The sequence below is a fragment of the Rhinoderma darwinii genome, chromosome 7 (assembly GCF_050947455.1).
Source record: "Rhinoderma darwinii isolate aRhiDar2 chromosome 7, aRhiDar2.hap1, whole genome shotgun sequence".
In the NCBI taxonomy this organism is placed as follows: domain Eukaryota; kingdom Metazoa; phylum Chordata; class Amphibia; order Anura; family Rhinodermatidae; genus Rhinoderma; species Rhinoderma darwinii.
In genome coordinates this window covers 3,159,343-3,303,521 of record NC_134693.1, presented here as the reverse complement: position 1 = coordinate 3,303,521, position 144,179 = coordinate 3,159,343, and the positions used below count along the sequence as shown (strand labels likewise).

The following is a 144,179-nucleotide window of genomic DNA, read 5'->3' as shown; positions in this document are numbered from 1 at the left end:
CTGCTGAGCCGGGATCTACAGGTTATTACGTTCAAGGGATCATTTAGGGCCTGTTCACATCACCGTTCATTTCCGCTGAGGTTTCCGTCAGGTTAATTCCTCAGCGGAAAATCAAACGTAAAACTCAGCTACCGCTTCCCTCACCGTTGTGACAGGGCTTCGTCATTTTGACGGAAACCAATAGATATTGGTTCCATCAAGAACAAGGGAACCCTCTCACAACGGTGACGGACGGAAACCTGCGACGGAACCGCTCAGCGGAAATGGACGGTGATGTCGGCACAGTCTTACTTTTTCTTCCTGCACTTTGGATATTTACTCAATAAAGGACAGGACAGAACGGGACAAGGACAGGACAAGACGGGACAAGACGGGACAGGACAAGTGTTTGTGTAGATTGGTTGGATTGTGTTTGTCTAGAATTGGGACTGAGATAACAGGAGGACGACATTTTATCAGCAATCAATGCAGAAATCCAGGTCATTCCAGGGGGTTCACTTACTTTTTCTTGCAGCGGTATTGCTGCATGTAATGTATATGACGGGCAGACGATCGCCAGGACCGGCAGGAGACGCCCCTTTAAATAATGAGGATAATAACAGAATCTCTGGTTTGGAGTCACTTCAGTTATTGTATCATGAAAATGCAGAATTAACACTTCCACTTCAGAGAGACGGCGTTTGCTGATGATTCCTGGCGGTACCGTAAAGTCGCTGCGTGAGCCGTTACTGCGCTGCTGCCACCATATTGATGCCTGTGGTGCCGCCATAGACGTCCCCTCAGAGAGCCTGTAGGGCAGTGACATAGAGTCCGCATTCTCCCCCTGCCCTGTGGGGTTATAACCGGACATCTCCTGCTTGTAAATGAAGGGATTCCTACAATTATATTCTATGGGAATTGTCTGTTGAGCGATTCCCTATTATAATCATAAAGCTTCACTGAAATTCGACATCATCCAATAAAGGGCAGGGCTGCAGGTCGGGCGGAGGACGGCTGGGAATTTATTCCTCCGAGCTGAATGATTCATCATTAAAAGGATGTGGGAGAATGACATCACTTGTACGGTGGCGCGGTTACCTAAGCGGCAGTTAGGCCGTGTTCACACTGAGGTTTTTTTTGCAAAACAATCTTCCTCAGAATTCCTTCAGGAACTTTTCATCCCTGGAGACCTCTGCAGCCTGTGATTGGCCTGTGATTGGCTGCAGCAGTCACATGGGATGTAGCGTCACCCCAGGAGGCCGCGCTGGAGGAAGGAACACAGACTCCTGGGTAAGTATAAGTTTTTTTTTCTCAGTTGGGTTTTTTGCAGCTAAATCCCTGCGAACCCCCCGCAAAAAAAAGCAACAACTGCTATTTGTTGCAGGTTTTACATCCCAGTGAATTCAAAAGGGAAAACCCGCAACAAATAAGCAGCGATTGGGGGCGTGGCCAGCAGGTAACATGAGCGGACGTGCGGAGTGAGAGCTCCGTCGGGTAACCCGCTATAATCGTTATCCTGTCTATTATCATGCGACTACCAGACCTCTTGACAGCTTACCGGAGGGGTACTGAGTAATGGCACCGATGGGTCCCACGAAAGGGACGTCAGCGGCGGAGAAATTGAAGGATTTCGCATGGGACAGTTCTCAAAATGGCGCCGCAGCATCTCCGGCACAGCATCTCCGGCACAGCGCTCCAGGCCACCACGCGGTCAGAGTGCCAGCATGACACAGCCTGAGGAGACAGAGCCCGGCCCAGACCTGACTCTGCAACAGGTATACGAACAACTGCTGCAGGCTATAAATCTGTCTACTACCTCGCTGACCGGGAAGATAGAGGAGGTGAGGGTGGATCTCGGCCTGCTGCGCCATGATGTACAGAAGCTCAGGGAGAGGGTGAAGGAGACGGAACATAGAATCTCCGCCATTGAAGATGCTAATCTACGTATCCCTGCAAGATTATCGGCTGTGGAGGCCAAAGTGGAAATATGGCAGCAGAAATGCAGCGATTTGGAAAATCGATCGCGTAGGAATAATGTCAGAATTATTGGCTTGCCGGAACGAGTAGAAGGATCTACACCTGGCACGTTTATTGAGCGGTGGTCCCGGACCACCTTCCCAGAGGCACATTTCTCAGCAGCATTTGCGGTGGAACGAGCACACAGAGTGCCGGCGCGACCACCTCAGCCCGGCACGCCGCCAAGGCCTTTATTGGCATGTTTACTCAATTGGAAGGATCGGGATCTGATATTGCAGATGGCTCGTCAGCACCCCAATATCCAGTATGAGAATTCTCGGGTGCTCTTGTTCACAGATTTTTCGGCTGAACTACAGAAAAAACGTGTCCCATTTATATCTGTTAAAAGGAAGATGCGGGATCTGAACATATCCTATTCGATGGCCTATCCGGCTCGTCTTCGTATAACTGATGGAGGGAAGGCGGTTTTCTTTGGAGACCCGAGGGAAGCTGAGGAATGGCTGTCTATGCGACCAGGAGATCCACATGATTGACAATGGCCGCCTATAACCTGCAGCTTGTGCCGTGGTATCTCATGTCCAGGTATGCAGAACAAGTCACCCCCGGGTGAGCGGACTGGCAGCTTGATTTTTTTTTTGCCTAGACATTCTAGACTTTATACTCATCGCCCCGTCACCGGGAGGTCGCTGCATTATTCATCCTATGGACTGTCCGGTATCTCCTGTCTAGCATGTGACGAGGTCTGATGTGTGATAGCGGGGGGGGGGGGGGGGGGACACTTATGCTGCTGTTTTATTTCTGTGTAGCTTACATTTACCATCTTTAATTGTACGCACAGATACCCCATAACCATCAGCCCTGATATACCAGTTACACCTATACTGATAAGTTTACACATGGGAGGGGGTACCTCACATGGAAGCCCCCGCAGGGGGAAGTTCTGTTCTGTTGGATAAGAGTTAAAATGCTTGCTAAATGCTCAATGCAATGTCTACGTTGTACATTATTAATAGATGCCTTGTACTTGAAGGGAATGTGTCGCTAGAATTATTATTTTTTTGTTAAACAGTTATTATATACATGATTAAAGGTGAGGTAGAAAAAGAACACGGCGCCGCAAATCAGAATCTGATACAATAGTAATAAAAATGGGTCGATGAGACAATTCCGCTCACCTCGGGTGGTGGACACCAAGGAGGTGTCAACAAAGCTTGGGAAGCTGCAGCCATGTCCACATCACAGCCAAACGAAGTTTGCTGTCGGTTTGTAGTAGTTTAGGAGTAGGAAAAACGGGACCACCGGCGCTGCTTAAATCTTTAGGCGATACACAATACACAACCAACGTAGTGGATTAAGTGTATAGAGTTTTAATGTTGATAGGCTACGCGTTTCGACGTCGAACTGACGTCTTCCTCAGGCCAATACAGACTGTGCGGTTCCTGCCTTATTTATACATCAGGGCTAGGAAAAAAGGCCGCCAGATATAATGGGTCAAAGGTCACATGAAATACAGAAATATAAAAAACAGAAGGAAGAAGCAGTATTAAAAACAATTACGAGTGTCATAATACGATAAGAATGAACGGGATTAACAACATGTTTAAAAGCTGTTTTAAAACTCTTAGTTACACTGACAGATCAGTACCGTGTCTTCAAAGAGAGATTTTTATGACAGCCAAAACCTCTATTTATGTATAGGACTGTGGGTGAATGAACGATCATATATTAAATATTTGATTATGTCTGAGTTTTATTGTGTTTTGACTAATGTTAGCGGAAAAAACAAATGTAGCCCAAGAACTGCTGAGTCAGAGCGTCCTTGGTTACTAGGAGTCAAAAAAACTCCGGGAGCCGTGGGGGAACAAAAAGGTTGCAGTGGACCGCATGTTTGGACCGCACAGGTATACAATAATGGTTGGGAGCGTCCTTGGTTACTGGTAGTCAAGAACACAAAAATGACACGGGGGAAAAAAAGACTTACGCTGGATCGCACAGTAAACTGCATAAGGTCGCGGGACTCCGCGCCAAGAAATCTAAAAGAGGCACCTGCATCGGAACTGGTGAGTGACAGAACGTCATGATAATGGGACATTGGTTATTATGGATTACTATGGATCTCTTTCATGAATATCAAAGTAGGTAAATGGTTATTTCTTAAAAACAACCTAAAAAGTTAAAAAGTTAACAAATGGGCCTGGATTGATATCGATCAAATTGATTTTGTATGCCGATAACATATATATTTGTAAAAGTTTGTAGAAGGACTGAAAAATTCTTTTTTTTAATAAATAAAATATTAAGAAAATTTGTACATAAACTGGGGAACGGGGGTTCAAGCTCATTAGTATTAGGGGCTAGGGTTATTCTAATCATGGATGTCAAAGGTAGATAGTTAAAGAACCTCTTATAGTTGAGGCTATGTTTGCTGTTTGGTTATTTACTTATTTTTATTTTTATTCTAAGGATGACTCAGCAGTTCTTGGGCTACATTTGTTTTTTCCGCTAACATTAGTCAAAACACAATAAAACTCAGACATAATCAAATATTTAATATATGATCGTTCATTCACCCACAGTCCTATACATAAATAGAGGTTTTGGCTGTCATAAAAATCTCTCTTTGAAGACACGGTACTGATCTGTCAGTGTAACTAAGAGTTTTAAAACAGCTTTTAAACATGTTGTTAATCCCGTTCATTCTTATCGTATTATGACACTCGTAATTGTTTTTAATACTGCTTCTTCCTTCTGTTTTTTATATTTCTGTATTTCATGTGACCTTTGACCCATTATATCTGGCGGCCTTTTTTCCTAGCCCTGATGTATAAATAAGGCAGGAACCGCACAGTCTGTATTGGCCTGAGGAAGACGTCAGTTCGACGTCGAAACGCGTAGCCTATCAACATTAAAACTCTATACACTTAATCCACTACGTTGGTTGTGTATTGTGTATCGCCTAAAGATTTAAGCAGCGCCGGTGGTCCCGTTTTTCCTACTCCTAAACTACTATAAATGATTAAACATTGTTCTAATTTTTTCACAAGTCAGGAAATATTATAAATTAGATTGTAATTTATAACATTTCCATGTGCTGGTCACTAGAGGGAGCAATTCCCAAAATTGCAGCATTGGCATGTTGTAAAGCAACCTCATTGCTTTATGCTGCAAAATTGGAGAAGACACACTCGCTCTAGTGTCCTCACACAATCCCCCCCTCCTTTATCCTGGCTAGTGTCAGGAGAAAGGAGGGGTTTGAATGTTCAAACCTCCTACACTGTGCCGCCATTTTTTGAGCGAATGCACAGTGTAGGAGGATTAGATACAGTGGTAATCACACAGTATAACACGAACATACACAAACATAACTTACCTGCTCCTGCCGCCGCCTCCGCTGCCTCCGCTCCTAGTCCTTGCTTCTGAACATATGGACGAAAGCTGCGACCGGAAGTAGTCATCTTACTGTCCGTCCGCGGCTTCCGATCCACATGAAAATGGCGCCGGATTTAGCTCTGCCGAAGACCTTCCTTTTGGACTTCGCCGTTCCCACACAGACGGCGTACGCTATAGTGAATGGAACGGCTCCCGTTCGCATTCTCTATGGGGATGTATGTGCCGTATTCCATCTCTGTATGTGTCGTTAATCGACACATACAGGGATGAAAAAAAAAATGGCAGCCCCCATAGAGAAGTAAAAGAAAGAAAATAGTACAACACAAAAACACAAATAAAATGTATTTTAATAACATACTAAACGCAATAACATATAAAAAAAATGTTTTCCGTGACACCTTCCCTTTAATGCAGGGGATATGTGGGGATGATTCCTGTAATACATATGTGGGTGGGCTGCCATGGCTGATCTGAGAGTGATGTCATGGAACATTAGAGGCATGGGTACCCCTTGTAAGAGAATTACGGTATTTGCACACGTGAGGGAATTTGGCCCACACATCTTGTGTCTTCAGGAGACCCATCTAACGGCCGATACTGGTAATTGTTTGAAAAAAACGTGGCTTCAATGGGCGGAGCCTTCGTGGCACACGTCATATTCTCGCGGTGTCCCTATACTAGTTCACCGGTCAGTGAGATGGAATGCGAGTAAGACGGTGACGGACACGGAGGGTACATGTGTCTCTGTTCATGCCTATATTATCTGTGTGTCCTTTGTGATCATGGGATATATAATCCGCCTTCAGCAGTTCATTTTGTCTCTGACTCCCCTGAGGCCAAGGTTTTGTTTATGGGAGATTTGAATCTTTTACTGAACCCGGCTCTCGATAAGTTTATATCCCAGAACGGTGATGTGGAGCTGAATTCATCTTCGAACCTGCAACGATTGGCAGACGAGATGGGTGGAGTTGCGGAGACTGAGACATCCCCAATCTTTATAGTTCTCCTGCTTTACTCCTCTAGGGGGCGATATCCAGAATTGATTATATGTTTGGCTCAATCTCTTTAGGTCCTAGGGTGTCTGACATTGACTACGCTCCGCCTAGCGCCTCGGATCACGCGCCCCTGCGGGCGATATTTAGTTTATGTGATCGACAGGCCAGTAAACTGAATTAGAGAGTTCATCCATTTTGGTTGTCCCTAATTGGACCCAATGACCGCATTCCTGATCAGTTAACCCAATTTTTTGACATTCATGGTGAGGAGACTGACACTTCACTCCAGTGGGATACGTTTAAGGCATATTTGAGGGGGTGTTTGAGGTCCACTATTTCTTTTATTAAAAAAACATCGCGGACAGAGGAGGATAGATTGGCCATGACTTGCAAAGACCTGGAAAGGGCTTTTGTTGATGAGCCTTCTGAGGAGAATAGATTGCACTGGCAACAGGCGGGCAGATTATACCTGCTACATCTTAAAGAGAAGGGGGATAGGAAATTATTTTTTCTTAAACAAAATGCCTTCGATTATTGTCGCATGTCGTGCACTCTAATCAGTCGTCTCCTGCCATTCTGCAAATTCTGGATGAGGGACGTCAAACACTTAGTGATGCTGAACAGATTGGGGACAGGTTCTGTCGGTTTTATATTGAATTATATCCATCCCAGAGTGAGTGCTCAGATGAATCATTGTTTGGCTATTTGGAAGGGATTACTTTTCCGCAGTTGTCGGTGGAGCATAGAGATCGCTTGGACGAGGCTGTTACTCTGGAAGAATTACAGACGGCTGTGAAGGATTTGGCTAATGGGAAATCGCCTGGACCTGATGGGGTTCCCTTTGGAGGTATATTCCAGATATTTGGAGATTGGTCCCGAATTGCTCCAGATATATGCAGCGGCTTCTGAATTGGGAACTCTGCCCACTTCTTTATACGAGGCTACTATTATCATTTTGCTGAAACCTGACAAAAATCCCATGGAGTGTGGATCATATAGACCTATCTCTTTACTCAATTTAGATTATAAAATTCTGACTAAAATTTTGGCAAATCGACTTAATCCTATTATCACCTCCTTAATACCTGAGGATCAATCTGGCTTTATTCCTGGGAGGTCCACTTCGTGGAATATTCGCAGGGTCCAGGCGGTTTCACAGGTAGGGGGAAATTTAAACCGACAATGGGCGTTGGCGTCTCTTGATACGGCCAAGGCCTTTGACTCGTGGAGTGGAGATATCTGCAAGCGGTCTTGTCTCAATTTGGATTTGGATTTTCCAAATGGATATCCATTTTATATAAGCACCCCAGGGCAAATCTATTGGTTAACGGTATGGGTACAGCCTTTTTTGATCTAAGTCGGGGCACTGGGCAGGGATGTCCGCTATCCCCTCTTCTATTTGCTTTAGCCATAGAACCTCTTGACATTCACATCCGTCAGGATCACATATTTCGGGGAGTGCTAATTGGTAATAGAGAAAGCAGAATAGGCCTGTGTAAAGGATCTGCCAGGCACAGCTTCTGTATCCACGCCCATAGGTAATCAGTCTGCACCTGCTTCTATGTCTGTGAGACTGACTCCATCTTCCACCACCCAGGATGGCAGGCTTAGGAGTGGGGGAGCCTATCACAGCCTGGCCAGACGGAGCTAGCTCCCGCCCTCTGTCTATTTATACCTGCCTTTCCTGTTCCTCCTTTGCTTGTGATTCTTCTCTGTTGGTTTCCTGGCCCTGCTGCAGCTTCTTGTACTATTTGTCCCTGCTTCGTATTGACCCCGGCTTACTGACTACTCTCCTGCTCTGTGTTTGGTACCTCGTGCTCTCCTGGTTTTACTTGGCTTGTTCACAACTCTTGTTGCTCACGGTGTTGCCGTGGGCAACTGCCCCGTTTCCCTTTGTTCTGGGTTCCCTTGTCTGTTTGTCTGTCGTTCACTTATTGAGCGTAGGGACCGTCGCCCAGTTGTACCCCGTCGCCTAGGGCGGGTCGTTGCAAGTAGGCAGGGACTGAGTGGCGGGTAGATTAGGGCTCACTTGTCTGTTTCCCTACCCCCGTCATTACAGCCTGTATGCGGATGATTTCGTTCTCTACATGTCCGATGTTCATGATACTCTTCCTAGGGCTATTGATATTGTGAACCGTTTTGGCCGTTATTCTGGCCTGATCAACTGGGCTAAGTCGGCTCTGATGCCTTGTGGGAGGTGGACTGGCCAGATGTGTATTATAATCTGCCTGTGGTTACTAGCTTTAAATATCTAGACATATATATCACGAAACTTCCTGCTGAGTCTCATGATAAGAATATATACCCCCTAGAGAATCTTTCTGTAGAGAAATTTAGATCATGGAAAACTTTGCCGTTGTCAGTGGCGGGACGGGTAAACTTGGTAAAGATGATCCTCTTACCAAAGGGATTATATTTACTGGAACAAGCAGATGGTCCTATCCCGAGATCTTTCTTTGAGAGGTTGCATTCATTGGTGGCTAGTTTTGTTTGGGGGAAATCTCGTAGGAAACTTGCTCTGTACAAACTCCAGCGTCCAAAAGTCAGAGGTGGACTGGCATTGCCTGATTTTTAGGGTATGTTCACACGGCGGGGGTCCGTAACTGCTGAAATTACGGGGATGTTTTCAGGAGAAAACATCCCCATAATTTCAGCCGTAACGGCATGTGCAGGCGCTTGAACGCCGCGTCCATTACGGACGTAATTGGCGCTGCTTTTTATTGGAGTCAATGAATAACGGATCCAATTACGCCCCAAGAAGTGACAGGTCACTTCTTTGACGCGGGCGTCTATTTACGCGCCGTCATTTGACAGCGGCGCGTAAATATACACCTCGTGTGAACAGACAAACGTCAGCCCATTGCTTTCAATGGGCAGATGTTTGTCAACGCTTTCAAGCCGCATTTTTTGGTCGTAATTCGGGGCAAAAACGCCCGAATTACGTCCGTAATTAGTGTGTGTGAACATACCCTTACATTTACTTTTTGAGTGGTCAACTGCGCTACTTGAAGGAATGGATTGATCAGAGCACGGAATCTTTCCCCGACTATGCTCTGGGTCAGGTGCTGGGACTATGCTCTGGGTCAGGTGCTGGGACTATGCTCTGGGTCAGGTGCTGGGACTATGCTCTGGGTCAGGTGCTGGGACTATGCTCTGGGTCAGGTGCTGGGACTATGCTCTGGGTCAGGTGCTGGGACTATGCTCTGGGTCAGGTGCTGGGACTATGCTCTGGGTCAGATGCTGGGACTATGCTCTGGGTCAGGTGCTGGGACTATGCTCTGGGTCAGGTGCTGGGACTATGCTCTCGGTCAGGTGCTGGGACTATGCTCTGGGTCAGGTGCTGGGACTATGCTCTGGGTCAGATGCTGGGACTATGCTCTGGGTCAGGTGCTGGGACTATGCTCTGGGTCAGGTGCTGGGACTATGCTCTGGGTCAGGTGCTGGGACTATGCTCTGGGTCAGGTGCTGGGACTATGCTCTGGGTCAGGTGCTGGGACTATGCCCTGGGTCAGGTGCTGGGACTATGCTCTGGGTCAGGTGCTGGGACTATGCTCTGGGTCAGGTGCTGGGACTATGCTCTGGGTCAGGTGCTGGGACTATGCTCTGGGTCAGGTGCTGGGACTATGCTCTGGGTCAGGTGCTGGGACTATGCTCTGGGTCAGGTGCTGGGACTATGCTCTGGGTCAGGTGCTGGGACTATGCTCTGGGTCAGGTGCTGGGACTATGCTCTCGGTCAGGTGCTGGGACTATGCTCTGGGTCAGGTGCTGGGACTATGCTCTGGGTCAGATGCTGGGACTATGCTCTGGGTCAGGTGCTGGGACTATGCTCTGGGTCAGGTGCTGGGACTATGCTCTGGGTCAGGTGCTGGGACTATGCTCTGGGTCAGGTGCTGGGACTATGCTCTGGGTCAGGTGCTGGGACTATGCCCTGGGTCAGGTGCTGGGACTATGCTCTGGGTCAGGTGCTGGGACTATGCTCTGGGTCAGGTGCTGGGACTATGCTCTGGGTCAGGTGCTGGGACTATCTGTCCTGTGGCCTGTGCTGGACAACCCCACTCTGTTCAGAGGGAAATTACTTCTACTTCATAGACTGGCACATCAGGTGTGGACGGCGGCTAAGCTGATGTGTGGTTTTGGGGATCTGGAGGAGGGGACACCGTTGTGGGGAAACCCCATGTTCCCGCACCTACACATGTTGGAGGGGTCAGAGTTTTGGAAGTCCAATGGGGTTTTGTGTCTTGGAGATGTTTATAAGGAAAATGTGTTATTATCATTCGCTCAGATGATGGAGGGCTATCATTTACATCGTACCCAACTCTTCAGGTATTTGCAACTACGACATGCGTTAACCTCACAATTTAGAACGCAGTCCCCGTCTCTTTCGAAGTTCCCGTTGATAGGGGTTCTGAAGACACATATTTCGGCAATATACACTCATCTCCTGAATGCAAAAACTGAGTCGAGTCCCCTCCCTGTGCAGGCGGCATGGAAAACAGTTATCCCCAATTTGTCCGAGGAGGATTGCTCAGAGGCCCTGGAGTCTCGTGTATTGGTATCTCCTTCCGTCAATAATAGACTGTCCCAACTGTACATAATACACCAGTGTTACATCACACCAACTCGTCTGTACCGTATGGGTCGGCTGTCACATACAGGATGTCATAGATGTCACTCTTCAGGGGAAAACTTTATACATCTTATTTGGGGCTGCCCGTGTATTAGCTCCTTCTGGGCCGGGGTACTTGAGGTCTTGAATAGGATTGTATCGGTGCCTAAACCCAAGACACCGGAGATTTGTCTGTTGGGATTGATGCGGGAGGAGAGTTGGCCATTGAGATGGATGGCGGACCCCCCCCCCCCCACGCTTACACAATGGAAATCTCTGCTTAATAACGTCATCCCATTTGAGAAAGTGGTTTATAGAAATAGGAAATGTTGCCACAAGTTTGGGATGATCGTCTCTCCTCCTCTACGACCTCAGACTATGCACTCCCTATTACATAGACTGACGGGGGAGGGAGACATGTTTGCATATTGTGCTGTATTCTTTCTGCCCCTTTCTTATGCGTGTCTGTACATGGACTTAACTCGACTCATGTCATATAAATAATTGTCGACGTGCGGGTCGGACTCACTGCCTGAAATGTACTCTGTGCTGTACGAACGACGACCTGACTAATATGTAACAATTCCAAATTCATGAATGTCTGATATAATGTAACATTGTATATTCTTTATTGCCAGCTTTGAGTTCAATAAAACGAGTTTAAAAAATAATAAAAATAAGCAGCGATTACGCAAATACGACTGACATGCAGCGGAATAAAATTCCGCACCGCAGGTCAATTTCTGAGTTGCGTTTTTCCGCTCAGTATTTCCGCCGCGTGTGGAGGAGACTTGTTTTATCGCATCCTCTTTGCTGCTACTGGATTTGCTGCGGATTTTCCGCAACGAAATCTGTTGTTGCAACATGTGAACTGACCCTAGGGGATCGTCCACGCGTAGCGGAATTGCTGCGTATTTTCAATCTGGAATTGTGGACAGAAAATCTGCAGCATAACACAGTAGCAGAAAAGTGGGCGACATTTAACAAACCTCATCCCCTCGCTGCGTAAATATTCAGAGCAGAGATTGACCGGCCGTGCGTATTTTTCGTACATGTCCATTCCTGCTGCGGAAAAACCGCAGGTGTACGCACGGAATTCTGTAGCTAAAACCACACCTAATGGTGCGTTTTTTTTGGTGCGTTCTCACGCCTACAGATTTTGGTGCGATTTTGCCCTGCACTGGGCAGATAGAATTTGCAAGCGGAAACGCAAGATAAATTGACGAGCTGCGGATTCTAAAAAACGCACCACAGGTGAGTTTGTCCGGAAAAAACCTGCAGCGTGGACATGAGATTTCCTGGAATCTCATTGACTATCCTGGTGCTGTAATACGTAGCGGATTTGCCGCACGCACAACAGCACGTAATACGCATCATGTGCATTAACCCTTAATGTGGTTTTGAGTCAAAAACTGCGTGTGTGACCCTGGCCTTATGGCGGCGATAACTCGTTGCTTCTGGTCACCTGACATTTCTGAAATCTTCATGACGGGTGAATCTGATTTGTTAAAATTGGTCGTGAGTTTTCAGGAAAGTACAAAGTCGTCTCCATCTGGCCATTTATTGGTGGTGCTTTCCAAGGTAGGGTATATATATATATTATATGGGCCGCCTGCGCGGCGTTAACCCTTCTGGTTGTGATCAGTCAGACGGAGACATCAGGAAGCAGCAGAAGAAGAATGTGACCAATAAATCACTGCAGAGACAATCCCATAACCTCATCCTGCAAACATCCTGGGAAATCTCTATGGACTCCTTGTATCTCCCGCCGCCGCCGCCGCCCGTCATCTGTGAACTGACATATTTGCTTTTAGATGAAAGGATTCGCCTCAATAGGAAAGTCTTTAGAGCTGCAGGTGAAAATGTTACTAAATACCTTCATTATAACGATACAACGTGTCGGGGCCTCATCTTGTTCTGTCCTTGTCGCCTCCTCGAACCTTTTTTACATTCAAGGTGAGTTAATTAAAGAAGAAAAATATTTTATCAAACTGCTCAAGACGTAGGGTTTGTTCACACGGGCCGCGAACGCCCGAAAAACGGCAGAAAAATCGCCTCCAAACATCTACCATTGATTTCAATGGGAAAAACGGTGTTCTGTTTCCGACGGGCCATTTATTATTAGGCGGCTGTTATGAAAAACGGCCGCATAAAAAAACGTCCGCGAAAAAGAAGTGCCTGTCACTTCTTGTGACGTTTTTGGATGTTTTTCATTGACTCTATTGAAAACAGCTTAAAAAACAGCAGCAAAAAACGCAGCGAAAAATGCCGCACCTTTAACATCTGAATGCCGAAGCGTAGGACCATCCGCGCCCGGGTTCATACCAAATCTCCCACCGGGGGTCTAAACAAGATGTCACTGCATGTGGAGCAGCCAAGGGGGCAGAAAGGGATGAGGGACCTCTACACCGGGGCAGAAAGGGATGAGGGACCTCTACACCGGGGCAGGACCTATAGGGACCCCGTACCCTACAATCAGACCCAGGCAACATAACGGGGAATGTGCTCGAATGTTCGAGCCATCACTGGGCTGCCTCGTCTAGTGGCTTTTAGGGCCGCTCCCAGGGGCCACTTTTGCTCCTCAGACTTCTACCCATCCTCGGGGTCCTGATTTCTGTCCGATCACCACATGGGGCTTCTCCGCTACATTGACTCATGTTCTGGGGGTGTTCATCAGATCTTGAGCGTTGCTTCCCTATCCCGGCATAACGAGGACCTGAGGAAAGCTGATGACGATCCCCATTATTTCTCCCCCATTTTTCCCAGAAAAAAAAAACTTTAATAGAATTTAAAAAAATAAATATTTGAAAGACGACGATTCATGGACTTTTTTTTTTTTATTATTGTTTTAAAAGGGAATTTCCTTTCATTTGTTTCAGTCTCTGAATAAGGGGAGATGAAGCAGAGCTGTGTGTGTCTGGGGACGACGGGGGGCACCAGTGGAGGTCACAGGAGGGAAAATCTGATCAGACGAGAACCGGGCGCAGGGCGAGGATGAACTCAAAAATCTGCAGAAAAAAGCACAACTCAATTCTACAGGTGGCGCGACTATACGTGTGTGAATGGGGTCTAACAGAACAAAACTGCCGAGCATGGAGGGTGGATGGAGGGCGGATGGAGGGCGGATGGAGGGCGGATGGAGGACGGATGGAGGGTGGATGGAGGGTGGATGGAGGGTGGATGGAGGGCGGATGGAGGGCGGATGGAGGGCGGATGGAGGGCGGATGGAGGGCGGAGGGTGGATGGAGGGCGGATGGAGGGCGGATGGAGGGCGGTTGGAGGGCGGATGGAGGGCGGATGGAGGGCGGATGGAGGGCGGATGGATGGAGGGTGGATGGAGGGCGGATGGAGGGCGGATGGAGGGCGGATGGAGGGCGGAGGGTGGATGGAGGGCGGATGGAGGGCGGATGGAGGGCGGATGGAGGGCGGATGGAGGGCGGATGGAGGGTGGAGGGTGGATGGAGGGTGGATGGAGGGTGGATGGAGGGCGGATGGCGGGTGGAGGGTGGATGGAGGGTGGAGGGTGGATGGAGGGCGGATGGAGGGTGGAGGGCGGATGGAGGGCGGAGGGCGGATGGAGGGCGGATGGAGGGTGGAGGGTGGATGGAGGGCGGATGGAGGGCGGATGGAGGGCGGAAGGAGGGTGGATGGAGGGTGGATGGAGAGCGGATGGCGGGTGGATGGAGGGCGGATGGAGGGCGGATGGCGGGTGGATGGAGGGCGGATGGAGGGCGGATGGAGGGCGGATGGAGGGCGGATGGCGGGTGGATGGAGGGCGGATGGAGGGCGGATGGCGCGTGGATGGAGGGCGGATGGAGGGCGGATGGAGGGCGGATGGAGGGTGGATGGAGGGCGGTCTGCATATTCCCCTCTCCGCCTGCTCCATCTGTCACTGATTCTTTTCTGATTTTGCACCGGATTTCAGACCATGAATTCCTTTGTGTGTGAACAGTTTGTCTGGTTTGGAAAATCCCTAAATAATCAGAGGAGGGGGGAAGGGGGGGTCCTGCGTTCATGAATGAGGGGAGAGCGGCGGAGGAGTCAAGAAATAACGCACAGATTATTGTTGTCTCATTACCTCCCCCTGCTGGATACAGTTATTATAGTTCATGAACCTCTTGCTGACCCTTTGGGGCAACTGTACAGGGTCATATGACGAGGATCCACATATCAGACGGACGGCAGCGTCCATATAAAACAATAGTCGCACATTCATTTTGATGGGGGCAGTTTTATGTTCTTTACCATCCAACCGTGGTTCCCCTAGAGATGACGACTGGCTGTGGGGTCCCAAACACTAACTTTGTTATGTAGTTCTCCACTCCCCTGCTCCCATATTGCTGCATAACCAGGATTTAACATTCAGGAGCCCAGGAAAGTTGGATAACAATTGCTGGTTGTCACCCAGCTTTCCCAGAACCAAAGATGACTAGTAGACAGATATAACTAGTACACAGATATAACTAATTGACAGATATAACTAGTACACAGATATAACTAATTGACAGATATAACTAATTGACAGATATAACTAATTGACAGATATAACTAGTGCATGACCTCTTGGTTTTTACAAAATAATCTGTTTCAGATAAAGCTCTGTTTTTCTCAACCTTTGGAAATCTTGATGGCAGACGGGAGATTTCAGCTGCCGGGGCGCGGACCTGTCGTGTCTGAGACATTAGGAAGGGAAGTGAAAGAGAAAAGCGAGAGTAACAGAAAAGCCCACAATGTGAACTGGGGCCTGGGAAGTTTCTTTGCATAAGGCGACATTCAGACCAGCGTGGCCACCGCGACGTGAACAACTGCAGACTGTTCTTCATGTCCGAGGTGCACGCGTGCGGGACGCATTATCACGCATCCTCCATAGACTAGAGCCTATGATGTGTGATGCGCAAAACAAATAGTCCTATTTCTTCATGGACCCTCCACACGCTCCGTTGTGAAGGGTCCATGAAAAAAACGGAACGGTGGTGTGAACGGCCCCATTGAAGTACATGAGTCCGTGTGACGGCCGTGGTTTTAAAGGACTACATATACGCTCGTCTGAATGAGCCCTAAACGTCACGTTGTGTCCTGCGCTGTTTCCAGTGTGGGTGATAAAAGGGCAACTCAGGCCCAACTGGTGAAAGTAAAATATTTTTGCCGGTGCCGTTATTTCTACATAATAGGACGGAGCGCGCGCAGTCAGGTGACTTCCTATTCAGACTGGATATTTCTCTTTTGCCGCCCTATGAACGTCAGAACTACGTCAGGTGTGAAATTAGCGCTGGCGGGAGATTACAGAGGGAAGAGCGGCGGAGACCCTCACATTCAGGGTATGTTCACACGCACTAATTACGGACGTAATTCGGGCGTTTTAGCCCCGAATTACGTCCGAAAATAGCGCCTCAATAGCGTTGACAAACATCTGCCCATTGAAAGCAATGGGCAGACGTTTGTCTGTTCACACGAGGCGTTATTTACGCGCCGCTGTCAAATGACGGCGCGTAAATAGACGCCCGCGCCAAAGAAGTGACCTGTCACTACTTTGGCCGTATTTGGAGCCGTTACTCATTGACTCCAATGAATAGCAGCGCCAATTACGTCCGTAAAGGACGCGGCGTTCAAGCGCCTGCACATGCCGGTACGGCTGAAATTACAGGGATATTTTCAGGCGGAAACATCCCCGTAATTTCAGCCGTTACGGACGCCCTCGCGTGAACATACCCTCAGCAGCTGGATATACCGCCGACGTAGCCCCCACATTCAGGAGCGGAGGAGGAGACTGATAAAAGGGCCGTTGTCTGCCTGAGGCAAATCTCACGCAATGCGAAGCAACGCGATAAAATTCGCTGCAAAAAACGCCCCGTAGCCGCCATGTGTAAATATTTTTGAGTGGAAAAACGTAGATGTGAGTGTCGCGGAGACCCCCTATTAATTCTCATCGTCAGCGTCCGGCGGGATCTCGACCTCAGATCAGGGATCGTTTCGGATTTATCGGATACAAATCGTTCATGGGGATTATCCGGTGTGAGGGGGGGGGGGCGATTATAATGAATCTGCCGGGTGTTTATTACACACTCAGTGGAAGTGTCGGGTGTAAAGGGCGACACAAAGACTCGTCCCTTCCTCCCAGCAGGCGGCCGTTTAATCTCGTTTGCGCTTGTGAGTGATAAACGCACGATGTTTGTCCGGCACAATGGACGCTTTGTTCATATGTAAACGACCCCTGAGGATGAGGAGGGGTCGGGGGGCCGGGGGTCCTACAGCCGCCCATACACAAGGTCACATTTTGCACGACACGTTGGTTTTTGTTGCAAAGCTGCAGATTTGCCCTTCGGTGTTCTAGGAAAGCTGAGTAACAAAATCTGAGACTGTTGTAACCCAACTTTCCCGGTGGTTACTCTGCACTAATTGTCGCCCTATTGCTGCTTTACTGCAGAGTGACAACCGCTGCCAGAGCCGTTATCGGAACCCTCGTGATTGTCACCCAGCTTTCCCTGACTCCTGATCTCCAAAACTGCTACTAATGCAGTGACACGGGTCCTGCGGTGTAATAAGGAAGATTTGTCATTCCAGGAAGTTGGTTGATAAACCTGCGGGATGAGTTATGGCAGCCATATTGGTTGTCACCCAGCTTTCCCAGACACAGATATCACTAAAAACATTCTAATGTAAGTTGTATCAGTGTGACAGAAGAGGACGACTCAGGGACCTGTGGGAATTAAGGGTGGGATGTGAGGCGTCACCTGCGATGTCCCTACAAACCTTTTATATGGAAATCCCTGAAGTGTAATAACATCCTGAGCGGCGCTCTATCCAGGGATGTGACCGGTCAGGGGGCGTCGTGTCATCAACACCGTTCACCTGCATGACAATAGCGGCCAATTATCCCGACAGCGTCACATCCAGGACAGGGGGACGCGCCGGCCTCATATCCCTAATTATTTCCTCGTTACCCCCTCCTCACAGCCTGCCGCAGACGTAAACACGGACACAGCAGAAAGCCGCCTCCTCCGCACAACGGATATTACGGGGATTCATAAAAGCGCGTTATAAAGCGCCGCACGGACCGCACATTTTTCTGTAAACCCCTCACCTATGGCATTGTAATCAGAAATAGTGCATGAGACCGCCCCTCATCACACCCCAAAATGAATAGAGACCCCAGACCAGACCCCCTAAATAAGTAGCACCGCAGAATTTACAGATCGGCACCAAGATATGGCGCAAATCTGCCAGGAAACATCGCAGACAAAGCGGCTGCGGTGAATTTCTGCCTCGTGTTCACCGCTTCACGGTCGCTGACATTATTTTCTGATTATGATGCCCCCCCCCCCCCCTATAACACTGTTTAATGGCTTTCCATCAATTACTCTGCAAACATCCTCCGGCCCCCACATCCCGAGCCGCAGATTACACTGGGAGCGCAACGCCCGGTGTGGAGAGATTTTGGAGATGCCGGAATCATGAGGGGGGGGGGGGGCGGTGGGGGTGAATCAGAGCACGGGCCTCATTCCCCACCCTGTGGGCTCAGACCGTTTCATCTGGCGCAGAAAACCATATGTCCCCCCCCCCCAGAGCCGCCGCTGCACATAAACCCACATAACGGTGATGAATGGACCCCAATGACAAACTTCACCCACCGACATAACGGAGACGTCGCCTTCACGGAGATTTCTAAGTGTCATGTAATAAAATATAAAAATAATACTGAAATGAGGTGAATTCTTAGGCTCTGTTCACACGCAGCGACCAAAAACGTCTGGAAATACGGAGCTCAGGCGAAAACAGCTCCTGATTTTAAGAAGTTTTTTTAACAACTCGCGTTTTTCGCTGCGTTTTTTACGGCCGTTTTTGGAGCTGTTTTTCAATGGAGTCAATGAAAAACGCCTCCAAAAACGTCCCAAGAAGTGACATGCACTTCTTTTGACGAGCCGTCATTTTATGTGCCGTATTTTGACAGCGACGCGTAAACTAAAGGCTCGTGGGAACAGAACATCGTAAAACCCATTGAAAGCAACGGGCAGATGTCTGGAGGCGTATTAGGGGCGTGTGAACATACCCTAAGGCCTTATTCACACGGACGTGTCCGTTTTGCGCGCGCAAAGGTCCGCGTGTCATCAGCGTATGATGCGTGGCTGTGTGATTTTCGCGCAGCCGCCATCATTATGACACTCTGTATGTTTGTAGCATGTGGTGCTTTTCTGTTTTCATTCATAGTTTTTACTGCTGTTGCGCAAATCATGCGCGTCCCACGGAAGTGCTTCCGTGAGCCGAGCCCGATTTGCACGCACCCATTGACTTCAATGAGTGCGTGCTGCGCGAAACACGGGCAAGTATAGGACATACGCTGCGTGAAATTCACTGACAGTCTGAATGGCCCCATTCACTAACATAGGTCCGTGCGACGTGCGTGTGAATAAGGCCTAAGACTTTCTCTTTATGTAACTTTTAGTTTTTCACACTTTGTAACAATTCTGTTTAATCAATTTATTTTTTTATAGGTTTGAAATATTTTGGACACCAGAAAAAGACGTCAACAAATCGCAGGAAACAGATGACAAGAATTCTCCGTAAGGGAAGGTTTTGGGCAGCGGAGACATTACTTATCCTGTACTGATCCTGAGTTATATCCTGTATTATACTCCAGAGCTGCACTCACTATTCTGCTGGTGTAGTCACTGTGTACATATATTACATTACTTATCCTGTACTGATCCTGAGTTATATCCTGTGTTATACTCCAGAGCTGCACTCACTATTCTGCTGGTGGAGTCACTGTGTACATACATTACTTATCCTGTGCTGATCCTGAGTTATATCCTGTATTATACTCCAGACCTGCACTCACTATTCTGCTGGTGGAGTCACTGTGTACATATATTACATTACTTATCCTGTACTGATCCTGAGTTACATCCTGTATTATACTCCAGAGCTGCACTCACTATTCTGCTGGTGGAGTCACTGTGTACATACATTACATTACTTATCCTGTACTGATCCTGAGTTACATCCTGTATTATATACCAGAGCTGCACTCACTATTCTGCTGGTGGAGTCACTGTGTACATACATTACATTACTTATCCTGTACTGATCCTGAGTTATATCCTGTATTATACTCCAGAGCTGCACTCACTATTCTGCTGGTGCAGTCACTGTGTACATACATTACATTACTTCTCCTGTACTGATCCTGCGTTATATCCTGTGTTATACTCCAGAGCTGCACTCACTATTCTGCTGGTGGAGTCACTGTGTACATACATTACATTACTTATCCTGTACTGATCCTGAGTTACATCCTGTATTATACTCCAGAGCTACACTCACTATTCTGCTGGTGCAGTCACTGTGTACATACATTACATTACTTATCCTGTACTGATCCTGAGTTATATCCTGTATTATACTCCAGAGCTGTACTCACTATTCTGCTGGTGGAGTCACTGTGTACATACACTACTTATCCTGTACTGATCCTGATTTATATCCTGTATTATACTCCAGAGCTGCGCTCACTATTCTGCTGGTGGAGTCACTGTGTACATACATTACATTACTTATCCTGTACTGATCCTGAGTTACATCCTGTATTATACTCCAGAGCTGCACTCACTATTCTGCTGGTGGAGTCACTGTGTACATACATTACATTACTTATCCTGTACTGATCCTGAGTTATATCCTGTATTATACTCCAGAGCTGCACTCACTATTCTCCCGGTGGAGTCACTGTACATACATTACATTACTTATCCTGCACTGATCCTGAGTTATATCCTGTATTATACTCCAGAGCTGCACTCACTATTCTGCTGGTGGAGTCACTGTACATACATTACATTACTTATCCTGTACTGATCCTGAGTTATATCCTGTATTATACTCCAGAGCTGCACTCACTATTCTGCTGGTGGAGTCACTGTGTACATACATTACATTACTTCTCCTGTACTGATCCTGAGTTACATCCTGTATTATTCTCCAGAGCTGCACTCACTATTCTGCTGGTGGAGTCACTGTGTACATACATTACATTACTTCTCCTGTACTGATCCTGAGTTATATCCTGTATTATACTCCAGAGCTGCACTCACTATGCTTTACGCCAGGCTCTGTACAGTCAGCGGATGCAGGAATATTTTTTCGTTCGGGATCTTAGTGACATATTATAACTTATAAACATTAACGGGAAATATCTTTTGTTTCCATGTGTTTCCGGTCGGCCTTTGTATACGTTAATTACTATCATTTGCCGGGCACAGACAGGAAGTCGCTCTGACCGCTCTACAGTGAACACGATGACAATTCCTTCATGGTGACCCCGGCGTGTGGACGGTCTTGTGGCTGTCGCCCCCGGAGATTGAGGTCACTGATTGTCAGGCTGAGATCACTAGACGACATCTGACGTAAACAGCAGCCGCCTCCCAGCCATCATGGACTGTCCCGTGTCTTGTGGTCCTTAGTCCCGTCCTCATTCTCTTCTCTGAGGAGGGGAAAATAAAACTCAAGAACCACGTGAAGATTATTCCCATAAAAGCCTGAGTGACGCTGAGACCCCCGCCGACCCCTGGAGCAGGAACAGAAAAAGTCTACGGCGCAAACACCGCGGACTCCGCCTCCGAGCACCACAGACCCCGCCTCCCAAACACAGCGGACCCCGCCTCCCAAACACAGCGGACCCCGCCTCCCAAACACAGCGGACCCCGCCTCCCAAACACAGCGGACCCCGCCTCCCAAACACAGCGGACCCCGCCTCCCAAACACAGCAGACCCCGCCTCCGAGCACCACAGACCCCGCCTCCCAAACACTGCGGACCCCGCCTACCAAACACAGCGGACCCTGCCTACCAAACACAGCAGACCCCGCCTCCGAGCACCACAGACCTTGCCTCCCAAAGCGGACCCTGCCTCCCGAACACCACGGACCCTGCCTCCCCTACGAACCAATCAGAGCCTCTCGGGCACAGCGCAAACCTCCCAGCTTTCAAAGAACGGAAACAGAGAGAACTCATGTGCCGCACACAGCGCATCGCGACAAATCTCTAACCCCGCCCATTCCCTGTCCTTCCGCGTCATATTCTGCACAATCTGGTGTCACTGCAGGAAAAACCGTGAGCAGGAGGCGGCAATAAAACAGCAATGCGGCCCTTATATATATACAGGAGTGAAGGTATACAGAGAGTATACAGTATACAGAAGTAAACAGATATCGCTGCAACACAGTAATAGTGCCTCCACCATTGTGCCCCACACAGTAATAGTGCCTCCACCATTGTGCCCCACACAGTAATAGTGCCTCCACCATTGTGCCCCACACAGTAATAGTGCCTCCACCATTGTGCCCCACACAGTAATAGTGCCTCCACCATTGTGCCCCACACAGTAATAGTGCCTCCACCATTGTGCCCCACACAGTAAGGCTGGGTTCACACACCCTATTTACGGATGTAATTCGGGCGTTTTAACCTCGAATTACGTCCGAAAATACGGCTCCAATGAGCCGGCAAACATCTGTCCATTCATTAGAATGGGCTTTACGATGTTCTGTGCAGACGGTCATTTTTTTTTGCGCCGCTGTCAAAAGACGGAGCGTAAAAAAGACGCCCGCATCAAAGAAGTGCCTGTCACTTCTTGGGATGTAATTGGAGCCGTTTTCCATTGACTCCATAGAAAAACAGCTCCGATTACGTCCGTAATGGACGCAGCGAAAAACGCCTGCACATGCCATTACGTCTGAAATTCAGGAGCTGTTTTCTCCTGAAAACAGCTCCGTGATTTCAGCCGTAATGGACGCTGCCGTGTGAACATACCCTAATAGTGACAGTCAAGTCCAGATAGGAGCGGTCGCCCCCGAGATCCCAGGACACTTCTATAATTATTCGGCACAGGGGTTAAAACCCAGTTTCTTAAGATCCGCTTTATTATTGACGCCACACGAGGGTGTGTTAGAAATGGGGGTAGGGTAATAACTACTGACGGTCTGCAAATATGACTCCAGGTCCTGGTCACTGCATTCTACTATTTCACCACCAGAGGGAAGCAAACTACAAGGATTGTGTCCAATAAACAGCGACATTCCATCAATTTAGTAATATCACTATGTATCTGTCAGGAGGTAGAGGAGCGATGTTCTGCAGATCTCTAGAGAGGTCAGTGGTGTAATAATCTGCAGGATATATCACTATGTATCTGTCAGGAGGTAGAGGAGCAATGTTCTGCAGATCACTAGAGAGGTCAGTGGTGTAATAATCTGCAGGATATATCACTATGTATCTGTCAGGAGGTAGAGGAGCAATATTCTGCAGATCTATAGAGAGGTCAGTGGTGTAATAATCTGCAGGATATATCACTATGTATCTGTCAGGAGGTAGAGGAGCAATGTTCTGCAGATCTCTAGAGAGGTCAGTGGTGTAATAATCTGCAGGATATATCACTGTATCTGTCAGGAGGTAGAGGAGCAATGTTCTGCAGATCACTAGAGAGGTCAGTGGTGTAATAATCTGCAGGATATATCACTATGTATCTGTCAGGGGGTAGAGGAGCGATGTTCTGCAGATCTGTAGAGAGGTCAGTGGTGTAATAATCTGCAAGATATATCACTATGTATCTGTCAGGAGATAGAGGAGCGATGTTCTGCAGATCTATAGAGAGGTCAGTGGTGTAATAATCTGCAGGATATATCACTATGTATCTGTCAGGAGGTAGAGGAGCAATGTTCTGCAGATCTCTAGAGAGGGCAGTGGTGTAATAATCTGCAGGATATATCACTGTATCTGTCAGGAGGTAGAGGAGCAATGTTCTGCAGATCACTAGAGAGGTCAGTGGTGTAATAATCTGCAGGATATATCACTATGTATCTGTCAGGAGGTAGAGGAGCAATGTTCTGCAGATCTATAGAGAGGTCAGTGGTGTAATAATCTGCAGGATATATCACTATGTATCTGTCAGGAGGTAGAGGAGCAATGTTCTGCAGATCTCTAGAGAGGTCAGTGCTGTAATAATCTGCAGGATATATCACTGTATCTGTCAGGAGGTAGAGGAGCAATGTTCTGCAGATCACTAGAGATGTCAGTGGTGTAATAATCTGCAGGATATATCACTATGTATCTGTCAGGAGGTAGAGGAGCAATGTTCTGCAGATCTATAGAGAGGTCAGTGGTGTAATAATCTGCAGGATATATCACTATGTATCTGTCAGGAGGTAGAGGAGCAATGTTCTGCAGATCTGTAGAGAGGTCAGTGGTGTAATAATCTGCAGGATATATCACTATGTATCTGTCAGGAGGTGGAGGAGCAATGTTCTGCAGATCTCTAGAGAGGTCAGTGGTGTAATAATCTGCAGAATATATCACTATGTATCTGTCAGGAGGTAGAGGAGCGATGTTCTGCAGATCTGTAGAGAGGTCAGTGGTGTAATAATCTGCAGGATATATCCGAATGTATCTGTCAGGAGATAGAGGAGCGATGTTCTGCAGATCTGTAGAGAGGTCAGTGGTGTAATAATCTGCAAGATATATCACTATGTATCTGTCAGGAGATAGAGGAGCGATGTTCTGCAGATCTGTAGAGAGGTCAGTGGTGTAATAATCTGCAGGATATATCACTATGTATCTGTCAGGAGGTGGAGGAGCAATGTCCTGCAGATCTGGAGAGAGGTCAGTGGTGTAATAATCTGCAGGATATATCACTATGTATCTGCCAGGAGATATAGGCTAATCTAAAAAAAACAGAACTGCAGTATAAAGCATGAGGGTGGGACAGAGCAGCAGCCTGAGCCGCTGATGAGACAGGAGGTGGATTTCCAGACTACCTCAGACTCCAACACACAATGCAGCTGAGCCGGAGTCACTGATCTGTCCTAATGAAGCTGAACTCAATTGAAGCCGATACTAAAGACCGCAAATGACAGCAACCAGAGTTAGTGACTTGTTCAGAATTACAAAATTGAATGGATTAGAAATGAGAAGAATCTCTGGGTTATTTCTCAGCGTCAGTACGGGGGAGGGGAGACGTGGGACGCAACTCAGTACCAGGTGGAGTCTTCCTCCTCCCCCAAAAAACTTGTAGATTTCTCCTCCAGGTGAATTATCTGAGGAACGACTGAGGTTTTACTCCTACACAGCAATACTGCTGGTTGTCAGGTGGAAACAGTCAGGAAGCTTGTAAACAGACCCCTCCCCCCTCCAAAACCTGTTAACAGTTTAGAAGAGCTCCTATAATGCAGTGGGGCAGTTAGTGATTACCTGGTGCAAAGACAACACTACCCAGAATGCAAATCACCACAGCGATAGATGATATAAACTGGGAGATTTCAGCTGTGAAGTCTGCAGAATATTGTACAACTCTGGAATATATGCATTTAAGTACACAGACACCCTACCAGAAAAATAGTGAGTGCAGCTCTGGAGTATAATACAGGATATAACTCAGGATCAGTACAGGATAAGTAATGTAATGTATGTACACAGTGACTCCACCAGCAGAATAGTGAGTGCAGCTCTGGAGTATAATACAGGATGTAACTCAGGATCAGTACAGGATAAGTAATGTAATGTATGTACACAGTGACTCCACCAGCAGAATAGTGAGTGCAGCTCTGGAGTATAATACAGGATGTAACTCGGGGTCAGTACAGGATAAGTAATGTAATGTATGTACACAGTGACTCCACCAGCAGAATAGTGAGTGCAGCTCTGGAGTATAATACAGGATGTAACTCAGGATCAGTACAGGATCAGTAATGTAATGTATGTACACAGTGACTCCACCAGCAGAATAGTGAGTGCAGCTCTGGAGTATAATACAGGATGTAACTCAGGATCAGTACAGGATAAGTAATGTAATGAATGTACACAGTGACTCCACCAGCAGAATAGTGAGTGCAGCTCTGGAGTATAATACAGGATGTAACTCAGGATCAGGACAGGATAAGTAATGTAATGAATGTACACAGTGACTCCACCAGCAGAATAGTGAGTGCAGCTCTGGAGTATAATACAGGATGTAACTCAGGATCAGGACAGGATAAGTAATGTAATGTATGTACACAGTGACTCCACTAGCAGAATAGTGAGTGCAGCTCTGGAGTATAATACAGGATGTAACTCAGGATCAGTACAGGGTATATAATGTAAAGTATGTACACAGTGACTCCACCAGCAGAATAGTGAGTGCAGCTCTGGAGTATAATACAGGATGTAACTCAGGATCAGGACAGGATAAGTAATGTAATGTATGTACACAGTGACTCCACTAGCAGAATAGTGAGTGCAGCTCTGGAGTATAATACAGGATGTAACGCAGGATCAGTACAGGATAAGTAATGTAATTTATGTACACAGTGACTCCACCAGCAGAATAATGAGTGCAGCTCTGGAGTATAATACAGGATGTAACTCAGGATCAGTACAGGATAAGTAATGTAATGTATGTACACAGTGACTCCACCAGCAGAATAGTGAGTGCAGCTCTGGAGTATAATACAGGATGTAACTCAGGATCAGTACAGGATAAGTAATGTAATTTATGTACACAGTGACTCCACCAGCAGAATAGTGAGTGCAGCTCTGGAGTATAATACAGGATGTAACTCAGGATCAGTAATGTAATGTATGTACACAGTGACTCCACCAGCAGAATAGTGAGTGCAGCTCTGGAGTATAATACAGGATGTAACTCAGGATCAGTACAGGATAAGTAATGTATGTACACAGTGACTCCACCAGCAGAATAGTGAGTACAGCTCTGGAGTATAATACAGGATGTAACTCAGGATCAGTACAGGATAAGTAATGTATGTATGTACACAGTGACTCCACCAGCAGAATAGTGAGTGCAGCTCTGGAGTATAATACAGGATGTAACTCAGGATCAGTACAGGATAAGTAATGTAATGTATGTACACAGTGACTCCACCAGCAGAATAGTGAGTGCAGCTCTGGAGTATAATACAGGATGTAACTCAGGATCATTACAGGATAAGTAATGTAATGTATGTACACAGTGACTCCACCAGCAGAATAGTGAGTGCAGCTCTGGAGTATAATACAGGATGTAACTCCGGATCAGTACAGGATAAGTAATGTAATGTATGTACACAGTGACTCCACCAGCAGAATAGTCAGTGCAGCTCTGGAGTGGGTGGAGTAGGACGTGTGGAGAGAGCTGCTGAGTCTTCCGTGCAGGCCTTGGATCCAGGGACTTTCCTTATCCTATCTGCCCAGGCCTCATACCATCTGCCTGGGCTTGGAAAGTACCCTGAGGGGGGTTCCATCCTAGGATGGAGCCTCAGACCTCTACCTCCCGGAGCATGCCAGCGGGGGGTAGAGGGTCATCCCAGCTGGCTGGGAATATGCAAACAGTCGCGGGGGTGAGGAGATCATCTCGGGGCAAGGCTGTCCTGGCTCCCCCTGACGCTAGAACCCTGGATAAGGGTATGGAGACGCGGTCCGGCAGGGTGATCGAGGTGTTGTCATCTGGAGAAGGACCAGCGCCGTCCGGACATTTGGATGACGGTCGTGTGGAGGAATGGGGACAGCTGAGGACCGGAGAGACGGTGGAGAACTTCAGCTCCCGTCTGGCTATGCGGTTGGAGGAGTATCGGGACCTCAGGAAGTCGCTGCAACGGCTCCGTGCGGACTTGGCGGTCGCCAGAGGAAGAGCTGCAAAAGCCTCAGGAGGTAAGAGGTCCCGATACCTTTTAAATGTGAAATCCTTGTTGGAGGAAATAAAAGAAGTGGAAGAGAGACGTGAGGAGATTTTGGCAGGCGGAGGGGTGTTTGGTGAAAAATTAAAAAATGAAGAGAGGTTTGCCGAGATGGCAGAACCTATAAAAATAGAAAGTGTGGAGGAAGACAGCAGAGCCCCAGACACAGCAAAGGAAATTGTGGGGGAGAAAATGGAGCATGAGAATGCAAAGTCCAGAGAAGGCTCAGATTCTGATGCACCCAGGAGCAGTGAGGAGGAGGAGGGTGGACTCACAGCTGGGAGAAATCAGGAGAGTTTTGATACTGACAGTGAGCGGCCTCCAGGATTACTTACACAGATCCGTAATGTGGAGTCGCCGGTATCCTTCCAGGGATTTTGTTTCGGTGCAGAGTTACCCGCAGAGGAGGAAAAGCAAAAGAAAAAAAAATTTAAGAAGAAAAAAAAGACAAAGGAAAAAAAATCTGCTGAAGGTTCATTTAAAATGGTGTACACAGCAAGATCCTTCCTGTGCTCTGAGCCAGATGCAAGTCAGGATCAGGGCGCAGGTCCCGCAAGACCCCCAGCTCAAGCCTCTGCAGTGGGGCTGGAGCGGGAATGCGGGGAGAGTGTTACGGGTCCGGCATTAGAGCACGTGGTGGTCAAAATGGCGCCGGACGCCAACCCCTGCAAAGGGGGCGGTACTGGTGGCCTGGTGACGCCAGGGGGTGTGTCCCCGTGTCCGGTTAATGGCGAGCCCGGGAAACTGGTCTCTGATGCGAGTCAGCGGTCTGGAGAACGGGTAAACCAGAAACCGGATGTGGTGTCTGAAAGCCGGAAGTCTGTCGGTGTCGCAGTAAAGCCGTCAGACGTTCCGGACAAGGGCGGTCACAGAGGGGGCTCCGGCTCTGTTGGCCACTCCTCTGTGGGAGGGGGGAGTGGTCCGGCGCCGGAGGCGGCTCCAGTGACATCAGTGGCTCCTTCGTCCGCATCACTGAAAAGTGGTGTAGGCGAGAAGGGGGCTGCTGGCGTCGGGGGCGGCGGTGGGCCCTTTCCCAAAAATGTTCCGCACATAGAAAAGATGGAGGTTAATGAGGCGGAGGGCACAGCGGGGACACCGCTTATAACATCTGGTGGCGTCCCTGCAAAGGTGCCTGATGATGCGGAGACTGAAGCAGTGTCTACCCACACAAAATGCACAGAAAAAATACATAACATAGAACCAGGCCTGGCCAGAAGGATGACTGCAGGGGGACCTGGTGGGTTAAATAAAAAAGTTGCGGCTGTGGATGTGGGAACTGCTGGGGGTATGCAGGTGTCTGTAAATAAAGTTGCTGGAGTGTCTGCTGGTAATGGGGTGTTGAGTGCTGTGTCTGTAGGTGGTGAGGTGGTGGGTGGTGGGGATGGGGTATCAACCAGGGGCAATGGGCCTGGCGCTCCTCTTGCTGTGACATCCGGCAGGTCTTATGCTGGTGTGGCAGCGGGGGGACAGCGGGCCCACCCATCTTCATCCTCAAGGTCCGGGGACGGTAACTTGCAACAACGTCTCTTGGACGCTTTAAGAGAGGGAAAGCAAACCCTAACCATAGGGGGAGTGCCGAAGGACCTGTCTTTCTGGATAGACAGATATGGTCTAAATGCCTTCCGAGAGCAACGAGGAGATCAGTGGTCGCTCCCAACAGCCGGGCAGGCTGTAGCCAGGAGGAATGTGGTCCGTCTCCGGTGGCGTGGCAATGATGCGTGCCCTCCCAGAAAGAGGGTGGTGGAGCTGCTGCTGGGGATGGGCTTCAAGGCGAGTGACATCTTTGCCTTGATACATCCTCATGGCTCGGTCGAGTTTGACATCAGCTTTGTTCACCTAGGGGGCCTTGAGGTCTTCTGGGGGAACTACGAGCTGATGAAGGACGAGCCTGGCTGGCGAGACTTTGCTGCACAAGCAATTTCTCGCCAAAGTGGTCCCAAGAGAGTGACCGTTCTTACCCGTAATGAGTCACTCTCTTGTATTGATATCATGACCTGGTTGGGAAGGTACGGAGAGGTAGTAGAGATGCCACGGAAGAACATGGATGAGTTTGGCATCTGGTCAGGGGCCTGGACGTTCATGGTTAAACTAAAGCGTCTGGGACAGACGGTGTCCCACATACCATCGTCTGCTTTCCTGGGAAGAGATCGGATCCTTGTCTTCTACCAGGGGCAGCCGAAGTTGTGTCACCGGTGTGGCGACCCCTCACATTTGAGTGCAGGCTGCAAGGTGCAGAAGTGTGCTCATTGTGGGGGGATTGGTCATCTAGCCGCATCGTGTGACCGGATTCGCTGCAACCTGTGTGGTGACTTAGATCACCCGTTCAGTCGGTGTCCTCGCTCTGTTGTCAATGCTTGTTCCAAACCTGCAGAGGATGAGAGAAGGGAGGCCTCCGTGGGTGAGGGTGCGGGCAGGGACGATGGGGCACAGGGGCAAGGGAAGAATGCAAAGAAGGGTCCCCCTTCTCGCCAGAGAAGGGCGGAGAAGCGAAGGAAGGAGAGGATTCAGAGGGCGCTCCAGGAAACTGGGACGACCTCTGATTCGGATCTGGATGACCCCCCTGAAGCTGATGCCCCTGGGGAGGCCGAATTGAACGAGGAGATGAGGAGGATCCAAAGGGAGCAGAGGGCTGAGGACTCTCAGTCCTCCCACTATGAAAGTGTGGGAGAGGAAGAGAGGACTCAGCCTACAGCAAAAGGGACACCGGGCAAAACCCAAGGGCCAAATACATCTGGCCCCGCCCTGGCCCAGGAAGGTAAATCCTGTACCCCCCTGGTGCGCTCTACTGATCGATACCATGCTCTTGTGGACGTTCCAGCCTCCCATACTAAGAGGGAGGGCATGGTAGGGCACCCCAGAGTCGTTGAGCCTCCCCTGCTGCAGGGGCCGTTGCCCCCAGAGGGGGAGGTTGACCCGGAACTTGGGGATGAAGATGGGAATAGGGTGGTGAGTATGGACTCCTCAGTTTGCAAGAAGCGAGGCAAAGAAGGGGGGTCCTCATCAGATAGAGGGGGGGGGGTGGGAAGAAGAAAGCCGTCTAACTCAAACATCCATGATGGCGGCACCCACTCCGTTGACGCTGGCATCAATTAACGTTGCCAGCATTAAGTCAGATAGGGCGAGATTTGCAGCCTTTGATTTTCTTGGCCGAGTTGAAGCCGACATTTTGTTTTTGCAGGAGACCAGGCTGTCACTTTTGGCAGACGTCGTTAAATCTAGGAGGGAGTGGCGACGCGGGCCCTCCTACTGGTCTATTGCGGCTGAGCCCTATAGCGGAGTGGCGGTCCTTTTCACCGCACCGGTAACATGCCGACGGATGATTGAGTTAGAAATGGGGAGGTGCTTGATCTTAGATGTCCTCATGAGGGGACAGGAATTAAGACTAATCAATATATACGGACCCCAGAGCAAATGGGACCGTAAAAGTCTCTTCATGAGGATTAAGCCTTTCCTTTTTACAGGTCGACAAGTTATCTTTGGAGGGGACTTCAATACTGTCGTGAGGCCCCGAGATAGAGGAGGTTCCGGAGATAAAAAATTGACCTATGATAGTGTAGCATTAAAAAATATAGTTCGCGATGCTCGCCTGGTGGATATCCACATCAGGCATACCCCAGGCCACTCGGGTTTCACCTGTCGTAGAGGTAGTTGTAGGTCTAGGATAGACAGGTTTTTTTTGAAGGAGGAAGCCATCTCTTCACCAGTGTCCGTTGTTGAGGTGGAGTTCTCCGATCACTGTATGATTATTTTCTCTTTGAACATTGCAGAGTCCCTCCAGATGGGAAGAGGTATATGGAGGCTGAATTCTACTCTCTTGGAAGAAGCGGAGATAAGACAGGACTTTGAGGATTTTCTTCAGAGCCAGGTACCTTTGTTGGATCTCAGTGATACTAAGTCTGAGTGGTGGGAGTTGTTTAAAGTCCGGGTGGCAGGATTTTTCCGCAGGCTCTCGAGCCTCAGGTCCATGAGTAGGTACCGCCTATATCAGGAACTGAGGAGGAAACTCGAACATCTGGTCTCAACCGGGGGTAGTGGGGAGGAGATCTCCGTGGTGAAAGCTTTGCTCAGGAGGTGTCAGTATGATAGGCACACATCTTTAGTTCTTGAGAGGGATTTCGGGAGGTACCGCTCGCCCGACCCCTACAGAAACTGTAAGATGTCAGTGAGTCGTAAGGTTGTGACAGGACTGATTGATAGTACAGGATCTCTGAAGAGATCCAAATCAGGGATCTTGGAGGTCGTCAGATCCTTCTACTCGCACCTCTTGGGGAAGCAAGATCCAAACCGAGACGAGATGTCGGCTTTCCTGGCTGAAACCATCCCTGAGCCAGGGGTAGACCCCTCTCTCGGTGTTTTGATAGACTCGATCAAGGAAGAGGAAGTGGGATTGGCGATTGATGGGCTTGCCCTCAAAAAATCGCCAGGGCCGGATGGCTTAACATCCGAGTTTTATAAGACTTTTAAAGGAACCCTAGTTCCCCTCTTGACTGAGGTGTTTAATGAGTGCCTTTCCTCGGGTACTTTGCCAATGTCAATGAGGAGGTCGGCCTTGATCGTTTTATCGAAGGGTAAAGACTCGACCCGTATTGAGAATTGGCGTCCCATAGCGCTGCTCAATACGGACAGAAAGGTTCTCGCAAAGGTGCTGTTTAATCGGCTGGTGAAGTTTGCATCCCGGCTCCTTTCGCCGGTCCAGCATTGCTCTGTTCCAGGCCGCAGCACATTTAGTGCTGTCCTCAGTGTCAGAGAGGCAGTGGAGCAGGGAAATTCTGGTCGGTGGGAGGGGTACATCCTGTCCTTGGACCAGGCCAAGGCTTTTGACCGGGTGGACCACGAGTACCTCTGGTCGGTCCTTCTGAGGTACGGCCTACCGGGGGGGTTTGTCAATTGGCTACAGACCTTATACACTGGGGCTGAGACTTTTGCGCTGGTGAACGGTTGGGTTGGAACCCCCTTTGAGGTTGGGTCTGGTGTCCGCCAGGGTTGTCCCTTGAGCCCTTTGCTATATGCGTTCGCAATTGATCCTTTTCTTAAAAGGATCGATCGTGGGCCATTGGCGGGAGTCAGGGCCGGCCTGGAGGGGCCGGAGGCCACTCAGAGGGTGGTTGCGTACGCAGACGACGTCTCCATTTTTGTCTCCTCGAGAGGGGAAGCAGAGTGGGTGATGTCGGAAGTGGAGCGTTACTCATTGGCATCTGGGTCCAAGATCAACCGGGATAAGTGCAAAAGTCTCTGGCTGGGAGGAGGAGATCCTGGTTTTGATCTCCCGGACACCCTTCCAGAGCCTCAGGGGTCTGCTAAGATCTTAGGAGTCGAATTTGGCCCGGGTGATTACCCCAAGAAGAACTGGGAGGATAGGCTGAATCTAGTTGCCCAGAAGGTCGACCAATGGAAGGGTTGGTCCTTAACCCTGAGGGAAAGGGTTCACTTGGCCAAGGCCTACCTGGTGCCCATGTTGCTTTACCTGGGCAGTGTGTGCATCTTGCCAGAACCTCTCTGGACTCGGGTCTATAGCCTGTTCTTCCAGCTGTTATGGGGGAACAGGCTCAACCTAATCAAGAGGGAGGTTACTTACCTACCAAGGACACTAGGCGGGTTAGGTATGGTTAACCCGGTGGTGTTCCTAGTGAACACCTTTGGTAAGATCAACCTGGCAAACCTCTGGCAAGAGAGGGCTCCTTGGTGGATATCCTCCTGCAGGGGGTGGTTTCGGCCTTTCTTCCAGGAATGGGAGAGAGGAGGGCAAGTGAAAGACCTGCGTACACCTCACGGACATCTCCCGGCTTATGCCACCCTGGCGCTGAAGATTGTTCGCCGGTGGGGTCTGGAGGTGTGGGAGATCAGGACCATGTCGAGAAAATTTCTTGACAGGAGGGTCCTGATGACCCATTTCCAGAAGCCCCTGGCGCTCAAAGACTGCCCAAGTAGTGACCTCGGGGTGGGATTAAAACTTTTAAATTCAGCGAGGATTCCCCAGAAGTTTTGGGATCTGGCTTGGCGTTGCTTCCATGGGAGACTGTATGTGAGGGACAATCTAAAGTGCAGAAGCTCTGATGATCGGTATTGCCCCCGGGAGGAGTGTGGCGGAGTGCTGGAAAGCATGGAGCATTTCCTGCTTCATTGCCCTTTCAATACAGAGGTATACAAAAGGGTGGGAGCCTCCATTGGTTGGCCAGGCCTAACCAGCCTCTCCTATGCTGGGTGGGCCTATGGAGTGTTCGGAGACCTCGGTGGTAGGGACCATTGCACCTTGTTTCTAGTCAGTATAGTGGTCAGGCACTTTATGTGGAATGCACGATGTCTAGTTTCTACCCAGAAGAAAATCCTCCTAGTGGATGAGGTTGTTAGCAATATCATGGGTGACCTGGTGAAGGTGCATTCTTTGGAGGTCGGCAGATTGGGAGCATCCAAAGCCTCTCGTCTTTGGAGGGGCTTTTCCTTTTGGGTGCCTTAATGTGTCTGCCTTCATGAGGGAGGGGGGGTCGTCACCGGTGCTCAACTGGAGGTGGGGGTCTGCGTTCCGCTGAGGCACCAAAAAATTATAGAGATAGGGCTCGGAATAAGGGAAAGGTGAGGGTCAGCATAGGGTCAGTTTTCAATAGGGTCAAGAAAGGGCTAGTAATAGGGTAAGGAGATAGGGCAAGCGATAGGGAGGGTGCAGCGGTGGACGTGGTACCTTGGCCTCTGGGGGGGAGCTGGGGGGGCTTTCCCTTCTCTCTATCTGGTGATGGGCTAGGTAAGCACTGGAAGATTTTTGTTTTGTTTAGGATTGAAATGGCAGGAAAAAGGTTTACAAGCGACCGAACTTGGTGCTTTCGGGTACGGTGTATTTTGTATATGGTTTGGTATTTGGACAAGTTGGTGATGTGTATTGTATTATATTGTAGAAATGTTGTTAGAATAGGGATAGACTTAAGTGGGTTAATAGATAGGTTGGGAGGGGGTCGGGTGGGGGGGGGGGGGTTTGCCTGACCCAGCCCCGGACTATGCGGACATGGGAGGACATGGGGCGGGGGGCTGGGCTGGGGTGTTGGGTGTGGTGGTGGGGGCCAGCATCTGGACTATGCGGACGTGAGAGGACATGAGGCGAGATGCTGGCTGGGGTGGTGGAGTTTAGGTAAGAAGGGTAAGGTTAGGGAAAGTCAGGATGTGTATAGTGTGTTTAAAAAAAAAAAAAAAAAAAAATTGGGATTAGTATTATTATATTTTGGATTGTTTTTGTTATTATTATTATTTTATTTGTTATCATTATTATGTTGTTTCTTTAGGCCCTTGGTTGACGCGGGTCGGGGGATTTTCTGTTAGTACTTTGGATTACGTTTATATGATGTTTGTATATATTCTAGTTATTGTTTAGCTTCGGATGAAGTGTAGATGTAAGTATATAAGAGTGGGGTGTATGTGGCCGGGTCTGGTATCGTTTTCTCTTCTCATATACAGAAATGTATATAAGAAAATTTGTTTATAAGAATTTGGTTGTGACTTTTTGGTTATATGGAATTAGTTATGTATTTGTTTTTCCGTTTATGTTTTGTAAATTTATATAAAATAAAGAGATACAGGATGTAACTCAGGATCAGTACAGGATAAGTAATGTAATGTATATACACAGTGACTCCACCAGCAGAATAGTGAGTGCAGCTCTTGAGTGTAATACAGGATGTAACTCAGGATCAGTACAGGATAAGTAATGTATGTACACAGTGACTCCACCAGCAGAATAGTGAGTGCAGCTCTGGAGTATAATACAGGATGTAACTCAGGATCAGTACAGGATAAGTAATGTAATGTATGTACACAGTGACTCCACCAGCAGAATAGTCAGTGCAGCTCTGGAGTATAATACAGGATGTAACTCAGGATCAGTGCAGGAGAAGTAATGTAATGTATGTACACAGTGACTCCACCAGCAGAATAGTGAGTGCAGCTCTGGAGTATAATACAGGATGTAACTCAGGATCAGTACAGGATAAGTAATGTAATGTATGTACACAGTGACTCCACCAGCAGAATAGTGAGTGCAGCTCTGGAGTATAATACAGGATGTAACTCAGGATAGGTACAGGATAAGTAATGTAATGTATATACACAGTGACTCCACCATCAGAATAGTGAATGCAGCTCTGGAGTATAATACAGGATGTAACTCAGGATCAGTACAGGATAAGTAATGTATGTACACAGTGACTCCACCAGCAGAATATTGAGTGCAGCTCTGGAGTATAATACAGGATCAGTACAGGATAAGTAATGTAATGTATGTACATAGTGACTCTGCTGTCCATGGGGATTAATTGTGTATAATTGTGAATAGATTTGAGTGGTAACGTGGTGTTCGAGGTGGACTGAATGAATGACTGTCCTGCAGATGTCGCCGCCCCGGGCTGTGGATGGAGTCTTGCAGGTACAGGGTGAGCTGGATACTCCTTTCAGGTTATTGACACACAACCCGCATGTCAACATTCCACCGCCAACCACTGGTGATATCACAACACACCCCAGGGCGAGGGGCAGGTTGAAAACACAGATAAAAGGCGCACTGGTCTAGGGCACAGGTGGGGCGCTGCAGCCTCATCACACCTCATGTCAGTCTTATCCCGGCAAATTCAGGAATATAAGTTTATGACTTTATCGTATTTCCATGTCTCATATGGTGCGTTCCGGATATTGGCTCCTCCTCCTCTACTGTTTGCCCCGCCCACATGACATTGAATTTCTGCACAAATAACAGGGAGGAGACATTGTAGCAGCAGGGGAGTCCAAATATAACCCTATAATAGTTAACGACCTGCACACAGCATTATATGATTCTTAAAGGTCACTATGCCTCCAGTCTGTCTTTTTTCCCTTTTATCAGAGAGGCCGGTTGTAGGACAGGTGAATACACTCAATTTCTCCCTGTTATCAGCCATTTCAGCCTGGTGAACCCATAACGATAGAGTTCTTCAATGGGATGAGTGACAGGAAGTGCAGAGACCCCCCCAGGAGCGCGGATCGTTACTTTATATCACATATCTCCAGTGCTGAGAACCTCTAGACATTACATCATATGTGACTAATATCAGCCGTTCCTCTTATATCACTCCAGCACTATTATATCCTCCAGAGACATTACATCATATATGTGACTGATATCAGCCGCTCCTCTTATAACACTCCAGTACTATTATATTCTCCAGAGACATTACATCATATGTGACTGATATCAGCCGCTCCTCTTATATCACTCCAGTACTATTATATCCTCCAGAGACATTACATCATATGTGTGACTGATATCAGCCGCTCATCTTATATCACTCCAGTACTATTATATCCTCCAGAGACATTACATTATATGTGTGACTGATATCAGCCGCTCCTCTTATAACGCTCCAGTACTATTATATCCTCCAGAGACATTACATCATATGTAACTGATATCAGCCACTCCTCTTATATCACTCCAGCACTATTATATCCTCCAGAGACATTACATCATATGTGACTGATATCAGCCGCTCCTCTTATATCACTCCAGCACTATTATATCCTCCAGAGACATTACATCATATGTGACTGATATCAGCCGCTCCTCTTATAACACTCCAGTACTATTATATCCTCCAGAGACATTACATCATATGTGACTGATATCAGCCGCTCCTCTTATATCACTCCAGCACTATTATATCCTCCAGAGACATTACATCATATGTGACTGATATCAGCCGCTCCTCTTATATCACTCCAGCGCTATTATATCCTCCAGAGACATTACATCATATGTGACTGATATCAGCCGCTCCTCTTATAACACTCCAGTACTATTATATCCTCCAGAGACATTACATCATATGTGACTGATATCAGCCGCTCCTCTTATATCACTCCAGCACTATTATATCCTCCAGAGACATTACATCATATATGTGACTGATATCAGCCGCTCCTCTTATATCACTCCAGTACTATTATATCCTCCAGAGACATTACATCATATGTGACTGATATCAGCCGCTCCTCTTATATCACTCCAGCACTATTATATCCTCCAGAGACATTACATCATATGTGACTGATATCAGCCGCTCCTCTTATAACACTCCAGCACTATTATATCCTCCAGAGACATTACATCATATGTGACTGATATCAGCCGCTCCTCTTATAACACTCCAGCACTATTATATCCTCCAGAGACATTACATCATATATGACTGATATCAGCCGCTCCTCTTATATCACTCCAGCACTATTATATCCTCCAGAGACATTACATCATATGTGTGACTGATATCAGCCGCTCCTCTTATATCACTCCAGTACTATTATATCCTCCAGAGACATTACATCATATGTGACTGATATCAGCCGCTCCTCTTATATCACTCCAGCACTATTATATCCTCCAGAGACATTACATCATATATGACTGATATCAGCCGCTCCTCTTATATCACTCCAGCACTATTATATCCTCCAGAGACATTACATCATATGTGTGACTGATATCAGCCGCTCCTCTCATATCACTCCAGTACTATTATATCCTCCAGAGACATTACATCATATATGTGACTGATATCAGCCGCTCCTCTTATAACACTCCAGTACTATTATATCCTCCAGAGACATTACATCATATGTGTGACTGATATCAGCCGCTCCTCTTATATCACTCCAGTACTATTATATCCTCCAGAGATATTACATCATATGTGTGACTGATATCAGCCGCTCCTCTTATATCACTCCAGTACTATTATATCCTCCAGAGACATTACATCATATGTGACTGATATCAGCCGCTCCTCTTATATCACTCCAGTACTACAGTACTATTATATCCTCCAGAGACATTACATCATATGTGTGACTGATATCAGCCGCTCCTCTTATATCACTCCAGCACTATTATATCCTCCAGAGACATTACATCATATGTGTGACTGATATCAGCCGCTCCTCTTATAACACTCCAGTACTATTATATCCTCCAGAGACATTACATCATGTGTGTGACTGATATCAGCCGCTCCTCTTATATCACTCCAGTACTATTATATCCCCCAGAGACATTACATCATATGTGTGACTGATATCAGCCGCTCCTCTTATATCACTCCAGCACTATTATATCCTCCAGAGACATTACATCATATGTGTGACTGATATCAGCCGCTCCTCTTATAACACTCCAGTACTATTATATCCTCCAGAGACATTACATCATATGTGACTGATATCAGCCGCTCATCTTATATCACTCCAGTACTATTATATCCTCCAGAGACATTACATCATGTGTGTGACTGATATCAGCCGCTCCTCTTATATCACTCCAGTACTATTATATCCTCCAGAGACATTACATCATATGTGACTGATATCAGCCGCTCCTCTTATAACACTCCAGCACTATTATATCCTCCAGAGACATTACATCATATGTGTGACTGATATCAGCCGCTCCTCTTATAACACTCCAGCACTATTATATCCTCCAGAGACATTACATCATATGTGACTGATATCAGCCGCTCCTCTTATATCACTCCAGTACTACAGTACTATTATATCCTCCAGAGACATTACATCATATGTGTGACTGATATCAGCCGCTCCTCTTATATCACTCCAGCACTATTATATCCTCCAGAGACATTACATCATATGTGTGACTGATATCAGCCGCTCCTCTTATAACACTCCAGTACTATTATATCCTCCAGAGACATTACATCATGTGTGTGACTGATATCAGCCGCTCCTCTTATATCACTCCAGTACTATTATATCCCCCAGAGACATTACATCATATGTGTGACTGATATCAGCCGCTCCTCTTATAACACTCCAGCACTATTATATCCTCCAGAGACATTACATCATATGTGACTGATATCAGCCGCTCCTCTTATATCACTCCAGCACTATTATATCCTCCAGAGACATTACATCATATATGTGACTGATATCAGCAGCTCCTCTTATAACACTCCAGTACTATTATATCCTCCAGAGACATTACATCATATATGTGACTGATATCAGCCGCTCCTCTTATAACACTCCAGTACTATTATATCCTCCAGAGACATTACATCATATATGTGACTGATATCAGCCGCTCCTCGTATAACACTCCAGTACTATTATATCCTCCAGACATTACATCATATATGTGACTGATATCAGCCGCTCCTCTTATATCACTCCAGTACTATTATATCCTCCAGAGACATTACATCATACATGTGACTGATATCAGCTGCTCCTCTTATATCACTCCAGTACTATTATATCCTCCAGAGACATTACATCATATGTGTGACTGATATCAGCTGCTCCTCTTATATCACTCCAGTACTATTATATCCTCCAGAGACATTACATCATATGTGTGACTGATATCAGCCGCTCCTCTTATATCACTCCAGTACTATTATATCCTCCAGAGACATTACATAATATGTGTGACTGATATCAGCTGCTCCTCTTATATCACTCCAGTACTATTATATCCTCCAGAGACATTACATCATATATGTGACTGATATCAGCCGCTCCTCTTATAACACTCCAGTACTATTATATCCTCCAGACATTACATCATATGTGTGACTGATATCAGCCACTCCTCTTATAACACTCCAGCACTATTATATCCTCCAGAGACATTACATCATATGTGACTGATATCAGCCGCTCCTCTTATATCACTCCAGTACTATTATATCCTCCAGACATTACATCATATGTGACTGATATCAGCCGCTCCTCTTATATCACTCCAGTACTATTATATCCTCCAGAGACATTACATCATGTGTGACTGATATCAGCCGCTCCTCTTATATCACTCCAGTACTATTTTATCCTCCAAAGACATTACATCATATGTGACTGATATCAGCCGCTCCTCTTATATCACTCCAGTACTATTATATCCTCCAGAGACATTACATCATATGTGACTGATATCAGCCGCTCCTCTTATAACACTCCAGTACTATTATATCCTCCAGAGACCTTACATCATGTGTGACTGATATCAGCCGCTCCTCTTATATCACTCCAGTACTATTATATCCTCCAGAGACATTACATCATATGTGTGACTGATATCAGCCGCTCCTCTTATAACACTCCAGCACTATTATATCCTCCAGAGACATTACATCATATATGTGACTGATATCAGCCGCTCCTCTTATATCACTCCAGCACTATTATATCCTCCAGAGACATTACATCATATGTGACTGATATCAGCCGCTCCTCTTATATCACTCCAGCACTATTATATCCTCCAGAGACATTACATCATATGTGTGACTGATATCAGCCGCTCCTCTTATATCACTCCAGTACTATTATATCCTCCAGACATTACACCATATGTGACTGATATCAGCCGCTCCTCTTATATCACTCCATCACTATTATATCCCCCAGAGACATTACATCATATGTGTGACTGATATCAGCCGCTCCTCTTATATCACTCCAGTACTATTATATCCTCCAGAGACATTACATCATATGTGACTGACATCAGCCGCTCCTCTTATATCACTCCAGTACTATTATATCCTCCAGAGACATTACATCATATGTGACTGATATCAGCCGCTCCTCTTATAACGCTCCAGTACTATTATATCCTCCAGAGACATTACATCATATGTGACTGATATCAGCCGCTCCTCTTATAACACTCCAGCACTATTATATCCTCCAGAGACATTACATCATATATGACTGATATCAGCCGCTCCTCTTATATCACTCCAGCACTATTATATCCTCCAGAGACATTACATCATATGTGTGACTGATATCAGCCGCTCCTCTTATATCACTCCAGTACTATTATATCCTCCAGAGACATTACATCATATGTGACTGATATCAGCCGCTCCTCTTATATCACTCCAGTACTATTATATCCTCCAGAGACATTACATCATGTGTGTGACTGATATCAGCCGCTCCTCTTATATCACTCCAGTACTATTATATCCTCCAGAGACATTACATCATATGTGACTGATATCAGCCGCTCCTCTTATAACACTCCAGCACTATTATATCCTCCAGAGACATTACATCATATGTGTGACTGATATCAGCCGCTCCTCTTATAACACTCCAGCACTATTATATCCTCCAGAGACATTACATCATATGTGACTGATATCAGCCGCTCCTCTTATATCACTCCAGTACTACAGTACTATTATATCCTCCAGAGACATTACATCATATGTGTGACTGATATCAGCCGCTCCTCTTATATCACTCCAGCACTATTATATCCTCCAGAGACATTACATCATATGTGTGACTGATATCAGCCGCTCCTCTTATAACACTCCAGTACTATTATATCCTCCAGAGACATTACATCATGTGTGTGACTGATATCAGCCGCTCCTCTTATATCACTCCAGTACTATTATATCCCCCAGAGACATTACATCATATGTGTGACTGATATCAGCCGCTCCTCTTATAACACTCCAGCACTATTATATCCTCCAGAGACATTACATCATATGTGACTGATATCAGCCGCTCCTCTTATATCACTCCAGCACTATTATATCCTCCAGAGACATTACATCATATATGTGACTGATATCAGCAGCTCCTCTTATAACACTCCAGTACTATTATATCCTCCAGAGACATTACATCATATATGTGACTGATATCAGCCGCTCCTCTTATAACACTCCAGTACTATTATATCCTCCAGAGACATTACATCATATATGTGACTGATATCAGCCGCTCCTCGTATAACACTCCAGTACTATTATATCCTCCAGACATTACATCATATATGTGACTGATATCAGCCGCTCCTCTTATATCACTCCAGTACTATTATATCCTCCAGAGACATTACATCATACATGTGACTGATATCAGCTGCTCCTCTTATATCACTCCAGTACTATTATATCCTCCAGAGACATTACATCATATGTGTGACTGATATCAGCTGCTCCTCTTATATCACTCCAGTACTATTATATCCTCCAGAGACATTACATCATATGTGTGACTGATATCAGCCGCTCCTCTTATATCACTCCAGTACTATTATATCCTCCAGAGACATTACATAATATGTGTGACTGATATCAGCTGCTCCTCTTATATCACTCCAGTACTATTATATCCTCCAGAGACATTACATCATATATGTGACTGATATCAGCCGCTCCTCTTATAACACTCCAGTACTATTATATCCTCCAGACATTACATCATATGTGTGACTGATATCAGCCACTCCTCTTATAACACTCCAGCACTATTATATCCTCCAGAGACATTACATCATATGTGACTGATATCAGCCGCTCCTCTTATATCACTCCAGTACTATTATATCCTCCAGACATTACATCATATGTGACTGATATCAGCCGCTCCTCTTATATCACTCCAGTACTATTATATCCTCCAGAGACATTACATCATGTGTGACTGATATCAGCCGCTCCTCTTATATCACTCCAGTACTATTTTATCCTCCAAAGACATTACATCATATGTGACTGATATCAGCCGCTCCTCTTATATCACTCCAGTACTATTATATCCTCCAGAGACATTACATCATATGTGACTGATATCAGCCGCTCCTCTTATAACACTCCAGTACTATTATATCCTCCAGAGACCTTACATCATGTGTGACTGATATCAGCCGCTCCTCTTATATCACTCCAGTACTATTATATCCTCCAGAGACATTACATCATATGTGTGACTGATATCAGCCGCTCCTCTTATAACACTCCAGCACTATTATATCCTCCAGAGACATTACATCATATATGTGACTGATATCAGCCGCTCCTCTTATATCACTCCAGCACTATTATATCCTCCAGAGACATTACATCATATGTGACTGATATCAGCCGCTCCTCTTATATCACTCCAGCACTATTATATCCTCCAGAGACATTACATCATATGTGTGACTGATATCAGCCGCTCCTCTTATATCACTCCAGTACTATTATATCCTCCAGACATTACACCATATGTGACTGATATCAGCCGCTCCTCTTATATCACTCCATCACTATTATATCCCCCAGAGACATTACATCATATGTGTGACTGATATCAGCCGCTCCTCTTATATCACTCCAGTACTATTATATCCTCCAGAGACATTACATCATATGTGACTGACATCAGCCGCTCCTCTTATATCACTCCAGTACTATTATATCCTCCAGAGACATTACATCATATGTGACTGATATCAGCCGCTCCTCTTATAACGCTCCAGTACTATTATATCCTCCAGAGACATTACATCATATGTGACTGATATCAGCCGCTCCTCTTATAACACTCCAGCACTATTATATCCTCCAGAGACATTACATCATATATGACTGATATCAGCCGCTCCTCTTATATCACTCCAGCACTATTATATCCTCCAGAGACATTACATCATATGTGTGACTGATATCAGCCGCTCCTCTCATATCACTCCAGTACTATTATATCCTCCAGAGACATTACATCATATATGTGACTGATATCAGCCGCTCCTCTTATAACACTCCAGTACTATTATATCCTCCAGAGACATTACATCATATGTGTGACTGATATCAGCCGCTCCTCTTATATCACTCCAGTACTATTATATCCTCCAGAGATATTACATCATATGTGTGACTGATATCAGCCGCTCCTCTTATATCACTCCAGTACTATTATATCCTCCAGAGACATTACATCATATGTGACTGATATCAGCCGCTCCTCTTATATCACTCCAGTACTACAGTACTATTATATCCTCCAGAGACATTACATCATATGTGTGACTGATATCAGCCGCTCCTCTTATATCACTCCAGCACTATTATATCCTCCAGAGACATTACATCATATGTGTGACTGATATCAGCCGCTCCTCTTATAACACTCCAGTACTATTATATCCTCCAGAGACATTACATCATGTGTGTGACTGATATCAGCCGCTCCTCTTATATCACTCCAGTACTATTATATCCCCCAGAGACATTACATCATATGTGTGACTGATATCAGCCGCTCCTCTTATAACACTCCAGCACTATTATATCCTCCAGAGACATTACATCATATGTGACTGATATCAGCCGCTCCTCTTATATCACTCCAGCACTATTATATCCTCCAGAGACATTACATCATATGTGTGACTGATATCAGCCGCTCCTCTTATAACACTCCAGTACTATTATATCCTCCAGAGACATTACATCATATGTGACTGATATCAGCCGCTCCTCTTATATCACTCCAGTACTATTATATCCTCCAGAGACATTACATCATGTGTGTGACTGATATCAGCCGCTCCTCTTATATCACTCCAGTACTATTATATCCTCCAGAGACATTACATCATATGTGACTGATATCAGCCGCTCCTCTTATAACACTCCAGCACTATTATATCCTCCAGAGACATTACATCATATGTGTGACTGATATCAGCCGCTCCTCTTATAACACTCCAGCACTATTATATCCTCCAGAGACATTACATCATATGTGACTGATATCAGCCGCTCCTCTTATATCACTCCAGTACTACAGTACTATTATATCCTCCAGAGACATTACATCATATGTGTGACTGATATCAGCCGCTCCTCTTATATCACTCCAGCACTATTATATCCTCCAGAGACATTACATCATATGTGTGACTGATATCAGCCGCTCCTCTTATAACACTCCAGTACTATTATATCCTCCAGAGACATTACATCATGTGTGTGACTGATATCAGCCGCTCCTCTTATATCACTCCAGTACTATTATATCCCCCAGAGACATTACATCATATGTGTGACTGATATCAGCCGCTCCTCTTATAACACTCCAGCACTATTATATCCTCCAGAGACATTACATCATATGTGACTGATATCAGCCGCTCCTCTTATATCACTCCAGCACTATTATATCCTCCAGAGACATTACATCATATATGTGACTGATATCAGCAGCTCCTCTTATAACACTCCAGTACTATTATATCCTCCAGAGACATTACATCATATATGTGACTGATATCAGCCGCTCCTCTTATAACACTCCAGTACTATTATATCCTCCAGAGACATTACATCATATATGTGACTGATATCAGCCGCTCCTCGTATAACACTCCAGTACTATTATATCCTCCAGACATTACATCATATATGTGACTGATATCAGCCGCTCCTCTTATATCACTCCAGTACTATTATATCCTCCAGAGACATTACATCATACATGTGACTGATATCAGCTGCTCCTCTTATATCACTCCAGTACTATTATATCCTCCAGAGACATTACATCATATGTGTGATTGATATCAGCTGCTCCTCTTATATCACTCCAGTACTATTATATCCTCCAGAGACATTACATCATATGTGTGACTGATATCAGCCGCTCCTCTTATATCACTCCAGTACTATTATATCCTCCAGAGACATTACATAATATGTGTGACTGATATCAGCTGCTCCTCTTATATCACTCCAGTACTATTATATCCTCCAGAGACATTACATCATATATGTGACTGATATCAGCCGCTCCTCTTATAACACTCCAGTACTATTATATCCTCCAGACATTACATCATATGTGTGACTGATATCAGCCACTCCTCTTATAACACTCCAGCACTATTATATCCTCCAGAGACATTACATCATATGTGACTGATATCAGCCGCTCCTCTTATATCACTCCAGTACTATTATATCCTCCAGACATTACATCATATGTGACTGATATCAGCCGCTCCTCTTATATCACTCCAGTACTATTATATCCTCCAGAGACATTACATCATGTGTGACTGATATCAGCCGCTCCTCTTATATCACTCCAGTACTATTTTATCCTCCAAAGACATTACATCATATGTGACTGATATCAGCCGCTCCTCTTATATCACTCCAGTACTATTATATCCTCCAGAGACATTACATCATATGTGACTGATATCAGCCGCTCCTCTTATAACACTCCAGTACTATTATATCCTCCAGAGACCTTACATCATGTGTGACTGATATCAGCCGCTCCTCTTATATCACTCCAGTACTATTATATCCTCCAGAGACATTACATCATATGTGTGACTGATATCAGCCGCTCCTCTTATAACACTCCAGCACTATTATATCCTCCAGAGACATTACATCATATATGTGACTGATATCAGCCGCTCCTCTTATATCACTCCAGCACTATTATATCCTCCAGAGACATTACATCATATGTGACTGATATCAGCCGCTCCTCTTATATCACTCCAGCACTATTATATCCTCCAGAGACATTACATCATATGTGTGACTGATATCAGCCGCTCCTCTTATATCACTCCAGTACTATTATATCCTCCAGACATTACACCATATGTGACTGATATCAGCCGCTCCTCTTATATCACTCCATCACTATTATATCCCCCAGAGACATTACATCATATGTGTGACTGATATCAGCCGCTCCTCTTATATCACTCCAGTACTATTATATCCTCCAGAGACATTACATCATATGTGACTGACATCAGCCGCTCCTCTTATATCACTCCAGTACTATTATATCCTCCAGAGACATTACATCATATGTGACTGATATCAGCCGCTCCTCTTATAACGCTCCAGTACTATTATATCCTCCAGAGACATTACATCATATGTGTGACTGATATCAGCCGCTCCTCTTATATCACTCCAGTACTATTATATCCTCCAGAGACATTACATCATATGTGTGACTGATATCAGCCGCTCCTCTTATAACACTCCAGAGACATTTATACATTTATTACATATATATCCTGTTTGTTTATTATATATATATCCTGTTTATTATATATATATCCTGTTTATTACACATGTAATGCTGATTTTTTTTCCCACCGCTTAGTAGATCTGGGCAGACGTCTCATCAGGTTAATAATGAACTTGCTGCTGAGTAACCAGATGTAACCTGCCCAAACTGTCACCTTCTTGTCACAGAGATCCTTCCTCTTTAACCCCATTCTCGCTGGACAATGCAAAACTTAACTTGTTCACTGCCAGTACCTGGGGGGGGCGGTTGGTTAATAATAGGATGTTTCAGAGAGGAATGAGAGGGTTTGGCTGAGGGTGGAAAGAGGAAGAAGAGACAGAGCAGAGGGGTGGAGGCTGCAAATACCACAGGGAAAGTGGAAGAGCAAGGGCAGGAGTCGGGCAGCTCCCTCCGATCACTCTGATCTGGATCTATGGGACAAGGTAGGAGAAAGTACCTCTCCCCTTTTATCAGCTCTGCCTAGAAAACGTAATCACTGAGCCGGCTCCAAAAACAACCGTGGGCACTGGACTTCTCTGGGAATGTTACCGGGCAACTCAAGGGTAACGTCCCTTATCGCCCCCGCCCTGCACCCAGAACTCACAAACACCCCCCCAAATCCATGAAATACTTATCTACATTTTATTACTTTTGCATTTTTCTCCGTGTTCTGATGTAAAAATCTCCACCAATCCGATCCAGCAAAGTGCCCAGACTGTCCGTCATTATTGTAACATTGTGTCATTATATAGCACTAACATATCCTGTCACTCCGTACACAATGTATCACTCCCATCATCCCTGATCCCAAGATCAAATCTCCTTATCTCACACATACTGGGGCAGATATTATAGGAGACCAATTACCCCACAAGCCTGTGATGGCGCATAAGAGAGAACATTCAAACTCCATGCAGGTGTGGCCCCTGGTGTGAAGACAAAGTGGCCCCACAATGCTACAACTATATCTGTGTGGCTCCTAGCGATATATGAACATTCTCCTGTTCAGTCAGATCTATAATCTTCTTGTACATAGTGAGCAGTATTATAACTACTATAATACTGGCTCTATATACAAGAATATAACTACTATAATACTGCCTCTATATACAGGAATATACCTACTATAATACTGCTCCCTATATACAAGAATATAACTACTATAATACTGCTCCTATATACAAGAATATAACTGCTATAATATTGCCTCCTATATACAGGAATATACCTACTATAATACTGCTCCTATATACAAGAATATAACCACTATAATACTGCTCCTATATACAAGAATATAACTACTATAATACTGCTCCTATATACAAGAATATAACTACTATAATACTGCTCCTATATACAAGAATATAACTACTATAATACTGCTCCCTATATACAAGAATATAACTACTATTATACTGCCCCTATATACAAGAATATAACTACTATAATACTGCCCCTATATACAAGAATATAACTACTATAATACTGCCCCTATATACAAGAATATAACTACTATAATACTGCCCCTATATACAAGAATATAACTACTATAATACTGCCCCTATATACAATATAACTACTATAATACTGGCTCTATATACAGGAATATACCTACTATAATACTGCTCCTATATACAAGAATATAACTACTATAATACTGCCCCCTATATACAAGAATATAACTACTATAATACTGCTCCTATATACAAGAATATAACTACTATAATACTGCTCCTATATACAAGAATATAACTACTATAATACTGGCTCTATATACAGGAATATACCTACTATAATACTGCTCCTATATACAAGAATATAACTACTATAATACTGCCCCTATATACAAGAATATAACTACTATAATACTGCCCCTATATACAGGAATATACCTACTATAATACTGCTCCTATATACAAGAATATAACTACTATAATACTGCCCTCTATATACAAGAATATAACTACTATAATACTGCTCCTATATACAAGAATATAACTACTATAATACTGGCTCTATATACAGGAATATAACTACTATAATACTGCCCCTATATACAAGACTATAACTACTATAATACTGCTCCCTATATACAAGAATATAACTACTATAATACTGCCCCTATATACAAGAATATAATTACTATAATACTGCCTCCTATATACAAGAATATAACTACTATAATACTGCCCCTATATACAATAATATAACTACTATAATACTGCCCCCATATACAAGAATATAACTACTATAATACTGCCCCTATATACAAGACTATAACTACTATAATACTGGCTCTATATACAGGAATATAACTACTATAATACTGCCCCCCTATATACAAGAATATAACTACTATAATACTGCCCCTATATACAAGAATAAAACTACTATAATACTGCCCTATATACAAGAATACAACTACTATAATTCTGCTCCTATATACAAGAATATAACTACTATAATACTGCCCCCTATATACAAGAATATAACTACTATAATACTGCCCCTATATACAAGAATATAACTACTATAATACTGCCCCTATATACAAGAATATAACTACTATAATACTGCCCCTATATACAAGAATATAACTACTATAATACTGCCCCCTATATACAAGAATATAACTACTATAATACTGCCCCTATATACAAGAATACAACTACTATAATATTGCTCCCTATATACAAGGATATAACTACTATAATACTGCTCCTATATACAAGAATATAACTACTATAATACTGCACCTATATACAAGAATATAACTACTATAATACTGCCCCCTATATACAAGAATATATCTACTATAATACTGCTCCTATATACAAGAATATAACTACTACAATACTGCTCTCTATATACAAGAATATAACTACTATAATACTGTCCCTATATACAAGAATATAACTACTATAATACTGTCCCTATATACAAGAATATAACTACTATAATTCTGCCCCTATATACAAGAATATAACTACTATAATACTGCTCCTATATACAAGAATATAACTACTATAATACTGCCCCTATATACAAGAATATAACTACTATAATACTGCTCGTATATACAAGAATATAACTACTATAATACTGCTCCTATATACAAGGATATAACTACTATAATACTGCTCCTATATACAAGAATATAACTACTATAATACTGCTCCTATATACAAGAATATAACTACTATAATTCTGCCCCTATATACAAGGATATAACTACTATAATACTGCCACTATATACAAGAATATAACTACTATAATACTGCCCCTATATATACAAGAATATAACTACTATAATACTGCACCTATATACAAGAATATAACTACTATAATACTGCTCCTATATACAAGAATATAACTACTATAATACTGCTCCTATATACAAGAATATAACTACTATAATACTGCCTCCTATATACAAGAATATAACTACTATAATACTGCTCCTATATACAAGAATATAACTGCTATAATACTGCCCCTATATACAAGAATATAACTGCTATAATACTGCCCCCTATATGCAAGAATATAACTACTATAATACTGCCCCCTATATACAGGAATATAACTACTATAATACTGCTCCTATATACAAGAATATAACTACTATAATACTGCCTCCTATATACAAGAATATAACTACTATAATACTGCTCCTATATACAAGAATATAACTGCTATAATACTGCCCCTATATACAAGAATATAACTACTATAATACTGCCCCCTATATACAAGAATATAACTACTATAATACTGCCCCCTATATACAAGAATATACCTACTATAATACTGCTTCTATATACAAGAATATAACTACTATAATACTGCTCCTATATACAGGAATATAACTATTATAATACTGCACCTATATACAAGAATATAACTACTATAATACTGCCCCTATATACAGGAATATAACTACTATAATACTGCTCCTATATACAAGAATAGATCTACTATAATACTGCTCCTATATACAAGAATATAACTACTATAATACTGCCCCTATACACAAGAATATAACTACTATAATACTGCCCCTATATACAAGAATATAACTACTATAATACTGCCCCCTATATACAAGAATATAACTACTATAATACTGCTCCAATATACAAGAATATAACTACTATAAGGGTATGTTCACACGAGGGCGTGCGTAACGGATGAAATTACGGGGATGTTTCAGCCTGAAAACATCCCCGTAATTTCAGCCGTAACGGCATGTGCAGGCGCTTGAACGCCGCGTCCATTACGGACGTAATTGGCGCTGCTATTCATTGAAGTCAATGAATAACGGCTCCAATTACGGCCAAAGAAGTGACAGGTCACTTCTTTGACGCGGGCGTCTATTTACGCGCCTCATTTGACAGCGGCGCGTAAATTACGCCTCGTGTGAACAGACAAACGTCTGCCCATTGCTTTCAATGGGCAGATGTTTGTCAGCGCTATTGAGGCGCTATTTTCGGACGTAATTCGGGGCAAAAACGCCCGATTTACGTCCGTAAATAGGCCGTGTGAACATACCCTCATACTGCCCCTATATACAAGAATATAACTACTATAATACTGCCCCCTATATACAAGAATATAACTACTATAATACTGCCCCCGATATACAAGAATATAACTACTATAATACTGCCCCTATATACAACAATATAACTACTATAATACTGCCCCTATATACAAGAATATAACTACTATAATACTGCCCTCTATATACAAGAATATAACTACTATAATACTGCCCCTAGATACAAGAATATAACTACAATAATACTGCTCCCTATATACAAGAATATAACTACTATAATACTTCTCCCTATATGCAAGAATATAACTACTATAATACTGCTCCCTATATACAAGAATATAACTACTATAATACTGCTCCTATATACAACAATATAACTACTATAATACTGCCCCCTATATACAAGAATATAACTACTATAATACTGCTCCTATATACAAGAATATAACTACTATAATACTGCCCTCTATATACAAGAATATAACTACTATAATACTGCCCCTAGATACAAGAATATAATTACTATAATACTGCCCCTATATGCAAGAATATAACTACTATAATACTGCCCTCTATATACAAGAATATAACTACTATAATACTGCTCCTATATACAAGAATATAACTACTATAATACTGGCTCTATATACAGGAATATAACTACTATAATACTGCCCCTATATACAAGACTATAACTACTATAATACTGCTCCCTATATACAAGAATATAACTACTATAATACTGCCCCTATATACAAGAATATAATTACTATAATACTGCCTCCTATATACAAGAATATAACTACTATAATACTGCCCCTATATACAATAATATAACTACTATAATACTGCCCCCATATACAAGAATATAACTACTATAATACTGCCCCTATATACAAGACTATAACTACTATAATACTGGCTCTATATACAGGAATATAACTACTATAATACTGCCCCCCTATATACAAGAATATAACTACTATACTACGGCCCCTATATACAAGAACATAACTACTATAATACTGCCCCTATATACAAGAATATAACTACTATAATACTGCCCCTATATACAAGAATAAAACTACTATAATACTGCCCTATATACAAGAATACAACTACTATAATACTGCCCCCTATATACAAGAATATAACTACTATAATACTGCCCCCTATATACAAGAATATAACTACTATAATACTGCCCCTATATACAAGAATAGAACTACTATAATACTGCCTCCTATATACAAGAATATAACTACTATAATACTGCCTCCTATATACAAGAATATAACTACTATAATTCTGCTCCTATATACAAGGATATAACTACTATAATACTGCTCCTATATACAAGAATATAACTACTATAATACTGCACCTATATACAAGAATATAACTACTATAATACTGCACCTATATACAAGAATATAACTACTATAATACTGCTCCTATATACAAGAATATAACTACTATAATACTGCTCCTATATACAAGAATATAACTACTATAATACTGCCTCCTATATACAAGAATATAACTACTATAATACTGCTCCTATATACAAGAATATAACTGCTATAATACTGCCCCTATATACAAGAATATAACTGCTATAATACTTCCCCCTATATGCAAGAATATAACTACTATAATACTGCCCCCTATATACAGGAATATAACTACTATAATACTGCTCCTATATACAAGAATATAACTACTATAATACTGCCTCCTATATACAAGAATATAACTACTATAATACTGCTCCTATATACAAGAATATAACTGCTATAATACTGCCCCTATATACAAGAATATAACTACTATAATACTGCCCCCTATATACAAGAATATACCTACTATAATACTGCTTCTATATACAAGAATATAACTACTATAATACTGCTCCTATATACAGGAATATAACTATTATAATACTGCACCTAAATACAAGAATAGATCTACTATAATACTGCTCCTATATACAAGAATATAACTACTATAATACTGCCCCTATACACAAGAATATAACTACTATAATACTGCCCCTATATACAAGAATATAACTACTATAATACTGCCCCCTATATACAAGAATATAACTACTATAATACTGCTCCTATATACAAGAATATAACTACTATAATACTGCTCCTATATACAAGAATATAACTACTATAAGGGTATGTTCACACGAGGGCGTCCGTTACGGCTGAAATTACGGGGATGTTTCAGCCTGAAAACATCCCCGTAATTTCAGCCGTAACGGCATGTGCAGGCGCTTGAACGCCGCGTCCATTACGGACGTAATTGGCGCTGCTATTCATTGAAGTCAATGAATAACGGCTCCAATTACGGCCAAAGAAGTGACAGGTCACTTCTTTGACGCGGGCGTCTATTTACGCGCCGTCATTTGACAGCGGCGCGTAAATTACGCCTCGTGTGAACAGACAAACGTCTGCCCATTGCTTTCAATGGGCAGATGTTTGTCAGCGCTATTGAGGCGCTATTTTCGGACGTAATTCGGGGCAAAAACGCCCGATTTACGTCCGTAAATAGGCCGTGTGAACATACCCTCATACTGCCCCTATATACAAGAATATAACTACTATAATACTGCCCCCTATATACAAGAATATAACTACTATAATACTGCCCCCGATATACAAGAATATAACTACTATAATACTGCCCCTATATACAACAATATAACTACTATAATACTGCCCCTATATACAAGAATATAACTACTATAATACTGCCCTCTATATACAAGAATATAACTACTATAATACTGCTCCTATATACAAGAATATATCTACTATAATACTGCCCCTAGATACAAGAATATAACTACAATAATACTGCTCCCTATATACAAGAATATAACTACTATAATACTTCTCCCTATATGCAAGAATATAACTACTATAATACTGCTCCCTATATACAAGAATATAACTACTATAATACTGCTCCTATATACAACAATATAACTACTATAATACTGCCCCCTATATACAAGAATATAACTACTATAATACTGCTCCTATATACAAGAATATAATTACTATAATACTGCCCCTATATACAAGAATATAACTACTATAATACTGCTCCCTATATACAAGAATATAACTACTATAATACTTCTCCCTATATACAAGAATATAACTACTATAATACTGCTCCCTATATCAAAGAATATAACTACTATAATACTGCTCCTATATACAAGAATATAACTACTATAATACTGCCCCCTATATACAAGAATATAACTACTATAATACTGCTCCTATATACAAGAATATAACTACTATAATACTGCTCATATATACAAGAATATAACTACTATAATACTGCTCCCTATATACAAGAATATAACTACTATAATACTGTCCCTATATACAAGAATATAACGACTATAATACTGCCCCTATATACAAGAATATAACTACTATAATACTGCCCCTATATACAAGAATATAACTACTATAATACTGCCCCTATATACAAGAATATAACTACTATAATACTGCTCCTATATACAAGAATATAACTACTATAATACTGCCCCCTATATACAAGAATATAAATACTATAATACTGCCCCCTATATACAAGAATATAACGAATATAATACTGCCCCCTATATACAAGAATATAACGACTATAATACTGCCCCTATATACAAGAATATAACTACTATAATACTGCCCCTATATACAAGAATATAACTACTATAATACTGCCCCTATATACAAGAATATAACTACTATAATACTGCCCCTATATACAAGAATATAACGACTATAATACTGCCCCCTATATACAAGAATATAACTACTATAATACTGCCCCTATATACAAGAATATAACTACTATAAGGGCGGGTTCACACATGGCGGAATTGCACTTAAATTCCGCTGCGGACACTCCGCAGCGTTAATCCGCAGCGGAGCCGTTTCTACATTGACTTTCACTTTAATTTAGCAGTGTTCGTTTACACGATGCGTACAATTCCGCTGCGGAGCATAGGCTGCGGAGCGGAATTTGGTGTCCGCAGCATGCTCTGTCTGTTGCGGAGCAGTGGCGGACTCATGGCGGAATTTCTCCATTGACTTCAATGGAGATTCAAAGTTCCGCAATGAAGTCCGCAGCTGTCATGCACATGTCATGTGTGCTGCGGATGCGTCTTGCTTTTTTTACTTGACATTTCTTCATTCTGGCTGGACCTATGTATTTCTAGGTCTACAGCCAGACTGAGGAAGTCAATGGGGCTCCCGTAATGACGGGAGCGTTGCTAGGAGACGTCAGTAAATAGTCACTGTCCAGGGTGCTGAAAGAGTTAAGCGATCGGCAGTAACTGTTTCTGCACCCGGGACAGTGACTACCGATCCCAATATACATGTATCTGTAAAAAAAAATGAAGTTCGTACTTACCGAGAACTCCCTGTTTCTGTCTCCAGTCCGGCCTCCCAGGATGACGTTTCAGTGTAAGTGACGGCTGCAGCCAATCACAGGCCAAGCACAGGCTGCAGCGGTCACATGGACTGGCGCGTCATCCAGGGAGGTCGGGCTGGATGCCGAAGGAGGGACGCGTCATAAAGACAACGGGCGGTAAGTATGAATTTCTTTTACTTTCACTAGGGAAAGTGCTGTCCCTTCTCTCTATCCTGCACTGATAGGGAGAAGGGAAGCACTTTTCCCGCAGTCCGCAGCAGCTAGTCCGCATCAATTTTCTGCACATTTTGTGCAGATCCGCAGCCGTAATCCGCAACCCGGATTAGGTGCGGCATTGATGCGGACAGTTGCGGAGGAATTCCGCCATGTGTGGTCATGCCCTAATACTGCCCCTATATATAAGAATGTAACTACTATAATACTGCCCCCTGTATACAAGATTATAACTACTATAATACTGCCCCCTATATACATGAATGTAACTACTATAATACTGCCCCTATATACAAGAATATAACGACTATAATACTGCCCCTATATACAAGAATATAACTACTATAATACTGCCCCTATATACAAGAATATAACTACTATAATACTGCCCCTATATACAAGAATATAACTACTATAATACTGCCCCTATATACAAGAATATAACGACTATAATACTGCCCCCTATATACAAGAATATAACTACTATAATACTGCCCCTATATACAAGAATATAACTACTATAATACTGCCCCTATATATAAGAATGTAACTACTATAATACTGCCCCCTGTATACAAGAATATAACTACTATAATACTGCCCCCTATATACATGTATGTAACTACTATAATACTGCCCCCTGTATACAAGAATATAACTACTATAATACTGCCCCCTATATACATGAATATAACTACTATAATACTGCTCCTATATACAAGAATATAACTACTATAATACTGCTCCTATATACAAGAATATATCTACTATAATACTGCCCCTATATACAAGAATATATCTACTATAATACTGCCCCTATATACAAGAATATATCTACTATAATACTGCCACTATATACAAGAATATAACTACTATAATACTGTCCTATATACAAGAATATAACTACTATAATACTGCCCCCTATATATAAGAATATAACTACTATAATACTGCTCCCTATATACAAGAATATAACTACTATAATACTGTCCCTATATACAAGAATATATCTACTATAATACTGCCCCTATATATAAGAATGTAACTACTATAATACTGCCCCCTGTATACAAGAATATAACTACTATAATACTGCCCCCTGTATACATGAATGTAACTACTATAATACTGCCCCCTGTATACAAGAATATAACTACTATAATACTGCCCCCTATATACATGAATATAACTACTATAATACTGCTCCTATATACAAGAATATAACTACTATAATACTGCTCCTATATACAAGAATATATCTACTATAATACTGCCCCTATATACAAGAATATATCTACTATAATACTGCCACTATATACAAGAATATAACTATTATAATACTGCTCCTATATACAAGAATATAACTATTATAATACTGCCCCTATATACAAGAATATAACTACGATAATACTGCCCCTATATACAAGCATATAACTACTATAATACTGCCCCTATATACAAGCATATAACTACTATAATACTACCCCCTATATACAAGAATATAACTACTATAATACTGCTCCTATATACAAGAATATAACTACTATAATACTGTCCCTATATACAAGAATATATCTACTATAATACTGCTCCTATATACAAGAATATAACTACTATAATACTGCCCCTATATACAAGAATATAACTACTATAATACTGTTCCCTATATACAAGAATATAACTACTATAATACTGCCCCTATATACAAGAATATAACTACTATAATACTGCCCCTATATACAAGAATATAACGACTATAATACTGCCCCTATATACAAGAATATAACGACTATAATACTGCCCCTATATACAAGAATATAACTACTATAATACTGCCCCTATATACAAGAATATAACGACTATAATACTGCCCCCTATATACAAGAATATAACTACTATAATACTGCCCCTATATACAAGAATATAACTACTATAATACTGCCCCTATATATAAGAATGTAACTACTATAATACTGCCCCCTGTATACAAGAATATAACTACTATAATACTGCCCCCTATATACATGAATATAACTACTATAATACTGCCCCTATATACAAGAATATAACTACTATAATACTGCCACTATATACAAGAATATAACTATTATAATACTGCTCCTATATACAAGAATATAACTACTATAATACTGCTCCTATATACAAGAATATATCTACTATAATACTGCCCCTATATACAAGAATATATCTACTATAATACTGCCACTATATACAAGAATATAACTATTATAATACTGCTCCTATATACAAGAATATAACTACTATAATACTGTCCCTATATACAAGAATATATCTACTATAATACTGTTCCCTATATACAAGAATATAACTACTATAATACTGCTCCTATATACAAGAATATAACTACTATAATACTGCCCCCTATATACAAGAATATAACTACTATAATACTGCCCCCCTATATATAAGAATATAACTACTATAATACTGCCCCCTATATACAAGAATATAACTACTATAATACTGCCCCCTATATACAAGAATATAACTACTATAATACTGCTCCTATATACAAGAATATAACTACTATAATACTGCCCCTATATACAAGAATATAACTACTATAATACTGCCTCTATATACAGGCATATAACTACTATAATACTGCCCCCTATATACAAGAATATACCTACTATAATACTGCCCCTATATACAAGAATATAACTACTATAATGCTGCTCCTATATACAAGAATATTACTACTATAATACTGCCCCCTATATACAAGAATATAACGACTATAATACTGCCCACTATATACAAGTATATAACTACTATAATACTGCTCCCTATATACAAGAATATAACTACTATAATACTGCTCCTATATACAAGAATATAACTACTATAATACTGCCCCTATATACAAGAATATAACTACTATAATACTACCCCCTATATACAAGAATATAACTACTATAATACTGCCTCCTATATACAAGAATATAACTACTATAATACTGCTCCTATATACAAGAATATAACTACTATAATACTGCCCCCTATATACAAGAATATAACTACTATAATACTGCTCCTATATACAAGAATATATCTACTATAATACTGCCCCTATATACAAGAATATATCTACTATAATACTGCCACTATATACAAGAATATAACTATTATAATACTGCTCCTATATACAAGAATATAACTATTATAATACTGCCCCTATATACAAGAATATAACTACGATAATACTGCCCCTATATACAAGCATATAACTACTATAATACTGCCCCTATATACAAGCATATAACTACTATAATACTACCCCCTATATACAAGAATATAACTACTATAATACTGCTCCTATATACAAGAATATAACTACTATAATACTGTCCCTATATACAAGAATATATCTACTATAATACTGCTCCTATATACAAGAATATAACTACTATAATACTGCCCCTATATACAAGAATATAACTACTATAATACTGTTCCCTATATACAAGAATATAACTACTATAATACTGCCCCTATATACAAGAATATAACTACTATAATACTGCCCCTATATACAAGAATATAACGACTATAATACTGCCCCTATATACAAGAATATAACGACTATAATACTGCCCCTATATACAAGAATATAACTACTATAATACTGCCCCTATATACAAGAATATAACGACTATAATACTGCCCCCTATATACAAGAATATAACTACTATAATACTGCCCCTATATACAAGAATATAACTACTATAATACTGCCCCTATATATAAGAATGTAACTACTATAATACTGCCCCCTGTATACAAGAATATAACTACTATAATACTGCCCCCTATATACATGAATATAACTACTATAATACTGCCCCTATATACAAGAATATAACTACTATAATACTGCCACTATATACAAGAATATAACTATTATAATACTGCTCCTATATACAAGAATATAACTACTATAATACTGCTCCTATATACAAGAATATAACTACTATAATACTGCTCCTATATACAAGAATATAACTACTATAATACTGCCCCTATATACAAGAATATAACTACTATAATACTGCCTCTATATACAGGCATATAACTACTATAATACTGCCCCCTATATACAAGAATATACCTACTATAATACTGCCCCTATATACAAGAATATAACTACTATAATGCTGCTCCTATATACAAGAATATTACTACTATAATACTGCCCCCTATATACAAGAATATAACGACTATAATACTGCCCACTATATACAAGTATATAACTACTATAATACTGCTCCCTATATACAAGAATATAACTACTATAATACTGCTCCTATATACAAGAATATAACTACTTTAATACTGCCCCTATATACAAGAATATAACTACTATAATACTACCCCCTATATACAAGAATATAACTACTATAATACTGCCTCCTATATACAAGAATATAACTACTATAATACTGCTCCTATATACAAGAATATAACTACTATAATACTGCCCCCTATATACAAGAATATAACTACTATAATACTGCTCCTATATACAAGAATATATCTACTATAATACTGCCCCTATATACAAGAATATATCTACTATAATACTGCCACTATATACAAGAATATAACTATTATAATACTGCTCCTATATACAAGAATATAACTATTATAATACTGCCCCTATATACAAGAATATAACTACGATAATACTGCCCCTATATACAAGCATATAACTACTATAATACTGCCCCTATATACAAGCATATAACTACTATAATACTACCCCCTATATACAAGAATATAACTACTATAATACTGCTCCTATATACAAGAATATAACTACTATAATACTGTCCCTATATACAAGAATATATCTACTATAATACTGCTCCTATATACAAGAATATAACTACTATAATACTGCCCCTATATACAAGAATATAACTACTATAATACTGTTCCCTATATACAAGAATATAACTACTATAATACTGCCCCTATATACAAGAATATAACTACTATAATACTGCCCCTATATACAAGAATATAACGACTATAATACTGCCCCTATATACAAGAATATAACGACTATAATACTGCCCCTATATACAAGAATATAACTACTATAATACTGCCCCTATATACAAGAATATAACGACTATAATACTGCCCCCTATATACAAGAATATAACTACTATAATACTGCCCCTATATACAAGAATATAACTACTATAATACTGCCCCTATATATAAGAATGTAACTACTATAATACTGCCCCCTGTATACAAGAATATAACTACTATAATACTGCCCCCTATATACATGAATATAACTACTATAATACTGCCCCTATATACAAGAATATAACTACTATAATACTGCCACTATATACAAGAATATAACTATTATAATACTGCTCCTATATACAAGAATATAACTACTATAATACTGCTCCTATATACAAGAATATATCTACTATAATACTGCCCCTATATACAAGAATATATCTACTATAATACTGCCACTATATACAAGAATATAACTATTATAATACTGCTCCTATATACAAGAATATAACTACTATAATACTGTCCCTATATACAAGAATATATCTACTATAATACTGTTCCCTATATACAAGAATATAACTACTATAATACTGCTCCTATATACAAGAATATAACTACTATAATACTGCCCCCTATATACAAGAATATAACTACTATAATACTGCCCCCCTATATATAAGAATATAACTACTATAATACTGCCCCCTATATACAAGAATATAACTACTATAATACTGCCCCCTATATACAAGAATATAACTACTATAATACTGCTCCTATATACAAGAATATAACTACTATAATACTGCCCCTATATACAAGAATATAACTACTATAATACTGCCTCTATATACAGGCATATAACTACTATAATACTGCCCCCTATATACAAGAATATACCTACTATAATACTGCCCCTATATACAAGAATATAACTACTATAATGCTGCTCCTATATACAAGAATATTACTACTATAATACTGCCCCCTATATACAAGAATATAACGACTATAATACTGCCCACTATATACAAGTATATAACTACTATAATACTGCTCCCTATATACAAGAATATAACTACTATAATACTGCTCCTATATACAAGAATATAACTACTATAATACTGCCCCTATATACAAGAATATAACTACTATAATACTACCCCCTATATACAAGAATATAACTACTATAATACTGCCTCCTATATACAAGAATATAACTACTATAATACTGCTCCTATATACAAGAATATAACTACTATAATACTGCCCCCTATATACAAGAATATAACTACTATAATACTGCTCCTATATACAAGAATATAACTACTATAATACTGCCTCCTATATACAAGAATATAACTACTATAATACTGCCCCTATATACAAGAATATAACTACTATAATACTGCCCCCTATATACAAGAATATAACTACTATAATACTGCCTCCTATATACAAGAATATAACTACTATAATACTGCTCCTATATACAAGAATATAACTACTATAATGCTGCCCCTATATACAAGAATATAACTACTATAATACTGCTCCTATATACAAGACTATAACTACTATATTTCACTGGGTGGATACCAATGGGAATTTATTAGTTACAACGTAACATTCAATATAAGATTCGTTTCACTCTTCAGTAATTTGTAATAATGATACACTTGTATCTAGACAGATAATTCACTAGTGCTTGCGCACTTTACATTGACACATGTAATAGGTTCGGATAAGGCAAGGATGCGTTATGTTTTAATGGTTAATACCATCAAACTCTAATATTTTTATTTTGCGATTTATGTATTTTTTTCTCTCGTATTTTAATTATTTTGCTATTTTTATTATATTTTAGTTTTGTTATATCCAAGTTGGGATTGGTTACCGGCCTTGTCAAAAAGCTATCAGAAATAAGAGCGCTAAACCCGCAGCGTTTGGAGAAGCGCTTAACATTGACTTGTTTATGCATTTGGATACTAAAGAGATTGAACAATTGGGTTCTATCAGGGACACAAACCAGTAGAGAAGCAACTTAACATCTGAGGAGAAAGACACACCGTGAGGCTCGAAAAAGACAAGAATAGTAGGTATATTCTTTATATATAGTGTGACTGCTCTTACAGTAGAGGTTTCATAGTGTGACCGCTCTTACAGTAGAGGCTCCATAGTGTAACCGCTCTTACAGTAGAGGTTCCATAGTGTGACTGCTCTTACAGTAGAGGTTTCATAGTGTGACTGCTCTTACAGTAGAGGCTCCATAGTGCAACCGCTCTTACAGTAGAGGTTCCATAGTGTGACTGCTCTTACAGTAGAGGTTTCATAGTGTGACTGCTCTTACAGTAGAGGCTCCATAGTGTAACCGCTCTTACAGTAGAGGTTCCATAGTGTGACTGCTCTTACAGTAGAGGTTCCATAGTGTGACTGCTCTTACAGTAGAGGTTCCATAGTGTGACTGATCTTACAGTAGAGGTTCCATAGTGTGACTGATCTTACAGTAGAGGTTCCATAGTGTGACTGCTCTTACAGTAGAGGTTCTATAGTGTGACCGCTCTTACAGTAGAGGTTCCATAGTGTGACTGCTCTTACAGTAGAGGTCCCATAGTGTGACTGATCTTACAGTAGAGGTTCTATAGTGTGACTGCTCTTCCAGTAGAGGCTCCATAGTGTGACTGCTCTTACAGTAGAGGTTCTATAGTGTGACTGCTCTTACAGTAGAGGTTCCATAGTGTGACTGCTCTTACAGTAAGGCTCCATAGTGTGACTGCTCTTACAGTAGAGGCTCCATAGTGTGACTGCTCTTACAGTAGAGGCTCCATAGTGTGACTGATCTTACAGTAGAGGCTCCATAGTGTGACTGCTCTTACAGTAGAGGTTCCATAGTGTGACTGCTCTTACAGTAGAGGTTCCATAGTGTGACTGATCTTACAGTAGAGGTTCTATAGTGTGACCGCTCTTACAGTAGAGGTTCCATAGTGTGACTGCTCTTACAGTAGAGGTCCCATAGTGTGACTGATCTTACAGTAAGAGGCTCCATAGTGTGACTGATCTTACAGTAGAGGCTCCATAGTGTGACTGATCTTACAGTAGAGGCTCCATAGTGTGACTGCTCTTACAGTAGAGGTTCCATAGTGTGACTGCTCTTACAGTAGAGGGTCCATAGTGTAACTGCTCTTACAGTAGAGGTTCTATAGTGTGGCTGCTCTTACAGTAGAGATTCTATAGTGTGGCTGCTCTTACAGTAGAGGTTCTATAGTGTGACTGCTCTTACAGTAGAGGTTCCATAGTGTGACTGCTCTTACAGTAGAGGTTCTATAGTGTGACTGCTCTTACAGTAGAGGCTCCATAGTGTGACCGATCTTACAGTAGAGGCTCCATAGTGTTACTGCTCTTACAGTAGAGATTCTATAGTGTGGCTGCTCTTACAGTAGAGGTTCTATAGTGTGACTGATCTTACAGTAGAGCTTCCATAGTGTGACTGCTCTTACAGTAGAGGTTCTATAGTGTGACTGCTCTTACAGTAGAGGTTCCATAGTGTGACTGCTCTTACAGTAGAGGTTCTATAGTGTGACTGCTCTTACAGTAGAGGCTCCATAGTGTGACCGATCTTACAGTAGAGGCTCCATAGTGTTGCTGCTCTTACAGTAGAGATTCTATAGTGTGGCTGCTCTTACAGTAGAGGTTCTATAGTGTGACTGATCTTACAGTAGAGCTTCCATAGTGTGGCTGCTCTTACAGTAGAGGTTCTATAGTGTGACTGCTCTTACAGTAGAGGTTCCATAGTGTGACTGCTCTTACAGTAGAGGTTCTATAGTGTGACTGCTCTTACAGTAGAGGCTCCATAGTGTGACCGATCTTACAGTAGAGGGTCCATAGTGTGACTGCTCTTACAGTAGAGGTTCCATAGTGTGACTGCTCTTACAGTAGGGGCTCCATAGTGTGACTGCTCTTACAGTAGAGGTTCCATAGTGTGACTGCTCTTACAGTAGAGGTTCCATAGTGTGACTGCTCTTACAGTAGATGTTCCATAGTGTGACTGCTCTTACAGTAGAGGTTCCATAGTGGGACTGCTCTTACAGTAGAGGTTCTATAGTGTGACTGCTCTTACAGTAGAGGCTCCATAGTGTGACCGTTCTTACAGTAGAGGTTCCATAGTGTGACCGCTCTTACAGTAGAGGTTCTATAGTGTGACCGCTCTTACAGTAGAGGTTCCATAGTGTGACCGCTCTTACAGTAGAGGTTCCATAGTGTGACCGCTCTTACAGTAGAGGTTCCATAGTGTGACTGCTCTTACAGTAGAGGTTCCATAGTGTGACTGCTCTTACAGTAGAGGCTCCATAGTGTGACTGCTCTTACAGTAGAGGCTCCATAGTGTGACTGCTCTTACAGTAGAGGTTCCATAGTGTGACTGCTCTTACAGTAGAGGTTCCATAGTGTGACTGCTCTTACAGTAGAGGTTCCATAGTGTGACTGCTCTTACAGTAGAGGTTCCATAGTGTGACTGCTCTTACAGTAGAGGTTCCATAGTGTGACTGCTCTTACAGTAGAGGTTCCATAGTGTGACTGCTCTTACAGTAGAGGTTCCATAGTGTGACTGCTCTTACAGTAGAGGTTCCATAGTGTGACTGCTCTTACAGTAGAGGTTCTATAGTGTGACTGCTCTTACAGTAGAGGTTCCATAGTGTGACTGCTCTTACAGTAGAGGTTCCATAGTGTGACTGCTCTTACAGTAGAGGTTCTATAGTGTGACTGCTCTTACAGTAGAGGTTCTATAGTGTGGCTGCTCTTACAGTAGAGGTTCTATAGTGTGACTGCTCTTACAGTAGAGGTTCTATAGTGTGACTGCTCTTACAGTAGAGGTTCTATAGTGTGGCTGCTCTTACAGTAGAGGCTCCATAGTGTGACCGATCTTACAGTAGAGGGTCCATAGTGTGACTGCTCTTACAGTAGAGGTTCCATAGTGTGACTGCTCTTACAGTAGAGGTTCCATAGTGTGACTGCTCTTACAGTAGAGGCTCCATAGTGTGACTGCTCTTACAGTAGAGGCTCCATAGTGTGACTGCTCTTACAGTAGAGGTTCCATAGTGTGACTGCTCTTACAGTAGAGGTTCCATAGTGTGACTGCTCTTACAGTAGAGGTTCCATAGTGTGACTGCTCTTACAGTAGAGGTTCCATAGTGTGACTGCTCTTACAGTAGAGGTTCCATAGTGTGACTGCTCTTACAGTAGAGGTTCCATAGTGTGACTGGTCTTACAGTAGAGGTTCCATAGTGTGACTGCTCTTACAGTAGAGGTTCTATAGTGTGACTGCTCTTACAGTAGAGGTTCCATAGTGTGACTGCTCTTACAGTAGAGGTTCCATAGTGTGACTGCTCTTACAGTAGAGGTTCTATAGTGTGACTGCTCTTACAGTAGAGGTTCTATAGTGTGGCTGCTCTTACAGTAGAGGTTCTATAGTGTGACTGCTCTTACAGTAGAGGTTCTATAGTGTGGCTGCTCTTACAGTAGAGGTTCTATAGTGTGACTGCTCTTACAGTAGAGGTTCTATAGTGTGACTGATCTTACAGTAGAGGTTCTATAGTGTGACTGATCTTACAGTAGAGGTTCTATAGTGTGACTGCTCTTACAGTAGAGGTTCTATAGTGTGGCTGCTCTTACAGTAGAGGTTCTATAGTGTGACTGCTCTTACAGTAGAGGTTCCATAGTGTGACTGATCTTACAGTAGAGGTTCTATAGTGTGACTGCTCTTACAATAGAGGCTCCATTCTTACAGTAGAGGTTCCATAGTGTGACCGCTCTTACAGTAGAGCTTCCATAGTGTGACTGCTCTTATAGTAGATGCTCCATAGTGTGACTGCTCTTACAGTAGAGGCTCCATAGTGTGACTGCTCTTACAGTAGAGGCTCCATAGTGTGACCGATCTTATAGTAGATGTTCCATAGTGTGACTGCTCTTACAGTAGAGGCTCCATAGTGTGACTGCTCTTACAGTAGAGGTTCCATAGTGTGACTGATCTTACAGTAGAGGTTCCATAGTGTGACTGATCTTACAGTAGAGGCTCCATAGTGTGACCGCTCTTACAGTAGAGGCTCCATAGAGTGACTGCTCTTACAGTAGAGGTTCCATAGTGTGACTGCTCTTACAGTAGAGGTTCCATAGTGTGACTGATCTTACAGTAGAGGCTCCATAGTGTGACTGCTCTTACAGTAGAGAATCCTCTTCTATGTTGGTGTAGAATCCTTCTTTCCTCTAGATGTAGTGGTCGCCCCTTGTTGTAGTTCCAGTCCGGGGTATAAATAGATGATGAGACGTCACTGTACTGACCGTCACATATTTAAACATAGTTATTAGGTCTCCCGTCAGATGTCTTTATTCTAAATTAAATTACTCTTATTTTGATCATATTTTGGGTACTGTAGTCCGACCACTCCATTAAGCCCCTCGTGCACTCGTCAGTATTTGAAACCAAAACGAGTAGTGGAACATAAACAGAGAAAACCTATAATGGAAAGATTTGCACCTCTTCCATGTTTCGGACCCGCTCCTTGTTTTGCCTTCCAAATACTGACCAGAATTCTCACGTGTGCATGAGGCCTTATTACTTTGGTTGTCACCTATGAACCCTTCTCCAGCTCTGCTATGTCTTTCTTATAGACTGGCGCTCAGCACTATGCACAATATTCTATACACTGTGTTCTCGTCATGTACATCTTTGCCCCTTTTCATGCACCCCATGATCTTATTTGGCTTGGCAGCAGCTGCCGGACACTAATTACTATAGTTATTTACTGTCACTAATGTTCTTAGTCCTTTTCCAAGTCAGTGTTAGGCTCTGTTCACATCTGCGTTGGGGTCCCGTTCTGTCGTTCCGTAGTCAACTACGCTATTGCTTCAGGCAAATCGACGGGTCCGGTGCACAACAGACACAAACGGAAACCACGGACACCGGATCCGTTACCATCGAAATCAATACATTTTTACGACTGTTTTTCTATAGAGTCCATTAAAAACGGTTCCAAAAACGTCCCGAGAAGTGACCTGCACTTCTTTTACTCAGCCGTTCTTTTACGCGGCCGTATTTCAAAATGGGCGCGTAAAAAAAACGGCCCATCGGAACAGAACGCCGTTTTTCTCAATGAAATCAATGGGCAGATGTTTGGAGGCGTTCTGCGACCTAAAATGGGCTATGTGAACATACCCTAAGTTTGAAAAGTTTTCTTTTAGGGCATGTTCACACAGGATGGATACGCTGCGTAAAAGTACACAGGGTATCAGACCCAGAACCCGCAGGGAATTACAGCCGAAAATCCGCACCAAATTGTGGGGCAGGTTTTCTGGCGGAATCTACACAGCGGAAAGCAGTTTTTGAAAGAAAAGACAATACTGACCCCCTGGGCGTTGCCACAGCGCCGCATAGTTCAGCCTCCTGCGATGACGCTGCAGCCCATGTGATGATGGACAGAGGGATGATCGCTATGTCAACGCCCGGGGGAGAAGTAGAGACTTTTTTGTTATTAAATTTAAACAAAAAAATATATATATTTTTTTCTGATTTTGTGATTTTTGCAGTCCGAGTTGCGTCCGCGTGGCATCCGTTTTTCTCATCCGTCATTCTCCTCTGTGAGCTCTTCCTGGTTTTACTTTTCCATGCATTTCTTTAGCAACTGATGCGTGACAATCATCCATGCGCTGTCCGTTTTTTTCACTTACCCATAGACTTCAATGGCCGAGTCTGATCCGCAAGAACGGATGCTAAGGGCATGGCCAGACGTGGCGTTTTTCTGTAGACACTGTCCGCATCAACGCCGCACATAATCTGCGTTGCAGATTCCGTTGCGGCTTTGCCTAAAATGTGCAGTAAATTGCTGCGGATTAGCCGTTGCGTATTCAGGTGAAGAGTTCTTCCTGCTGTCTTTTAAAACATTTCATCTCAGTCTGGCTGTAGAGCTGGAAACACATAGAAATACATAGAAACACATAGAAATACATAGAAACACATAGAAATACATAGAAACACATAGAAATACATAGAAACACATAGAAATACATAGAAACACATAGAAATACATAGAAACACATAGAAACACATAGAAACACATAGAAATACATAGAAACACATAGGTCCAGCCAGAATGAGGAAATATCCTGTTTGTAAAACCAATCCGCAACGCAACGCACATAACATCTGCGGATTTCATTGCGGAATTTGGAATCTCCATTGAATTCAATGGAGAAATTCCGCAACAAGTCCGCAACAGCCAGTGTATGCTGCGGACACCAAATTCCGCACCGTAGCCTGTGCTCCGCAGTGGAGATTTCCCGCAACGTCTGCACGAACCCAACTAAAAAGGTGTGGAAACCAATGGAGAAAATGTCCGCTGTGGATTTCCAGAGCAATTCCCGCCAGTCTGGCCGTGCCCTAATAGGAGACGTGGTGAGTTTCACGCAACGTACACGCGCTCCATGACAGATCACAGATGTGTGAAGAGCCCCATTGAATTGCAGTGGTCCGTTATTTAAATGGACATCACACGGACGTGACTGCGGGCCGCGCACAATCTCTGCTAATGCATCTGCGCTCGCTGTTGAACGTGCCTACGATCTTGCGATGACAAAGAAATCGGAAATGCGATAATCACAACGTATTAATCCTGTCCACATTTTTGCATATTAATATCTTCATGACATAGTGAACTGTGACCTGCAGAATAAAGGAGGAACCCCGGAGGTAACCCAACCCCTGTGGTGCCAGTTATCATGACTACTCCGAGGCTGTGACTGTTTATCTCATCTCTATGGAGATCTGCGCTCAGCGCCAAGTACTTAACCCTTGATGCACTAGAACTGCTGAAGATCCCTGCCGTGCAGGTCAGCGCAGCAGATTCTACAGACCCGGTTATATAATATTATTATCCGGATATCAGATATAGAGGGGACCTCGGGGTGCGAAAGGTAAGATACAGTGGAAATCCGCTCCTGATGTAATGTCTCTGGGGGATATAATAGTGCTGGAGTGATATAAGAGGAGCGGCTGATATCAGTCACATATATGATGTAATGTCTCTGGAGGATATAATAGTGCTGGAGTAATATAAGAGGAGCGGCTGATATCAGTCACATATGATGTAATGTCTCTGGAGGATATAATAGTACTGGAGTGATATAAGAGGAGCGGCTGATATCAGTCACACATATGATGTAATGTCTCTGGAGGATATAATAGTGCTGGAGTGATATAAGAGGAGCGGCTGATATCAGTCACACATATGATGTAATGTCTCTGGAGGATATGATAGTACTGGAGTGATATAAGAGGAGCGGCTGATATCAGTCACATATATGATGTAATGTCTCTGGAGGATATAATAGTACTGGAGTGATATAAGAGGAGCGGCTGATATCAGTCACACATATGATGTAAGGTCTCTGGAGGATATAATAGTACTGGAGTGATATAAGAGGAGTGGCTGATATCAGTCACACATATGATGTAATGTCTCTGGAGGATATAATAGTGCTGGAGTGTTATAAGAGGAGCGGCTGATATCAGTCACATATGATGTAATGTCTCTGTAGGATATAATAGTACTGGAGTGATATAAGAGGAGAGGCTGATTTCAGTCACACATATGATGTAATGTCTCTGGAGGATATAATAGTGCTGGAGTGATATAAGAGGAGCGGCTGACATCAGTCACATATATGATGTAATGTCTCTGGAGGATATAATAGTGCTGGAGTGTTATAAGAGGAGCGGCTGATATCAGTCACATATGATGTAATGTCTCTGGAGGGTATAATAGTACTGGAGTGATATAAGAGGAGAGGCTGATTTCAGTCACACATATGATGTAATGTCTCTGGAGGATATAATAGTGCTGGAGTGATATAAGAGGAGCGGCTGACATCAGTCACATATATGATGTAATGTCTCTGGAGGATATAATAGTACTGGAGTGTTATAAGAGGAGCGGCTGATATCAGTCACATATGATGTAATGTCTCTGGAGGGTATAATAGTACTGGAGTGATATAAGAGGAGAGGCTGATTTCAGTCACACATATTATGTAATGTCTCTGGAGGATATAATAGTGCTGGAGTGATATAAGAGGAGCGGCTGACATCAGTCACATATATGATGTAATGTCTCTGGAGGATATAATAGTACTGGAGTGTTATAAGAGGAGCGGCTGATATCAGTCACACATAGGATGTAATGTCTCTGGAGGGTATAATAGTACTGGAGTGATATAAGAGGAGCGGCTGATATCAGTCACATATGATGTAATGTCTCTGGAGGATATAATAGTACTGGAGTGATATAAGAGGAGCGGCTGATATCAGTCACACATATGATGTAATGTCTCTGCAGGATATAATAGTGCTGGAGTGTTATAAGAGGAGCGGCTGATATCAGTCACACATATGATGTAATGTCTCTGGAGGATATAATAGTGCTGGAGTGATATAAGAGGAGCGGCTGATATCAGTCACATATGATGTAATGTCTCTGGAGGATATAATAGTACTGGAGTGATATAAGAGGAGCGGCTGATATCAGTCACATATGATGTAATGTCTCTGGAGGATATAATAGTACTGGAGTGATATAAGAGGAGCGGCTGATATCAGTCACACATATGATGTAATGTCTCTGGAGGATATAATAGTACTGGAGTGTTATAAGAGGAGCGGCTGATATCAGTCACATATGATGTAATGTCTCTGGAGGATATAATAGTACTGGAGTGATATAAGAGGAGCGGCTGATATCAGTCACATATGATGTAATGTCTCTGGAGGATATAATAGTACCGGAGTGATATAAGAGGAGCTGCTGATATCAGTCACATATGATGTAATGTCTCTGGAGGATATAATAGTGCTGGAGTGTTATAAGAGGAGCGGCTGATATCAGTCACACATATGATGTAATGTCTCTGGAGGATATAATAGTGCTGGAGTGATATAAGAGGAGCGGCTGATATCAGTCACATATGATGTAATGTCTCTGGAGGATATAATAGTACTGGAGTGTTATAAGAGGAGCGGCTGATATCAGTCACACATATGATGTAATGTCTCTGGAGGATATAATAGTGCTGGAGTGTTATAAGAGGAGCGGCTGATATCAGTCACACATATGATGTCTCTGGAGGATATAATAGTGCTGGAGTGTTATAGGAGAAGCGGCTGATATCAGTCACATATGATGTAATGTCTGGAGGATATAATAGTACTGGAGTGATATAAGAGGAGCGGCTGATATCAGTCACACATGATGTAATGTCTCTGGAGTATATAATAGTACTGGAGTGATATAAGAGGAGCGGCTGATATCAGTCACACATATGATGTAATGTCTCTGGAGGATATAATCGTACTGGAGTGATATAAGAGGAGAGGCTGATATCAGTCACACATATGATGTAATGTCTCTGGAGGATATAATACTGCAGAAGTGTTATAAGAGGAGCGGCTGATATCAGTCACATATATGATGTAATGTCTCTGGAGGATATAATAGTACTGGAGTGTTATAAGAGGAGCGGCTGATATCAGTCACATATGATGTAATGTCTGGAGGATATAATAGTACTGGAGTGTTATAAGAGGAGCGGCTGATATCAGTCACACATATGATGTAATGTCTCTGGAGGTTATAATAGTGCTGGAGTGTTATAAGAGGAGCGGCTGATATCAGTCACATATGATGTAATGTCTGGAGGATATAATAGTACTGGAGTGATATAAGAGGAGCGGCTGATATCAGTCACACATATGATGTAATGTCTCTGGAGGTTATAATAGTGCTGGAGTGTTATAAGAGGAGCGGCTGATATCAGTCACACATATGATGTAATGTCTCTGGAGGATATAATAGTACTGGAGTGATATAAGAGGAGCGGCTGATATCAGTCACATATGATGTAATGTCTCTGGAGGATATAATAGTACTGGAGTGTTATAAGAGGAGCGGCTGATATCAGTCACACATATGATGTAATGTCTCTGGAGGATATAATAGTGCTGGAGTGTTATAAGAGGAGCGGCTGATATCAGTCACACATATGATGTAATGTCTCTGGAGGATATAATAGTACTGGAGTGTTATAAGAGGAGCGGCTGATATCAGTCACATATGATGTAATGTCTCTGGAGGATATAATAGTACTGGAGTGATATAAGAGGAGCGGCTGATATCAGTCACACATATAATGTAATGTCTCTGGAGGATATAATAGTACTGGAGTGATATAAGAGGAGCGGCTGATATCAGTCACACATATGATGTAATGTCTCTGGAGGATATAATAGTACTGGAGTGTTATAAGAGGAGCGGCTGATATCAGTCACACATATGATGTAATGTCTGGAGGATATAATAGTACTGGAGTGATATAAGAGGAGCGGATGATATCAGTCACACATATGATGTAATGTCTCTGGAGGATATAATAGTACTGGAGTGTTATAAGAGGAGCGGCTGATATCAGTCACACATATGATGTAATGTCTCTGGAGGATATAATAGTGATGGAGTGATATAAGAGGAGCGGCTGATATCAGTCACATATATGATGTAATGTCTCTGGAGGATATAATAGTGCTGGAGTGATATAAGAGGAGTGGCTGATATCAGTCACATATGATGTAATGTCTCTGGAGGATATAATAGTACTGGAGTGATATAAGAGGAGCGGCTGATATCAGTCACATATGATGTAATGTCTCTGGAGGATATAATAGTGCTGGAGTGATATAAGAGGAGTGGCTGATATCAGTCACATATGATGTAATGTCTCTGGAGGATATAATAGTACTGGAGTGATATAAGAGGAGCGGCTGATATCAGTCACATATGATGTAATGTCTCTGGAGGATATAATAGTGCTGGAGTGTTATAAGAGGAGCGGCTGATATCAGTCACATATGATGTAATGTCTCTGGAGGATATAATAGTACTGGAGTGTTATAAGAGGAGCGGCTGATATCAGTCACATATGATGTAATGTCTCCGGAGCATATAATAGTACTGGAGTGATATAAGTGGAGCGGCTGATATCAGTCACATATATGATGTAATGTCTCTGGAGGATATAATAGTACTGGAGTGATATAAGAGGAGCGGCTGATATCAGTCACATATGATGTAATGTCTCTGGAGGATATAATAGTACTGGAGTGATATAAGAGGAGCGGCTGATATCAGTCACACATATGATGTAATGTCTCTGGAGGATATAATAGTACTGGAGTGATATAAGAGGAGCGGCTGATATCAGTCACATATATGATGTAATGTCTCTGGAGGATATAATAGTACTGGAGTGTAATAGGAGAAGTGGCTGATATCAGTCACATATGATGTAATGTCTCTGGAGGATATAATAGTGCTGGAGTGTTATAAGAGGAGCGGCTGATATCAGTCACATATGATGTAATGTCTCCGGAGCATATAATAGTACTGGAGTCATATAAGAGGAGCGGCTGATATCAGTCACATATATGATGTAATGTCACTGAAGGATATAATAGTACTGGAGTGTTATAAGAGGAGCGGCTGATATCAGTCACATATATGATGTAATGTCTCTGGAGGATATAATAGTACTGGAGAGTTATAAGAGGAGCGGCTGATATCAGTCACACATATGATGTAATGTCTCTGGAGGATATAATAGTACTGGAGAGTTATAAGAGGAGCGGCTGATATCAGTCACATATGATGTAATGTCTCTGGAGGATATAATAGTACTGGAGTCATATAAGAGGAGCGGCTGATATCAGTCACATATATGATGTAATGTCTCTGGAGGATATAATAGTACTGGAGTGTTATAAGAGGAGCGGCAGATATCAGTCACACATATGATGTAATGTCTCTGGAGGATATAATAGTACTGCAGTGATATAAGAGGAGCGGCTGATATCAGTCACATATGATGTAATGTCTCTGGAGGATATAATAGCGCTGGAGTGATATAAGAGGAGCGGCTGATATCCGTCACATATGATGTAATGTCTCTGGAGGATATAATAGTACTGGAGTGATATAAGAGGAGCGGCTGATATCAGTCACACATATGATGTAATGTCTCTGGAGGATATAATAGTACTGGAGTGATATAAGAGGAGCGGCTGATATCAGTCACATATATGATGTAATGTCTCTGGAGGATATAATAGTACTGGAGTGTAATAGGAGGAGTGGCTGATATCAGTCACATATGATGTAATGTCTCTGGAGGATATAATAGTACTGGAGTGATATAAGAGGAGCGGCTGATATCAGTCACACATATGATGTAATGTCACTGAAGGATATAATAGTACTGGAGTGATATAAGAGGAGCGGCTGATATCAGTCACACATATGATGTAATGTCTCTGGAGGATATAATAGTGCTGGAGTGATATAAGAGGAGCGGCTGATATCAGTCACACATATGATGTAATGTCACTGAAGGATATAATAGTACTGGAGTGTTATAAGAGGAGCGGCAGATATCAGTCACACATATGATGTAATGTCTCTGGAGGATATAATAGTACTGCAGTGATATAAGAGGAGCGGCTGATATCAGTCACATATGATGTAATGTCTGGAGGATATAATAGTACTGGAGTGATATAAGAGGAGCGGCTGATATCAGTCACACATATGATGTAATGTCTGGAGGATATAATAGTACTGGAGTGTTATAAGAGGAGCGGCTGATATCAGTCACATATGATGTAATGTCTCTGGAGGATATAATAGTGCTGGAGTGATATAAGAGGAGCGGCTGATATCAGTCACATATGATGTAATGTCTCTGGAGGATATAATAGTGCTGGAGTGATATAAGAGGAGCGGCTGATATCAGTCACATATATGATGTAATGTCTCTGGAGGATATAATAGTGCTGGATTGATATAAGAGGAGCGGCTGATATCAGTCATATATGATGTAATGTCTCTGGAGGATATAATAGTGCTGGAGTGATATAAGAGGAGCGGCTGATATCAGTCACACATATGATGTAATGTCTCTGGAGGATATAATAGTGCTGGAGTGATATAAGAGGAGCGGCTGATATCAGTCACACATATGATGTAATGTCTCTGGGGGATATAATAGTACTGGAGTGATATAAGAGGAGCGGCTGATATCAGTCACATATGATGTAATGTCTCTGGAGGATATAATAGCGCTGGAGTGATATAAGAGGAGCGGCTGATATCCGTCACATATGATGTAATGTCTCTGGAGGATATAATAGTACTGGAGTGATATAAGAGGAGCGGCTGATATCAGTCACACATATGATGTAATGTCTCTGGAGGATATAATAGTACTGGAGTGATATAAGAGGAGCGGCTGATATCAGTCACACATATGATGTAATGTCACTGAAGGATATAATAGTACTGGAGTGATATAAGAGGAGCGGCTGATATCAGTCACACATATGATGTAATGTCTCTGGAGGATATAATAGTGCTGGAGTGATATAAGAGGAGCGGCTGATATCAGTCACACATATGATGTAATGTCACTGAAGGATATAATAGTACTGGAGTGATATAAGAGGAGCGGCTGATATCAGTCACACATATGATGTAATGCCTCTGGCGGATATAATAGTACTGGAGTGTTATAAGAGGAGCGGCTGATATCAGTCACATATGATGTAATGTCTCTGGAGGATATAATAGTACTGGAGTGTTATAAGAGGAGCGGCTGATATCAGTCACATATGATGTAATGTTTCTGGAGGATATAATAGTGCTGGAGTGATATAAGAGGAGCGGCTGATATCAGTCACACATATGATGTAATGTCTCTGGAGGATATAATAGTGCTGGAGTGTTATAAGAGGAGCGGCTGATATCAGTCACACATATGATGTAATGTCTCTGGAGGATATAATAGTACTGGAGTGATATAAGAGGAGCGGCTGATATCAGTCACACATATGATGTAATGTCTCTGGAGGATATAATAGTACTGGAGTGATATAAGAGGAGCGGCTGATATCAGTCACATATGATGTAATGTCTCTGGAGGATATAATAGTGCTGGAGTGATATAAGAGGAGCGGCTGATATCAGTCACATATGATGTAATGTCTCTGGAGGATATAATAGTGCTGGAGTGATATAAGAGGAGCGGCTGTTATCAGTCACATATGATGTAATGTCTCTGGAGGATATAATAGTACTGGAGTGATATAAGAGGAGCGGCTGATATCAGTCACATATGATGTAATGTCTCCGGAGCATATAATAGTACTGGAGTGATATAAGTGGAGCGGCTGATATCAGTCACACATATGATGTAATGTCTCTGGAGGATATAATAGTACTGGAGTCATATAAGAGGAGCGGCTGATATCAGTCACATATATGATGTAATGTCTCTGGAGGATATAATAGTGCTGGAGTGATATAAGAGGAGCGGCTGATATCAGTCACACATATGATGTAATGTCACTGAAGGATATAATAGTACTGGAGTGTTATAAGAGGAGCGGCTGATATCAGTCACATATATGATGTAATGTCTCTGGAGGATATAATAGTACTGGAGTGTTATAAGAGGAGCGGCAGATATCAGTCACACATATGATGTAATGTCTCTGGAGGATATAATAGTACTGGAGTGATATAAGAGGAGCGGCTGATATCAGTCACATATGATGTAATGTCTGGAGGATATAATAGTACTGGAGTGATATAAGAGGAGCGGCTGATATCAGTCACACATATGATGTAATGTCTGGAGGATATAATAGTACTGGAGTGTTATAAGAGGAGCGGCTGATATCAGTCACATATGATGTAATGTCTCTGGATGATATAATAGTGCTGGAGTGATATAAGAGGAGCGGCTGATATCAGTCACATATGATGTAATGTCTCTGGAGGATATAATAGTGCTGGAGTGATATAAGAGGAGCGGCTGATATCAGTCACATATATGATGTAATGTCTCTGGAGGATATCATAGTGCTGGATTGATATAAGAGGAGCGGCTGATATCAGTCATATATGATGTAATGTCTCTGGAGGATATAATAGTGCTGGAGTGATATAAGAGGAGCGGCTGATATCAGTCACACATATGATGTAATGTCTCTGGAGGATATATTAGTACTGGAGTGTTATAAGAGGAGCGGCTGATATCAGTCACACATATGATGTAATGTCTCTGGAGGATATAATAGTACTGGAGTGATATAAGAGGAGCGGCTGATATCAGTCACACATGATGTAATGTCTCTGGGGGATATAATAGTACTGGAGTGTTATAAGAGGAGCGGCTGATATCAGTCACATATGATGTAATGTCTCTGGAGGATATAATAGTACTGGAGTGATATAAGAGGAGCGGCTGATATCAGTCACACATATGATGTAATGTCTCTGGAGGATATAATAGTACTGGAGTGATATAAGAGGAGCGGCTGATATCAGTCACACATATGATGTAATGTCTCTGGAAGATATAATAGTGCTGGAGTGTTATAAGAGGAGCGGCTGATATCAGTCACATATGATGTAATGTCTCTGGAGGATATAATAGTACTGGAGTGATATAAGAGGAGCGGCTGATATCAGTCACACATATGATGTAATGTCTCTGGAGGATATAATAGTACTGGAGTGATATAAGAGGAGCGGCTGATATCAGTCACATATGATGTAATGTCTCTGGAGGATATAATAGTGCTGGAGTGTTATAAGAGGAGCGGCTGATATCAGTCACATGTGATTTAATTGTCTCTGTAATATATAAGAGTACTGGAGCGTTATCAGCCGCTCCTCTTATATCAATCACACATATGATATAAATAATATTTTATTTGTAAAACCTTCCCTCAGATGACTCTGCTGACCCTTCCCTTTAATGATAATGAGATGACTCTGCTGACCCGCCCTCTAATGACAATGATATGACTCTGCTGACCTTGCCCTCTAATGGTAATGAGGTTATTCTATTGACCCTGCCCTCTAATGAGAATGAGATGACTCTGCTGACTCCACCATCTAATGAGAATGAGATTACCCTGCTGACATGCCCTATAATATTGAGATGATTCTAAAGACCCTGCCCTTTAAGAGAATGAGATAACTCTGCTGACCCCACCCTCTAATGATAATGAGATGACTCTGCTGACCCCACCCTCTAATGATAATGAGATGTCTCTGCTGACCTGCCTTCTAATGATATTTATATGTCTCTGCTGACCTGCCCTCTAATGCTAATGAAATTACTCTGGTGACCCACCCTGTAATGATATTGAGATTCTACTGACCCGCTCTCTAATGATAATGAGATGACTCTGCTGATCCTGCCCTGTAATAAGAATCAGATGACTCTATTGACCCTGCCCTCTAATGAGATGACTTTGCTTACCCCACCCTCTAATAATGAGATGACTTTGCTGATCCTGTCCTGCAGTGATAATCAGATGACTCTGCTGACCCGCCCTCTAATGAGAATGAGGTTACTCTGTTGACTCACCCCCTAATGAGAATGAGATGACTCTTCTCACCCCGCCCTCTAATGAGTTTGAGATGACCCTGCTGACCCGCCCTCTAATGATATTGAGAGGATTCTACAGAACCTGCCCTTTAAGAGAATGAGATGACTCTGCTGACCCGCTCTGTAATGTTAACAAGCTGACTCTGTTGACCCCGCCCTCTTTTGAAATGCCCTGCTGACCCTGCCCCCTAATGATTATGACATGACTCTGCAGAACCTGCCCTGTAATTAGAATGAGATCACTCTACTGACCCCATGTAATGATAATGAAATGACTCTGCTGACCCTGCTCTCTAATGATAATGAGATGATTCTGCTGACTCCCCCCCCTGTAATGATATTGAGATGACTTTGCTGACCACCCTCTGAGAATGAAATTGCTCTACGGACTTATTCCGCTAATGAGAATCAGGTGACTCTGTTGACCCAGCCCTCTAATGAGAAAGAGATGACTCTGCTTATCCATGCCTGTATATACATCACTGCTGACAGGTAGGAAAACTGCAGTATTTCAAGATTATTTTTTTAAATGTAGAAAGTCATATAAAGAATAAAAAATAAAAAAACACTGCCAATTTTATTTTACAAAATATGTGTTTAATAAAAACGTGATTTAATGAGTGTAATTTTCTGAGGATACATTACCTTAAAGGGGTTGTCTGGTTTTAGCAAATTTATATTATATTTTTGGACAATTGAAAGCTATACAATTTTTCAATATACTTTCTGTATTAATTTCTCACAGTTTTCAAGATCTCTGCTTGTTGTCAAGTAGGGACATTTATTATTTACTTCCAGTTGATAAAATTCTGTCCATAGTCAGGTGATGGTCACACAGCTGCATGGCTCGTTACATGGTCATGTGATGGACACACAGCTGCACGGCTCGTTACATGGTCATGTGATGGACACACAGTTGCACGGCTCGTTACATGGTCATGTGATGGACACACTAGAGGCACGGCTCGTTACATGGTCATGTTATGGACACAGGTTCACAGCTCGTTACATGGTCATGTGATGGACACACAGTTGCACGGCTCGTTACAGTTACAGTGTGTGCATCAGAGCGGTATCTTCTAACGATCCCAGCACCTGTGTGTCCATCACATGAACGTAGACAAACATGAATGTCCCTATTGAATGACAACAAACAGAGATCTTGAAAAATGTGAAGATTTAATACAGAAAGTATATTGGGACATTGTTTAACTTTTAATTTTGCAAAAAAATATCCCTAATGTCGCTAAAACCGGAGAACATCTTTAATGGTAATGTTACATGAACTGACGTGGGCCGTGTAGACGAGCGCAGATCAAGGAGACCGCTCATTTGCTCCTGTGACACGGAGCTATGGATGGGGACGAGCGGCCGTTACTCCGATCCCTCTTCCCCATCCGTTATCATCATGTCGGCGGCGCGTCTCCTGTTTACACCAAGATGCGCTGCCGACAACGATAAAAGTTTATTCATTTAAAATGACGCAATCACCAGAGGATCCGGCGTTCGCTCGTTTATCTGCTGATCGCTGCGCTGGTTACACACGGCAATTATCGGGAACGAGCGTTTTATGGACACTTGTTTGCCCGATAATCGTCCCGTGTAAAAGGGACGTCCTCTCTGTTATCAGCTGCAGATGAATCCGGTTTTACCTCTTACACACTGGGCGCGTTATCTGTACGTAGAGATTATGTTGTGTTTAACTCTTTCATTTCTTCCCCAGCGCACAATGCGGAAACTACAGGCGCGCCGGCAGCTCTACAAGGCGACAGTTTAGCACCTTCCTCCAGATCTCTTCTCCCGCCAAGTGTGACCCCCAATCATGTCTGGTGAGTGTGTAACTATCACGCCCATCATTTCCTAGTGTGTAACTATCACGCCCATCATTTCCTAGTGTGTAACTATCACGGCCATCATTTCCTAGTGTGTAACTATCACGGCCATCATTTCCTAGTGTGTAACTATCACGCCCATCATTTCCTAGTGTGTAACTATCACGCCCATCATTTCCTAGTGTGTAACTATCACACCCATCATTTCCTGCAGTCATTTGTCTACGACTTGTAGAATGTTCTTTAGTATTTTAAGGAGGTTTTACACGCGGTGATTATCGGGCAGATCATTAGTCCATAGAACGCTCGTTACTGATAATTCTCCTGTGTAAACAGGGAGACGCGACATGATGGTAATGGATGGGGGACGGGTGATCGGAGTAACGAGCGACGATCAATCATGTCTCCTTAATCTACGCTCGTTGCACCGGCCGAGTGTCAGCCGGTGTAAAAGGCACTTTACTTTGTATATTTATGTTTTCTCACAGCTCATGTCTCATACCTGTGCCTCATGCCTCATACCTCATACCTCATACCTGCGCCTCATACCTGCACCTCATACCTGCGCCTCATACCTCATACCTGTACCTCATACCTGCGCCTCATATCTGTGCCTCATGCCTCATACCTCATACCTGCGCCTCATACCTGTGCCTCATGCCTCATACCTGTGCCTCATACCTGTGCCTCATACCTGTGCCTCATACCTGTGCCTCATACCTGTGCCTCATGTCTCATACCTGTGTCTCATACCTGTGCCTCATACCTCATACCTGCGCCTCATACCTGCACCTCATACCTGCGCCTCATACCTGTACCTCATACCTGCGCCTCATATCTGTGCCTCATGCCTCATACCTCATACCTGCGCCTCATACCTGCGCCTCATACCTCATACCTGCGCCTCATACCTGTACCTCATACCTGCGCCTCATACCTGTGCCTCATACCTGTGCCTCATACCTGTGCCTCATACCTGTGCCTCATGCCCCATACCTGTGCCCCATACCTGTGACTCATACCTGTGCCTCATGCCTCATACCTGTACCTCATACCTATGCCTCATACCTATGCCTCATACCTGCGCCTCATACCTCATACCTGCGCCTCATACCTGTGCCTCATGCTTCATACCTGCGCCTCATACCTGAGCCTCATACCTCATACCTGCGCCTCATACCTGAGCCTCATACCTGTGCCTCATACCTCATACCTGCGCCTCATACCTGCGCCTCATACCTGCGCCTCATACCTGCGCCTCATACCTCATACCTGCGCCTCATACCTCATACCTGCGCCTCATACCTCATACCTGCGCCTCATACCTCATACCTGAGCTTCATACCTCATACCTGAGCCTCATACCTCATACCTGCGCCTCATACCTGCGCCTCATACCTGCGCCTCATACCTGCGCCTAATACCTCATACCTGCGCCTAATACCTCATACCTGTGCCTCATACCTGTGCCTCATACCTGCGCCTCATACCTCATACCTGAGCCTCATACCTGTGCTTCATACCTCCTACCTGCGCCTCATACCTGCGCCTCATACCTCATACCTGCGCCTCATACCTCATACCTGAGCCTCATACCTGAGCCTCATACCTCATACCTGAGCCTCATACCTCATACCTGCGCCTCATACCTGCGCCTCATACCTGTGCCTCATGCCTCATACCTCCTACCTGTGCCTCATGCCTCATACCTTGCTCGTCACTCACCAATCTCATACCTGTTGTAAATAAAGGTTTATTCTATAATACTAAATGTGTAATATTTTGGAGGCGGTTGCCGTGCGTTCTCACTGATCTCTTCAGGCTGCGGCTCGGGGGCCACAACTTTATAACATTGGGTTATATTCTGATATTGATGGATCTGATGTTATTTCTTTATCGTTTCACCAATAATAAGGAAAATGGTCGGAATCTAAAAATTTCAGGGAAAAGATCTGCGATTTATGTGACATCTTTGTGCTCGTTTTGGGTCTGACAGGGTCCGTTGTGTCTTTGCAGGTCCTCACCGCCAGGAGCGCGGGTTTTTCTGGCTCACTATATTGGGGGTCCTGGCTGGGATTTCCGCTGAGGACGCCTGTAAATGCATCGTCCTGGAACAAGAGGTGGATCTGGCGCGGTTGACGTCCGATCACTGCTGCGTCAATCTCACCCTTTCTGTCGACACCTTGGAGTGGAACATCTTCACCCCCCTCCGCAGCCTCCGGGTCCTCGACCTCTCCAACTCTGGAATCTTGGAAATCACGGACTCCGAGGAGGGAAGAAACCAAACGCTCGTTGAGTTTTTGTATCTGAACCACAACCACTTGTTGGAACTTCCTGAGGGTTTCCTGAGCAACGCGCCCAACTTGAGGGTTCTTCACCTGGAGTTCAACGAGCTCCGTCACCTTCCCCTAAACTTCTTACAAGTCTCCGGCCACATCCGGGAGATCCACCTGAGCTACAACAACCTGAATTCCTTCCCCGTTCTTCTCCTGAAACCTTCTCTCACCACATTTGGCTTCCTCAATAACTCTCTGGATTGCACCTGCGCCTTCTATGACCAACTGGAGCCCAAATTTGGTGCCAATGACACTCGGCTCCTGCTGGATGATGTCATTTGTGCTTCTCCCAAAGACGCCAATGGACGGAAAATCCTAGACATTCAAAGAAACGTTGTGTGCAGGTCCCACAGCTTAACCGTGGCCTTGATCTGCGTCCCGTTGGTGGTGCTGGTTCTGCTCACGTGCTGGTACGTCTTCTGCCGGAGACGGAAAGGAGCGTATTCCAGCACAAGGCGAGAGTGCAGTCTGGTCACGGTGGATCGCAACGGAGCCGGGAATATGGGACAATATCATCACTACGAACCCCGACAGAACTTCCAAAAGGAGCGGAGGGAACAGGAAGTCCATCAGTTCAAAGACCCCATTCTCCTGAGACCATCTGCTGCTCTTCTGGGGAGCAACCGAGACCTCTACGAAGAGGTGGAGATCAAACTGGGGACCTCCGCAGACTCCCTGGTGGAAGGTGATGGACATGCAGGGCGGGAGGGGGCAGGTTTGATGTTGGCTGTAGAAGAAGAAGAAGAAGAGGTGGAGTTGAAGCCGGATGAGCCAGAAGTGGAGACTGTGAGTTTCACCGAGGTCATGAAGGACTCGAGTGACCGTGAGAAGCTTTATCTGAACCAGACGACGGACTATTACAGTTTGGTGCCAGAGATTGAGTTGGAAGACTCAGACCATTGCGAGTACGAGAGCGTCGACCTCTCCTGAGTGACCTCCAGGGTTTACAACCAATGGACTAAATATTGTGATGAAAGAAGTAAAGACCGGGGGAGCTTACAATAGACTGACGGGAGCTTACAATAGACTGACGGGAGCTTACAATAGACTGACGGGAGCTTACAATAGACTGACGGGAGCTTACAATAGACTGACGGGAGCTTACAATAGACTGACGGGAGCTTACAATAGACTGACGGGAGCTTACAATAGACTGACGGGAGCTTACAATAGACTGACGGGAGCTTACAATAGACTGACGGGAGCTTACAATAGACTGACGGGAGCTTACAATAGACTGACGGGAGCTTACAATAGACTGACGGGAGCTTACAATAGACTGACGGGAGCTTACAATAGACTGACGGGAGCTTACAATAGACTGACGGGAGCTTACAATAGACTGACGGGAGCTTACAATAGACTGACGGGAGCTTACAATAGACTGACGGGAGCTTACAATAGACTGACGGGAGCTTACAATAGACTGACGGGAGCTTACAATAGACTGACGGGAGCTTACAATAGACTGACGGGAGCTTACAATAGACTGACGGGAGCTTACAATAGACTGACGGGAGCTTACAATAGACTGACGGGAGCTTACAATAGACTGACGGGAGCTTACAATAGACGGACGGGAGCTTACAATAGACGGACGGGAGCTTACAATAGACGGACGGGAGCTTACAATAGACGGACGGGAGCTTACAATACACGGACCGGACCTTATAATACACTGACCAGGGTGACATGATGAATACTGCACTGGATCCTCTTGGCGGTCACTCACTGCTGTGATTCCGGCTCGTGAGCGCCCCTCGTCATACACTGGTTTGATCTCACAGACGATGTCGATAAGTTGTGATGAATGAGGAGCAGCGGCCGGACCGTCACTTTTTCATGTCCGCTCAGTGTCTGAGAACTGTACAGAATATCAGAATATAGGTGGGGGGGGGGGGGTGTCCGGACTCAGATCTGCGTTTGCTGCTCATCCAGACCACAGGCGGGTGAATGGGGGGCCCCTTTGGGGTTCATGCCGCCCTTCTCTCGCTATATGTACAATCCCTGTAATATGGTGAAGGAGGAGGAGGCGGCAGATCGCTGAACATGTATATAATGTATAACGCACCTCATGCCCTGGGCTCCGGATCCCCCTTCATCGTCATAAAAAAGTTCTGCAACTTTCTAATGGACTTTGTGTTTGAATTCCTCTCCATTTCCAAGATCTCTACTTGCTGGCAGTGAATGAAAACATTCTTTGTTTACATCCAGAGGCTTAAAACCTGTACAGAACCAATACTTCTCACAACTGAGGGTTTGTTACAGTTGTATCAAGTCTAGACCTCTGTGATATAAGCAGACTGGACTCCAGACTGATACATTTGACCTGCACTGATACATTGTAACAAACTGTCAGGACAGGAGGGAAATTGGTGCTGCTGATGTGTTAATTTCACAGAAGATTGTCTAGACTGGATACAATTGTACCAAAACCTCAGCTGTGGGAAGTATTAGGTCAGTACATGATTTCAGTTTCTGGAGGTTATCAGGAATGTTTCTATTCACTGACAGCAATAGTGAGGATATGTAAGGGTAAGTTTACATGTGACAGATTTCTTTCAGAAACTTCTTACATCTGAATGGGGTTTGTAAAAATTCTTCCACAAATTTTATATTGGGGCCCCGGTACAGATCTTCTATTGGGGCCCCAGAACAGATCTTATATTGGGGCCCCGGTACAGGTCTTATATTGGGTCCCCAGTACAGGTCTTATATTCGGGCCCCAGTACAGGTCTTATATTGGGGCCCCGGTACAGGTCGTATATTGGGGTCCCATTACAGGTCTTATATTGGGGCCCCGGTACAGGTCGTATATTGGGGCCCCATTACAGGTCTTATATTGGGGCCCCGGTACAGATCTTATATTGGGGCCCCATTACAGGTCTTATATTGTGACTCCATTACAGATCGTATATTGGGGCCCCATTACAGGTCTTATATTGGGGCCCCGGTACAGGTCGTATATTAGGGCCCCATTACAGATCTTATATTGGGGCTCCATTACAGGTCTTATATTGGTGCCCCGGTACAGGTCTTATATTGGGGCCCCGGTACAGGTCTTATATTGGGGCCTCGGTACAGATCGTATATTGGGGCCCCAGTACAGATGGTATATTGGGGCCCCGGTAGCTTTGCCTCCGATGTCACCTGTAGGTGGATATTTGCAGCTATACACATAATGCGCTTTACTGCAGGAATGTGACCCCGGCGCCGGTCATTGTGGGGGGACGTCGCCGTTTCCTCCCGGGAAGGGTCTTTTCCTGAGTATAATGTCATTTCCTTCCACAAACCTCACGCCTCATCTCCACTCCTGGTTATACAGTATAAGAAGCGTCATCACCGCGTCCGGCAATCACCGCACAAACTTCTCGCGGCCGGTATCGCGTTTAATGTCGGTGACTTCATCTTTCATGTATGAAATGTGGGGGATCGCACAGACTCCGGCCTCTTCTACGAGCGGCTCCACTCCGTGCAACGTCCCACAGGCCAAATATAAAGAACTTCAGAGACTTGCCAAATAATTGGATTTACAAAAAGAGTGCCTATGTCTACTCCAGTCACATCCAAAGCTTCTAAAAAGATTCTGCCAGTTGTTGATTGGACTGTACAATGATGAGACCTGACGGCTCCGCTCTGACTGCCATCTGAGCTCCCACAATGCACTCTGCTAGCAGAATTGTAAACGCAGCTTTGGATGTGATAGGAGTATAAAACACAATATAACTCAGGATCAGTACAAGATGATGAGAGTAAAGGGTGACTGCGCTGTGTACGGAGATTTAACCTGTGAAATGCTGTCTAGTCCATATGTAGATATTAGAAATCGATGTCGGACTTCGCTCCCAATGTACAGAAAAATCACTTTATTTCATCATTTCGCCCGCCGTGTGCGTGACGTCATTGTGCGGATGTTTAACCGTTTCTGGTCTGACGATCTGAGGTCGCGCTCAATCATTGTTCTATATTATATGTAAATTATCAAAGATTTATATCCCGTACAGAGGAAAATAAAACGCCAGGAAACTGTGACTCTTCAATGAACCCCTGATTATAATAGACAGACCCCCCCAACCCCTGATTATAATAGACAGACCCCCCAACCCCTGATTATAATAGACAGACCCCCCAACCCCTGATTATAATAGACAGACCCCCCAACCCCTGATTATAATAGACAGACCCCCCCAACACCTGATTATAATAGACAGACCCCCCAACCCCTGATTATAATAGACAGACCCCCCAACCCCTGATTATAATAGACAGACCCCCCAACCCCTGATTATAATAGACAGACCCCCCAACCCCTGATTATAATAGACAGACCCCCCAACCCCTGATTATAATAGACAGATCCCCCAACCACTGATTATAATAGACAGACCCCCCCAACACCTGATTATAATAGACAGACCCCCCAACCCCTGATTATAATAGACAGACCCCCCCAACCCCTGATTATAATAGACAGACAGCCCAACCCCTGATTATAATAGACAGACCCCCCCCAACCCCTGATTATAATAGCCAGACCCCCCAACCCCTGATTATAATAGACAGACCCCCCCAACCCCTGATTATAATAGACAGACAGCCCAACCCCTGATTATAATAGACAGACCCCCCAACCCCTGATTATAATAGACAGACCCCCCAACCCCTGATTATAATAGACAGACCCCCCAACCCCTGATTATAATAGACAGACCCCCCAACCCCTGATTATAATAGACAGACCCCCCAACACCTGATTATAATAGACAGACCCCCCAACCCCTGATTATAATAGACAGACCCCCCAACACCTGATTATAATAGACAGACCCCCCAACCCCTGATTATAATAGACAGATCCCCCAACCACTGATTATAATAGACAGACCCCCCCAACACCTGATTATAATAGACAGACCCCCCAACCCCTGATTATAATAGACAGACCCCCCCAACCCCTGATTATAATAGACAGACAGCCCAACCCCTGATTATAATAGACAGACCCCCCCAACCCCTGATTATAATAGACAGACCCCCCAACCCCTGATTATAATAGACAGACCCCCCAACCCCTGATTATAATAGACAGACCCCCCCAACCCCTGATTATAATAGACAGACCCCCCAACCCCTGATTATAATAGACAGACCCCCCAACCCCTGATTATAATAGACAGACCCCCCCAACCCCTGATTATAATAGACAAACCCCCCCAACCCCTGATTATAATAGACAGACCCCCCAACCCCTGATTATAATAGACAGACCCCCCAACCCCTGATTATAATAGACAGACCCCCCAACCCCTGATTATAATAGACAGACCCCCCAACCCCTGATTATAATAGACAGACCCCCCCCAACCCCTGATTATAATAGACAGACCCCCCCCAACCCCTGATTATAATAGACAGACCCCCCAACCCCTGATTATAATAGACAGACCCCCCCAACCCCTGATTATAATAGACAGACCCCCCAACCCCTGATTATAATAGACAGACCCCCCAACCCCTGATTATAATAGACAGACCCCCCAACCCCTGATTATAATAGACAGACCCCCCAACCCCTGATTATAATAGACAGACCCCCCCAACCCCTGATTATAATAGACAGACCCCCCAACCCCTGATTATAATAGACAGACCCCCCAACCCCTGATTATAATAGACAGACCCCCCCAACCCTTGATTATAATAGACAGACCCCCCCAACCCCTGATTATAATAGACAGAACCCACAACCCCTGATTATAATAGACAGACCCCCCAACCCCTGATTATGATAGACAGACCCCCCCAACCCCTGATTATTATAGACAGACCCCCCCAACCCCTGATTATAATAGACAGACCCACCCAACCCCTGATTATAATAGACAGACCCCCCAACCCCTGATTATAATAGACAGAACCCCCAACCCCTGATTATAATAGACAGACCCCCCCAACCCCTGATTATAATAGACAGACCCCCCCCAACCCCTGATTATAATAGACAGACCCCCAACCCATGATTATAATAGACAGACCCCCCAAGCCCTGATTATAATAGACAGACCCCCCCAACCCCTGATTATAATAGACAGACCCCCCAACCCCTGATTATAATAGACAGACCCCCCAACCCCTGATTATAATAGACAGACCCCCCAACCCCTGATTATAATAGACAGACCCCCCAACCCCTGATTATAATAGACAGACCCCCCCAACCCCTGATTATAATAGACAGACCCCCCAACCGCTGATTATAATAGACAGACCCCCCAACCCCTGATTATAATAGACAGACCCCCCCAACCCCTGATTATAATAGACAGACCCCCCAACCCCTGATTATAATAGACAGACCCCCCAACCCCTGATTATAATAGACAGACCCCCAACCCCTGATTATAACAGACAGACCCCCCAACCCCAGATTATAACAGACAGACCTCCCCAACCCCTGATTATAATAGACAGACCCCCCAACCCCTGATTATAATAGACAGACCCCCCAACCCCTGATTATAATAGACAGACCCCCCCAACCCATGATTATAATAGACAGACCCCCCCAACCCCTGATTATAATAGACAGACCCCCCCCAACCCCTGATTATAATAGACAGACCCCCAACCCATGATTATAATAGACAGAACCCCAACCCCTGATTATAATAGACAGACCCCCCAACCCCTGATTATAATAGACAGACCCCCCCAACCCCTGATTATAATAAACAGACAGACCCCCCCAACCCCTGATTATAATAGACAGACCCCCCCCCAACCGCTGATTATAATAGACAGACCCCCCCAACCGCTGATTATAATAGACAGACCCCCCCAACCGACCGCTGATTATAATAGACAGACCCCCCAACCCCTGATTATAATAGACAGACCCCCCAACCCCTGATTATAATAGACAGACCCCCAACCCCTGATTATAATAGACAGAACCCCCAACCCCTGATTATAATAGACAGACCTCCCCAACCCCTGATTATAATAGACAGACCCCCCCAACCCCTGATTATAATAGACAGACCCCCAACCCCTGATTATAATAGACAGACCCCCCCAACCCCTGATTATAATAGACAGACCCCCCAACCCCTGATTATAATAGACAGATCCCCCAACCCCTGATTATAATAGACAGACCCCCCCAACCCCTGATTATAATAGACAGATCCCCCAACCCCTGATTATAATAGACAGACCCCCCCCAACCCCTGATTATAATAGACAGACCCCCCAACCCCTGATTATAATAGACAGATCCCCCAACCCCTGATTATAATAGACAGACCCCCGCCAACCGCTGATTATAATAGACAGACACCCCCAACCCCTGACTATAATAGACAGACCCCCCCAACCCCTGATTATAATAGACAGACAGCCCAACCCCTGATTATAATAGACAGACCCCCCCAACCCCTGATTATAATAGCCAGACCCCCCAACCCCTGATTATAATAGACAGACCCCCCCAACCCCTGATTATAATAGACAGACAGCCCAACCCCTGATTATAATAGACAGACCCCCCAACCCCTGATTATAATAGACAGACCCCCAACCCCTGATTATAATAGACAGACCCCCCAACCCCTGATTATAATAGACAGACCCCCCAACCCCTGATTATAATAGACAGACCCCCCCAACACCTGATTATAATAGACAGACCCCCCAACCCCTGATTATAATAGACAGACCCCCCAACACCTGATTATAATAGACAGACCCCCCAACCCCTGATTATAATAGACAGATCCCCCAACCACTGATTATAATAGACAGACCCCCCCAACACCTGATTATAATAGACAGACCCCCCCAACCCCTGATTATAATAGACAGACCCCCCAACCCCTGATTATAATAGACAGACCCCCCAACCCCTGATTATAATAGACAGACCCCCCCAACCCCTGATTATAATAGACAGACCCCCCCAACCCCTGATTATAATAGACAGACCCCCCAACCCCTGATTATAATAGACAGACCCCCCCAACCCCTGATTATAATAGACAGACCCCCCAACCCCTGATTATAATACAGACCCCCCCAACCCCTGATTATAATAGACAGACCCCCCAACCCCTGATTATAATAGACAGACCCCCCAACCCCTGATTATAATAGACAGACCCCCCAACCCCTGATTATAATAGACAGACCCCCCAACCCCTGATTATAATAGACAGACCCCCCAACCCCTGATTATAATAGACAGACCCCCCAACCCCTGATTATAATACAGACCCCCCCAACCCCTGATTATAATAGACAGACCCCCCAACCCCTGATTATAATAGACAGACCCCCCAACCCCTGATTATAATAGACAGACCCCCCCAACCCCTGATTATAATAGACAGACCCCCCCAACCCCTGATTATAATAGACAGACCCCCCCAACCCCTGATTATAATACAGACCCCCCCAACCCCTGATTATAATAGACAGACCCCCCAACCCCTGATTATAATAGACAGACCCCCCAACCCCTGATTATAATAGACAGACCCCCCAACCCCTGATTATAATAGACAGACCCCCCAACCCCTGATTATAATAGACAGACCCCCCAACCCCTGATTATAATAGACAGACCCCCCAACCCCTGATTATAATAGACAGACCCCCCAACCCCTGATTATAATAGACAGACCCCCCCAACCCCTGATTATAATAGACAGACCCCCCCAACACCTGATTATAATAGACAGACCCCCCAACCCCTGATTATAATAGACAGACCCCCCAACCCCTGATTATAATAGACAGACCCCCCCAACCCCTGATTATAATAGACAAACCCCCCCAACCCCTGATTATAATAGACAGACCCCCCCAACCCCTGATTATAATAGACAGACCCCCCAACCCCTGATTATAATAGACAGACCCCCCAACCCCTGATTATAATAGACAGACCCCCCAACCCCTGATTATAATAGACAGACCCCCCCCAACCCCTGATTATAATAGACAGACCCCCCAACCCCTGATTATAATAGACAGACCCCCCAACCCCTGATTATAATAGACAGACCCCCCAACCCCTGATTATAATAGACAGACCCCCCCAACCCCTGATTATAATAGACAGACCCCCCAACCCCTGATTATAATAGACAGACCCCCCAACCCCTGATTATAATAGACAGACCCCCCAACCCCTGATTATAATAGACAGACCCCCCAACCCCTGATTATAATAGACAGACCCCCCCAACCCCTGATTATAATAGACAGACCCCCCAACCCCTGATTATAATAGACAGACCCCCCAACCCCTGATTATAATAGACAGACCCCCCCAACCCTTGATTATAATAGACAGACCCCCACAACCCCTGATTATAATAGACAGAACCCACAACCCCTGATTATAATAGACAGACCCCCCAACCCCTGATTATGATAGACAGACCCCCCCAACCCCTGATTATTATAGACAGACCCCCCCAACCCCTGATTATAATAGACAGACCCACCCAACCCCTGATTATAATAGACAGACCCCCCAACCCCTGATTATAATAGACAGAACCCCCAACCCCTGATTATAATAGACAGACCCCCCCAACCCCTGATTATAATAGACAGACCCCCCCCAACCCCTGATTATAATAGACAGACCCCCAACCCATGATTATAATAGACAGACCCCCCAAGCCCTGATTATAATAGACAGACCCCCCCAACCCCTGATTATAATAGACAGACCCCCCAACCCCTGATTATAATAGACAGACCCCCCAACCCCTGATTATAATAGACAGACCCCCCAACCCCTGATTATAATAGACAGACCCCCCAACCCCTGATTATAATAGACAGACCCCCCCAACCCCTGATTATAATAGACAGACCCCCCAACCGCTGATTATAATAGACAGACCCCCCAACCCCTGATTATAATAGACAGACCCCCCCAACCCCTGATTATAATAGACAGACCCCCCAACCCCTGATTATAATAGACAGACCCCCCAACCCCTGATTATAATAGACAGACCCCCAACCCCTGATTATAACAGACAGACCCCCCAACCCCAGATTATAACAGACAGACCTCCCCAACCCCTGATTATAATAGACAGACCCCCCAACCCCTGATTATAATAGACAGACCCCCCAACCCCTGATTATAATAGACAGACCCCCCCAACCCATGATTATAATAGACAGACCCCCCCAACCCCTGATTATAATAGACAGACCCCCCCCAACCCCTGATTATAATAGACAGACCCCCCCAACCCCTGATTATAATAAACAGACAGACCCCCCCAACCCCTGATTATAATAGACAGACCCCCCCCCAACCGCTGATTATAATAGACAGACCCCCCCAACCGCTGATTATAATAGACAGACCCCCCCAACCGACCGCTGATTATAATAGACAGACCCCCCAACCCCTGATTATAATAGACAGACCCCCCAACCCCTGATTATAATAGACAGACCCCCAACCCCTGATTATAATAGACAGAACCCCCAACCCCTGATTATAATAGACAGACCTCCCCAACCCCTGATTATAATAGACAGACCCCCCCAACCCCTGATTATAATAGACAGACCCCCAACCCCTGATTATAATAGACAGACCCCCCCAACCCCTGATTATAATAGACAGACCCCCCAACCCCTGATTATAATAGACAGATCCCCCAACCCCTGATTATAATAGACAGACCCCCCCAACCCCTGATTATAATAGACAGATCCCCCAACCCCTGATTATAATAGACAGACCCCCCCCAACCCCTGATTATAATAGACAGACCCCCCAACCCCTGATTATAATAGACAGATCCCCCAACCCCTGATTATAATAGACAGACCCCCCCAACCGCTGATTATAATAGACAGACCCCCCCAACCCCTGACTATAATAGACAGACCCCCCCAACCCCTGATTATAATAGACAGACAGCCCAACCCCTGATTATAATAGACAGACCCCCCCAACCCCTGATTATAATAGCCAGACCCCCCAACCCCTGATTATAATAGACAGACCCCCCCAACCCCTGATTATAATAGACAGACAGCCCAACCCCTGATTATAATAGACAGACCCCCCAACCCCTGATTATAATAGACAGACCCCCAACCCCTGATTATAATAGACAGACCCCCCAACCCCTGATTATAATAGACAGACCCCCCAACCCCTGATTATAATAGACAGACCCCCCCAACACCTGATTATAATAGACAGACCCCCCAACCCCTGATTATAATAGACAGACCCCCCAACACCTGATTATAATAGACAGACCCCCCAACCCCTGATTATAATAGACAGATCCCCCAACCACTGATTATAATAGACAGACCCCCCCAACACCTGATTATAATAGACAGACCCCCCAACCCCTGATTATAATAGACAGACCCCCCCAACCCCTGATTATAATAGACAGACCCCCCCAACCCCTGATTATAATAGACAGACCCCCCCAACCCCTGATTATAATAGACAGACCCCCAACCCCTGATTATAATAGACAGACCCCCCCAACCCCTGATTATAATAGACAGACCCCCCAACCCCTGATTATAATAGACAGATCCCCCAACCCCTGATTATAATAGACAGACCCCCCCAACCCCTGATTATAATAGACAGATCCCCCAACCCCTGATTATAATAGACAGACCCCCCCCAACCCCTGATTATAATAGACAGACCCCCCAACCCCTGATTATAATAGACAGATCCCCCAACCCCTGATTATAATAGACAGACCCCCCCCAACCGCTGATTATAATAGACAGACCCCCCCAACCCCTGACTATAATAGACAGACCCCCCCAACCCCTGATTATAATAGACAGACAGCCCAACCCCTGATTATAATAGACAGACCCCCCCAACCCCTGATTATAATAGCCAGACCCCCCAACCCCTGATTATAATAGACAGACCCCCCCAACCCCTGATTATAATAGACAGACAGCCCAACCCCTGATTATAATAGACAGACCCCCCAACCCCTGATTATAATAGACAGACCCCCAACCCCTGATTATAATAGACAGACCCCCCAACCCCTGATTATAATAGACAGACCCCCCAACCCCTGATTATAATAGACAGACCCCCCCAACACCTGATTATAATAGACAGACCCCCCAACCCCTGATTATAATAGACAGACCCCCCAACACCTGATTATAATAGACAGACCCCCCAACCCCTGATTATAATAGACAGATCCCCCAACCACTGATTATAATAGACAGACCCCCCCAACACCTGATTATAATAGACAGACCCCCCAACCCCTGATTATAATAGACAGACCCCCCAACCCCTGATTATAATAGACAGACCCCCCAACCCCTGATTATAATAGACAGACCCCCCCAACCCCTGATTATAATAGACAGACCCCCCCAACCCCTGATTATAATAGACAGACCCCCCCAACCCCTGATTATAATAGACAGACCCCCCAACCCCTGATTATAATACAGACCCCCCCAACCCCTGATTATAATAGACAGACCCCCCAACCCCTGATTATAATAGACAGACCCCCCAACCCCTGATTATAATAGACAGACCCCCCAACCCCTGATTATAATAGACAGACCCCCCAACCCCTGATTATAATAGACAGACCCCCAACCCCTGATTATAATAGACAGACCCCCCAACCCCTGATTATAATACAGACCCCCCCAACCCCTGATTATAATAGACAGACCCCCCAACCCCTGATTATAATAGACAGACCCCCCAACCCCTGATTATAATAGACAGACCCCCCCAACCCCTGATTATAATAGACAGACCCCCCCAACCCCTGATTATAATAGACAGACCCCCCAACCCCTGATTATAATACAGACCCCCCATCCCCTGATTATAATAGACAGACCCCCCAACCCCTGATTATAATAGACAGACCCCCCAACCCCTGATTATAATAGACAGACCCCCCAACCCCTGATTATAATAGACAGACCCCCCAACCCCTGATTATAATAGACAGACCCCCCCAACACCTGATTATAATAGACAGACCCCCCAACCCCTGATTATAATAGACAGACCCCCCAACACCTGATTATAATAGACAGACCCCCCCAACCCCTGATTATAATAGACAGACCCCCCCAACACCTGATTATAATAGACAGACCCCCAACCCCTGATTATAATAGACAGACCCCCCAACCCCTGATTATAATAGACAGACCCCCCAACCCCTGATTATAATAGACAGACCCCCCAACCCCTGATTATAATAGACAGACCCCCCAACCCCTGATTATAATAGACAGACCCCCCCAACCCCTGATTATAATAGACAGACCCCCCCCAACACCTGATTATAATAGACAGACCCCCCAACCCCTGATTATAATAGACAGACCCCCCAACCCCTGATTATAATAGACAGACCCCCCCAACCCCTGATTATAATAGACAAACCCCCCCAACCCCTGATTATAATAGACAGACCCCCCCAACCCCTGATTATAATAGACAGACCCCCCGACCCCTGATTATAATAGACAGACCCCCCAACCCCTGATTATAATAGACAGACCCCCCAACCCCTGATTATAATAGACAGACCCCCCCAACCCCTGATTATAATAGACAGACCCCCCAACCCCTGATTATAATAGACAGACCCCCCAACCCCTGATTATAATAGACAGACCCCCCCAACCCCTGATTATAATAGACAGACCCCCCCAACCCCTGATTATAATAGACAGACCCCCCAACCCCTGATTATAATACAGACCCCCCCAACCCCTGATTATAATAGACAGACCCCCCAACCCCTGATTATAATAGACAGACCCCCCCCAACCCCTGATTATAATAGACAGACCCCCCAACCCCTGATTATAATAGACAGACCCCCCAACCCCTGATTATAATAGACAGACCCCCCCAACCCCTGATTATAATAGACAGACCCCCCCAACCCCTGATTATAATAGACAGACCCCCCCCAACCCCTGATTATAATAGACAGACCCCCCAACCCCTGATTATAATACAGACCCCCCCAACCCCTGATTATAATAGACAGACCCCCCAACCCCTGATTATAATAGACAGACCCCCCAACCCCTGATTATAATAGACAGACCCCCCAACCCCTGATTATAATAGACAGACCCCCCAACCCCTGATTATAATAGACAGACCCCCCCAACACCTGATTATAATAGACAGACCCCCCAACCCCTGATTATAATAGACAGACCCCCCAACACCTGATTATAATAGACAGACCCCCCCAACCCCTGATTATAATAGACAGACCCCCCCAACACCTGATTATAATAGACAGACCCCCCAACCCCTGATTATAATAGACAGACCCCCCAACCCCTGATTATAATAGACAGACCCCCCAACCCCTGATTATAATAGACAGACCCCCCAACCCCTGATTATAACAGACAGACCCCCCAACCCCTGATTATAATAGACAGACCCCCCAACCCCTGATTATAATAGACAGACCCCCCCAACCCCTGATTATAATAGACAGACCCCCCCCAACACCTGATTATAATAGACAGACCCCCCAACCCCTGATTATAATAGACAGACCCCCCAACCCCTGATTATAATAGACAGACCCCCCCAACCCCTGATTATAATAGACAAACCCCCCCAACCCCTGATTATAATAGACAGACCCCCCCAACCCCTGATTATAATAGACAGACCCCCCAACCCCTGATTATAATAGACAGACCCCCCAACCCCTGATTATAATAGACAGACCCCCCAACCCCTGATTATAATAGACAGACCCCCCCCAACCCCTGATTATAATAGACAGACCCCCCAACCCCTGATTATAATAGACAGACCCCCCAACCCCTGATTATAATAGACAGACCCCCCCAACCCCTGATTATAATAGACAGACCCCCCAACCCCTGATTATAATAGACAGACCCCCCAACCCCTGATTATAATAGACAGACCCCCCAACCCCTGATTATAATAGACAGACCCCCCCAACCCCTGATTATAATAGACAGACCCCCCAACCCCTGATTATAATAGACAGACCCCCCAACCCCTGATTATAATAGACAGACCCCCCCAACCCTTGATTATAATAGACAGACCCCCCCCAACCCCTGATTATAATAGACAGAACCCACAACCCCTGATTATGATAGACAGACCCCCCAACCCCTGATTATGATAGACAGACCCACCCAACCCCTGATTATAATAGACAGAACCCCCAACCCCTGATTATAATAGACAGACCCCCCCAACCCCTGATTATAATAGACAGACCCCCCCCAACCCCTGATTATAATAGACAGACCCCCAACCCATGATTATAATAGACAGACCCCCCAACCCCTGATTATAATAGACAGACCCCCCCAACCCCTGATTATAATAGACAGACCCCCCAACCCCTGATTATAATAGACAGACCCCCCAACCCCTGATTATAATAGACAGACCCCCCAACCCCTGATTATAATAGACAGACCCCCCAACCCCTGATTATAATAGACAGACCCCCCCAACCCCTGATTATAATAGACAGACCCCCCAACCGCTGATTATAATAGACAGACCCCCCAACCCCTGATTATAATAGACAGACCCCCCCAACCCCTGATTATAATAGACAGACCCCCCAACCCCTGATTATAATAGACAGACCCCCCAACCCCTGATAATAATAGACAGACCCCCAACCCCTGATTATAACAGACAGACCCCCCCAACCCCAGATTATAACAGACAGACCTCCCAACCCCTGATTATAATAGACAGACCCCCCAACCCCTGATTATAATAGACAGACCCCCCAACCCCTGATTATAATAGACAGACCCCCCCAACCCATGATTATAATAGACAGACCCCCCCAACCCCTGATTATAATAGACAGACCCCCCCCCAACCCCTGATTATAATAGACAGACCCCCAACCCATGATTATAATAGACAGAACCCCAACCCCTGATTATAATAGACAGACCCCCCAACCCCTGATTATAATAGACAGACCCCCCCAACCCCTGATTATAATAAACAGACAGACCCCCCCAACCCCTGATTATAATAGACAGACCCCCCCCAACCGCTGATTATAATAGACAGACCCCCCCAACCGCTGATTATAATAGACAGACCCCCCCAACCGCTGATTATAATAGACAGACCCCCCAACCCCTGATTATAATAGACAGACCCCCCAACCCCTGATTATAATAGACAGACCCCCAACCCCTGATTATAATAGACAGAACCCCCAACCCCTGATTATAATAGACAGACCTCCCCAACCCCTGATTATAATAGACAGACCCCCCCAACCCCTGATTATAATAGACAGACCCCCCAACCCCTGATTATAATAGACAGACCCCCCCAACCCCTGATTATAATAGACAGACCCCCCAACCCCTGATTATAATAGACAGATCCCCCAACCCCTGATTATAATAGACAGACCCCCCCAACCCCTGATTATAATAGACAGAACCCCAACCCCTGATTATAATAGACAGACCCCCCAACCCCTGATTATTATAGACAGACCCCCCAACCCCTGATTATAATAGACAGACCCCCCAACCCCTGATTATAATAGACAGACCCCCCCAACCCCTGATTATAATAGACAGACCCCCCAACCCCTGATTATAATAGACAGACCCCCCAACCCCTGATTATAATAGACAGACCCCCCAACCCCTGATTATAAAAGACAAACCCCCCAACCCCTGATTATAATAGACAGACCCCCCAACCCCTGATTATAATAGACAGACCCCCCAACCCCTGATTATAATAGACAGACAGACCCCCCAACCCCTGATTATAATAGACAGACCCCCCCAACCCCTGATTATTATAGACAGACCCCCCCAACCCCTGATTATAATAGACAGACCCCCCAACCCCTGATTATAATAGACAGAACCCCCAACCCCTGATTATAATAGACAGACCCCCAACCCCTGATTATAATAGACAGATCCCCCCCAACCCCTGATTATAATAGACAGACCCCCCAACCCCTGATTATAATAGACAGACCCCCCAACCCCTGATTATAATAGACAGACACCCCAACCCCTGATTATAATAGACAGACCCCCCCAACCCCTGATTATAATAGACAGAACCCCCAACCCCTGATTATAATAGACAGACCCCCCAACCCCTGATTATAATAGACAGACCCCCCAACCACTGATTATTATAGACAGACCCCCCCAACCCCTGATTATAATAGACAGACCCCCCAACCCCTGATTATAATAGACAGACCCCCCAACCCCTGATTATAATAGACAGAACCCCCAACCCCTGATTATAATAGACAGACCCCCCAACCCCTGATTATAATAGACAGACCCCCCCAACCCCTGATTATAATAGACAGACCCCCCAACCCCTGATTATAATAGACAGACCCCCCAACCCCTGATTATAATAGACAGACCCCCCAACCCCTGATTATAATAGACAGACCCCCCAACCCCTGATTATAATAGACAGACCCCCAACCCCTGATTATAATAGACAGACCCCCCAACCCCTGATTATAATAGACAGACCCCCCAACCCCTGATTATAACAGACAGAACCCCCAACCCCTGATTATAATAGATAGACCCCCCAACCCCTGATTATAATAGACAGACCCCCCAACCCCTGATTATAATAGACAGACCCCCCAACCCCTGATTATAATAGACAGACCCCCCAACCCCTGATTATAATAGACAGACCCCCCAACCCTTGATTATAATAGACAGACCCCCCAACCCCTGATTATAACAGACAGACCCCCCCCAACCCCTGATTATAACAGACAGACCCCCCCAACCCCTGATTATAACAGACAGACCTCCCCAACCCCTGATTATAATAGACAGACCCCCCCAACCCCTGATTATAATAGACAGACCCCCAACCCCTGATTATAACAGACAGACCCCCAACCCCTGATTATAATAGACAGACCCCCCCAACCCCTGATTATAATAGACAGACCCCCCAACCCCTGATTATAATAGACAGACCCCCCCAACCTCTGATTATAATAGAGACCCCCCAACCCCTGATTATAATAGACAGACCCCCCAACCCATGATTATAATAGGCAGACCCCCAACCCCTTATTATATCAGACAGACCCCCCCAACCCCTGATTATAATAGACAGACCCCCCCAACCCCTGATTATAATAGACAGACCCCCCCAACCCCTGATTATAATAGACAGACCCCCGAAACCCCTGATTATAATAGACAGACCCCCCCAACCCCTGATTATAATAGACAGACCCCCCCAACCCCTGATTATAATAGACAGACCCCCCAACCCCTGATTATAATACAGACCCCCCAACCCCTGATTATAATAGACAGATCCCCAACCCCTGATTATAATAGACAGACCCCCCCAACCCCTGATTATAATAGACAGACCCCCCAACCCCTGATTATAATAGACAGACCCCCCCCAACCCCTGATTATAATAGATAGACCCCCCCAACCCCTGATTATAATAGACAGACCCCCAACCCCTGATTATAATAGACAGAACCCCCAACCCCTGATTATAATAGACAGACCCCCCCAACCCCTGATTATAATAGACAGACCCCCCCAACCCCTGATTATAATAGACAGATCTCCCAACCCCTGATTATAATAGACAGACCCCCCAAACCCCTGATTATAATAGACAGACCCCCCAACCCCTGATTATAATAGACAGACCCCCCAACCCCTGATTATAATAGACAGACCCCCCAACCCCTGATTATAATAGACAGACCCCCCCAACCTCTGATTATAATAGACAGAACCCCCAACCCCTGATTATAATAGACAGACCCCCAACCCCTGATTATAATAGACAGACCCCCCCAACCCCTGATTATAATAGACAGAACCCCCAACCCCTGATTATAATAGACAGACCCCCCAACCCCTGATTATAATAGACAGACCCCTAACCCCTGATTATAATAGACAGACCCCCCCAACCCCTGATTATAATAGACAGAACCCCCAACCCCTGATTATAATAGACAGACCCCCCAACCCCTGATTATAATAGACAGACCCCCCAACCACTGATTATTATAGACAGACCCCCCCAACCCCTGATTATTATAGACAGACCCCCCAACCCCTGATTATAATAGACAGACCCACCCAACCCCTGATTATAATAGACAGACCCCCCAACCCCTGATTATAATAGACAGAACCCCCAACCCCTGATTATAATAGACAGACCCCCCCAACCCCTGATTATAATAGACAGACCCCCCCCAACCCCTGATTATAATAGACAGACCCCCAACCCATGATTATAATAGACAGACCCCCCAACCCCTGATTATAATAGACAGACCCCCCCAACCCCTGATTATAATAGACAGACCCCCCAACCCCTGATTATAATAGACAGACCCCCCAACCCCTGATTATAATAGACAGACCCCCCAACCCCTGATTATAATAGACAGACCCCCCAACCCCTGATTATAATAGACAGACCCCCCCAACCCCTGATTATAATAGACAGACCCCCCAACCGCTGATTATAATAGACAGACCCCCCAACCCCTGATTATAATAGACAGACCCCCCCAACCCCTGATTATAATAGACAGACCCCCCAACCCCTGATTATAATAGACAGACCCCCCAACCCCTGATAATAATAGACAGACCCCCAACCCCTGATTATAACAGACAGACCCCCCCAACCCCAGATTATAACAGACAGACCTCCCAACCCCTGATTATAATAGACAGACCCCCAACCCCTGATTATAATAGACAGACCCCCCAACCCCTGATTATAATAGACAGACCCCCCCAACCCATGATTATAATAGACAGACCCCCCCAACCCCTGATTATAATAGACAGACCCCCCCCAACCCCTGATTATAATAGACAGACCCCCAACCCATGATTATAATAGACAGAACCCCAACCCCTGATTATAATAGACAGACCCCCCAACCCCTGATTATAATAGACAGACCCCCCCCAACCCCTGATTATAATAAACAGACAGACCCCCCCAACCCCTGATTATAATAGACAGACCCCCCCCAACCGCTGATTATAATAGACAGACCCCCCCAACCGCTGATTATAATAGACAGACCCCCCCAACCGCTGATTATAATAGACAGACCCCCCAACCCCTGATTATAATAGACAGACCCCCCAACCCCTGATTATAATAGACAGACCCCCAACCCCTGATTATAATAGACAGAACCCCCAACCCCTGATTATAATAGACAGACCTCCCCAACCCCTGATTATAATAGACAGACCCCCCCAACCCCTGATTATAATAGACAGACCCCCCAACCCCTGATTATAATAGACAGACCCCCCCAACCCCTGATTATAATAGACAGACCCCCCAACCCCTGATTATAATAGACAGATCCCCCAACCCCTGATTATAATAGACAGACCCCCCCAACCCCTGATTATAATAGACAGAACCCCAACCCCTGATTATAATAGACAGACCCCCCAACCCCTGATTATTATAGACAGACCCCCCAACCCCTGATTATAATAGACAGACCCCCCAACCCCTGATTATAATAGACAGACCCCCCCAACCCCTGATTATAATAGACAGACCCCCCAACCCCTGATTATAATAGACAGACCCCCCAACCCCTGATTATAATAGACAGACCCCCCAACCCCTGATTATAATAGACAAACCCCCCAACCCCTGATTATAATAGACAGACCCCCCAACCCCTGATTATAATAGACAGACCCCCCAACCCCTGATTATAATAGACAGACAGACCCCCCAACCCCTGATTATAATAGACAGACCCCCCCAACCCCTGATTATTATAGACAGACCCCCCCAACCCCTGATTATAATAGACAGACCCCCCAACCCCTGATTATAATAGACAGAACCCCCAACCCCTGATTATAATAGACAGACCCCCAACCCCTGATTATAATAGACAGATCCCCCCCAACCCCTGATTATAATAGACAGACCCCCCAACCCCTGATTATAATAGACAGACCCCCCAACCCCTGATTATAATAGACAGACACCCCAACCCCTGATTATAATAGACAGACCCCCCCAACCCCTGATTATAATAGACAGAACCCCCAACCCCTGATTATAATAGACAGACCCCCCAACCCCTGATTATAATAGACAGACCCCCCAACCACTGATTATTATAGACAGACCCCCCCAACCCCTGATTATAATAGACAGACCCCCCAACCCCTGATTATAATAGACAGACCCCCCAACCCCTGATTATAATAGACAGAACCCCCAACCCCTGATTATAATAGACAGACCCCCCAACCCCTGATTATAATAGACAGACCCCCCCAACCCCTGATTATAATAGACAGACCCCCCAACCCCTGATTATAATAGACAGACCCCCCAACCCCTGATTATAATAGACAGACCCCCCAACCCCTGATTATAATAGACAGACCCCCCAACCCCTGATTATAATAGACAGACCCCCAACCCCTGATTATAATAGACAGACCCCCCAACCCCTGATTATAATAGACAGACCCCCCAACCCCTGATTATAACAGACAGAACCCCCAACCCCTGATTATAATAGATAGACCCCCCAACCCCTGATTATAATAGACAGACCCCCCAACCCCTGATTATAATAGACAGACCCCCCAACCCCTGATTATAATAGACAGACCCCCCAACCCCTGATTATAATAGACAGACCCCCCAACCCTTGATTATAATAGACAGACCCCCAACCCCTGATTATAACAGACAGACCCCCCCCAACCCCTGATTATAACAGACAGACCCCCCCAACCCCTGATTATAACAGACAGACCTCCCCAACCCCTGATTATAATAGACAGACCCCCCCAACCCCTGATTATAATAGACAGACCCCCAACCCCTGATTATAACAGACAGACCCCCAACCCCTGATTATAATAGACAGACCCCCCCAACCCCTGATTATAATAGACAGACCCCCCAACCCCTGATTATAATAGACAGACCCCCCCCCAACCTCTGATTATAATAGAGACCCCCCAACCCCTGATTATAATAGACAGACCCCCCAACCCATGATTATAATAGGCAGACCCCCAACCCCTTATTATATCAGACAGACCCCCCCAACCCCTGATTATAATAGACAGACCCCCCCAACCCCTGATTATAATAGACAGACCCCCCCAACCCCTGATTATAATAGACAGACCCCCGAAACCCCTGATTATAATAGACAGACCCCCCCAACCCCTGATTATAATAGACAGACCCCCCCAACCCCTGATTATAATAGACAGACCCCCCAACCCCTGATTATAATACAGACCCCCCAACCCCTGATTATAATAGACAGATCCCCAACCCCTGATTATAATAGACAGACCCCCCCAACCCCTGATTATAATAGACAGACCCCCCAACCCCTGATTATAATAGACAGACCCCCCCCAACCCCTGATTATAATAGATAGACCCCCCCAACCCCTGATTATAATAGACAGACCCCCAACCCCTGATTATAATAGACAGAACCCCCAACCCCTGATTATAATAGACAGACCCCCCCAACCCCTGATTATAATAGACAGACCCCCCCAACCCCTGATTATAATAGACAGATCTCCCAACCCCTGATTATAATAGACAGACCCCCCAAACCCCTGATTATAATAGACAGACCCCCCCAACCCCTGATTATAATAGACAGATCTCCCAACCCCTGATTATAATAGACAGACCCCCCAAACCCCTGATTATAATAGACAGACCCCCCAACCCCTGATTATAATAGACAGACCCCCCAACCCCTGATTATAATAGACAGGACCCCCCAACCCCTGATTATAATAGACAGACCCCCCCAACCTCTGATTATAATAGACAGAACCCCCAACCCCTGATTATAATAGACAGACCCCCAACCCCTGATTATAATAGACAGACCCCCCCAACCCCTGATTATAATAGACAGAACCCCCAACCCCTGATTATAATAGACAGACCCCCCAACCCCTGATTATAATAGACAGACCCCCCAACCACTGATTATTATAGACAGACCCCCCCAACCCCTGATTATAATAGACAGACCCCCCAACCCCTGATTATAATAGACAGACCCCCCAACCCCCGATTATAATAGACAGAACCCCCAACCCCTGATTATAATAGACAGACCCCCCAACCCCTGATTATAATAGACAGACCCCCCCAACCCCTGATTATAATAGACAGACCCCCCAACCCCTGATTATAATAGACAGACCCCCCAACCCCTGATTATAATAGACAGACCCCCCAACCCCTGATTATAATAGACAGACCCCCCAACCCCTGATTATAATAGACAGACCCCCAACCCCTGATTATAATAGACAGACCCCCCAAACCCCGGATTATAACAGACAGAACCCCCAACCCCTGATTATAATAGATAGACCCCCCAACCCCTGATTATAATAGACAGACCCCCCAACCCCTGATTATAATAGACAGACCCCCCAACCCCTGATTATAATAGACAGACCCCCCAACCCCTGATTATAATAGACAGACCCCCCAACCCTTGATTATAATAGACACACCCCCCAACCCCTGATTATAACAGACAGACCCCCCCCAACCCCTGATTATAACAGACAGACCCCCCCAACCCCTGATTATAATAGACAGACCCCCCCAACCCCTGATTATAATAGACAGACCCCCAACCCCTGATTATAACAGAAAGACCCCCCAACCCCTGATTATAATAGACAGACCCCCCCAACCCCTGATTATAATAGACAGACCCCCCCAACCCCTGATTATAATAGACAGACCCCCCCAACCTCTGATTATAATAGAGACCCCCCAACCCCTGATTATAATAGACAGACCCCCCAACCCATGATTATAATAGGCAGACCCCCAACCCCTTATTATATCAGACAGACCCCCCAACCCCTGATTATAATAGACAGACCCCCCCCCAACCCCTGATTATAATAGACAGACCCCCAACCTCTGATTATAATAGACAGACCCCCCCAACCCCTGATTATAATAGACAGACCCCCCAACCCCTGATTATAATAGACAGACCCCCCAACCCCTGATTATAATAGACAGATCCCCAACCCCTGATTATAATAGACAGACCCCCCCCCCACCCCTGATTATAATAGACAGAACCCCCAACTCCTGATTATAATAGACAGACCCCCCAACCCCTGATTATAATAGACAGAACCCCCCAACCCCTGATTATAATAGACAGATCCCCCAACCACTGATTATAATAGACAGACCCCCCCAACACCTGATTATAATAGACAGACCCCCCAACCCCTGATTATAATAGACAGATCCCCCAACCCCTGATTATAATAGACAGACCCCCCAACCCCTGATTATAATAGACAGACCCCCCAACCCCTGATTATAATAGACAGAACCCCCAACCCCTGATTATATTAGACAGACCCCCCAACCCCTGATTATAATAGACAGACCCCCCCCCAACCCCTGATTATAATAGACAGATCCCCCAACCCCTGATTATAATAGACAGACCCCCCAACCCCTGATTATAATAGACAGACCCCCCCAACCGCTGATTATAATAGACAGACCACCCCAACCCCTGATTATAATAGACAGACCCCCCCCAACCCCTGATTATAATAGACAGACCCCCCCCCAACCCCTGATTATAATAGACAGACCCCCCCAACCCCTGATTATTATAGACAGACCCCCCCAACCTCTGATTATAATAGAGACCCCCAACCCCTGATTATAATAGACAGACCCCCCAACCCATGATTATAATAGGCAGACCCCCAACCCCTTATTATAACAGACAGACCCCCCCAACCCCTGATTATAATAGACAGACCCCCCCAACCCCTGATTATAATAGACAGACCCCCCCAACCCCTGATTATAATAGACAGACCCCCCCAACCCCTGATTATAATAGACAGACCCCCCCAACCCCTGATTATAATAGATAGACCCCCCAACCCCTGATTATAATAGACAGACCCCCCAACCCCTGATTATAATAGACAGATCCCCAACCCCTGATTATAATAGACAGACCCCCCCCCAACCCCTGATTATAATAGACAGAACCCCCAACCCCTGATTATAATAGACAGACTCCCCCAACCCCTGATTATAATAGACAGACCCCCCAACCCCTGATTATAATAGACAGAACCCCCAACCCCTGATTATAATAGACAGACTCCCCCAACCACTGATTATAATAGACAGACCCCCCCCAACCCCTGATTATAATAGACAGAACCCCCCAACCCCTTATTATAATAGACAGATCCCCCAACCACTGATTATAATAGACAGACCCCCCCAACACCTGATTATAATAGACAGACCCCCAACCCCTGATTATAATAGACAGATCCCCAACCCCTGATTATAATAGACAGACCCCCCAACCCCTGATTATAATAGACAGACCCCCCAACCCCCGATTATAATAGACAGAACCCCCAACCCCTGATTATAATAGACAGACCCCCCAACCCCTGATTATAATAGACAGACCCCCCCAACCCCTGATTATAATAGACAGACCCCCCAACCCCTGATTATAATAGACAGACCCCCCAACCCATGATTATAATAGGCAGACCCCCAACCCCTTATTATATCAGACAGACCCCCCCAACCCCTGATTATAATAGACAGACCCCCCCAACCCCTGATTATAATAGACAGATCCCCCCAACCCCTGATTATAATAGACAGACCCCCGAAACCCCTGATTATAATAGACAGACCCCCCCAACCCCTGATTATAATAGACAGACCCCCCCAACCCCTGATTATAATAGACAGACCCCCCAACCCCTGATTATAATACAGACCCCCCAACCCCTGATTATAATAGACAGATCCCCAACCCCTGATTATAATAGACAGACCCCCCCAACCCCTGATTATAATAGACAGACCCCCCAACCCCTGATTATAATAGACAGACCCCCCCCAACCCCTGATTATAATAGATAGACCCCCCCAACCCCTGATTATAATAGACAGACCCCCAACCCCTGATTATAATAGACAGAACCCCCAACCCCTGATTATAATAGACAGACCCCCCCAACCCCTGATTATAATAGACAGACCCCCCCAACCCCTGATTATAATAGACAGATCTCCCAACCCCTGATTATAATAGACAGACCCCCCAAACCCCTGATTATAATAGACAGACCCCCCAACCCCTGATTATAATAGACAGACCCCCCAACCCCTGATTATAATAGACAGACCCCCAACCCCTGATTATAATAGACAGACCCCCCAACCTCTGATTATAATAGACAGAACCCCCAACCCCTGATTATAATAGACAGACCCCCAACCCCTGATTATAATAGACAGACCCCCCCAACCCCTGATTATAATAGACAGAACCCCCAACCCCTGATTATAATAGACAGACCCCCCAACCCCTGATTATAATAGACAGACCCCCCAACCACTGATTATTATAGACAGACCCCCCCAACCCCTGATTATAATAGACAGACCCCCCAACCCCTGATTATAATAGACAGACCCCCCAACCCCCGATTATAATAGACAGAACCCCCAACCCCTGATTATAATAGACAGACCCCCCAACCCCTGATTATAATAGACAGACCCCCCCAACCAATGATTATAATAGACAGACCCCCCAACCCCTGATTATAATAGACAGACCCCCCCAACCCCTGATTATAATAGACAGACCCCCCCAACCCCTGATTATAATAGACAGACCCCCCCAACCCCTGATTATAATAGACAGACCCCCCCAACCCCTGATTATAATAGACAGACCCCCCAACCCCTGATTATAATAGACAGAACCCCCAACCCCTGATTATAATAGACAGATCCCCCCAACCCCTGATTATAATAGACAGAACCCCCAACCCCTGATTATAATAGACAGACCCCCCAACCCCTGATTATAATAGACAGACCCCCCAACCCCTGATTATAATAGACAGACCCCCCAACCCTTGATTATAATAGACACACCCCCCAACCCCTGATTATAACAGACAGACCCCCCCCCAACCCCTGATTATAACAGACAGACCCCCCCAACCCCTGATTATAATAGACAGACCCCCCCAACCCCTGATTATAATAGACAGACCCCCAACCCCTGATTATAACAGAAAGACCCCCCAACCCCTGATTATAATAGACAGACCCCCCCAACCCCTGATTATAATAGACAGACCCCCCCAACCCCTGATTATAATAGACAGACCCCCCCAACCTCTGATTATAATAGAGACCCCCCAACCCCTGATTATAATAGACAGACCCCCCAACCCATGATTATAATAGGCAGACCCCCAACCCCTTATTATATCAGACAGACCCCCCCAACCCCTGATTATAATAGACAGACCCCCCCCCCAACCCCTGATTATAATAGACAGACCCCCCAACCCCTGATTATAATAGACAGACCCCCCCAACCCCTGATTATAATAGACAGACCCCCCAACCCCTGATTATAATAGACAGACCCCCCAACCCCTGATTATAATAGACAGATCCCCAACCCCTGATTATAATAGACAGACCCCCCCCCCACCCCTGATTATAATAGACAGAACCCCCAACTCCTGATTATAATAGACAGACCCCCCAACCCCTGATTATAATAGACAGAACCCCCCAACCCCTGATTATAATAGACAGATCCCCCAACCACTGATTATAATAGACAGACCCCCCCAACACCTGATTATAATAGACAGACCCCCCAACCCCTGATTATAATAGACAGATCCCCCAACCCCTGATTATAATAGACAGACCCCCCAACCCCTGATTATAATAGACAGACCCCCCAACCCCTGATTATAATAGACAGAACCCCCAACCCCTGATTATATTAGACAGACCCCCCAACCCCTGATTATAATAGACAGACCCCCCCCCAACCCCTGATTATAATAGACAGATCCCCCAACCCCTGATTATAATAGACAGACCCCCCAACCCCTGATTATAATAGACAGACCCCCCCAACCGCTGATTATAATAGACAGACCACCCCAACCCCTGATTATAATAGACAGACCCCCCCCAACCCCTGATTATAATAGACAGACCCCCCCCCCAACCCCTGATTATAATAGACAGACCCCCCCAACCCCTGATTATTATAGACAGACCCCCCCAACCTCTGATTATAATAGAGACCCCCAACCCCTGATTATAATAGACAGACCCCCCAACCCATGATTATAATAGGCAGACCCCCAACCCCTTATTATAACAGACAGACCCCCCCAACCCCTGATTATAATAGACAGACCCCCCCAACCCCTGATTATAATAGACAGACCCCCCCAACCCCTGATTATAATAGACAGACCCCCCCAACCCCTGATTATAATAGACAGACCCCCCCCAACCCCTGATTATAATAGATAGACCCCCCAACCCCTGATTATAATAGACAGACCCCCCAACCCCTGATTATAATAGACAGATCCCCAACCCCTGATTATAATAGACAGACCCCCCCCCAACCCCTGATTATAATAGACAGAACCCCCAACCCCTGATTATAATAGACAGACTCCCCCAACCCCTGATTATAATAGACAGACCCCCCAACCCCTGATTATAATAGACAGAACCCCCAACCCCTGATTATAATAGACAGACTCCCCCAACCACTGATTATAATAGACAGACCCCCCCAACCCCTGATTATAATAGACAGAACCCCCCAACCCCTGATTATAATAGACAGATCCCCCAACCACTGATTATAATAGACAGACCCCCCCAACACCTGATTATAATAGACAGACCCCCCAACCCCTGATTATAATAGACAGATCCCCCAACCCCTGATTATAATAGACAGACCCCCCAACCCCTGATTATAATAGACAGACCCCCCAACCCCCGATTATAATAGACAGAACCCCCAACCCCTGATTATAATAGACAGACCCCCCAACCCCTGATTATAATAGACAGACCACTCCAACCCCTGATTATAATAGACAGACCCCCCCAACCCCTGATTATAATAGACAGACCCCCCCCCCAACCCCTGATTATAATAGACAGACCCCCCAACCCCTGATTATAATAGACAGATCCCCCAACCCCTGATTATAATAGACAGACCCCCCCAACCCCTGATTATTATAGACAGACCCCCCCAACCCCTGATTATTATAGACAGACCCCCCCAACCCCTGATTATAATAGACAGACCCCCCAACCCCTGATTATAATAGACAGACCCCCCAACCCCTGATTATAATAGACAGACCCCCCAACCCCTGATTATAATAGACAGACCCCCCAACACCTGATTATAACAGACAGACCCCCCCAACCCCTGATTATAATAGACAGACCCCCCCAACCCCTGATTATAATAGACAGACCCCCCCAACCCCTGATTATAATAGACAGACCCCCCCAACCCCTGATTATAATAGACAGACCCCCCAACCCCTGATTATAATAGACAGAACCCCCAACCCCTGATTATAATAGACAGATCCCCCCAACCCCTGATTATAATAGACAGAACCCCCAACCCCTGATTATAATAGACAGATCCCCCAACCCCTGATTATAATAGACAGATCCCCCAACCCCTGATTATAATAGATAGTAAGGAATGTGACACAGGATGCAGCCCCCTCCCCACATAATGATGTTAGTAGTGGCTGTACAGGTGACATAGGACGCAGCCCCCTCCCCACATAATGATGTTAGTAGTGGCGGTACAGGGGACACAGGACGCAGCCCCCTCCCCACATAATGATGTTAGTAGTGGCTGTACAGGTGACACAGGACGCAGCCCCCTCCCCACATAATGATGTTAGTAGTGGCGGTACAGGGGACACAGGACGCAGCCCCCTCCCCACATAATGATGTTAGTAGTGGCGGTACAGGGGACACAGGACGCAGCCCCCTCCCCACATAATGATGTTAGTAGTGGCTGTACAGGTGACATAGGACGCAGCCCCCTCCCCACATAATGATGTTAGTAGTGGCTGTACAGGTGACACAGGACGCAGCCCCCTCCCCACATAATGATGTTAGTAGTGGCTGTACAGGGGACATAGGACGCAGCCCCCTCCCCACATAATGATGTTAGTAGTGGCTGTACAGGGGACACAGGACGCAGCCCCCTCCCCACATAATGATGTTAGTAGTGGCTGTACAGGTGACACAGGACGCGGCCCCCTCCCCACATAATGATGTTAGTAGTGGCTGTACAGGTGACACAGGATGCAGCCCCCTCCCCACATAATGATGTTAGTAGTGGCTGTAAAGGTGACACAGGACGCAGCCCCCTCCCCACATAATGATGTTAGTAGTGGCTGTACAGGTGACACAGGACGCAGCCCCCTCCCCACATAATGATGTTAGTAGTGGCTGTACAGGTGACACAGGACGCAGCCCCCTCCCCACATAATGATGTTAGTAGTGGCTGTACAGGTGACATAGGACGCAGCCCCCTCCCCACATAATGATGTTAGTAGTGGCTGTACAGGTGACACAGGACGCAGCCCCCTCCCCACATAATGATGTTAGTAGTGGCTGTACAGGTGACACAGGACGCAGCCCCCTCCCCACATAATGATGTTAGTAGTGGCTGTACAGGTGACATAGGACGCAGCCCCCTCCCCACATAATGATGTTAGTAGTGGCTGTACAGGGGACACAGGACGCGGCCCGCTCCCCACATAATGATGTTAGTAGTGGCTGTACAGGGGAGATAGGACGCGGCCCCCTCCCCACATAATGATGTTAGTAGTGGCTGTACAGGGGACACAGGACGCGGCCCCCTCCCCACATAATGATGTTAGTAGTGGCTGTACAGGGGACACAGGACGCGGCCCCCTCCCCACATAATGATGTTAGTAGTGGCTGTACAGGGGACACAGGACGCGGCCCCCTCCCCACATAATGATGTTAGTAGTGGCTGTACAGGTGACACAGGACGCAGCCCCCTCCCCACATAATGATGTTAGTAGTGGCGGTACAGGGGACACAGGACGCAGCCCCCTCCCCACATAATGATGTTAGTAGTGGCTGTACAGGTGACACAGGACGCAGCCCCCTCCCCATATAATGATGTTAGTAGTGGCTGTACAGGTGACATAGGACGCAGCCCCCTCCCCACATAATGATGTTAGTAGTGGCTGTACAGTTGACACAGGACGCAGCCCCCTCCCCACATAATGATGTTAGTAGTGGCTGTACAGGTGACACAGGACGCAGCCCCCTCCCCACATAATGATGTTAGTAGTGGCTGTACAGGTGACATAGGACGCAACCCCCTCCCCACATAATGATGTTAGTAGTGGCTGTACAGGTGACATAGGACGCGGCCCCCTCCCCACATAATGATCTTAGTAGTGGCTGTACAGGTGACACAGGACGCGGCCCCCTCCCCACATAATGATGTTAGTAGTGGCTGTACAGGTGACACAGGACGCAGCCCCCTCCCCACGTAATGATGTTAGTAGTGGCTGTACAGGTGACACAGGACGCAGCCCCCTCCCCACGTAATGATGTTAGTAGTGGCTGTACAGGTGACACAGGACGCAGCCCCCTCCCCACGTAATGATGTTAGTAGTGGCTGTACAGGTGACATAGGACGCAGCCCCCTCCCCACATAATGATGTTAGTAGTGGCTGTACAGGTGACATAGGACGCAGCCCCCTACGCCCATATAATGATGTTAGTAGTGGCTGTACAGGTGACACAGGACGCAGCCCCCTCCCCACATAATGATGTTAGTAGTTGCTGTACAGGTGACATAGGACGCAGCCCCCTCCCCACATAATGATGTTAGTAGTGGCGGTACAGGGGACACAGGACGCAGCCCCCTCCCCACATAATGATGTTAGTAGTGGCTGTACAGGTGACATAGGACGCAGCCCCCTCCCCACATAATGATGTTAGTAGTGGCTGTACAGGGGACACAGGACGCAGCCCCCTCCCCACATAATGATGTTAGTAGTGGCTGTACAGGTGACACAGGATGCAGCCCCCTCCCCATATAATGATGTTAGTAGTGGTTGTACAGGGGACACAGGACGCAGCCCCCTCCCCACATAATGATGTTAGTAGTGGCTGTACAGGGGACACAGGACGCAGCCCCCTCCCCACATAATGATGTTAGTAGTGGCTGTACAGGTGACACAGGACGCAGCCCCCTCCCCACATAATGATGTTAGTAGTGGCTGTACAGGTGACACAGGACGAAGCCCCCTCCCCACATATTGATGTTAGTAGTGGCTGTACAGGTGACACAGGACGCAGCCCCCTCCCCACATAATGATGTTAGTAGTGGCGGTACAGGGGACACAGGACGCGGCCCCCTCCCCACATAATGATGTTAGTAGTGGCTGTACAGGTGACACAGGACGCAGCCCCCTCCCCACATAATGATGTTAGTAGTGGCTGTACAGGTGACACAGGACGCAGCCCCCTCCCCACATAATGATGTTAGTAGTGGCTGTACAGGGGACACAGGACGCAGCCCCCTCCCCACATAATGATGTTAGTAGTGGCTGTACAGGTGACACAGGACGCAGCCCCCTCCCCACATAATGATGTTAGTAGTGGCTGTACAGGTGACACAGGACGCAGCCCCCTCCCCACATAATGATGTTAGTAGTGGCGGTACAGGGGACACAGGACGCAGCCCCCTCCCCACATAATGATGTTAGTAGTGGCTGTACAGGTGACACAGGACGCAGCCCCCTCCCCACATAATGATGTTAGTAGTGGCTGTACAGGGGACACAGGACGCAGCCCCCTCCCCACATAATGATGTTAGTAGTGGCTGTACAGGTGACACAGGACGCAGCCCCCTCCCCATATAATGATGTTAGTAGTGGCTGTACAGGTGACATAGGACGCAGCCCCCTCCCCACATAATGATGTTAGTAGTGGCTGTACAGGTGACACAGGACGCAGCCCCCTCCCCACATAATGATGTTAGTAGTGGTTGTACAGGGGACACAGGACGCAGCCCCCTCCCCACATAATGATGTTAGTAGTGGCTGTACAGGTGACATAGGACGCGGCCCCCTCCCCACATAATGATGTTAGTAGTGGCTGTACAGGTGACACAGGACGCAGCCCCCTCCCCATATAATGATGTTAGTAGTGGTTGTACAGGGGACACAGGACGCAGCCCCCTCCCCACATAATGATGTTAGTAGTGGCTGTACAGGTGACACAGGACGCGGCCCCCTCCCCACATAATGATGTTAGTAGTGGCTGTACAGGTGACATAGGACGCAGCCCCCTCCCCACATAATGATGTTAGTAGTGGCTGTACAGGGGACACAGGACGCAGCCCCCTCCCCACATATTGATGTTAGTAGTGGCTGTACAGGGGACACAGGACGCAGCCCGCTCCCCACATAATGATGTTAGTAGTGGCTGTACAGGTGACACAGGACGCAGCCCCCTCCCCACATAATGATGTTAGTAGTGGCTGTACTTGTGACATAGGACGCAGCCCCCTCCCCACATAATGATGTTAGTAGTGGCGGTACAGGGGACACAGGACGCAGCCCCCTCCCCACATAATGATGTTAGTAGTGGCTGTACAGGTGACACAGAATGCAGCCCCCTCCCCACATAATGATGTTAGTAGTGGCTGTACAGGTGACATAGGACGCAGCCCCCTCCCCACATAATGATGTTAGTAGTGGCGGTACAGGGGACACAGGACGCAGCCCCCTCCCCATATAATGATGTTAGTAGTGGCTGTACAGGTGACATAGGACGCAGCCCCCTCCCCACATAATGATGTTAGTAGTGGCTGTACAGGGGACACAGGACGCAGCCCCCTCCCCACATAATGATGTTAGTAGTGGCTGTACAGGGGACACAGGACGCAGCCCCCTCCCCACATAATGATGTTAGTAGTGGCTGTACAGGTGACATAGGACGCAGCCCCCTCCCCACATAATGATGTTAGTAGTGGCTGTACAGGGGACACAGGACGCAGCCCCCTCCCCACATAATGATGTTAGTAGTGGCTGTACAGGGGACACAGGACGCAGCCCCCTCCCCACATAATGATGTTAGTAGTGGCTGTACAGGGGACACAGGACGCAGCCCCCTCCCCACATAATGATGTTAGTAGTGGCTGTACAGGTGACATAGGACGCAGCCCCCTCCCCACATAATGATGTTAGTAGTGGCTGTACAGGGGACACAGGACGCAGCCCCCTCCCCACATAATGATGTTAGTAGTGGCTGTACAGGGGACACAGGACGCAGCCCCCTCCCCACATAATGATGTTAGTAGTGGCTGTACAGGTGACACAGGACGCAGCCCCCTCCCCACATAATGATGTTAGTAGTGGCTGTACAGGTGACACAGGATGCAGCCCCCTCCCCACATAATGATGTTAGTAGTGGCTGTACAGGTGACATAGGACGCAGCCCCCTCCCCACATAATGATGTTAGTAGTGGCTGTACAGGGGACACAGGACGCAGCCCCCTCCCCACATAATGATGTTAGTAGTGGCTGTACAGGGGACACAGGACGCAGCCCCCTCCCCACATAATGATGTTAGTAGTGGCTGTACAGGGGACACAGGACGCAGCCCCCTCCCCACATAATGATGTTAGTAGTGGCTGTACAGGTGACATAGGACGCAGCCCCCTCCCCACATAATGATGTTAGTAGTGGCTGTACTGGGGACACAGGACGCAGCCCCCTCCCCACATAATGATGTTAGTAGTGGCTGTACAGGGGACACAGGACGCAGCCCCCTCCCCACATTCCTTCCAGGCACAGAAATTGTTTTCATCTTTGGACAAAAACTAGAAGAGGAAACCCTTTTCTGGGCGTCTCTTTCCCTTTCCTGTATTTCCCGCACACTCCGCGCTGCTCATCAAGAACATTCAGGGGTTAATTTTTGGATATAATTTCATTAATCTTTTAATAGATGAATTGTTTTATTATTGCAGCTTAACGAGGCAGGCTTGATGTTCAGTAGCCTGGGAAAGCTGGGTGACTGCGGTAATTACCATCACATTGGTTGTCACTCAGCTTCCCCCAAATCCTGAATGGCAAATCTGCAAGTGACAAGGTGAGACACTTCTGTATAGTTTGTGCCTTTCAGGGGTCCGGCAGAGCTGGGTGACACCCCCTGTGATGTTTTCACTCAGCTTTCCCAGGAACAGATAGAAATGCAGAAAATCTTTATTTATTTATTTAAACTTGACAGAAAAAGACGATGCGAGGTTTTATAATTATCAGGTTCAGGGGGAGTGCGGACCCTTCCCGGGCATCATAGGAAACCTCAGTCCGGGGGGCCGGTGTCCGTGCATCCGGGGCCGCAGCAGCGAATAGATCACATTTCACCCCGAGCTCCACTCAATGCCCGACATTCATGGCCAGGACAAGGGGGCACCACACAAACACTGCCAGATCCTGAACACCAGCGCAGGTGCCCCCGAATCCGGCACCCGGCACCCCAGTGTCTCATTTATTGTATCTAATCCGATCATGTGTGATACTGTCTGCTGAGCTGTGTATCTAATCCTATCATGTGTGATATTGTCTGCTGAGCCGTGTATCTAATCCTATCATGTGTGATACTCTCTGCTGAGCCGTGTATCTAATCCGATCATGTGTGATACTGTCTGCTGAGCTGTGTATCTAATCCTATCATGTGTGATACTGACTGCTGAGCTGCGTATCTAATCCTATCATCTGTGATACTGTCTGCTGAGCTGTGTATCTAATCCTTTCATGTGTGATACTGTCTGCTGAGCTGTGTATCTAATCCTATCTTATGTGATACTGACTGCTGAGCTGTGTATCTAATCATATCATGTGTGATACTGTCTGCTGAGCTGTGTATCTAATCCTTTTATGTGTGATACTGTCTGCTGAGCTGTGTATCTAATCCTATCATGTGTGATACTGTCTGCTGAGCAGTGTATCTAATCCTATCATGTGTGATACTGTCTGCTGAGCTGTGTATCTAATCCTATCATGTGTGATACTGTCTGCTGAGCCGTGTATCTAATCCTATCATGTGTGATGCTGTCTGCTGAGCTGTGTATCTAATCCTATCATGTGTGATACTGTCTGCTGAGCCGTGTATCTAATCCTATCATGTGTGATACTCTCTGCTGAGCCGTGTATCTAATCCGATCATGTGTGATACTGTCTGCTGAGCTGTGTATCTAATCCTATCATGTGTGATACTGACTGCTGAGCTGCGTATCTAATCCTATCATGTGTGATACTGTCTGCTGAGCTGTGTATCTAATCCTTTCATGTGTGATACTGTCTGCTGAGCTGTGTATCTAATCCTATCATATGTGATACTGACTGCTGAGCTGTGTATCTAATCATATCATGTGTGATACTCTCTGCTGAGCTGTGTATCTAATCCTATCATGTGTGATACTGTCTGCTGAGCCGTGTATCTAATCCTATCATGTGTGATACTCTCTGCTGAGCCGTGTATCTAATCCTATCATGTGTGATACTGTCTGCTGAGCTGTGTATCTAATCCTATCATGTGTGATACTGACTGCTGAGCTGTGTATCTAATCCTATCATGTGTGATACTGTCTGCTGAGCTGTGTATCTAATCCTTTCATGTGTGATACTGTCTGCTGAGCTGTGTATCTAATCCTATCATATGTGATACTGACTGCTGAGCTGTGTATCTAATCCTATCATGTGTGATACTGTCTGCTGAGCTGTGTATCTAATCCTTTTATGTGTGATACTGTCTGCTGAGCTGTGTATCTAATCCTATCATGTGTGATACTGTCTGCTGAGCAGTGTATCTAATCCTATCATGTGTGATACTGTCTGCTGAGCTGTGTATCTAATCCTATCATGTGTGATACTGTCTGCTGAGCCGTGTATCTAATCCTATCATGTGTGATGCTGTCTGCTGAGCTGTGTATCTAATCCTATCATATGTGATACTGACTGCTGAGCTGTGTATCTAATCCTATCATGTGTGATACTGTCTGCTGAGCTGTGTATCTAATCCTTTCATGTGTGATACTGTCTGCTGAGCTGTGTATCTAATCCTATCATGTGTGATACTGTCTGCTGAGCAGTGTATCTAATCCTATCATGTGTGATACTGTCTGCTGAGCTGTGTATCTAATCCTATCATGTGTGATACTGTCTGCTGAGCCGTGTATCTAATCCTATCATGTGTGATGCTGTCTGCTGAGCCCTGTATCTAATCCTATCATGTGTGATACTGTCTGCTGAGCTGTGTATCTAATCCTATCATGTGTGATACTGTCTGCTGAGCCGTGTATCTAATCCTATCATGTGTGATACTGTCTGCTGAGCTGTGTATCTAATCCTATCATGTGTGATACTGCCTGCTGAGCTGTGTATCTAATCCTTTCATGTGTGATACTGTCTGCTGAGCTGTGTATCTAATCCTTTCATGTGTGATACTGTCTGCTGAGCTGTGTATCTAATCCTATCATGCGTGATACTGTCTGCTGAGCTGCTGTATCTAATCCTATCATGTGTGATACTGTCTGCTGAGCTGTATATCTAATCCTATCATGTGTGATACTGTCTGCTGAGCCGTGTATCTAATCCTATCATGTGTGGTACTGTCTGCTGAGCTGTGTATCTAATCCTATCATGTGTGATACTGTCTGCTGAGCTGTATATCTAATCCTATCATGTGTGATACTGTCTGCTGAGCTGTGTATCTAATCCTATCATGTGTGGTACTGTCTGCTGAGCTGCTGTATCTAATCCTATCATGTGTGATACTGTCTGCTGAGCTGTGTATATAATCCTATCATGCGTGATACTGTCTGCTGAGCTGCTGTATCTAATCCTATCATGTGTGATACTGTCTGCTGAGCTGTGTATCTAATCCTATCATGCGTGATACTGTCTGCTGAGCTGCTGTATCTAATCCTATCATGTGTGATACTGTCTGCTGAGCTGTGTATCTAATCCTATCATGTGTGGTACTGTCTGCTGAGCTGCTGTATCTAATCCTATCATGTGTGATACTGTCTGCTGAGCTGTGTATATAATCCTATCATGCGTGATACTGTCTGCTGAGCTGCTGTATCTAATCCTATCATGTGTGATACTGTCTGCTGAGCTGTGTATCTAATCCTATCATGCGTGATACTGTCTGCTGAGCTGCTGTATCTAATCCTATCATGTGTGATACTGTCTGCTGAGCTGTATATCTAATCCTATCATGTGTGATACTGTCTGCTGAGCTGTGTATCTAATCCTATCATGTGTGGTACTGTCTGCTGAGCTGTGTATTAGGTGGGGGTTCCTGTGTGGCTTCTGCATTGGGGCCACGACCTCTGGTGCTGAAACTTTATGCAGTGGATGGTGCTGCCACCTTGTGGAGAACACCAGTCCTGCAGCTTCACCTGATTCTCTTATTTGCAAACACATCAATTTATAAAGATTCTTCATACAATCTGCGGGGTGACATAGACAGATGGAGCAGACTTTTTTGCTGCACAACTTACAAAATGTAATCTCCTATTTTGACAACTTTCACTGTAATTTTTTCAACGTCTCCCATTTATTCTAGTTCTCCGGTGATACATTTGACGAGTGTTACAAAGTTCATTATGATTTATTCAATTAGTTTTTCTAATCTGACTTATTTGCTCTTCACTGTGGTGGGCTTTAGGTTGAGGGTCTGTTCAGACGCTTAACAAAAAACGGCTGTAAATACCGAGCCTTTTTCAAGGAAAAGCCTCTTATTTTCAGCCGTTTTTGCAGCTGTTTTTCTATTGAGACAATGACGTGCACCTTCTTTTCTACAGGGCGGTTTTTTTTCCGCACCGTTTTTAGAAGCGGTACCAAAAAAAAAACGCCCTGTGGGAACGAAACGCCATTTTTCCCATTGAAATCAATGGGCAGATGTTTGGAGGCGTTCAGTCGCCGTATTATCAGCCTTTTTTTTGGGGCGTTTACGCCCTAATTCTGCATGTAAAGTTCTGTCAATCAGGACCGTCCGCTTAATAAGCACCGCATTGCACTGCACCTCTTTATCGACAAAGTTCTGCGTTTCTGGGTTTATTTTCTCCTGTTTTACACGTTAAAACTCCATCTTGCCTTTTTGTTCTGCCCAATCTGCCGATCAACAGACCATGAAATTTAAAGGGACAGTAAAGGCCCAATTACACGGCCTGATATTCAGCCGGTCCAGCGAGCGCCGATCAACGAGACAGCTCATTTATCGGCGCTCATTTGCTCCTGTCACACGGAGCTATGGATGGGGAGGAGCGGCTGTTACCCCGACCGCTCGTCCTCATCCGTTATCATGTCGGCGGCGCGTCTCCTGTTTACACATCAAGATGCGCTGCCGACAACCAGAATATTTCACTTTTTTTAAACGATACGACCGGCAGATGATCCGGCGTTTGCTCGTTCATCTGCTGATCGCTGATCTGATTACACAGGAGAATTATCAGGAACGAGCGTTGTATGAACTAATGATCTGCCCGATAATCACCGCGTGTAAAACCCCCTAAAGCCCAGAGCGTATAGCAGTATGGGGGGCGTTATAGGAGCGGCAGATATCAGTCACATATGACATAAAGTAGGGATCATGGGGGAGGGGAGGTTTCTGCACTTTTTGTCTCTCATCCCAATGAAGAACACTACAGTCTCTCTAAATGGCTGATAACAGGGAGCAATAGATTACATTCAAGTGTATAGTTAATGGAGAAAAGAGAATCCGCAGAAGTTTCGCCCCTCAGACTTTCTTCACTGACGGTTTTTATCAGTTTTTGTTTTTTTAGCTTGAAATGAATTTTGGGTTTTGCAGTTTTTTTTACAATAGTTATTTCCGGATTTCTGGCGTTTTTCATGTTCTATAGCGAATCCGATAAATGCCACAAATCACATTGTACGTAGAACATTTCGTATTTTACTCGAGATTTTAATGTGTCATCCGGCCGCACAAAATAACGCCAAAAAGAGTGCGGAGTGTGAAACCGACCGACGCCCCGTCACACGTGGATTTATTTCTGGAAGTTTCAACTGCATCAAAAAACGCTTCTAAAACCGCCGGCGATATTAAAGTGTAACGCGTTTTTTCTGGTGTTTTTCATTTGGTCGCATTTTGTACCTATAGAGACGCCTGAGGGAAAACGTCAGATAAAACGCCGTATCCAGAGCACGCTGCGTTGGAAAGAACCCGCCGTTGACCCCAAAACTGCCCCAAAAACGCCACAGACTAAAACGCAGTTGTATTTGGCGCATTTCATATTTTTCTATAGACTTCAGTGTAACATCCGGCCGCACGAAAAAACGCCGCAAAAAACGCAGCATTGCGCTGTGAGAGAATCCGGCCTTATGGTCATGTGGGGTCCGGTGCCGGGTGTAGGTCGGGGTCTTCAGCATTCCGCTTGGTCGGCCTCCATGTTTTCCTCGGACGGTTCGTCCACAGTGATGAGGATGTTGGGGGTACTTGGCTGCTCCATCTTTTTCTGTCTCTCTGAGGCCTCCAGTCGTCGGGGAAATCTTGACACAACTTTGGGGGTCGGCGGCTCGCTGGCTCGACTTTCCCTCTCATCCTCGGTGGTCTCCTCCTCATCAATACGCCCGTCGGGGTCCAGATCTGTGTACCGGGCATTGGGGTTGGGGGAGGGGAATCCATCCCCTCTAAAGCGCACAAGATGGCTTCTTACTCCAAGACCCTTAAGGTTTTTCATGCCAACCGCTGGGGAAGCGGCAGAAGAAAGGAAGCGACTGAGCAGCGGAGTGCGTGCCCGGGGGAGGATGGGGGTGGCGGACACCTGCTGATTCTGCTCGGAGTCCACCTCAATGCTGCAACGAGAGAGACACCGGTTACACACACACCTCACCTCAGCGGGTCTGACACTACAACTCTCAGCATGTCCTGCCTCTTCTAGAGAATCATATACAATGTTACTCTATGTAGCTGACGACGACAAAAGGAGGAGAAACTTGTGCTGGTGGAGTAGCATTTAGTTACACATAATGTCCCTACTCGGCTTGGTCATTGTGTGATGCAAAGTTCTGCAATTTTTTAATCCAATGTGTTTCATTTTTAAGATCTCTGCTTGCTGTTAGTGAAGGCGAACGTTCTTGTTTCCATCCAGAGGTTAAAAACCCATTCTGACCTAACACTTCTCACAGCTGAGGGTTTGCTACAATAGTATCCAGTCTAGAAAATCCTCTGTGGTATTAGACTAAATTCCAGAGCTGCACTGATACATTGTAACAAACCATTAGGACAGCAGAGACATATGTGTTATAGAGGATTGCCTAGACTGGATACAATTGTAACAGACCCCCAGCTGTGAGACGTATTAGGGTCAGGACAGTTTTCAGTCTCTGATGTAAACATTAGGAAAAATGTTTCAGTTCAATGACAGCAAGCATAGATCCTGAAAATGTTGGGGAATTGAAATGCAAAGTATCGGAGTCACTATCCAAGGATTCAGCGTTTACGTAAAATAAATGACAGATTTTCGCTTCTTTCTCACCGCATGTCAAAGGTGGAGCCCATGAAGGAGGGTTTCAGGGTCTCGGCAGCGGTGGCGATGGTATATGGCGGCAGCGCGCTCTGCTCGTCCCAGTACTTGTCTTTCCCCATGGGCGGCAGGTTTTGGTACATGTCATCCACAGATAGGAGGGAAACCTATGGGACAAGAGCAAAGGATGTGACGACCTGGGAGCGGAGACAGTCAGTATGGATGCGTGGCAGGCGGTGCTGTTATTCACATTCACCATTTAAAGGGACATGATACCTATAAATCAATGAGGGACAATAAGAAGGAGATTATAGAAAAATTGCAGTGGTCAATCTGATCCTGATCGCCTCCCGGACTGAGGGGGAGGAGCTTACATACAGGATCGCGGACACATTGTCAGGGTATGTTTACGTGGCTTATTTTCAGCCGTTTTTTGGGGCATTTCCAAACATCTGCCCCTTTATTTCAATGGGAAAAACAGCGTTTCGTTCCAACAGGGCGTTTTTTTACGCGGCCGTTTGAAAAAAACGCGCCATAAAAAGAAGTGCAGGTCCCTTCTTGAGCCGTTTTTGGAGCCGTTTTTCATTGGGTCAATAGAAAAATAGCTCCAAAAACGGCCGCAAAAAACGCATCAAAAAACATTTGTGGTTTCAAAAACGGCTGAAAATCAGAGGCTTCCCCTAGAAAATCGCTCCATATTTTACAGCCGTTTTTCGTTTTGCGTGTGAACAGACCCTTACAGCAATCTACGTCCCAACCAGAGACACAGGAACCTCCTGCCAGCTGTGCCCCTCCCCCAGACGCAGCCCCCCCCAGACGCGGTATCCCCTCCCCCAGACGCTGCATCCCCTCCCCCAGACGCGGCATCCGCTCCCCCAGACGCGGTATCCCCTCCCCCAGCCTCACCTGCAGATTCCTGTCTATCAGTCGGTTGGTTTCAAAGTCGTCATCGTCTTCTCCGAAGGGATTGATGATCTGCTCGGCCACCTGGAATACAGACAGTGCGGTGCACAGGTCACCGTGGCGGACTACAAGTATCACATCAGCATCCGGGCTCCTAATAGTCGGATGAATACAGGTCATGTGATATGGCGGCAGATGACGGACATTTACCCCGGAGTCGTCCATCTCTTACACAGATCACCCCCCCCCCCCGAGGTCATGCGATCACCAATATGGCGGCCAGCCCATTACCCTGCACGAGAGCTGTGAACGTCACCAACCTTCAGCCACCCGAAATAGAAGAAGAACTCCAGCAGCGTGAAGATGGGGACGTAGGTGTCCAGGGAATCCTCCTCCAAAAACTGCTGCCCGATGAGGCAGGAGGCGAAGAACGAGTATACAGCGATGGTGACCACCTGCGGGGAGGACGCCGCACTTATCAAGCTGCAATATTCCAGAGACTACAACCCCCATGAGACTGATTCACTAATGAGCTGAGCGGCTGGTATGATGGGAGTTGTAGGCCAGCAGAATAGAGTTGGTCAATGTTCTTACCGTGTTTGTGTGGGATTCCTTGGGGTCAGTGGGGCAACTACAGGGGCACAGAGGTCAAACTTGTGCCCCTCTATCACACAGGGGGACATCAGGGTTATAACAGGCTCAAGGTTGGGGGATGGGATGGAGAGGCCCAGACTACTGCGCAGACACAGTGCAGCAGAATTGTGAGGATGACACATGATATAACAGTCATAATGTGAATACAGCTTTGAGTGTGACTGGAGACATGATGTAACAGTATAATTGTGGCTGCAGCCCTGGATGTGACTGGAGAAGAAGACATGATATGAGAGCAGGATTGTGACTGCAGCTCTGGAGGTGACTGGAGTATAACACGTCATACTATGTGTAAGGCATGATGTAACTCAGGGGCGATGGTCTAACAAACCACTGTATAAACAAGAGCCCGGGGCTGCTGCAGAGCTGAGGTTGCGTTCCTTTGTATATTGGGACATTCTTATACTCTGATTCCTGATTAATAAGCTTCCCCTGAAGACCAAATCTAAAGAGAAATATCATGAATCTACGAAAGAGCGACAAATCCGACCGACCTGCGTGTAGACGAGCGGAACGCTGATCCAGTCGTAGTGGAAGAGGAGGCTGCACTTGGCGCGATATTTATTCAGCTCCTGCAGAGAGAGAAGTGAGAACGATCTGCGGCATCTGCACACGGGCCGCGGTATGATGAGCCGCCACGGAGGCCACGGGGTGCAGAGGGAGCACCCGGCCCTGGCACTGAGGGGCCACATATGAAGACCCCGGGGTTATGACTGGCACATGGGAGGTGGGGCCCCTGGTACAGATTTTACATTGGGGCCCTGGAGGAGCACCCGGTCATGATAACTGGTGGGTAAAGTATTCCGGGGGGCTCTGTGGTTGGTGGAGATGATATCAGCTCCATATAAATATATAATATGATGCAGCTACAAACCGGGGGCCCTGAAGACACATTTACTATGGGCCCCCCCCCCCCCATTGGCTGCGGCCTAATACAGATATAAATACAGGGCCCAGGATAATGTTCACCCCAGACCTGACCACCGAGCCGCCACTTCTGGTTTTAGACTCACCACGTACCGTGCCACCCACAGGACCCCTCCTGACAATGCCCATAGTGCCTCTTAAAGGGGCCACACTATAATTCATAGGGCCCCATAGCAAAATGACATGATCCCTCACCCTGAATAACTAAAATAGCAACATAAGTAGCAATGTTCAAAGATATAGATCAGAGCGCCACAAATCACAGCGTCACATATCAGAGCGCCACAAATCACAGCGTCACATATCAGAGCGTCACATATCAGAGCCCCACAAATCAGAGCGCCACAAATCAGAGCGCCACAAATCACAGCGCTACATATCAGAGCGTCACATATCAGAGCCCCACAAATCAGAGCGCCACAAATCAGAGCGCCACAAATCAGAGCGCCACAAATCAGAGCGCCACATATCAGAGCGCCACATATCAGAGCGCCACAAATCAGCGCTTCATATCAGAGCGCCACAAATCAGAGCGCCACATATCAGTGTGAGAGTAGAAAGATGCCGAATAGTTATTTACCATAAGGGTATGTTCACACACCCTATTTACGGATGTAATGCGGTCGTTTTACTTCTCGAATTACGTCCGAAAATACGGCTCCAAAGCGCCGGCAAACATCTGCCCATTGAAATCAATGGGGTTACGATGTTCTGTGCACACCGGCTGTTTCTTTACGCGCCGCTGTCATAGGACGGCGCGTAAAAAGACGCCCGCGACAAAGAAGTGCCTGTCACTTCTTGAGACGTAAATGGAGCCCAATTACGTCGCAAGAAGTGACATGCACTTCTTTGACGCGGGCGTCTTTTTACGCGCCGTCCTATGACAGCGGCGCGTAAAGAAACAGCCGGTGTGCACAGAACATCGTAACCCCATTGATTTCAATGGGCAGATGTTTGCCCGCGCTTTGGTGCCGTATTTTCGGACGTAATTCGAGGCGTAAAACGACCGAATTACATCCGTAAATAGGGTGTGTGAACCCAGCCTTACAAGGAACAAGATCCCTGCACCTGAGTGACCCCCTATAGTTACACCTATGCCCCCTCACAGTGCGGACCCCCACACACATACATAGAGAATATACAAATATTGGGGGATCATGACACAGAACTCACGTCTATGAGGAGCCTGAGGGCGATGTCGTCCCGCACCCGGCCGTCCCTCCGAGCCTGAGCCGCCAGGTTTGTGAACCACACACAGGGGATCCAATACTTATTGAAGTCTGATAATAAATTCTCATATTTCTTCAGCTCCTCGTGGGTCATGAAGCCTAGAAGATGAATTCATCATTACCCTCAGCAGCCGCAGACATGAACCCCCCCAAATATCCCTGGGACCCCAATTCTTCTCAAGATAATACCATAAATATCAGGACTATAGGGAGCAGGACGGGATTTACTAACCCGTCCCCCCACCAAAAGAAGACTTAGCCGCTTCCTCTTATGGTTCTAGCAGGTCTATTGGGGCAGTTCGTTAGTTATTACAGTTCCATTGTGTGACCTCTCTTACTCCGAGTTCTGGCTCTTCCCCTCTGACCACATAGTTCACCCCTAGTCTTATCCCATTTTTATGACCTTTTATGAATCTCCACATATACCATTTAAAGAGCTTGTCCAGGATTAGGAAATGCATGGCTGCTTCCTTACAGAAACAGCACCACACCTGTCCATAGGCTGTGTCTGGTATTGCAGCTCAGCTCTATTGGAGAGAATTGGACAAAACTGCAATACCACACACAGCAAGTGGACAGGTGCGGCTCTGTGTCTGTAAGGATGAAGCCTGGTTTTTCTAATCCTGAACAAACTCTTTAGGACTTTTACCCCCAATAACCTCCCTGGAGACCTGTCCCACCTGCTTCCACTATATGTTCCATCGTTGGGAATCTCTTGAGCACTCGGACGCTGACAGACCTCAGGATCAGCACTGACGACAGGTTGGCGTAGCGGATAAGGGTGCGTCTCAGCATGCGACCCCTCTCATCCCCTCCATGGACGTTGCTGGACACCACACACATGAGCTGGTCTGGCAGAGGGATGCTGGTGTATTGATCCCACCAACGCTTGAAGACCAGATTGACGTAGAACCCAAGGACGAAAGTGAGAGGGATGAGGTCGTTGTATTTATTGCAGTACTTGGCGACTTTCTCAAATAGCATCTTCTGATCATCTGTCAATGCCTTTCTATTCCCAAGAAAGAAAAAACAAAAAGATCAATGAGTTAAAGGGGAACTGCACCCAGAAGCCTTCCTTTATTTAACCCTCCCATAAAGTTAAATGATAACGTTCTGCGGTATGTAACTCTATGGGAGCTGTATATATCTGTATGTAGTGAGCTCCCCCTAGTGGTGGCTGCAGGCAGCAGAATGTTATCATGTAACTCTATGGGAGCTGTGTATATCTGTATGTAGTGAGCTCCCCCTAGTGGTGGCTGCAGGCAGCAGAATGTTATCATGTAACTCTATGTGAGCTGTATATATCTGTATGTAGTGAGCTCTCCCTAGTGGTGACTGCAGGCAGTAGGTTGTTATCATGTAACTCTATGTGAGCTGTATATATCTGTATGTAGTTAGCTCCCCCTATCATCTGTTACTGCCCAATCAGACGACTAATACAGCACTATGTCTCTGATTGGCTGATCGACCTGTCCATCAATCCTACTCTGTTAGTAGATAGGACAATACAAGCTAAGCCTATAAAAGACGACGTGCACATGGTGTCTCCGCCGCTAGAAAAAGCCAAGAAGCACTCATCGAAATACGCGTCGGGACGCTATAGGTGGTTTAGGGATCACTCCTGTCATTTAGTTGGTTAGTTTAGCCACTAATCCCTCATTCAGGATTGTCTGTGCAGTTAGCGGTGGATTAGCCACACGCCGCACTAACCACCAATGCTGCTCTGACTTTGTTACGACTTTTCGGCATTTATAAAGTAGTCGCTTTGTGCATAGCGGCACCTGTCAGTTTGCACCATATGTATCATCACCACGTGGAACAATTGTCACCTGGGTTGTTAATGTTCTCCTGTTGGTGATCTACAAAGTACATACCGCTGAATGTTACATAAATGCCTAAACATTGTATCAACACAGAATATTTGAATGTTAGTTTAATAATAAGGCTATGTTCACACCGGGTATTTTGCCGAGTTTTTTGACGCGGAAACCGCGTCGCAAAACTCGGCAGAAACGGCCCGAGAACGCCTCCCATTGATTTCAATGGGAGGCGTCGGCGTCTTTTTCCCGTGAGCAGTAAAACTGCCTCGCGGGAAAAAGAAGCGACATGCCCTATCTTCGGGCGCTTCCGCCTCCGACCTCCCATTGACTTCAATGGGAGGCAGGAGAAAGCGTATATCTCGCTGTTTTCTGCCCGCGGCGCTCAATGGCCGCGGGCGAAAAACGGCGCGATAATTGCCGCGAAAATCGGCGTGCAGGGAGAGGAATATCTGCCTCAAAGTTCCAAACGGAATTTTGAGGCAGATATTCCTCCCCCAAAATACTCCGTGTGAACATAGAAGAGAAAATAAATATCCAGACCAGTAAATCAAAGTCAAGTTTTTATTTTGCACTTCATTCAAATAATATTTAAACGTAAAAACTAGAAAACTAAAAGTGAGAATAAATAAAACACAATTTGAAGCTAAAATATCTGGGTTGGTTTAATGACTGGGGATATTGAGCCGCCTGATCCCTAAGGGTAACAATATGGCCTAATCTCCAGCTATATTTTACTTCCTGCTTTGAGATATCTGATCTATTAAATACAAGTTAAAGAGGCTCTGTCACCAGATTTTGCAACCCCTATCTGCTATTGTAGCAGATAGGCGCTGCAATGTAGATTACAGTAACGTTTTTATTTTAAAAAAACGAGCATTTTTGGCCAAGTTATGACCATTTTTGTAGTTATGCAAATGAGGCTTGCAAAAGTCCAAGTGGGTGTGTTTAAAAGTAAAAGTCCAAGTGGGTGTGTATTAGGTGCGTACATCGGGGCGTTTTTAATACTTTCACTAGCTGGGCGCTCTGATGAGAAGTAACATCCTCTTCTCTTCAGAACGCCCAGCTTGTGACAGTGCAGATCTGTGACGTCACTCACAGGTCCTGCATCGTGACGGCCACATCGGCACCCGAGGCTACAGTTGATTCTGCAGCAGCATCAGCGTTTGCAGGTAAGTCGATCTTACCTGCAAACGCTGATGCTGCTGCAGAATCAACTGTAGCCTCTGCTGCCGATGTGGCCGTCACGATGCAGGACCTGTGAGTGACGTCACAGATCTGCACTGTCACAAGCTGGGCGTTCTGAAGAGAAGAGGATGTTACTTCTCATCAGAGCGCCCAGCTAGTAAAAGTATTAAAAACGCCCCGATGTACGCACCTAATACACGCCCACTTGGACTTTTACTTTTAAACACACCCACTTGGACTTTTGCAAGCCTCATTTGCATAATTACAAAAATGGTCATAACTTGGCCAAAAATGCTCGTTTTTTTAAAATAAAAACGTTACTGTAATCTACATTGCAGCGCCTATCTGCTACAATAGCAGATAGGGGTTGCAAAATCTGGTGACAGAGCCTCTTTAATTTCAATTTGTTACACCAGCTTTTTGTAATTCCCGTTTCCCATTGGATTTGATATAATTTAGTCCGTGGTGCACACCTGGTGTAAATCTAATCTAATAATCTTCTAAAGTTTCACTATTGTGCTTATCTCCCCCTAGTGGTGGCTGCGGATAGCAGAATGTTATAATTTAACTCTATGTTAGCTGTGTATATCTGTATGTAGTGAGCTCCCCCTAGTGGTGACTGCAGGCAGAAGAATGTTATCATGTAACACTATGGGAGCTGTATATATCTGTATGTAGTGAGCTCCCCCTAGTGGTGACTGCAAGCAACAGAATGTTATTATGTAACTCTATGAGAGCTGCATATAAATGTATGTAGTGAGCTCCTCCTAGTGGTGGCTGCAGGTAGCAGAATGTTATCATGTAACTCTTTGGGAGATGTATATATCTGTATGTAGTGAGCTCCCCCTAGTGGTGACTGCAGGCAGCAGAATCTTATCATGTAACTCTCGATGTTTTAACTCACTGATTCTGCTATATTTACATAGGACTGTAGGAGCCTTGAACCTGTAAGAGGAGGGTAGAAGCTTGCACTGCACTGTCAGGTTTACATAACTACAAGTTTATTGTACACATTTAATTGTTTTATTTTGGGAATAATTATGGTCAGAAATCTTATCTCATCCTTATCATATATCTGTCACATCTATGACCATAAAAAACCCAGAATGATTGTAAACATCATAGTCCTCAGGCTATCTGTGCCTGTTAAAACCGTCAATGGGCAATGATCCCAGGAAATATATAGACACTGCACAGTACCACTTCTCCTGTCCTGTATACTGGGTGTAATTCTCAGTATCTGTATTATTCTGTATATATATATACACACTGCACAGTACCACTTCTCCTGTCCTGTATACTGGGTGTAATTCTCAGTATCTGTATTTTTCTGTATATATACACTGCACAGTACCACTTCTCCTGTCCTGTATACTGGGTGTAATTCTCAGTATCTGTATTATTCTGTATATATAGACACTGCACAGTACCACTTCTCCTGTCCTGTATACTGGGTGTAATTCTCAGTATCTGTATTATTCTGTATATATATACACTGCACAGTACCACTTCTCCTGTCCTGTATACTGGGTGTAATTCTCAGTATCTGTATTATTCTGTATATATATATATATATATATACACACTGCACAGTACCACTTCTCCTGTCCTGTATACTGGGTGTAATTCTCAGTGTCTGTATTATTCTGTATATATGGACACTGCACAGTACCACTTCTCCTGTCCTGTATACTGGGTGTAATTCTCAGTATCTGTAATATTCTGTATATATGGACACTGCACAGTACCACTTCTCCTGTCCTGTATACTGGGTGTAATTCTCAGTATCTGTATTATTCTGTATATATGGACACTGCACAGTACCACTTCTCCTGTCCTGTATACTGGGTGTAACTCTCAGTATCTGTATTATTCTGTATATATATACACTGCACAGTACCACTTCTCCTGTCCTGTATACTGGGGGTAATTCTCAGTATCTGTATTATTCTGTATATATATATACACTGCACAGTACCACTTCTCCTGTCCTGTATACTGGGTGTAATTATCAGTATCTGTATTATTCTGTATATATATATACTGCACAGTACCACTTCTCCTGTCCTGTATACTGGGTGTAATTCTCAGTATCTGTATTATTCTGTATATATATACACTGCACAGTACCACTTCTCCTGTCCTGTATACTGGGTGTAATTCTCAGTATCTGTATTATTCTGTATATACACACTGCACAGTACCACTTCTCCTGTCCTGTATACTGGGTGTAATTCTCAGTATCTGTATTATTCTGTATATATGGACACTGCACAGTACCACTTCTCCTGTCCTGTATACTGGGTGTAATTCTCAGTATCTGTATTATTCTGTATATATACACTGCACAGTACCACTTCTCCTGTCCTGTATACTGGGTGTAATTCTCAGTATCTGTATTATTCTGTATATATACACTGCACAGTACCACTTCTCCTGTCCTGTATACTGGGTGTAATTCTCAGTATCTGTATTATTCTGTATATGGACACTGCATAGTACCACTTCTCCTGTCCTGTATAGTGGGTGTAATTCTCAGTATCTGTATTATTCTGTATATATGGACACTGCACAGTACCACTTCTCCTGTCCTGTATACTGGGTGTAATTCTCAGTATCTGTATTATTCTGTATATATGGACACTGCACAGTACCACTTCTCCTGTCCTGTATACTGGGTGTAATTCTCAGTATCTGTATTATTCTGTATATATGGACACTGCACAGTACCACTTCTCCTGTCCTGTATACTGGGTGTAATTCTCAGTATCTGTATTATTCTGTATATATGGACACTGCACAGTACCACTTCTCCTGTCCTGTATACTGGGTGTAATTCTCAGTATCTGTATTATTCTGTATATATATACACTGCACAGTACCACTTCTCCTGTCCTGTATACTGGGTGTCAGTCTCTGGATTTAGAATGGCGATGAGGTGCACTGATTACAGATGGGGGTGCGGGTGATCCCTTGATATCTCACCTGTATACGACGCTCAGGACGGTATATAGGGTGGTGAAGACCAGGAGCTCCTTGTACAGTAACTTGTAGATACTTCCTTTCCAGCGGAAGAGGAGTTTGGAGAAGCCGCCAAATCTTGCATTGGCCACTTCCAGCGTGTAGGAAACAGTCATTGTGATTCCTCCTGGAAAGTGAAGATGAATATCTAATAAATAAACGTCCCCTCCCCCACCCTCAGCCCGTTCCATTATTTCCAGGGCGCTGTACGTGGTAAATACAGAAAGGGTTGATGAAATTTTTAATTTTTTTTGAAAGTCCAAGTCGTGATTTCTGTCACCCAAAGTCCAAAAAAAGTGTAGAGGTGCCACACAAAAAAGTGCACAAGGATGCAGTCTATCGCAGCCCTACTCCTAAAGGAGAGGGGCCCCGCATAACCATTCCCCGACCCTCCAAATCATGGGCCAAGAGGATCAATGATCCCCCCTTGCCGAAGCTTAGGGAGACCCAACAACACTCCAAGGCTTCTGCCTGAGCTGTCGCCCCAGTGTGCACCGTGGAGCCTGCGTCTGGTTGCGCCTCCCTTCCGAAAAATGAACCAGAAGGCCACACATTTTCCCCCTAGACCTTGGAAGGGTCCCAAAAGGGCACCGCATCCGAAATCCTGTGACACGTGACAAACACACAGTGAAGAAACAATATGAAATAAGTGGATGTGCGCTGTGATATCGGCCTGGACATCCGCCAGGTATAAAAACTCCTCATCTCCCAGCCAGAAGGCCGGGAAAATAAAGGTGTGTGCTCAGAAGTGTGAAAGACAAGTGTACGCAAATGTGCCCTCACTCAGTGGGATCCCACCCCCAGTGTGTTGGGGCACTCCAGGGTCACCCCTCCTGGGGCACTCAGCAACTCGGACTTTCCAGCTACCGGACCGATAGCGTCAACCATGTGGTTCTCTGCCCCTCTCCTTGGCGGTCTGTCATCCCTCTACGATGGGGACGAACCCACCGGCAGAGATGATCACTAACCGCAGATTAGGACCCGACTACACATGGTCTAAGCCAAAGACCGAGGAGCAAGAACCTGGCAAGAAACTCCCAATCTCACCTTAGTGATCACTGTATCTCCCCTGCCAGGTAAAGGTAAGAAAGGGTTAATGAAATAGGTGACATGAGACAATACAGACAACAGGTACAATAAACTGGAGCTCGCTGGGTGAGAGAGCGGCACAGAAGGGGAGAGGACCCGGCCCACAGAGCTTACAATCTACAAGGGGAGACAGTAGGTGCGGGTAGGGGCAGATCGGTTATTGTAGGGTGTGAGACTCTCTCATTAGGCTTTTAAAGGTTTGGATGGTGGAGAGGGTCTGATGTGTTGGAGAAGAGAGTTCCAGAGTTTGGGGGAAGCACGGGAGAAATCTTGGAGCCAATAAGAGGAGAGCGTAGCAGAAGATCCTGTGATTACGTGTTGAGGGGTATCGGAATTGAGGGTAGTTGGAGGGGGATTGGAGCTAATGCAAAACTACAACTCCCAGCATGCCCCTGCAACAGCTGGAGAGCCACAGGCCAGCGTTCAGTGCTCTACATGGAAGCAGCCATCTTTTTTTGCTCCTCCCCTCATTTGCATACAAGTCCTCTGATAATATCAGGGCCCGTCAGTACAGAAAAGTAGGATCCAATAGTAAACGATACAAATAACTTCCCTCATATAACAGCCATATCAGATCCCACAGAACTTGTCACCCAGCTTTCCCAGACCCCTGAAATGGGGAGTTGTAACAGCGGCTAAATTAATTGCCACCCATAGACTCATAAGTAGATCGGTTCAGTTGTGCAGTAATACATGATGGGGGAGGGGGTAATTATTATCTCTTTAAAATTTAGAAGATTTAACATTTAGGAGACTAGAAAAGCTTCTATGGGAGCTGTTTTAACGGTCACTCAACTTTCCTAGACTTCTGAGTTACCATTAAGGAATTCAGGAAATATTTACTGTCTGCAGAATGTCCTAATATTTGACATCATATCTTGCACAGATCGATTTTACACAGATATTTCCATTACCAGATTAATTTAAATTAAAGGGCTCAAGATGCCAACACCGGGATTTGAACCTGAGTCTCCATCAAGCCCATTAAAGAGACAGTGTCACTTCAATTTTTTTTTATTCAACAGATTAGACATTTAGTTCCATATTATTGTCTGAGTACTCACACGGTTCTATGACAGCGGCATGCAGATATAGGAAAGGAGAGGGACATTTTGCTTCTTAATAATAGAGACACTGTCTTTTTAATTGTATTTTATGTAATTGCTGAAGTTTCCTATGTAGCTCAGACCCCTTTGCTTATGGAGATGTATTTCAGGTGTGACTTACCTCTGTGCACAAGGTGCGTTCTGCAGACGGGAGCCAGCCCACTGGTCACTGCGATCCTTATATAGGGAGCGATGATCGGCCTGTGATCACCTTCTGATTTATTGGCTCAATGTGAAGTACAAATTAATCCTTGTGCACACAATCTCCTGGTATCACGCTGGTTTCCCACGCAGAGAAATGCGACCTGATACATTGTGTCCTCGGAAGACAGTGGCAAAATAGAGCAGAACTTCAGAGGAGCCAGGCGTCACAATGTATCAGGTCAACATGACACCATCTTCTGATTGACCGTCAGGTCACTTATTATACATTTATATTCAGCCTTGTCGCTTAATTGTATCTAATTTTACATTCACTTCCAAACACCCCGGACAACGGATATCAAGATTTTTATTACAATCAGAGGCGTATCTGCACATCTGCTATGGGGCCCAGCACTAAACTGATATCCCTGGTCATTGCAGATGTAAAGGATCTGCCAGGCACAACTTCTGTGTATACGCCCATAGGTAATCAGTCTGCGCCTGGTTCTATGTCTCTGAGACTGACTCCATCTTCCACCACTCAGGATGGCAGGCTTAGGAGTGGGAGAACCTATCACAGCCTGGCCAGACGGAGCTAGCTCCCGCCCTCTGTCTATTTATACCTGCCTTTCCTGTTCCTCCTTTGCTTGTGATTCTTCTCGTGTGGTTTCCTGGCCCTGCTACAGCTTCTGACTATTTGATCCTGCTCCATACTGACCCCGGCTTTCTGACTACTCTCCTGCTCTGCGTTTGGTACCTCGTGCACTCCTGGTTTGACTCGGCCCGTTCACCACTCTTGTTGCTCAAGGTGTTGCCGTGGGCAACTGCCATTTCCCTTTGCTTTGTGTTCCCTTGTCTGTTTGTCTGTCGTGCACTTACTGAGCGCAGGGACCGCCGCCCAGTTGTACCCCGTCGCCTAGGGCGGGTCGTTGCAAGTAGGCAGGGACAGAGTGGCGGGTAGATTAGGGCTCACTTGTCCGTTTCCCTACCCCCGTCATTACATAATCACAAGCCCGTTACCTAGTCTACCCTGGTCCCTGTCTCTACTATGGACCCCCTTGAGACCCTGGCTCAGCAAATGCAGGGTCTCTCCCTACAGGTCCAGGCCCTGGCTCAGAGGGTCAACCAGCCTGACGCTACCATGGTAGTGTCCCTCACCTCACCTCTTGAACCCCACCTCAAGTTGCCTGACGGGTTCTCAGGGGACCGGAAGACTTTTCTCTCTTTTCGGGAGAGTTGTAGGCTTTACTTTCGCTTAAAGCCCCACTCCTCAGGTTCTGAGAGCCAGCGGGTGGGTAGAATTATGTCCCGGCTCCTGGAGGGGCCCCAAGAATGGGCCTTCTCCTTGGCTCCTGACGCCCCTGAACTTTCCTCCGTTGATCGTTTCTTTTCTGCTCTCGGACTCCTTTATGACGAGACTGACAGGACTGCCTTTGCCGAGAGTCAGCTGGTGACCTTACGTCAGGGTAAGAGACCTGTTGAGGAGTATTGTTCTGGCTTTAGGAAGTGGTGTGTAGCTTCTAGGTGGAATGACCCTGCCTTAAGGTGCCAGTTTAGGTTGGGTATGTCGAACGCCCTGAAAGGCCTGCTAGTTAGCTATCCCTCTTCTGACTCCCTAGACCAGGTTATGGCTTTAGCGGTACAACTTGACCGACGTCTCAGGGAACGACAACTTGAACGTGTTTGTGTTTTCCCCTCTGACTCCCCCATGATGCCTCCCGAGGTCCTGTTGCTTCGCTCTTCCACGGAAGACTCGGAGGTACCTATGCAACTCGGGGCCTCCGTGTCCCCCCAACAACGTAGAGAGTTCCGCAGGAAGAATGGTCTCTGCTTCTACTGTGGGGATGACAAGCATCAAGTGAACAACTGTCCTAGGCGTAAGAATAAGCAGCCGGAAAACTTCCGCGCCTAAGTGACCATCGGGGAGGTCACTTGGGCGCACAGGTATTTCCCGTAAATATGAAACGTAATAAGATCTTGCTTCCCTTTCAGGTCTCGTTTGCTGGCCGGTCTGCTACCGGCAGTGCCTTCGTGGATTCAGGGTCGTCTGCTAATATCATGTCTGTGGAATTTGCTATGTCTCTTGCTATGCCTTTTGTTGATTTGCCTAAACCTGTCCCGGTAGTGGGTATCGACTCCACTCCTCTTGCTAATGGTTATTTTACACAGCATACCCCTGTTTTTGAACTCCTTGTTGGCTCCATGCATTTGGAGCAGTGCTCTGTACTGGTGATGCAGGGATTATCGTACGATTTGGTTCTAGGTCTTCCCTGGTTGCAGATGCATAATCCCACGTTTGACTGGAATATTGGGGATCTTACCAAATGGGGTAATGAATGCATGACGTCATGTTTTCCTGTTAATTCTATTTCTCCCCCTGAGGAGGTGAATACTCTACCTGAGTTTGTTCAGGACTTCGCTGATGTTTTCTCTAAGGAGGCTTCCGAAGTGTTACCTCCTCATAGAGAATACGATTGCGCTATCGATTTGGTACCAGGAGCTAAGCTCCCTAAGGGTAGGATATTTAATCTCTCTTGTCCTGAACGTGAAGCCATGAGAGAGTATATCCAGGGATGCCTGGCCAAGGGTTACATTCGCCCCTCTACTTCTCCGGTAGGTGCTGGCTTCTTCTTCGTAGGGAAGAAGGATGGTGGTCTTAGGCCATGCATTGACTACCGAAACTTGAATAAGGTCACTGTAAGGAACCAGTATCCCCTTCCTTTGATTCCTGATCTCTTTAATCAGGTTCAGGGGGCCCAATGGTTCTCTAAGTTTGATCTTTGGGGGGCTTATAACCTTATCCGCATCAAAGAGGGGGATGAGTGGAAGACTGCGTTTAACACACCCGAAGGTCATTTCGAATACCTCGTCATGCCCTTTGGGTTGTGTAATGCCCCCGCGGTCTTCCAGAATTTCATAAATGAGATTTTGAGAGACTACCTGGGGGTATTTCTTGTAGTGTACCTTGATGACATACTCGTGTTTTCCAAGGACTGGTCCTCCCACATTGAGCATGTCAGGAAGATGCTTCAGGTCCTTCGGGAAAACAAACTGTTTGCGAAAACCGAAAAATGTGTGTTTGGGGTGCAGGAGATACCGTTTTTGTGTCAAATCCTCACTCCTCATGAATTCCGCATGGGCCCCGCCAAGGTCCAGGCTGTGGCTGAATGGGTCCAACCTGCCTCCCTGAAGGCGTTACAGTGTTTCTTGGGGTTCGCTAATTATTACAGGAGATTTATTACTAACTTCTCGGTCATCGCTAAGCCTCTTACGGATCTCACTCGCAAAGGTGCTGATCTCCTCCACTGGCCTCCTGAGGCTGTCCAGGCTTTTGAGGTCCTTAAGAAGTGCTTTATCTCGGCCCCTGTGATGGTTCAGCCCAACCAAATGGAGCCATTTATCGTGGAGGTTGACGCATCCGAGGTGGGAGTGGGGGCTGTCTTGTCCCAGGGTACCAGGTCCCTCACCCATCTCCGTCCCTGTGCCTACTTCTCCAGGAAGTTTTCGCCCACTGAGAGTAACTATGATATTGGCAACCGCGAACTCTTAGCCATTAAATGGGCATTTGAAGAGTGGCGCCACTTCCTGGAGGGGGCTAGGCACCAGGTAACGGTCCTTACCGACCACAAAAATCTGGTTTTCCTAGAATCTGCCCGGAGGCTAAACCCGAGACAAGCTCGATGGGCGCTATTTTTTACCAGATTCAACTTTTTGGTTACCTATAGGGCTGGGTCTAAAAATATTAAGGCTGATGCACTGTCGCGTAGCTTCATGGCCAGCCCTCCTTCGGAGGAAGATCCTGCTTGTGTTTTGCCTCCTGGTATAATCATTTCTTGTATTGATTCTGATTTAGTCTCTGAAATTGCGGCTGATCAAGGTTCAGCTCCCGGGAGCCTTCCTGAGAACAAGCTGTTTGTTCCCCTGCAACTCCGGCTAAGGGTACTTAGGGAAAATCATGACTCCGCACTATCTGGTCATCCAGGCATCCTGGGTACCAAGCACCTCATTGCTAGAAACTATTGGTGGCCTGGGTTGCCTAAAGACGTTAAGGCCTACGTCGCCGCTTGTGAAGTTTGTGCTAGGTCCAAGACTCCCAGGTCCCGACCAGCGGGCTTACTATGTTCTTTGCCCATTCCCCAGAGACCTTAGACCCATATCTCCATGGATTTTATCACCGATTTGCCTCCATCTCAAGGCAAGTCGGTGGTGTGGGTTGTAGTAGACCGCTTCAGTAAGATGTGCCACTTTGTGCCCCTCAAGAAACTACCCAATGCTAAGACGTTAGCTACCTTGTTTGTCAAACACATCCTGCGTCTCCATGGGGTCCCTGTCAATATTGTTTCTGACAGAGGGGTACAATTTGTTTCATTGTTTTGGAGAGCCTTCTGTAAAAAGTTGGAGATTGATCTGTCCTTCTCCTCTGCCTTCCATCCTGAAACTAGTGGCCAAACTGAGAGGACTAATCAATCTCTAGAACAATATTTAAGGTGTTTTGTCTCTGACTGTCAATATGATTGGGTCTCATTCATTCCCCTCGCCGAATTTTCCCTTAACCCCTTAATGACCGCCGATACGTCTTTTTACGGCGGTCATTAGTGGGCTTTATTCTAGAGCGCCGCCAAACTACGTCGCTGCTGTAGAATAAAGTAAACAGAGCAGGGAGCCGTGAAATCTCCCTGCTCTCAGCTGCCAGAAGCAGCTGAGGGCTGGGGGCGTCCCTGCTCTGCCGGGTGAGATCGATATTAGTATCGATCTCACCTGTTTAACCCTTCAGATGCGGTGCACAATAGCGAGCACCGCATCTGAATGGTTTTGGAGAGAGGGAGGGGGGGGGAGTGTCTGTGTCTTCTATGGCAGCCATAATAAAGACCCCCAGGTCTGCCTGCAGCGAATGCCTGCTAGATCATGCCGCAGGCATGACCTAGCAGATGCCTGTCCATTTTAAACGGACAGGCACTAATACACTGCAATACAAAAGTATTGCAGTGTATTATAATAGCGATCGGAGGATAGTGAAGTCCCCTAGTGGGACTAGTAAAAAAGTAAAAAAAGTTTAATAAAGTTAATTTAAAAAAAAAGTGAAAAAAAAAAAATGAAAAACCCAGCTTTTCCCCTTACAAAATGCTTTACTATTAAAAAAAAACTACAATAAAGCAAAAAAGTTACACATATTTGGTATCGCCGCGTCCGTAACGACCCCGACTATAAAGCTGTTACATTATTTAACCCGCACTGTGAACGCCGTAAAAAATAAAATAAAAAACAATGGAAAAATTGCTGTTTTCTGTTAATCCTGACTTTAAAAAAATGTGATAGAAAGTGATCAAAAAGTCGCATCTACTCTCAAATGGTACCAATAAAAACTACAAGTCGTCCCGCAAAAAACAAGACCTTATACAGCTATGCCGACGCAAAAATAAAAAAGTTACAGCTCTTCGAATGTGACAATGGAAAAATCTAAAAAATGGCTTGGACATTAGGGCCCAGAATGCCAGCAGGGGGAAGGGGTTAATAACCGGGTCAGTAACTCGTCAGGGGTCTCCCCTTTTTCTGTAATTTTGGGTTTAATCCACGGTTCTGCTCCGTTTCACCAGGTAGTTCCAACAATCCCGAGGTAGAAGTCGTTCATCGGGAACTGTGCACAGTCTGGGCCCAGGTTCAGAAGAACCTAGAGGCGTCCCAGAGCGTACAAAAAACTCAGGCTGATAAAAGACGTTCTGATAACCCCCTGTTTATGGTCGGGGATCTGGTGTGGTTATCGTCTAGGAACTTGCGTCTTAAGGTCCCGTCCAAGAAGTTTGCTCCCTGGTTTATTGGGCCGTATAAGGTCACTGAAGTCCTCAATCCTGTCTCCTTCCGGCTGGAGTTGCCCCCATCTT

The 144,179-nt window shown here is 45.0% G+C and overlaps 2 protein-coding genes across 3 annotated transcripts; one reads left to right on the top strand and one right to left on the bottom strand.

Moving 5' to 3' along the window:
• The first annotated feature begins 47,880 nt into the window (after nucleotides 1-47,880).
• Nucleotides 47,881-85,561, top strand: LOC142657009 (uncharacterized). 2 transcript variants are annotated; one of them, XM_075832060.1, is made up of 4 exons: nucleotides 47,881-47,967; nucleotides 63,730-63,957; nucleotides 82,132-82,237; nucleotides 84,257-85,561. In XM_075832060.1, exons 3-4 carry the CDS (start codon nucleotides 82,231-82,233, stop codon nucleotides 85,504-85,506), a joined length of 1,257 nt encoding a protein of 418 aa, XP_075688175.1. In that variant the 5' UTR covers nucleotides 47,881-47,967; nucleotides 63,730-63,957; nucleotides 82,132-82,230; the 3' UTR covers nucleotides 85,507-85,561. The 2 variants fall into 2 exon arrangements, with proteins under 2 accessions (XP_075688175.1, XP_075688176.1); XM_075832061.1 differs by having other exon boundaries at nucleotides 63,730-63,961.
• A 39,149-nt stretch (nucleotides 85,562-124,710) lies between these two features.
• BEST4 (bestrophin 4) lies at nucleotides 124,711-136,077 on the bottom strand. Its single transcript, XM_075832058.1, has 8 exons — nucleotides 135,926-136,077; nucleotides 130,616-130,944; nucleotides 129,880-130,034; nucleotides 128,274-128,351; nucleotides 127,446-127,580; nucleotides 127,129-127,209; nucleotides 126,235-126,389; nucleotides 124,711-125,551 (listed from the first exon to the last, which is right to left on the bottom strand). The coding sequence occupies exons 1-8, from the start codon at nucleotides 136,075-136,077 to the stop codon at nucleotides 125,119-125,121; spliced, it is 1,518 nt and encodes a 505-aa protein (XP_075688173.1). The 3' UTR covers nucleotides 124,711-125,118.
• Between the last annotated feature and the right edge of the window lie 8,102 nt (nucleotides 136,078-144,179).

What these genes read in the sequence shown, in the direction of transcription:
- BEST4 (XM_075832058.1), bottom strand. Translation starts at nt 136,077, where the DNA reads ATGACTGTTTCCTACACGCTGGAAGTGGCCAATGCAAGATTTGGCGGC. An exon ending in GGAACATATAGTGGAAGCAG is followed by an intron (nt 130,035 to 130,615) that starts GTGGGACAGGTC and finishes TTCATCTTCTAG; the next exon opens with GCTTCATGACCCACGAGGAG. An exon ending in CCCTCAGGCTCCTCATAGAC is followed by an intron (nt 128,352 to 129,879) that starts GTGAGTTCTGTG and finishes CTCTCTCTGCAG; the next exon opens with GAGCTGAATAAATATCGCGC.